Raw genomic sequence first — 144179 nt, 5'->3', positions numbered from 1 at the left:
CATAGCCATTCCGAGATATATTGCCATGCAACTTTCCACTGTTTCATTTATCATGACACGCTCCATCATTGTCATATTGCTTTGCATGTTCATGTAGTTGACATTGTATTTGTGGCAAAGCCACCGTTCATCATTCCTTCATACATGTCGCTCCTGATTCATTGCATATCCCGGTACACCGCCGGAGGCATTCACATAGAGTAATATCTTGTTCTAAGTATCGAGTTGTAATTCATGAGTTGTAAGTAAATAAAAATGTGATGATCATCATTATTAGAGCATTGTCCCAAGTGAAGAAAGGATGATGGAGACCATGATTCCCCCACAAGTCGGGATGAGACTCCAGACTAAAAAAAGAGGCCATAAAAAAGGCCCAAATTAAAAAAAATGAGAGAAAAAGAGAGAAGGGACAATGTTACTATCCTTTTACCACACTTGTTCTTCAAAGTAGCACCGTGATCTTCATGATAGAGAGTCTCTCATTTTGTCACTTTCATATACTAGTGGGAAATTTCATTATAGAACTTGGCTTGTATATTCCAATGATGGGCTTCCTCAAATGCCCGAGGTCTTCATGAGCAAGCAAGTTGGATGCACACCCACTTAGTTTCTTTTGTTTGAGATTTCATACACTTATAGCTCTAGTGCATCCGTTGCATGGCAATCCCTACTCCTTGCATTGACATCAATTGATGGGCATCTCCATAGCCCGTTGATTAGCCTCGTCGATGTAAGACTTTCCTTTTTTTGTCTTCCCACATAACCCCTATCATTATACCTTATTCCACAATAGTGCTATATCCATGGCTCGCGCTCATGTATTGCGTAAAAGTTGAAAAGGCTGAAGCGCGTTAAAAAGTATGAACCAATTGCTTGGCTAAAACCGGGGTAGTACATGATATGAATATTTTGTGTGGGGAAGATGGAGCATAGCCAGACTATATGATTTTGTACTGATAACTTGCTTTGGCTATGTTATTTTGATAAGACATAATTGCTTGGTTAGCATGCTTGAAGTATTATTGTTTTTATGTCAATATTAAACTTTTATCTTGAATCATATCTAATCTGAACATTCGTGCCACAATAATAACTACATTGAAATTATCCTAAAGTAGCATTCCACATCAAAAATTCTGTTTTAATCATTTTCCTACTCGAGGATGAGCAGGAATTAAGCTTGGGGATGCTTGATACGTCTCCAACGTATCTATAATTTTTTATTGTTCCATGCTATATTATATTCTGTTTTGGATGTTTAATGGGCTTCATTATACACTTTTATATTATTTTTGGGACTAACCTATTAACCGGAGGCCTAGCCCAAATTGATGTTTTTTGCCTATTTCAGTGTTTCATAGAAAAGGAATATCAAACGAAGTCCAAACGGAGTGAAACCTTCGGGAACGTGATTTTCGAAACAAACGTGATCCAGAGGACTTGGAGTCCACGTAAAGAAAGAAACAAGGAGAGCACGAGGCAGGGGGCACGCCTACCCCACCCCCCCAGGCGCGCCCTCCACCCTCGTGGGGCCCACGTTGCTCCACCGACGTACTTCTTCCTCCTATATATACCTACGTACCCCCAAACCATCAGAGGCATCCACGAAAACCTAATTGCACCACCGCAACCTTCTGTACCCATGAGATCCCATCTTGGGGCCTTTTTCGGCGTCCTGCCGGAGGGGGCATTGATCACGGAGGGCTTCTACATCAACACCGTAGCCTCTCCGATGATGTGTGAGTAGTTTACCACAGACCTTCGGGTCCATAGATACTAGCTAGATGGCTTCTTCTCTCTTTTTGGATCTCAATACCATGTGCTCCTCGATCTTCTTGGAGATCTATTCGATGTAATCTTCTTTTGCGGTGTGTTTGTTGAGATCGATGAATTGTGGGTTTATGATCAAGTTTATCTATGAACAATATTTGAATGTCCTCTGAATTCTTTTTTGTATGATTGGTTATCTTTGCAAGTCTCTTCGAATTATCAGTTTGGTTTGGCCTACTAGATTGATCTTTCTTGCAATGGGAGAAGTTCTTAGCTTTGGGTTCAATCTTGCGGTGTCCTTTCCCAGTGACAGCAGGGCCAGCAAGGCACGTATTGTATTGTTGCCATCGAGGATAAAAAGATGGGGTTTATATCATATTGCATGAGTTTATCCCTCTACATCATGTCATCTTACTTAAAGCATTACTCTGTTCTTATGAACTTAATACTCTAGATGCATGCTGGATGGCGGTCGATGTGTGGAGTAATAGTAGTAGATGCAGAATCGTTTCGGTCTATTTGTCGCGGACGTGATGCCTATATACATGATCATACCTGGATATTCTCATAACTATGCTCAATTCTATCAATTGCTCGACAGTAATTTGTTCACCCACCGTAATACTTATGCTCTTGAGAGAAGCCACTAGTGAAACCTATGGCCCCCGGGTCTATTTTCCATCATATTAATCTTCCAACACTTAGCTATTTCCATTGCCGTTTATTTTACTTTGCATCTTTATTTCTCTTTACTATAAAAATACCAAAAATATTACTTTATCATATCTATCAGATCTCACTCTCGTAAGTGACCGTGACGGGATTGACAACCCCTCTATCGTGTTGGTTGCGAGGTTCTTATTTGTTTGTGTAGGTGCGTGGGACTCGAGCGTGGTCGCCTACTGGATTGATACCTTGGTTCTCAAAAACTGAGGGAAATACTTACGCTACTTTACTGCATCACCCTTTCCTCTTGAAGGGAAAACCAACGCAGTGCTCAAGAGGTAGCATTGATCATATCTACTATATGATTCACGCTCGACCTTTCGGTCTCAGTGTTCCGAGGCCATATCTGCATATGCTAGGCTCGTCAAGTTTAACCTGAGTGTTCCGCGTGTGCAACTGTTTTGCACCCGTTGTATTTGAACGTAGAGCTTATCACACCCAATCATCACATGGTGTCTCAGCATGAAGAACTTTCGCAACGGTGCATACTCAGGGAGAACACTTATACCTTGAAATTTAGTGAGAGATCATCTTATAATGCTACCGCCAATCAAAGCAAGATAAGATGCATAAAAGAAAAACATCACATGCAATCAATATAAGTGATATGATATGGCCATCTCTTGCTTGTGATCTCCATCTCCGAAGTACCGTCATGATCACCATCGTCACCGGCGCGACACCTTGATCGCCAACTTATGCTTCTACGACTATCGCTACCGCTTAGTGATAAAGTAAAGCATTACAGGGTGATTGCATTGCATACAATAAAGCGACAACCATATGGCTCCTGCCAGTTGCCGATAATTTGGTTACAAAACATGATCATCTCATACAATAAAATATAGCATCATGTCTTGACCATATCACATCACAAAATGCCCTGCAAAAACAAGTTAGACGTCCTCTACTTTGTTGTTGCAAGTTTTACGTGGTTGCTACGGGCTGAGCAAGAACCGTTCTTACCTACGCATCAAAACCACAATGATAGTTCGTCAAGTTAGTGCTGTTTTAACCTTCGCAAGGACCGGGCGTAGCCACACTCGGTTCAACTAAAGTTGGAGAAACTGACACCCGCCAGCCACCTGTGTGCAAAGCACGTCGGTAGAACCAGTCTCGCGTAAGCGTACACGTAATGTCGGTCTGGGCCGCTTCATCCAACAATACCGCCGAACCAAAGTATGACATGCTGGTAACCAGTATGACTTGTATCGCCCACAACTCACTTGTGTTCTACTCGTGCATATAACATCTACGCATAAAACCAGGCTCGGATGCCACTTTTGGGGAACGCACTCATTTCAAAAAATTTCCTACGCACACACAGGATCATGGTGATGCATAGCAACGAGAGGGGAGAGTGTCGTCCACGTATCCTCGTAGACCGAAAGCGGAAGCGTTAGCACAACGTGGTTGATGTAGTCGTACGTCTTCACGATCCGACCGATCCAAGTACCAAATGCACGGCACCTCCGAGTTCAGCACACGTTCAGCTCGATGACGTCCCGCGAACTCCGATCCAGCAGAGCTTCACGGGAGAGTTATGTCAGCACGACGGAGTGGTGACGGTGATGATGATGCTACCGACGAAGGGCTTCGCCTAAGCACCGCTACGATATGACCGAGGTGGAATATGGTGGAGGGGGGCACCACACACGGCTGGAATAGATCAACAGATCAACTTGTGTGTCTAGAGGTGCCCCCCTACCCCCGTATATAAAGGATCTGGGGGAGGAGGCCGGCGGCCAGGAGGAGGGCGTGCCAGGGAGGAGTCCTACTCCCACCGGGCGTAGGACTCTCTCTTTTCCTAGTTGGAGTAGGAGGGGGAAAGGAAGGGAAGGAGAGAGGGGGAACGAAAGGGGGCGCCTCCCCCCCTCCTTGTCCAATTTGGACTAGAGGGGGAGGGGGCGCGCGGCCAGCCCTAGCCGCCCCTCCTCTTCTCCACTAAGGCCCATCTTGGCCCATTAAACTCCCCGGGGGGTTCCGGTAACCCCCTGGTACTCCGTTATATGTCTGAAACTCCCCGAAACCATTCCGGTGGCCGAACATAGTCGTCCAATATATCGATCTTTATCTCTCGACCATTTCAAGACTCCTCGTCATGTCCGTGATCATATCTGGGACTCCGAACTACCTTCGGTACATCAAAACACAAAACTCATAATACCGATCGTCATCTAACTTTAAGCGTGCGGACCCTACGGGTTCGAGAACTATTCAGACATGACCGAGACACGTCTCCGGTAAATAACCAAAAGCGGAACCTGGATGCTCATATTGGCTCCTACATATTCTACGAAGATCTTTATCGGTCAAACCGCATAACAACATACGTTGTTCCCTTTGTCATCGGTATGTTACTTGCCCGAGATTCGATCGTCGGTATCTCAATACCTAGTTCAATCTCGTTGCCGGCAAGTCTCTTTACTCATTCTGTAATACATCATCCCGCAACTAACTCATTAGTTACAATGGTTGCAAGGCTTATAGTGATGTGCATTACCGAGTGGGCCCAGAGATACCTCTCTGACAATCGGAGTGACAAATCCTAATCTCGAAATACGCCAACCCAACAAGTACCTTTGGAGACACCTGTAGAGCACCTTTATAATCACCTAGTTACGTTGTGACGTTTGGTAGCACACAAAGTGTTCCTCCGGTAAACGGGAGTTGCATAATCTCATAGTCATAGGAACATGTATAAGTCATGAAGAAAGCAATAGCAGAATACTAAACGATCATGTGCTAAGCTAACGGAATGGCTCAAGTCAATCACATCATTCTCCTAATGATGTGATCCTGTTAATCAAATGACAACTCATGTCCATGGCTAGGAAACTTAACCATCTTCGATTAACGAGCTAGTCAAGTAGAGGCATACTAGTGACATTATGTTTGTCTATGTATTCACACATGTATCATGTTTCCGGTTAATACAATTGTAGCATGAATAATAAACATTTATCATGATATAAGGAAATAAATAATAACTTTATTATTTCCTCTAGGGCATATTTCCTTCATCTCACGGGTACAGAAGGTTGCGGCGGTGGAATTAGGTTTTCGTGGTGCTCTCCGGTGGTTTGGGGGTACGTAGGTATATATAGGAGGGAGAAGTAGGTCAGTGGAGCCACGAGGGGCCCACGAGGGTGGAGGGCGCGCCCAGGGGGTAGGCGCGCCCCCTGCCTCGTGGCCTCCTCGCCGGTTGCTTGACGTCCACTCCAAGTCCTCTGGATCACGTTTGTTCCAAAAATCACGCTCCCGAAGGTTTCATTCCGTTTGGACTCCGTTTGATATTCTTTTTCAGCGAAACACTGAAATAGGCAAAAAAACAGCAATTTGGGCTGGGCCTCCTGTTAATAGGTTAGTCCCAAAAATAATATAAAAGTGTATAAATAAGCCCATTAAACATCCAAAACAGAATATATAATAGCATGGAACAATAAAAAATTATAGATACGTTGGAGACGTATCAATCATGCATGTAATATATAGTTTACTTTATTGGTGTGTGCAAATGGCATGTGTGTAGTAGCCACCTATGTAATTATGCATGTAATAGTTTACTTTGGTTTGTGCAAATGCCATGGTTGTAGTAGCCACCTATGTAAGTGGATGTTTAATTTGGTTATGCAACCATGTCCTTATAAGTGTGTATATAATGGTGTTGTTCTGCATGCAATCCCATCGCACAACACACACGTCTTATTAGCAGCAACCGTCTGTGTTATTATTGATCTTCGCACACATTTCTGATTACAGACCTGTTTGCCGCGTATCACACACATCTTGTTATATTGAACCGTTTCTGTTCTCTTGTCTCAACACAAACAGTTCATCAGTATGAACCGCATACCTTATATCACACACACCTTGAATCTAGCTGGCCGTTTCTTTTGTGTTGCCTAATCACAAAAGGTTCATCTGAGTGAACCGTGTGATGATGTATATCGCGCACACCTTCATCTGGCTGCCCGTTTCTTTTGTTCCTCCTCATTCCAAATAGTTAAGTGGACTAAACCGTATGCCCTGCATCGCACACGCAACTTAAATCTGAACCGTGTTTGATGCATCCTGCATCACAAACGTTTTGCACCTTTTTTGATGGCTTTTTTACACCACCATTAGCGATTATGGCATCGCACACAGTTTCGTCGAAGGGTCTTCGATCGTAGTGTCGTGTTAGCAGCATCCTGCAGTAGTGAATATTCGAGAAATTTATTGCTCCGCTAGGGTTTCATCGCCAGAAATTGTAGATCAGCAAGGTGACACCTGAAATCATGCCCGATAGCGGCATGAGAAATCCTTTGTGATGTCCTTGCGGCATGCCTAGGCCCTTCGCATATGAGAGAGGGGCATGCCCTGTCACCGGGTTGCCGAAAGTACCTCGGTGGTATGCCTGATGCAACCGTTGAAACCTCGGAAAATGGTACGATGCTGGAATTCCTCGAGAGCTCACATAGTGTCATCACATGGCCCCTGTAGGGTGTGGTAAAAGTTTGGGCGCGTTTCGAATAAGCCTCCCCTGAGGCCGCTTGTAAACGGCACTGTCTCCGAGCTAGTCTCTGGGTATCGAGAGGGAACTGTCCGGTTTGTGCAGGAAGTGCGGCTCAGGTTGCTCTGTTGGCCTCGGAACTTCTTGTGCTCTCCAAGTGTGACGCCCCCGATTTGACCGTACACTAATCATGCACGCAAATGTGTACGATCAAGATCAGAGACTCACGGGAAGATATCACAACACAACTCTACAACATAAATATGTTCCAACCATCATATCTGACCGAGATTCAGATCTGATTGGTGTCAGGATAACTCAGACTCAGGGTGCCTGAGAAGAAAGGTGCAACACAAATTGTCGAAACGACATCGAAGATTCTCGGGAGATGAACTATGGAAGCGAGTTCCGAACAAGGGTTCATCATTACATCAAGGAGAGGTGAGGAGGTGACTGATTGACTCAGCGACAATCCATTGAGATTTCCAAAAGATGGATTTCCACCACTATGTGAACAAGGAGATAACATTAGCTAGATCGAATGACTTAATGATGTATGCTCGAGGAAAACATACACAGTTAAACATTGGTTGAAATGTGCACCCGAAATATGGGCTAGGTAGCACAATCAATGTTCGAATGGTGATTCATTATGCCATAGACGTAGAATGAAACTATAGACCAATAACTTCAAAGCAATAGGGTTGCTAGAAGTTTAGAATTTACACATCACAGACCATTTGTCGGTATTCCTGTTAGAAACAACATGGGGACCAAGAAAGAATGGTGATGGGGAGAAGTATCACTGTACCAAGATGTCATACGAGGTGGTGAGATTCTTACGACATACTTGACATAAAAGATGGTAATACTCCAGGGTAGAACATATCATAAGCTAGATAGCAAGGAAATCAAGGTACAACACAAAACACGAACAAGTTTGTGTTGAATGGAAGGCAATAAAATGGTCGATGATAAAACAAATCATCGAGGGCAAGGATGGTATTTCTCATCCAGAATTCGATAGATATCTTGGAAGAGCTCAGAATGTTGATGATGTTCACGACACATTTGTAGCGAGAATTTATGAAGAGGTAATCGATCGGCGATGACATCAAGTCAAAGGAATGATGAAGCGAAAAGTTATTGGAACCAGGGGTACGACACAAACTCGAAATCAAGCTTGCTGTTCAAGGCGAAATGATATGACGAGGATAATCAACGTAAGCTTAGCTCATCGTCGAAAGTGCTGCTCCGAGAATAAAGACCAGGTAGCACAGTTAAAATCGGCACGATAATGATGTAGCCAATCAGGCTAGGAATGACGTGATCGGGTACAAACTCATAAGTAAAGAAGATTACTAAGAGTTGTTTAATCGCAGTGCGGACTCGATTCAGTTATCGGTGGTTTTGAGTGTTTAAAAACTCGAAGCCCGTGAAAATTTGGAATCAATGAGAATGTAGCACTTGATGGAGAACTCATAATAAGTTATGCAGTTCCGTGATAATCTCGAGATACCAGGGGGGGTAATACTCGACGACAAACCAAAGTAGAGGTTGGACAGGGGTATTGCTCTGCAGAAGACAAGTGCCTAACTTGTACGAGAAATGGTGTTTAAAGGAGAACATGGTCGAAACCACGATTGCAAAAGGCCAGATCCCAGATATAAGATGAAATTATACCAAGGGAATAATTAATTTAAGAAAAGCTTTAATGATAAGATCTACATCGTGTCCATGGGCATGAACGCAAAGTTAAAGGTCGACTCCCACTTCTTCAATGCATAACCTTTCATTCACTTCTCGCGTTTGATGAAGTTGCAGTGTTGAAAATTTTTATCTGGTAAAATACCAGAAGAGTATGACTCATGAAAACTTTCGAGTTCACACATATTAAGGAAGGCATAGGTTCAAGCCATCGGGGCTTCTTAGAACATATACCACGAACTTCGGAGTAAATAATACAAGCTCGAAAGTAGAGTATGATTCACAAAGCAGAGGATACAATTTACCAAAGGCATCATGTATCCGAGGAAAAGCTCACCAGCTTATTTAATATGGAGGACATTGTTGGATAAAATCCGACAAAAGGGTCTGGTGGTCCACAAGGGATCTGATGTGAGCATCAGTACTCAACCAGAGGAAGAAAGAATGCAAGGAGATCAGACTATAGAAACAACTGACTAACTCAAAAGCTCAAATGCAAAGGAATTATGAATTCCAAAACAAGGGATCAGAAGCAATGCTCTGATTAGGGATGGATAAGTTGAATAGCCTTAGGGGTACAATCGATGACGATTTGATTGGTCGAGATCCAGGTCATGTTAAAGATGTCTGAGCCGGAAGGATGAATTCTAGGATCTGATTGAGGATTGCGAGCATTCGCAACATATTGAATCAATGGACTCAAAAAGATAATGACAAAGGGTGCCAATAAGATTTTGAGGTTTATGGGATTAATCATAATGCTAGTAAGCAAGAATTTCAAGAGCAACAGGCTCCTGAAGATTTTCGGAAGATCGAATGATATTTTGAACACTTTTGTGAAATACTTGAATCAACTGGGGATGAGCGGATACTCGGTAAGTGCGAGGATTATCCGTAGGGGTATTCAGGTGACAAAGAACAGCAAGGTAGTAAGCTCGAGGGATTCTCGGAACAACAGAGAGAATTTCGGGGTATCTTGTAATAACAAGATCATCTTGGAAACATTGTATGAATGGCGAGTATACGTGGTTATCCATAGGAGTTTATCGATGAAAGGGAATTGTAAAAGCGATGAACACAAGTTCTCGGGTTATCAGCGGAGAGTATCTTCAGGGTCTTCACGTGCAACAGACGATCATCAGTAATAAGGGGCTCTCCGGGTGAAAGTGATAACGTGATCCTAATGTTAGATTTAGTAAAATCATTTAACCCGAATAGAGGAGAAATCAGAGTCCCAGAGTATAGTCAAGGAGTAAAAGATCCTAATACCACCCAATGGCGACGTGGGCCCGTAAGACACACAGCCATGTTAGTAAAAGTTTTTGAAATGTCTAGACTCGACTTCGGCCAAGGAGTGTGGAAGGGGGATTCCTACAGGCAGTTGGCTCTGATACCAACTTGTGACGCCCCCGATTTGACCGTACACTAATCATGCACGCAAATGTGTACGATCAAGATCAGGGACTCACGGGGAGATATCACAACACAACTCTACAACATAAATAAGTCATACAAGCATCATAATAGAAGCCAGGGGCCTCGAGGGCTCGAATACAAGTGCTCGATCACATACGAGTCAGCGGAAGCAACAACATCTGAGTACAGACATAAGTTAAACAAGTATGCCTTAAGGAGGCTAGCACAAAAGTAGCAACGATCAAAAAGGCAAGGCCTCCTGCCTGGGACCTCCTAACTACTCCTCGAAGCCGAACTCCACGTACAATCATCCTCGGGATCTCTAGCTCCTGGACTCCAGCATCTGGTTGCGACAATCAGGTATAGAAAGGGGAAAAGAGGGAGAAAAGCAATCGTGAGTACTCATCCAAAGTACTCGCAAGCAAGGAGCTACACTACATATGTATGGGTATATGTGTAAAGGGCCATATCGGTGGACTGAACTGCAGAATGCCAGAATAATAGGGGGATAGCTAATCCTGTCGAAGACTACGCTCCTGGCCACCTCCATCTTGCAGCATGTAGAAGAGAGTAGATGGTAAGTTCACCAAGTAGCATCGCATAGCATAATCCTACCCGGCGATCCCCTCCTCGTCGCCCTGTTAGAGAGCGATCACCGGGTTATATCTGGCACTTGGGAGGGTGTGTTTTATTAAGTGTCCGGTTCTCGTTGTCATAAGGTCGAGGTACAACTCCGGGTCGTCCTTTTACCGAGGGACACGGCTATTCGAATAGGTAAACTTCCCTGCAGGGGTGCACCACATAACCCAACACGCGCGATCCCATTTGGCCGGACACACTTTCCTGGGTCATGCCCGGCCTGGTAAGATCAACACGTCGCAGCCCCACCTAGGCTCAACAGAGAGGTCAGGACGCCGGTCTAAACCCTATGCGCGCAGGGGTCTGGGCCCATCGCCCTATGCACACCTGCACGTTGCGTACGCGGCCGGAAGCAGACCTAGCCCCCTTAATACAGGCGCGAGCTTACGGTCCAATGCGGCGCGCGCCACTCAGTCGCTGACGTCAAAAGAGCTTCGGCTGATACCACGACGCCGGGATACCCATAACTACTCCCGCGTAGATGGTTAGTGCGTATAGACCAAATGGCCAGACTCAGATCAAATACCACGATCTCGTTAAGCGTGTTAAGTATCTGCGAATGCCGACCAGGGCCAGGCCCACCTCTCTCCTAGGTGGTCTCAACCTGCCCTGTCGCTCCGCCATAAAGTAACAGTCGGGGCCGTCAGGAACCCAGGCCCACCTCTACCGGGATGGAGCCACCTGTCCTTTCAGCCCCCTTATCAGAACCACTTGCAGGTACTCAACGAGCCGACCCGACTTTAGTCACCACATGTATCATGTATATAAAGTATATAGTATATACCCGTGATCACCTCCCGAAGTGATCACGGCCCAGTAGTATAGCATGGCAGACGGACAAGAGTGTAGGACCACTGATAGAACACTAGCATCCTATACTAAGCAGTAGGATAGCAGGCAAGGGTAACAACTGTGGCAACAATGACAGGCTATGCATCAGGATAGGATTAACGGAAAGCAGTAACATGCTACACTACTCTAATGCAAGCAGTATAGAGAAGAATAGGCGATATCTGGTGATCAGGGGGGGCTTGCCTGGTTGCTCTGGCAAGAAGGGTTCCTCGTTGATGTAGTCGATCACAGGGGTACCGGCAGCGGTCTCAGGGTCTACCGGAAAGAAGTAACGGAGGGGGAACACAATAAATAACAGAGTAATCAAAGCATCACAAAGCGTAACATGGAAATACACGGTGCTAGAAGTGACCTAACGCAGTATCAGGTACTACTGAAGAAGGGGGCAAACATTCGGGATAGTATTCCCGGTGTTTCGCGTTTTCGGACGGGCGGACCGGAGGCAAAATGTTGCATGTTCGCTATGCTAGGGACGTGTGGTGAACGAACGGACTGCGTATCCGGATTCGTCTCGTCGTTCTGAGCAATTTTCATATATAAAGTTTTTGGATCCGAGCTACGTTTAATTTTATATGAATTTTCAAAAGTTTAAAATAAATTCTGAAATTATTTTAATTATTTAATTTCGAATTAAATTGAACAAATGATAATTGTACCCGGGAATTCCTACCCAGTGTGTAAGACAAGTGGGGCAGTGTACAAAGTTGACCCGGTCAACATTGACTAGTCAAAGTTAATAGTACGGGGTCCCACATGTTAGTTTCTTAATAATTTCTAAAGGATTTATCTAATCTAATTAGGTGGGACCCATTTGCCATATGCTAATAGGCTTAATTAGCATTGAATTAATACTACTAACCTAAACCTACTACTAGTAGTAAACAAGGGCTGGCCGTTCGTGCGAGAGACAGAGCCAGCGCTGTGCTCACACACGCACACAACCACGGCGGCCAGAGTCGGCCGGCGCTAGGAGGCAGGAGGCTGGGAGCAACGACCGGCGGCTAGCGCAAGGAGCGGCGGCCGACGGCGAGCGGCACGCGGACACCGGCGGCAGTGGCGCAGCAGGCGGGAGCAGCATCAGTAAGTAGCAGAGCAAGCAGCAGTAGTAAGCAGTCAAACGCAGCAGAGCTTCAGCGGCAGCAGCGGCAAGAGTTCGACGAAGGCGAGGCTGCGGCTCGAGTATGAGCACCGCGGGAGGTTCGAGCTGCGGTTTGGTCCTACGGCGAGCTGACGCTCGCGCGGATGCGCTGGAGGTGTCGGGAGAGCGCGTGGTGCTATGTAGCGACGATGGCGATGGGCGAGGCGGCGGCCGGAGCACGGTTCGGAAGCAATCGCCGTTTTGCGAGGCAAGAGGCCAAAGCAACGGCACGGGCGGCCTCACGGGGATGTCCCAAGCACGTGGATGTGCTCTTCTGGCCCTGGATACGAACGACTGCGACGGGGCGAGCTCCACGACGGAGAAAAGCTACGGAGATGGCGGCGCTACTACTAGCGGGCGAGTCCAAGGGGGATGGGTGAGGGGGAAAGCAGAGCGGCGGCTCACCGAGTGGCACACGGCAGCCGGCGGGGGCTTAGGAGTTGCCGGGGCGACGAATTCGATGGAGCTCGCCGGCGGTGGTCCGAGGAAGAGGAAGAAGCGGGCGGCGTCGAGGCGGCTCGTCAGCTTCAATCCAGGGGCGCAGGTGACGGAGGAGAGGGCGGCGATCCTCCTGGACCGGTCTAGGGCGGCGAGAAGGCCACGGTGGCCACGCCGGCGTCGAGGCAATGGCGACGATGGCTCCCTGTTGCGGTGGAAGGAGAGAGGGAGAGGTGGATCTGGGCGAGGGGAAGTGGATAGAGTTGCCAGGGGTGTCTAGGGCGAGGCCCTTATCCATCCATGGGCTCCTGTAGCGGCGCGGACGGCAAGCTGGCTTGGCGGGGACGAGCGAGCGCGGGCACGGTCGGAGGAGCAGTAGGAAGGAGGGAGACAGGGGGTATTGCGGGCTGGGCCGGTGTGCTGGTCGGCTGGGCCGTTTGGCCCAGTTGTCTAGGGGGGTGTCCTCTTTTCTATTTATTTTTTTCTTTTGACTTTTCTGTTTTCTTTTTAGTCTCCGCTCGGTATTTATTTGGCCAACAAAAGAATTTAGTTGCATATGAAACCTGTCGCACAAATACTTGGTAATATTTTGCTGTTGTTCCCCAAGTTTGAGATTATTTTGAACTGTTTAAAATTTGGTTTGAATGTAAATGGTCCACTTAAGTGTTGTTGGTCTAATTTAAAAATAGGTTAATGGCATTTTATTAACTCATTAATGTTGGTCCCTGCATGACAATTTAGTAGTGATTATTTGCAACCAAAATAACATTTTAGTTTTAATGTTTGAAGGCTTTTGATGTTTGCCTTTATTTTGAATTTGAATTTTGAATCGGTTTCGAATTAATGCGAGATTATCAACAGTAACCGAGGTGACGTGGCATCATTAGCGGAGGTTCACTGTAGCTTAATTATCCGGGCATCACAATTCTCCTCCACTACAAGAAATCTCGTCCCGAGATTTAAGAGGTAGAGTAAGGGGAAAAGTTCTGGTTACGGAATTCTAACGAATCTTCTCGGTCTTGGTTTCTCTTCTCGAAGAAGTTGATCCGTTACGTTGATGTCTTCATTTTTCCTGCTTAAGGTAATCATGATGAAGCTGGCATCCTTTCTTCGGGAACTCCATTGTACTTACGAAGGACAAGGGGTAACTTCGGAATAACAGACCTCTGAACGGTTGACTATCTGGTTGATAACATCGGGGAAGGTGGCGGAAAGTAACTCTCGAATGGAAATTTAAGACAATATCGAGAGCAAAGTAAGGAGGTATCATGGGGAATTTTCGAGCGGGCAGGCAATCGTTCGATGCCTGAAGGGTTCAGAGCAACGGAAATAAGTATTGTGTCTGGTACCAAAATTGATGATCTCACGAAAGGTGGCACGTGAATTACATACGAAGCCAATCGTGAGGAATAACCTTGGGAACAGGGGGTGTACAAGAGAGTCAGGTTTCGATCCTGTGGAACTGTGGGTTATGGGCCCACCCTGTGGATTAAAAGTAGGAGGAATGGTAACATCTTGCACGGTCATGGTAGCAAGGCATGTCAGAGGGTAGCCTGTCAGTTTTGTTGGCAACAACGTTGGTACCAAGGGCGTGGGACGAAGAGAACCATTTTCCTGCTCGTTGGAACGAGGCGGACCAATAGGCAAGGTTCTCGTCCATCGATGATTACCGGAATGTCATCAACAATAGTAACAGGGCCTTACTGACAGAGTGGTGCAACAAGGTGCTTCCCTAAGCAGGGAATTATCACTGCTCAGCTAAGTCAGATTACAAGAAACGTTAATCCAAACAATGGAAAGGAAAAATGTCATTATCAGATTAAACAGAACAATGGAAAGGAAAATGTGTTAAAACACATATTTCAGGGGTATAACCTTCCCAAAGGCAAGCAGAGCATGATATCCATGAGAGGATATAATGTAGAAAACCCTTTAGGAAAGGGGAGAGAAATTTCATGACATTACCCGTACAACGGTGTTTGGATAATTGAGCAAGAAACATTTAGCATTGGGCTTCAAATGTTCTTGTTGAAAATCGAAGTACCATAGACATGCTTCGAGATAGCATTGACATGGTCAACAGGTGAAGATCAGACTTTGGAAACAAAAAGGATCCATCAGGAACAACTTATAGAATAAGTCTTACAATTTCCTCATGGAAGAATGGATAATCTTGCTGAAAGGAAAGCTTATAACAATAGGTCCTCCGGCCAGGTGTATTTGGCATGTCATCACCTTACCGGGTCATAAATAGGCCAATGTTATAACTCTTGGAAATACGTTCCAACCATCATATCTGATCGAGATTCAGATCTGATTGGTGTCAGGATAACTCAGACTCAGGGTGCCTGAGAAGAAAGGTGCAACACAAATTGTCGAAACGACATCGAAGATTCTCGGGAGATGAACTATGGAAGCGAGTTCCGAACAAGGGTTCATCATTACATCAAGGAGAGGTGAGGAGGTGACTGATTGACTCAGCGACAATCCATTGAGATTTCCAAAAGATGGATTTCCACCACTATGTGAACAAGGAGATAACATTAGCTAGATCGAATGACTTAATGATGTATGCTCGAGGAAAACATACACAGTTAAACATTGGTTGAAATGTGCACCCGAAATATGGGCTAGGTAGCACAATCAATGTTCGAATGGTGATTCATTATGCCATAGACGTAGAATGAAACTATAGACCAATAACTTCAAAGCAATAGGGTTGCTAGAAGTTTAGAATTTACACATCACAGACCATTTGTCGGTATTCCTGTTAGAAACAACACGGGGACCAAGAAAGAATGGTGATGGGGAGAAGTATCACTGTACCAAGATGTCATACGAGGTGGTGAGATTCTTACGACATACTTGACATAAAAGATGGTAATACTCCAGGGTAGAACATATCATAAGCTAGATAGCAAGGAAATCAAGGTACAACACAAAACACGAACAAGTTTGTGTTGAATGGAAGGCAATAAAATGGTCGATGATAAAACAAATCATCGAGGGCAAGGATGGTATTTCTCATCCAGAATTCGATAGATATCTTGGAAGAGCTCAGAATGTTGATGATGTTCACGACACATTTGTAGCGAGAATTTATGAAGAGGTAATCGATCGGCGATGACATCAAGTCAAAGGAATGATGAAGCGAAAAGTTATTGGAACCAGGGGTACGACACAAACTCGAAATCAAGCTTGCTGTTCAAGGCGAAATGATATGACGAGGAAAATCGACGTAAGCTTAGCTCATCATCGAAAGTGGTGCTCCGGGAATAAAGACCAGGTAGCAGAGTTAAAATCGGCACGATAATGATGTAGCCAATCAGGCTAGGAATGACGTGATCGGGTACAAACTCATAAGTAAAGAAGATTACTAAGAGTTGTTTAATCGTAGTGCGGACTCGATTCAGTTATCGGTGGATTTGAGTGTTTAAAAACTCGAAGCCCGTGAAAATTTGGAATCAATGAGAATGTAGCACTTGATGGAGAACGCATAATAAGTTATGCAGTTCCGTGATAATCTCGAGTTACCAGGGGGGTAATACTCGACGACAAACCAAAGTAGAGGTTGGACTGGGGTATTGCTCTGCAGAAGACAAGTGCCTAACTTGTACGAGAAATGGTGTTTAAAGGAGAACATGGTCGGAACCACGATTGCAAAAGGCCAGATCCCAGATATAAGATGAAATTATACCAAGGGAATAATTAATTTAAGAAAAGCTTTAATGATAAGATCTACATCGTGTCCATGGGCATGAACGCAAAGTTCAAGGTCGACTCCCACTTCTTCAATGCATAACCTTTCATTCACTTCTCGCGTTTGATGAAGTTGCAGTGTTGAAAATTTTTATCTGGTAAAATACCAGAAGAGTATGACTCATGAAAACTTTCGAGTTCACACATATTAAGGAAGGCATAGGTTCAAGCCATCGGGGCTTCTTAGAACATATACCACGAACTTCGGAGTAAATAATACAAGCTCGAAAGTAGAGTATGGTTCACAAAGCAGAGGATACAATTTACCAAAGGTATCATGTATCCAAGGAAAAGCTCACCAGCTTATTTAATATGGAGGACATTGTCGGATAAAATCCGACAAAAGGGTCTGGTGGTCCACAAGGGATCTGATGTGAGCATCAGTACTCAACCAGAGGAAGAAAGAATGCAAGGAGATCAGACTATAGAAACAACTGACTAACTCAAAAGCTCAAATGCAAAGGAATTATGAATTCCAAGACAAGCGATCAGAAGCAATGCTCTGATTAGGGATGGATAAGTTGAGTAGCCTTAGGGGTACAATCGATGACGATTTGATTGGTCGAGATCCAGCTCATGTTAAAGATGTCTGAGCCGGAAGGATGAATTCTAGGATCTGATTGAGGATTGCGAGCATTCGCAACATATTGAATCAATGGACTCAAAAAGATAATGACAAAGGGTGCCAATAAGATTTCGAGGTTTATGGGATTAATCATAATGCTAGTAAGCAAGAATTTCAAGAGCAACAGGCTCCTGAAGATTTTCGGAAGATCGAATGATATTTTGAACACTTTTGTGAAATACTTGAATCAACTGGGGATGAGCGGATACTCGGTAAGTGCGAGGATTATCCGTAGGGGTATTCAGGTGACAAAGAACAGCAAGGTAGTAAGCTCAAGGGATTCTCGGAACAACAGAGAGAATTATGGGGTATCTTGTAATAACAAGATCATCTGGGAAACATTGTATGAATGGCGAGGATATGTGGTTATCCATAGGAGTTTATCGATGAAAGGGAATTGTAAAAGCGATGAACACAAGTTCTCGGGTTATCAGCGGAGAGTATCTTCAGGGTCTTCACGTGCAACAGACGATCATCAGTAATAAGGGGCTCTCCGGGTGAAAGTGATAACGAGATCCTAATGTTAGATTTAGTAAAATCATTTAAACCGAATAGAAGAGAGATCAAAGTCCCAGAGTATAGGCAAGGAGTAAAAGATCCTAATACCACCCAATGGCGATGTGGGCCCGTAATACACATAGCCATGTTAGTAAAAGTTTTTGAAATGTCTAGACTCGACTTCGGCCAAGGAGTGTGGAAGGGGGATTCCTACAGGCAGTTGGCTCGGATACCAACTTGTGATGCCCCCGATTTGACCGTACACTAATCATGCACGCAAATGTGTACGATCAAGATCAGGGACTCACGGGGAGATATCACAACACAACTCTACAACATAAATAAGTCATACAAGCATCATAATAGAAGCCAGGGGCCTCGAGGGCTCGAATACAAGTGCTCGATCACAGACGAGTCAGCGGAAGCAACAACATCTGAGTACAGACATAAGTTAAACAAGTATACCTTAAGGAGGCTAGCACAAAAGAAGCAACGATCAAAAAGGTAAGGCCTCCTGCCTGGGACCTCCTAACTACTCCTCGAAGCCGAACTCCACGTACAATTATCCTCGGGATCTCTAGCTCCTGGACTCCAGCATCTGGTTGCGACAATCATGTATAGAAAGGGGAAAAGAGGGAGAAAAGCAACCGTGAGTACTCTTCCAAAGTACTCGCAAGCAAGGAGCTACACTACATATGCATGGGTATATGTGTAAAGGGCCATATCGGTGGACTGAACTGCAGAATGCCAGAATAATAGGGGGATAGCTAATCCTGTCGAAGACTACGCTTCTGGCCACCTCCATCTTGCAGCATGTAGAATAGAGTAGATGGTAAGTTCACCAAGTAGAATCACATAGCATAATCCTACCCGGCGATCCCCTCCTCGTCGCCCTGTTAGAGAGCGATCACCGGGTTATATCTGGCACTTGGGAGGGTGTGTTTTATTAAGTGTCCGGTTCTAGTTGTCATAAGGTCGAGGTACAACTCCGGGTCGTCCTTTTACCGAGGGACACGGCTATTCGAATAGATAAACTTCCCTACAGGGGTGCACCACATAACCCAACACGCTCGATCCCATTTGGCCGGACACACTTTCCTGGGTCATGCCCGGCCTCGTAAGATCAACACGTCGCAGCCCCACCTAGGCTCAACAGAGAGGTCAGCACGCCGGTCTAAACCCTATGCGCGCAGGGGTCTGGGCCCATCGCCCTATGCACACCTGCACGTTGCGTACGCGGCCGGAAGCAGACCTAGCCCCCTTAATACAAGTGCGAGCTTACGGTCCAATGCGGCGCGCGCCACTCAGTCGCTGACGTCAAAAGAGCTTCGGCTGATACCACGACGCCGGGATACCCATAACTACTCCCGCGTAGATGGTTAGTGCGTATAGACCAAATGGCCAGACTCAGATCAAATACCAAGATCTCGTTAAGCGTGTTAAGTATCTACGAATGCCGACCAAGGCCAGGCCCACCTCTCTCCTAGGTGGTCTCAACCTGCCCTGTCGCTCCGCCATAAAGTAACAGTTGGGGCCGTCAGGAACCCAGGCCCACCTCTACCGGGATGGAGCCACCTGTCCTTTCAGCCCCCTCATCAGAACCACTTGCAGGTACTCAACGAGACGACCCGACTTTAGTCACCACATGTGTCATGTATATAAAGTATATAGTATATACCCGTGATCACCTCCCGAAGTGATCACGACCCAGTAGTATAGCATGGCAGACGGACAAGAGTGTAGGGCCACTGATGGAACACTAGCATCCTATACTAAGCAGTAGGATAGCAGGCAAGGGTAACAACTGTAGCAACAATGACAGGCTATGCATGAGGATAGGATTAACGGAAAGCAGTAACATGCTACACTACTCTAATGCAAGAAGTATAGAGAAGAATAGGCGATATCTGGTGATCAAGGGGGGGGCTTGCCTGGTTGCTCTGGCAAGAAGGGTTCGTCGTTGATGTAGTCGATCACAGGGGTACCAGCAGCGGTCTCAGGGTCTACCGGAAAGAAGTAACGGAGGGGGAACACAATAAATAACAGAGTAATCAAAGCATCACAAAGCGTAACATGGCAATACACGGTGCTAGAGGTGACCTAACGCAGTATCAGGTACTACTGAAGAAGGGGGCAAACATCCGGGAAAGTATTCCCAGTGTTTCGCGTTTTCGGACGGGCGGACCGGAGGCAAAATGTTGCATGTTCGCTATGCTAGGGACGTATGGTGAACGAACGGACTGCGTATCCGGATTCGCCTCGTCGTTCTGAGCAACTTTCATATATAAAGTTTTTGGATCCGAGCTACGTTTAATTTTATATGAATTTTCAAAAGTTTAAAATAAATTCTGAAATTATTTTAATTTTTTAATTTCGAATTAAATTGAACAAATGATAATTGTACCGGGGAATTCCTACCCAGTGTGTAAGACAAGTGGGGCAGTGTACAAAGTTGACCCGGTCCACATTGACTAGTCAAAGTTAATAGTACGGGGTCCCACATGTTAATGTCTTAATAATTTCTAAAGGATTTATCTAATCTAATTAGGTGGGACCCATTTGCCATATGCTAATAGGCTTAATTAGCATTAAATTAATACTACTAAACTAAACCTACTACTAGTAGTAAACAAGGGCTGGCCGTTCGTGCGAGAGACACAGCCAGCGCTGTGCTCACACACGCACACAACCACGGCGGCCAGAGTCGGCCGGCGCTAGGAGGCAGGAGGCTGGGAGCAACGACCGGCGGCTAGCGCAAGGAGCGGCGGCCGACGGCGAGCGGCACGCGGACACCGGCGGCAGTGGCGCAGCAGGCGGGAGCAGCATCAGTAAGTAGCAGAGCAAGCAGCAGTAGTAAGCAGTCAAACGCAGCAGAGCTTCAGCGGCAGCAGCGGCAAGAGTTCGACGAAGGCGAGGCTGCGGCTCGAGTACGAGCACCGCGGGAGGTTCGAGCTGCGGTTTGGTCCTACGGCGAGCTGACGCTCGCGCGGATGCGCTGGAGGTGTCGGGAGAGCGCGTGGTGCTATGTAGCGACGACGGCGATGGGCGAGGCGGCGGCCGGAGCACAGTTCGGAAGCAATCGCCGTTTTGCGAGGCAAGAGGCCAAAGCAACGGCACGGGCGGCCTCACGGGGATGTCCCAAGCACGTGGATGTGCTCTTCTGGCCCTGGATACGAACGACTGCGACGGGGCGAGCTCCACGACGGAGAAAAGCTACGGAGATGGCGGCGCTACTACTAGCGGGCGAGTCCAAGGGGGATGGGTGAGGGGGGAAACAGAGCGGTGGCTCACCGAGTGGCACACGGCGGCCGGCGGGGGCTTAGGAGCTGCCGGGGCGACGAATTCGATGGAGCTCGCCGGCGGTGGTCCGAGGAAGAGGAAGAAGCGGGCGGCGTCGAGGCGGCTCGTCAGCTTCAATCCAGGGGCGCAGGTGACGGAGGAGAGGGCGGCGATCCTCCTGGACCGGTCGAGGGCGGCGAGAAGGCCACGGTGGCCACGCCGGCGTCGAGGCAATGGCGACGATGGCTCCCTGTTGCGGTGGAAGGAGAGAGGGAGAGGTGGATCTGGGCGAGGGGAAGTGGATAGAGTTGCCAGGGGTGTCGAGGGCGAGGCCCTTATCCATCCATGGGCTCCTGTAGCGGCGCGGACGGCAAGCTGGCTTGGCGGGGACGAGCGAGCGCGGGCACGGTCGGAGGAGCAGTAGGAAGGAGGGAGACAGGGGGTATTGCGGGCTGGGCCGGTGTGCTGGTCGGCTGGGCCGTTTGGCCCAGTTGGCTAGGGGGGTGTCCTCTTTTCTATTTATTTTTTTCTTTTAACTTTTCTGTTTTCTTTTTAGTCTCCGCTCGGTATTTATTTGGCCAACAAAAGAATTTAGTTGCCTATGAAACCTGTCGCACAAATACTTGGTAATATTTTGCTGCTGTTCCCCAAGTTTGAGATTATTTTGAAATGTTTAAAATTTGGTTTGAATGTAAATGGTCCACTTAAGTGTTGTTGGTCTAATTTAAAAATAGGTTAATGGCATTTTATTAAATCATTAATGTTGGTCCCTGCATGACAATTTAGTAGTGATTATTTGCAACCAAAATAACATTTCAGTTTTTATGTTTGAAGGCTTTTGATGTTTGCCTTTATTTTGAATTTGAATTTTGAATCGGTTTCGAATTAATGCGAGATTATCAACAGTAACCGAGGTGACGTGGCATCATTAGCGGAGGTTCACTGTAGCTTAATTATCCGGGCGTCACACAAAGGATGCAATCGCATTACACGTGCCACACCCGCATTTTTCGGACACGCGTGCAATATTCGAGAAAGTTATTGCTCTGCTAGGGTTTCATCGCCGGAAATTACGGATCAGCAAGGCGGCACATGAAATCATGTCTGATAGTGGCATGGGAAATCCTTTGTGATGTACTTGCGGCATGCCTAGGCCCTGCACAAGCGACGGTAATCAATCATATTACCGAGAGTGGCGCTCGGCACTAGTGTCATTTCCGAGAGTCGCTCTCGGCAAAATTGGAAAACCTAGATCTAGTTATGAGTTATGACTTTTTCCGAGTGCGCCTCTCGGTAAAAGAAAACCCAGATCTAGGTTTGATTACTTTACCGAGTGCGCCTCTTGGTAAAAGAAAACATAGATCTAGGTTTGATTACTTTTTCGAGTGCCGCACCGACAGGCTCTTGGTAAAGGTAGCGTCGGGCACTTAAAACCTATTCCCCGGTTGTTTCTTTTCCCCGCGCCTCTCTCCCCTCCTCTGCTCCCCCCTCACTGACCCCCACCCACCGACCGGCGCCCCCGCGCACCCCCGACTCCCCCACCCCGCGACCCAACATGCCTGCACCCCGACCGCTCGGTGCCCTCCCACCCCGCCCTCCCCCCACACACACAACGAGCATCCTCCCTCCAGTGAGCTCCCCCTATCCATGTGTGGATGTATGTATAGATGGATGAATTTTTGGATGGATAAATAGATGGATAGGTGGATGCGTAGATAGATGGATGGATGCTATGTAGATAAAAAAATTCTTTATCGAAAGAAAATGTAGATAATTTTTGATAATGATGTATGCACAGATGCTATGTGTGGATTTATGTATGTATTTTTTGTTGTTTGCATCTATTAATTTTTGTTGTTTGCATGGATGCTATGTAGTGATTTTTTGTATTAGTTTTATCTAGTTGTGGGACTAGTAGTTTTTGTCGTAGTTTTTTGTAGTAGTTTTTATGTACTAGTTTTATCTTGAGCAAGTGATGATCATATTTGGCAGATGTGAGATATCTTCAGAGGAATGGTACTGATTGTGGTCGTAGGGGGTCGCCCTTCCTAAGTTCCTCCTCTGTGATCTTTTCAAAGCAGGAGTAACAAAGGAAGAGCGACTATCACCGACAGTCGATGCGAGATGTTCTTGGAGGAAGAAATTGACTTTTGACGATGGCGGTCAATCTGGGTGAGCTCATCATGTTATATCTTGATAACGCACTATGGGCTCACCCAGCTCGACAATCATCAAAAGTCAAAATATCCATGAGAGAGTGTCCACCATATATACAACCACCAGAGAGAGTGTCCACTATATATACGTGAGAGAGTGTCATGAGAGTTGTTCTTGGAGGAAGAAAATCGAATTTTGCCGATGGTGGTCAATCTGGGCGAGTTCTTCATGTTATATCTTGATAACGCACGATGGACTCGCCCAGCTTGACCATCACCGAAAGTAGAAATACTCGTGAGAGAGTTCCCACCATATATACCACAACCAGAGAGAGTGTCCACCATATATACGTGAGAGAGATGAGAGTTGTTCTTGGAGAAAGAAAATCAACTTTTGCCAATGGCGGTCGATCCGTGAGAGTTTGTCATGTGATATACATTTTTCTCAGACGATGGACTCGCCCAGCTTGACCATCACCGAAAGTCGAAATACCCGTGAGAGAGTGTCCACCATATATACCACCACAAGAAAGAGTGTCCACCATATATACGTGAGAGAGATGAGAGTTCTTCTTGGAGAAAGAAATCGACTTTTGCCTATGGCGGTCGATCTGTGCGAGTTTGTCCCGTGATATATATTTTTCATGCACGATGGACTCACCCAGCTTGACCATCACCAAAAGTCGAAATATCCGTGAGAGAGTGTCCATCATTATTAATTTGCTTAGAAGTAATCTTTGATGTTTGATTCTTATGCTATTTTTTTGTGTGATGAAAGGTGTTAGCACCAATCGATTTCGTGGCTATGACTTCCTCCGATGACGCAACTTCCATTAGGATCAACTCCACGGTCAAGGAGAAGCGCGGCGAGGACTGGTTGTTGGCGCTCATTGAGAATAACCTGCAATTGATGCTAATAAAGTATTTTGAGGATCTAGCCAAGAAGAATCCGCCAGCTGAGGAGAAGAAGGCCCCACCATGTAAGGAGTGTGACGACCCAGTGCCATTGAGTCCACTGACCTACATTCCCGACGATGATTGGTCCTCCACTGTGGGGGATGCCCCCACATGCTCTGACTCCACGATCACTGGTTTCACCGGCTACACCTCGGAGTAGTCCACCTATATAGTTTGGCGCTGATTTAGTGATATAGTCATGTTGCTGATATGGACTTGGATTGCCACTTGTGATGCTTTTGATTGTATTAGTGATGAATGCTTACGTGGATTATGTATGATGTGATATTTTAATCTTGCATTCCTTCTCTGACTCCTTTTCTCTTTCTTTGTACATGAAGTGGTATGCGGTGTACAGAGGTAGGTGTCCAAGAGTCTACGATTCATGGTCTGAATGCAATGAACAAGTGCTTCGCTACGAAGGCAGCTCCCATGACTCGTTCGATAGCAGAGAGAAAGCATAGTACCATTAAATTATAAGCTTAACTAGAAGAGAAAATCTGAATTAGTGGGTTCCGTGCATGTGCTAGCCAAAAACGGCTTATCGGGTTCAGTGGATGGAAGAACTTGATAATTCTCCTTCAGTTCACAAAAATTGTGGCATTGCTTTTATCATGTGGTCGCATGCAGACATGCATTGACGACTTTATCGTTTAGTAAGTAGGCACTTATACCAAAGAGCTACCTTGTGATTTTAAATGAAGCTTCTGTGAACTATTTATATAATGCTTATGTGAGTTTTTTGTTAGATTTTGAGACTTCAAATGCATGTTTGTGTATTGTATATCTATTTTTGCTGCAGTGATGCGAGGGAAAAGCATGAGAAACAAAACTAGGAACATATCTTTATCGAGTGCGGCTCTCGGCAAAGTGGCATGCACTGGGAGCAGATGGCAGTTGGCTGTGGCAGTTTTGCCAAGCGTGGCTCTCGGCAAAGAGCTGAGAGAACCAGCGGCCGTGAAGTCACTTTACTTTGCTGAGTGTCCATGTTCTGGCTCTCGGCAAATTCATGTTTGCATGAGAGGTGTACGTCGGGTTGTCTTTACCGAGTGCAACTCTCGGCAAACCCTTTGCCAAGGGTTTTATGTGCTTTGCCGAGTGTTTCTGGCCCTAGTTGTAGGGTGCGATTCCAATTGTGTGCACATGAATTTATGATGGCTTTACCCTCCTGATAATACTAAGTTGCTATTTCTCTAACATGCTTCAATTTTTTAGGACGCGCAACTGTGCTTGATCCCTCCATGGCGCCACCGCCGTCTCCTTGCCGGTCGTTGCTGACTGCTCTTCCTCGCTGCTGCTCACCCCGACACGATATGCCCTGCCCCGGTCTGATCCGATTCGCTCCATGCTACACGCGCTCCACCCTACTGCCCTCCTAATGGTCCCGTCCACCTGCCGCCGCTGGTCGCCGGCCCCGTCCGCCAGTCGCCGCTGCTGCCGCTGGCTTTCGCCCATCCCGCCCCGCCCTCTTATTGCGGTTGCCCCCTGGTGCTCGCGTGGTCGCGCGTGTGCGTGCAACTACGGCCAGATCGAGGCTCTGTTTGTTCGCCATGGGCTTCTCGCCGCAATCCATGTGGATCTTGGCGAAGTCGGGGTCGACCAACTTGGGCTCGTCGAACGCCGTTTTGATCCTTCTCCAGTACGTGTCGATGCTGACGGTCTTCCATGCTTCGGCGAGGCACTCGTCTTCCTTGGACGTCCACTTGACGCGAAGCTCGCCCGACCTGGCGTTGGGTGCCCGCTTCTTCTTTCTCCCTTTCGGCGCCAGCGCCGGCACCGCCTCCGCCTCCCCGTGTTCTTCCTCCTCCACCTCCTCCCCGGCGTCGTCGAGCTCGTCGTCCATGTCGACGGCGGTGTGCACCATTTCGTCTTGCACGTGGAAACCGGGGCAGGAAGCGGCGCTGATCGAGCCGCTCGTGATGATCTCGTCCATGTCGGCGTCGGTGTTGGTGAACTGTGGCGCCGAGCCGTGTGCGAAGGGTAGGGCGCCACGGCGCAGAGGCGGCGCAGTGCGAGGCTGAGTACACCGGCGACGAGTAGCTGTACTGGGCGTTGAGGCCGGCGTTGAACGCGGGGAGGGAGTGCATGGGTCGGGTTGAAGCCGGAGGGGGAGGCACGCGGCGGCGCGCCATGTGGGAAGGTGACGTTAGGGTTGAAGCCGCCATGCGCGTCACCGTCAGAGTAGCCAGGTGGGGGTGCATATCCCCATAGCAGTGGCGAGAAGTCGGCCGACGATGCGACGCTCTGCTTGCTCCCCCACTCGACTTGTGGGCACTAACTGGATGGAAGGTTCATCATCCCCGCGCGAGACACCTCTCCCTGCTTCGCAGCCGCAGCCGCGTCCATGGCGCTCTTGGCGATGACCCTGTTCCGCCAGTCGGTGGTGACCGCCCCCCAACGCTGAACTTCCGCCCTCCACTCGGCGTTCGACAAGCCCGGCGGCCTTGACATCGACGCCCTCGGCTTCCTCTGCTTCGGCTGGGCGGAATCGGTGGCTAGGGGAGGGGCAACATACTTCTTCGGCAGCATGGCGGCCGGATCGGGTGAGGAGAATGGCGGGAGCGGCGTGGGGGGGGGGGGAGGGGGAGGGCGGAAGCAATAGGGAATGGAGGCAAAGGGGGGAATGGCAGGAATACGCCTGTTTGTCGCCGACAGCACTGGCCCACGTGCCTTTTCGCTTTGATCGACGCCGGCAGGTGCCCTCCGGTGTGCTGGGTTCGGCTCGGATTCGCCTGCTGTTATTTTGTCCAAAACCGGTGATAAACAACGCCCTGGAAACGTGACTAGGCCGATTTCTAAAAAGAATTATACGTGCCCTTGTATGGATGTGGCATGCAATGCAAGATGTCTTCAAACGCTCATGTAAAGTGCTAGCTTGACTTAGCGCGGCTGTCTTGCCGTCGCCGTCGGCGCATCTTCAAGCTTGGACGGGTGATGCTGCCGCCGCCGCCGCAGCGTCCTCTCGCCGGTCTGGTGCACGTGCACCGCCGAACGAGGCTTCCATACTCGCCGCCGCCGTGGGCACGTCTCTCTTGGCTCTTTCCCTTCTTTTTGTGGTTTTGCTTGTGTGTGCTGCGCTTCTGCACAACCTTTTATAGGCAAGGATCGTACCAGAATGGATAGAAACGACCCGCTCGAGCGTAGCGGCAGAGTTGTTTGTCAGGTCATATTCTTTTGGAGATGATAAGCACGTTATCTCTGGGAAGCTTATCTGTTGTGCGTGACCTGCACACGGGAATGGCTGGCACGTAGGGCCCTGGCTAGATCAGCCTGCATGGGTAGTCATGCCAACTTGTCGCCACATGCACACATAGGAATTCTATCATACTAAGAGCACGCTAGAAAAGTGTTTGCAGGGCGCTGATCGTCAGTTTTTGTGCGATAAGGAACGCTTACTCCAGCGGCGCTGTTGAAAAGTTTAGCATGCGCGAGCTGCTCCAGCAACTGCTGCAAAAAAAGGCGCGCTCTCGCACAAACAACATATGCACTCAAACACAATCAAGAAGATCAAACGCAAATAAAATAAATCAACAATAAATAGTTCAATATTCTTATTACAACTCAAATAAATAGTTTATCTTGCAATAGAACAAATAGTTCAACACTACATAATCAAACATACAACTCATGATGCTCTTTGTCGGCCATTCCATGCCCACCACTCCTTGATGAGATCCTTCCGAAGATCATCATGCGTTTCGGCACGTCAAATGGCATGATAGGAGGCAACAAAACGGGCCACCCTGGCAGCCCTCCGCCGCACTCGCACGGGATGTCCCAAGAGCTTATAGTGAGAGTAGTCTAAATCTTGGCCACGCTCATTCTCGATGATAATGTTGTGCATGATCACACAAGCGTGCATGATGTACCAAAGCATCTTTTGATCCCAAAATCTAGCCGGTCCTCTCACAATGGCAAATTGGGCTTGCAAAATCCCAAAAGCTCTTTCCACATCTTTTCTAGCCGCCGCCTGAGCATTGTGGAAATCAAGATTTTTCTTACCTTTTGGTTTTTTCAACGGCTTCACAAATGTTTGCCACTTTGGGGAGATGCCATCCACAAGATAGTAGCCATAGTTTTATGTATGGCCATTTGCTACAAACTACACCGGTGGCAGTTCACCATTTGCAATCTTATTCATCAGTGGTGACAGATTAACAACGTTGACGTTATTCACCATTTGCAATCTTCCAACTCCAATGCATGCAATCTATTGAGCCAATCATACTTGGGAACCCGCGAGATTAGTTCATCTCCAAAAGCCTTGTGGTGCCTTCAGCATTGGGAGATCTCAAATACTCCGGGCCAAACACTTGCACAATTCCGACTACGATGCGCTTGACACACTTGATGGCTTGACTCTCACCCATGGCCAAGTGATCATCAACTCGATCAGCCGGAATACCGTATGCCAACATACGTAAAGCGGCTGTCACCTTCTGAAAGGTGCTATGCCCGAGCTCTCCGGCGGCATTCCTCCTTTGCTGCAAAAACCGATCATGGCTCGCTAGTTTCTCTGCAATGCGCCTGAACAACAACTCGGTGCTCATCCGAAACCAGCGACGAAAGTACAACTCGGGGTATATGGAATTTTCCACAAAATAGTGCCTCATCAATCTGTTGTGGGCATCGATCCTATCCCTCCAAATTTTCTGCCGACCCATAACCGAACCACCGTGCTTCGTTTTTTTGTTGATGTGCATAGCGAGGATCATTGCAAGATCCTCCTTCTCTTCAATATCAAAATCTTCTTCGGAAGAATCATATGACAAACTCATCTACAATGTTCAATTTAAACTAGGCTATAAAAACTATACACCAAATTCATGTAAAAATGTGAAGGTGAAGCAATACATACCTTGCAAGCGTTTTGACGAACACCTTGTGGGCGCCGAGCGGCAGTGGGTGGCCGGGCGCTGTTCATCAGAGGAATGGCACGCGCGAGAGGCGGTGGTGACTAGAGGGAGACGGAGGAAGCAGCGGCGGCGCGAGGATAGGCCGGGGAAGCGCCCAAATGGTCGCCGGAACAAACGGGGTGGTGTGGGCGGCGGCGCCAGCGCCTGGGTCGGGGTAGGTGGAAGTCGCGAGCAGCAGCTCGAGCGTGCGGCGCGCGATGGCGTTTCGGATCACACGCTAAACTCTTTATGCCGCGCGCGCGGTTATTGCGCCTGCGCTGGAGCTCCAGGAGCGGTTGCGCGCGCGCTAAAAACCTAAAATTTCCAGTGCGACGTTTATATAGCGCAGCTGTTGGAGATGCTCTAACACGTACGTGATTTGTGTCCATGCATAACTCTTTGCTTACATCCGAGCAAACTGCTATGTGACCATGTGCTAGTTAATCGGGTTGACTTAGATCAGGTATGAGTGGGCATAAATAATTAAATGCTCCATCGTCTTGATGACCCTCTTGGTGTAAATCAACATATTATTCTTGGTCATGTACAAGTTTGCACATACTCCATCCATTCCTTTTTACTCTGCATATAAGATTTGTATCGAGTCAAACTTTACAAATTTTGACTAAATTTGTATAAAAAAATCAACATCTACAATATCAAATGTACATAATATGAAACTGCATTCCATAATGAATCTAAAGATATTCCTTTCGGCGTTCTAAATGTTGATAATTTTTTCTATAAGTTTGGTCAAAATAGAGATACTTTGACTCCAGACAAAAGTTATATGCAGACTAAAATTAAAGGGAGGAACTACATATTAACACCATAACTTTTTATATTTCATAAAAAAACAAAATGGCGTCGAGAAATTGAGTACGACAAACTTCTTTGGGATGGAAAGTTTTACCACCTTGCCTTCCATGTCAACCTGAATTAGCCACTTACAGAATTTAACCAACACGAGAAACATGCCATCCCTAGGCATGACCACAACATCAGAACCATCATTTTGATCCTCACACTTTGCATTGATCTCCATTACCGGCAATTTAATCTGGAACTTGAAGATCCAAGCCTCGCTTTTCTAGTCCTGCAATACCAAAGATATCAATGGCTGTTGCTGCATCATTGAAATTGGTCATGCCGAGCATGCCATCCATCTCAACCAAATTGGCTCTGCCAGGAACAACTCGAGTGTGCATGTCTACTCTGTTGGATATCAGCTTCGCTCTGCCAGCCTACTCTACGTGCCTCGGCGGATGCTCTGCTCCCTATGTGAATATATAGCACCCATTTTGACTGGCAGCTACCAGATCCCGATGCTGATAAATTAGCCTGCACTCACCGGTAGGACCATGTGGGTATATGCCCATGAGCGTAAATTCAGAAATGCCCCATGGGGGGATATACTGCCGGGTCACCGGGTTGCAGACGCCCAAAATCTCATTGCAAAAAGACACGACGAGGAGGCCAGGAAGATCTCCTTCGAGAAGCCGCGACACAGATGCGACGGTCCACCCTCTCTTGCGGCCTCCGCCATAGTCGCCGGTCAGAAGCTCCAAAATTTTATATTTAACTTTTATATTTTTGCAATCAATTTTCTATTATAAACTATAGTATAAATAAGTACACTTTTATATTATTTAGTTGGCATAGTTAACGGTAAAACAATAACACTAAATACTAATTATTGTCCTTTATTATTAAATTAGAATATATATCACTAAAAGTGGTTTTTGCTAAATTTAAGTTTTCAATGAAAGTTCATTTTGAAATAAATTTGGGTAATAGTACAATTTTTATAATGTATACATATGTATTTATAGATTTTTGTGTATCCACGTATATTTTAATATCGCTAAATATCATCGTAGAAATCTCTGAAATATATCGTATAACAAATATCTTAATAGTGGTTTCTAGTGTCATATTAAGTAATTAAGTTCATAGAAAATGATAGTGTATAAACTGAATCATTGCCAAATGGATCTTCTAAGTTTGGTTTTATCCTATGTTGATAATATGCGCATGCTATTATAATTTTGCGAAAAGTAAATAGATCTTTTAAACAAAAAATAGTACAATAACCTTGGAAAATAAAGAAAACTATGTACATGCTATCTATTTGTTATTGAAGTAGTACAACTGATAGTAATCACCGATGAGCGTAGAAATTACGTCAATTTACTTGGCATCTATACAATTTTAATAATTGATATGTTTTCCGGGGTGCACTTAATTCTATTATTTAAAATCGTTGGAGCTTCCAAAACTCATGTTGCTTATGCACTACATATATACTAGACATTGTCACATGTTTTTTAAGAATGAGTGTATTTGCATAATAAAATAACAACTCATCTGGCTTAAGCACCATAAGACACATAACACAAAATATTCTCCAATCCAGCACAGGGTTTAAAAATAAAGGTATATTCCACGAGGAGAATTATTTTTATATCAATATATTTTCCATAACATGCGATGATCAAAGGTTCTGAATAGAAGGTTAATGCGTCCATGTCCAAAGCTACAAGATAAAAAAAAAAGAAGTTAAAACGAGATTAAAAAAATAAGTATGTAATTAATTGGTGTTGCTAATTTATTGTTTTGCCCTCCTTCAAAAAAGTACAAACCGTTGGTCACGTGACAAGTGCTCCATTGGTTGATACGGGTGTCCGATGAATAGGCTTGCAATCTCGATTGGTTGTGTGGACACAATAATCTAGATGCCAATCCTTGTCTCTCGAAGGAAGGACCTCACAACATCCAAATCTATCTGGAGGTAAGTATTGGTGTTAACGAGATGCAAGGCCTCTATGAGGAGATGCTTTTTCTTGGCCTTCATTTTCCTGTAGTTCATCGGCTCCGCCAGCGTCCGTCGTTGAGCATCTCTAGCTGACCCTATATAATGCCGACCTGCAAAATATGTTTACAGTTTGCGTAAAAATGGCTTTGCGGGCCGGGGTGGGTGGCGGCCAAGCAGACCCCGCAAAGCGTAACCGTAAAAAGGGATATTAGAATATCCTTTTTTACGGGTCCGCTATGCAGGGTCTGCCCGTCCGCCGCCCGTGCCAGCCTGTAAATCAGTAATTTGCATTTCAATTTCGAGCATGAGAACACATTTTTTGACTTTTTTATTTTCTTCAGGGCATTGGGTGGATACATAATAATTCACCAAATCTTTGCTAGAATAGTAAGACCAAAGAAAATAAGAACCATAATTAGGCATTTTAGAAGGTATCCAACATTCATAACTGCTCCCACTAGTTGGACCACCATCTTCTCCATGCCTTCATTGTTGATCTGCGGATTCTTGATCTTGCATTCTTCATTTTTCTTCTTTGATTCTAAAGAAGTAGACGTTGCTTCCCCTCTAATTTCTTCTCTAAATGCACGTGCAGCCGCATTATTAGCCTCAATTCTAACAACGAGTTCACGAACATCTATCAAGTTTCTTTCTATCAATAAATCGATGTATTCTTCTTCCCAATATCAAAATGAGTGTCCACCTTCCTACACACTTGACCATCCCAATAAGCTACCGAAATTGAACCGAATAGGTTGACAAAGCCGAATGTAAACAAGAACGTACCCCTCCGTTTTCGCATTTGAAGAATACCCATCCGGGGTGTTGCGGCGTCGTAGATGTTAGCCGCAGCACTGTCTGTGTGCAGTCCTCACACTGTATGAGCGGCATCGGCGAGCCGGCGAGCCACTGCGCGAGCGCCAAGCCCGGGCGATGTTCGGCCAAGTCCTTTCCGACAAACCGCCGACGGCGGCTAGAGGACGAACCAGTACCTGCATGCGGCCTTGGGGCTTTGTCGGGGTTGTGCGTGGTGCTCCTCGACCAATCCATGGCTTGGCACAGCCACCGGTGGCCGGAAACGCCAAATCCGGTGGCCGGCCGAGGCAGGAGGAAGTGGTGCAGGACAATCTCGGGCGTCTGGCAGCCCGCCGGCGTGATCCCGACGAATGGTATGGCCGGAATCGTAGGCGGCGGCCCGGCGGCGGTGGGTGGGGAAAAGCGCGGGCTGAAATGTACCACCCCCGCTAACCAGTCCTGCTATACAGGGCGCCGACGGGGCGAGGGGGAGAACCTGCGTTTTCGCGGGTTGGGGTGGGTATTTTGCCACGTCCTGCTAAAATATTTACGGGTCCAACGCGTTTGCGGGGTCTGATCGGACAGCTTTTTTCACGCAGACCCGTATTTTGGTGGTTATTTTACAGGTCAGGGCATTATACGGGATCTGCTAGTGATGCTCTTACGCCCGAACCATGCAACACCCCAGGAAGTCACCAGACTTGGAATTAAGGATGCGTGAGTTTGACCCATGCACGACAGGTAAACTTCTATCGGATTTCTAAATCAATGCACGACTGTTGACTCTATGTACTGTGCACTCTCGCACATAGAGATTCCAATGGACAATTATAAACATATCTGAAAATCGAAGATGCCACTATGTGACGCCCGGATATTTAAGCTACAGTAATCGCTGCTAACAATGCCACGTCACCACGATTACCGCTGTTAATCTCGCGATGATTCAACCCCGTTCGGATTCAAAATTCAAATTCAAGTTAAACAATTAAAGTTTTCAAATATTAAAACCAAAATGTTCTGGATGTGACAAATAATTCGTTAGTAATTATGGTGGAGAAACCAAATTTTTGTAAAGTGTTAAATGCCCTAAACTAGTTAAAACAGTGACTAAAACAATAGTATAATAGCTTTTTAAATTATAGCAATATTAAACTAATTTACTTTGAGTCCAAACTAAGTTTGGCAGTGGCTTATATTAATGATACTAATTTGGGTGCTAACTTGGTATTTTATAAAACTAAAAGTAAATGAACTATAATAGAAAACTGAGAAGAGAAAATAATAAATAAAAACAAAGACAAAAAAAAGGAAAAGGGAGAAGCACCCCTTTGGTCCAACTGGCCTAGGTGGCCAACCGGCCCACCTGGCCCAGCCGGCCTCTCCCACTGCCCCGCTTAACCCCTCCCATCTAACCGAACCCTAGCCCACTCCCCACTCGCCTCCACGTCTCTCTCTCGTCCCCCTTCCCCCGTTTTGGATCTGGATCGGGCGCCCCTCACCTCACCTCACCGCTCGACGGCGCCCCTCATCGCGCCGACCCCGTCGCCCCCGGATCCCGTCGCCCGGAACGCTGCGTCGCCGCCCTCCTCCTCGCCGGACGCCCTCGTCGCCTCCTCCCCTGCGTCGCCGTCGTCCCCGTCGACCACCCCGAGCCCCACTGCCCATCCCCTACGGCCGCCGTGAGCACCTCCCGCTCCTCCTCTCCCCTGTGTCCCTCACCCACGCACTGCTCGACGTCGCCCGCGGCCACGTTCGCCATCGCCGCGCCCGAAGCATTGCTCCCGCGCGCGCTTGTGCCACTTCGTCCGCACCCCTATCGCGCCCCTCCGGCGCCCCCGGTGGCCTCCATCGCGGCGCCACTGGACCCCCCCCCCTTTGCCCCGCCACTGCCTCGCATCTCCTCCCCGGCCGCCTTCCCCGCCGGACTACTCAACCCCTCCAGTGAGCTCCCTTCGGTCGCCGCCCCCCCATCGCGCTCGCTTCTCCCTCGCCACGCATCGCTCGCGGACGCGCGCGCGCACCACGCCACTCTGGCCACTCTGGCCCCCCTCCCGCACACGCCCCACTCCTGCACCCCGTGCGCCAGGGACGCCGCCACGCCCGCGGCCAACTCCGGCGCTCCGACCCCGTGCCCTGCTCCCCTCGCCTTAGTCCCGCACCTCCGTCGCCTCCCCTGGCCGACGTCGTGGGCGCCGGTGACTGCGCCGTTGGTCTCGCTGTAGGCCAGCGCCCGGGCTCCCTATCGGGCGCTCGTGGCCGTACCCCTGCGCCCGCACCGCCCTGTGCCCACTAAGGCCCCTAGGGCCAATGACACATGGGGCCCAGCCCATAGAACGTTAAAATAAAAAGAAAAGGAATTAAAAATATAATAATTAAAATATTAATTAATTAAGAATTAATTAACTTAATTAATCCAGATTAGATTAACCTAATCATTCAGTTAAAGCTAATTAACCCTGTTTAATTACTATGAGACTATGACAAGCGGGACCCACTGGTCAGTTTGACCAGTTACTAGTCAATGCTGACTGGGCTGTTGACTTTGACCGGCCCCATCAGTCAGCCTCTGCTGACTGGGCAGTTGACCAAGTCAACTGGGCCTACTGGTCAGCCACCCAAGCCCATCTGTGGGTACACTTCTGTGTACCCATAACAATTTAACATTTAGATTTTCAAATTAAAAATAATTTAGAAAATGATTTAAAACGTTAAAAATTAATGTAAAATATCGTAACTCGGATGAAAATACTGTGTACATGAAAGTTGCTCAGAACGACTAGACGAATCCGGATACGCAGCCCGTTTGTCCGCCGCACATCCCTAGCATAGCAAACACGCAACTTTCCCCCTCCGGTTCATCTGTCCGAAAATGCGAAACACCTGGATACTTTCCCGGATGTTTCCCCCCTTTGCCGGTATCACCTAGTACTGCGTTAGGGCACACCTAGCACCGCTGTTGCTTTGTCATGCATCGTCATGCATCTGTTTGCAATGTATTTACTGTTTCTCCCCTCTTCTTCTCCGGTAGACCCCGAGACCGACGCCGCTGCTGGTGCCCCGACCGACTACGTTGTTGACGACCCCTACTTGCCAGAGCAACCAGGCAAGCCCCCCCCCCTTGATCACCAGATATCGCCTATTCCTTCTCTCTACTGCTTGCATTAGAGTAGTGCAGCATGTTACTGCTTTCGATTAATCCTATTCTGCTGCATAGCCTGTCTTTGCCGCTACTGTTGTTACCTTTGCCTGCAATCCTAAATGCTTAGTATAGGATGCTAGTATTTCATCAGTGGCCCTACACTCTTGTCCGTCTGCCATGCTATACTACTGGGCCATGATCACTTCGGGAGGTGATCACGGGCATATGCTATATACTTTATACTGTTACATTACTTATAATACTGTTCGGAGATGAGGGCTGAAGGGGCAGGTGGCTCCATCCCGGTAGAGGTGGGCCTGGGTTCCCGACGGCCCCCGACTGTTACTTTGTGGCGGAGCGACAGGGCAGGTTGAGACCGCCTAGGAGAGAGGTGAGCCTGGCCCTGGTCGGCGTCCGCGGTTACTTCAAAATAACACGCTTAACGAGATCTTGGTATTTGATCTGAGTCTGGCCACGCTTGCCATCGCCGCGCCCGAAGCATTGCTCCCGCGCGCGCTTGTGCCACTTCGGTCGCACCCCTATCTCGCCCCTCCGGCGCCCCCGGCGGCCTCCATCGCGTCGCCACCGGACCCCCCCCTTTGCCCCGCCACTGCCTCGCATCTCCTCCCCGGCCGCCTTCCCCGCCGGACTACTCAACCCCTCCTGTGAGCTCCCTTCGGTCCCCCCCTCGCGCTCGCTTCTCCCTCGCCACGCATCGCTCGCGGGCGGGCGCGCGCACCGCGCTACTCTGGCCACTCTGGCCCCCCTCCCGCACACGCCCCGCTCCTGCACCCCCTACGTCGGCGACGCCGCCATGCCTGCGGCCAACTCCGGTGCTCCGACCCCGTGCCCTGCTCCCCTCGCCTTAGTCCCGCACCTCCGTCGCCTCCCCTGGCCGGCGTCGTGGGAGCCGGCGACCACATCGTTGGTCTCGCTGGAGGCCAGCGCCCGGGCTCCCTATCGGGCGCTCGTGGCCGTGCCCCTGCACCCGCACCGCCCTTTGCCCGCTAAGGCCCCTAGGGCCAATGACACGTGGGGCCCAGCCCACAGAATGTTAAAATAAAAAGAAAAGGAATTAAAAATATAATAATTAAAATATTAATTAATTAATTAATTAAGAATTAATTAACTTAATTAATCCAGATTAGATTAACCTAATCATTTAGTTAAAGCTAATTAACCCTGTTTAATTACTATGAGACTATGACAAGCGGGACCCACTGGTCAGTTTGTCCAGTCAACAGTCAATGCTGACTGGGCTGTTGACTTTGACCGGCCCCATCAGTCAGCCTCTGCTGACTGGGCAGTTGACCAAGTCAACTGGGCCTACTGGTCAGCCACCCAAGCCCATCTGTGGGTACACTTCTGTGTACCCATAGCAATTTAACATTTAGATTTTTGAATTAAAAATAATTTAGAAAATGATTTAAAACTTTAAAAATTAATGTAAAATAATCCGTAACTCGGATGAAAATACTTTGTACATGAAAGTTGCTTAGAACGACGAGACGAATCCGGATACGCAGCCCGTTTGTCCGCCACACATCCCTAGCATAGCAAACACGCAACTTTCCCCCTCCGGTTCATCTGTCCGAAAACGCGAAACACCTGGGTACTTTCCCGGATGTTTCCCCCCTTTGTCGGTATCACCTAGTACTGCGTTAGGGCACACCTAGCACCGTTGTTGCTTTGTCATGCATCTGTTTGCAATGTATTTACTGTTTCTCCCCCTCTTCTTCTCCGGTACACCCCGAGACCGACGCCTCTGCTGGTGCCCCGACCGACTACGTTGTTGACGACCCCTATTCTGCTGCATAGCCTGTCTTTGCCGCTACTGTTGTTACCTTTACCTGCAATCCTAAATGCTTAGTATAGGATGCTAGTATTCCATCAGTGGCCCTACACTCTTGTCCGTCTGCCATGCTATACTACTGGGCCATGATCACTTCGGGAGGTGATCACGGGCATATGCTATATACTTTATACTGTTAAGATACTTAGCTTGTTTACTTATGATACTGTTCGGAGATGGGGGCTGAAGGGGCAGGTGGCTCCATCCCGGTAGAGGTGGGCCTGGGTTCCCGACGGCCCCCGACTGTTACTTTGTGGCAGAGCGACAGGGTAGGTTGAGACCGCCTAGGAGATAGGTGGGCCTGGCCCTGGTCGGCGTCCGCGGTTACTTCAAAATAACACGCTTAACGAGATTTTGGTATTTGATCTGAGTCTGGCCACTGGCCTACACGCACTAACCAACTACGCGGGAACAGTTATGGGCACTCGGCGTCGTGGTATCAGCCGAAGCCTTCGTGACGTCAGCGACTGAGCGGCGCGTGCCGGATTGGACTGGAACGCCTGCTAGGCTAGGTCTGCTTCCGGCCGCCCACGCAACGTGCAGGTGTGCAATGGGCGATGGGCCCAGACCCCTGCGCCATAGGATTTAGACCGGCGTGCTGACCTCTCTGTTGTGCCTAGGTAGGGTTGCGACGTGTTGATCTTCCGAGGCCGGGCATGACCCAGGAAAATGTGTCCGGCCAAATGGGATCGAGCGTGTTGGGTTATGTGGTGCACCCCTGCAGGGAAGTTTATCTATTTGAATAGCCGTGATCTTCGGTAACAGGACGACTTGGAGTTGTACCTTGACCTTATGACAACTAGAACCGGATACTTAATACAACACACCCTTCCAAGTGCCAGATATAACCCGGTGACCGCTCTCTAACAGGGCAACGAGGAGAGGATCGCCGGGTAGGTTTATGCTATGTGATGCTACTTGGTGGACTTACCATCTACTGTCTTCTACATGCTGCAAGATGAAGGCTGCCGGAAGCGTAGTCTTCGACAGGATTAGCTATCCCCCTCTTATTCTGGCATTCTGCAGTTCAGTCCACCGATATGGCCCCTTTACACATATACCCATGCATATGTTGTGTAGATCTTTGCTTGCGAGTACTTTGGATGAGTACTCACGGTTGCTTTTCTCCCTCTTTTCCCCCTTTCCATTCTATCTGGTTGTCGCAACCAGATGCTGGAGCCCAGGAGCCAGACGCCACCGTCGACGACGACTCCTACTACACCGGAGGTGCCTACGACTACGTGCAGGCTGCTGACGACAGCCAGGAGTAGTTTAGGAGGATCCCAGGCAGGAGGCCTCCGCCTCTTTCGGTCTGTATCCTAGTTTGTGCTAGCCTTCTTAAGGCAGACTTGTTTAACTTATGTCTGTACTCAGATATTGTTGCTTCCGCTGACTCGTCTATGATCGAGCATTTGTATTCGAGCCCTCGAGGCCCCTGGCTTGTATTATGATGCTTGTATGACTTATTTATGTTTTAGAGTTGTGTTGTGATATCTTCCCGTGAGTCCCTGATCTTGATCGTACACATTTGCGTGCATGATTAGTATACGATTGAATCGGGGCGTAACACACTAAAAGTTAAGATTTTCACATGGTATCTTTGAAGAGGAGTTGTGCTAACTAAAGACAATATCACTTGACGCAACTGGAAAGGAAGCAAGAAGTGTAGTTTTTGTACTCATGACGAGAGAATTAAAGACCTCTTATTTCAATGCAATTTTGCTTGTTCTACATAGTCAGTCATCCAAATAGCGTCAAATTTTTATCCACCCACAAGTGTTGCCAATATATATGGCCCATAGCTTGATGGAATACCAAATACGTTTAGCACGGTAATACGGGTGGGAGCGTCTGCCTTACTATGGTCGCTTTGGCTATGTAGAAATGATTGTGTTTTTAGTGGCAAACAATATTATTCTATGCAGGTTATTTGCTGTTGTACGCACTGACTTCATACATGCTCTATTATGCACCGAACGGAGTACCAATCGCTGTTCAAGGCGGTGTGTATACGGTTGGAGCGGGTGACCAGGAGGTTTTTACCCAACATGGGTGGCAGCATAATCTCTGAGTCGGACCACCTTCTCTGTCGACATAGGCATAGTTTCGGTCTCATATGGCTTTACTATTGCCACTTTGTCATTGTTATACTCTTTGCCAGACTATTCATGTGATGGCTGTGTGCATGTTATCTATGCAGAGACTGGGTGTCACTCTTTATGCTTTGTATCTGCTCGGTGCTACATTTTGAGTTAATAAAGCGCCCTTTATCAAAAAATGTACATCTTCTGATGATGGAGGTCGTCCTGAGCCGCTGCAGGCCCCTTGTTTATACTTCCAAATAAGCTATTACAAAAACACTTTATGTGATTTTTTGTAAAATTTTAATCCCGATGTATACCAAAATGTATACAGAAAATATACAATGTGTAAGAAAAAGGTTGAAATGAAAAATTATAAGTTTTCAAAAATGTTAATCGTATTTTTGAAAAATGTTAAACATGTATACAAAAAAGATAGACATCCAAAAATATATGTTTAAACAATATTAATCATGTATTTGAAAATATTAAATATGTATATATAAAATTGTAGACATGTTCAAAAAATGTATGGGGTGTATAAAAAAGGCATGATTTGTACGAAGAAAAGTAGACATCAAAACATATATTTGAAAAATTGTTATATATACTAGATGATACCCCGCGCGTTGCGGCGAAACTGGTAGCATTATATTGAGATTGGTTGTGGAGCACAAATATGTGAATTAATAATATAATGTGATTATTATACAGTGTAAAACTTTTTTTATGGATGATTGTGTAGATATTTTTATTTATTTATGCATGGTTGCATGTGCATTAAGTATGCTAGTTGGATGGACCATGCTATTAAGAAAAAGGTAACAATAATTGATGAGGTGTGATGTGTGGTGTGGAGACATATGCGCATGTTGAGATAAATAGTTTATTGGGTATCAACTTCTTATGTATACTTGATGATACCTCGCGCATTGCTGCGGGAATCAGTTGCAATTTAGTTCAATGTGATTTGATTGTGTGGAATATAATTATTAGATTAATAACATGTGAAAATTTAAAATACAAATGGATTAATATATTTGATTATGTATACTTGTAAATAGTTATTGAATATAAGTAGATGATAGAAAAATATTTTCCCATGGTTGCTTGTGGTGGTGGGTCTTTTTCTATGCATGGTTGCATGTTGAGGTGGCCCTAATCCCATCCATAATTCCATAGTGATGTGGCATGTTTGCATGTTGAGATAAATAAGTTAATATGGATGACTCTCGTAGGTATATAGAATGTGTGTGTATGTGTTAAATGTATATCAAAATTGTACAATGTGTATGAAAACAACAGACATTGAAATATTAACATAATAACTATTTATATTTCATAAAAAATCCGCCAAAATGGCGTCGATCAGCTAAACAAGAGTTTGTTTGAGCTGAAATTGAGTATGACAGACTTTGCGATGGGAATTTTTTACCACCTTGAAGTCCATGTCAACGTGAATTAGCCACTCAGAGAATTTGACCAACACGAATAACTTGCCATCCCTAGGCACGACCACCACATCACAACCGTCATCGTGATTCTCACTCTTTGTACTGATCTCCATTACCGGCAATTTAATATGGCACTTGAAGGTCCAGGCCTCGCTTTCATAGTCGTGCAATGTTCACTATGCTTTCATAGTGAACAAGCATTTGTTGTTCAGAATGTGAGAGCACGTCTTTTCAGGAATACACAAGTCATAATGCTTGCTTTGGCTGCTGAATGTACAATGAGCAAGCATACAGAAATTTGAGTATTATCTTTGAAATGCATGGCAAAAGGGATTGAGATGCCAACCCAGGGAGTGTATCTTTGAAATGCATGACAAAAGGGATTAGAATTAGAATTAGAATCATGGTGCACTGTATCAGCCTCTTCTTCCCTCTCAGTTGCTTCTTCCATCAGGAAAAGAATGCTTGATCGGAGTTCAGCAGACTGCTTCTTTCATCAGAAAAAGGGATGCCTAATCCGAGTTTAGCAGGATATATACTTCTTCCATGACAAAAAGGGAAATTTGATCAAGCTCTAAAGTAATCTGATGGTCGAAGTTCAATCAATTTCAGAAAAAGGGATGCCTGATCCATGTTTAGCAGGCTACTTCTTCCATCCGAAAGAACTATGGAGACATACGTGAGATCGAGGAGCAGAGCAGCCGGTCGGGCGCCAGGATCTCCTTCCGATCAACTTTGGCGCCGTTTCTGTACTGCTGACGCCTTTTTCTGTGGCCTCTCGCGCCTTTTTCCCTCGCTTCCCTCGCTTTCTTCTGGCTAGCGTTGAACTGGGCCGATGGGCTGCTTATTTCCACTTCCATCTGAGCGAGAAAGCTGGAACAGGCTGTAGTTACTGCTAGTATCGTTGGATGCCTGATGGCCGGTGCAGCGGGAACGACGTCCCTCGGCAGTAGAACGTACTAAGGGAGTGTTCGGAGTCCCTCGCTCCAGACTCAGCTCGCGGAGCTGGCGGAGCTGCAGGGTTAAAATAGTGGAGCTGGAAATTAGGTGCCCTGCAGATTCTTTAATTCCACGGAGCCGGTGGAAAGCCGAACAGGCCCTAAGTCAGAGGATCTCGTTCCTTTTTTTGGTATATAATGCATCCTACAGTCCGGTTTTTGTAGTGGTCGATTACCCATCTCCCTGTCGTGCAAAAAAAAAAAAAGATTACCCGTCTCTGTGGACGGTGGACGCGGTGCACGACCTCGCAGAAGCAGGGACAAAAGGATCCAAGAGCCATGTACGTAAAACGTTCTATACGAATTTTTCCAATGATTTCTTGATGATATGGAGCGATCCTCTGCGAAGAGGATGCGGCTGGAGTTTGTTTCATCAAAAGAGTACTACCAAGTCAAGGTTTGTACTCGACTGCCTAACAATTTGAGAATTGTCCCTGGTTGTTGTTCTTCAGCCGATTTTGAATTGACTTTTGGGCCTGCAACTGTAAATACCTTATAGGTGTTTGACAAGCTAGCAGCGAAGTTATTCCATGATGTCTTGCAAATGCACTGTGCAAGAAGATGGGAAGCTTGCAATCGATAAGGTGTGCTTACTATGCTCCTTTCCTGTACATTTGGTTTTCAGAACTCAGGGTCATGGCTAACTTTTAGCACTACCATATATGGGTATGCTTGCTAAATAATGAACAGTATGAAATATCGGGATTGTTCATGGTTTAATTCTTTTACGCTCGACAGTTAAGATTTAAGAATCCTAAGACTGTTAAGATAAGTAATCTATGAGTTTGCATCATTGAAACGATGTGTGATGCTTGTTAGAGTTATATTTATATGGTGGCCTTTGGCCTTTTGCATTTTGGCATTTTGGCTTCCCACTTGTACTTGTATATATGATGGCTTTAGCCTATTGATAATACTAAGTTGCTATTTCTCTAACATGGCATTACAGCTTAGGTCATTTTTTTAGCATGCGTAACTTGTTGTTGATCCTTCCATCGCGCCGCCGTCGTCTCCTTGACGGTCGTCCCTGATTGCTCTTCCTCGCTGCTGCTCACCCCCAACACGATCTGCCCTACCCGGTCTGATCTGATCCGCTCCAGGCTGCACGTGTTCCACCCTGTCGCCCTCCTGCTAGTCCCGTCCACCTGTCGCCGCCAGCCATCGGCCCCGTCCGCCAGTCGCCGTCGCTGCTGCTGGCTTTCGCCCGTCCGGCCCCGCCCTCTTCGCACTGCGGCTGGCTTCCATAGTTGCCCCCGGGCCCTCGCATGATCGCGCGTGTGCGTGCAACTGTGGCCAGATCGAGGCTCTGTTCGTTCGCTCCTTTGGATCGATTTGGTTCTCGTTCGGCCTGTTGTTCCGGTCCGCCTCCATCTCGCTTCAATTCGTCCACCCGTCAGGCTGCACTGCGCTCGATCTAACTGATCCGGAGGTTCCTAGCTCCCGATCTGATCGATCTAGTTTTTTTAGGGGTAAAGCCAGTTTTATTACTCAAAGTTCACAGAAAGTGGGATACAAGTTGGATCATCGGGTTGGCCAAACCAGACGTGGCGTCCCAGACCTCTCGCAAGGGAGAACCTGGCTAAGCTATGTGCTTTATAAGTCACAGCACGACACTCGAAAGAAAATATACATTGAAATTGAGCAGCTTGGAGATTGATCACACTAATTATTGCACCATATTGCCCCCGGGAGCTGTTGGTAATATCCGAGACAGCTTGCTTGCAAGCAGAAGCGACCAGAAAAGTGTGAAGAAGAAGATCTGTAGCCAAAGCAATTGCCTCCTTGCATGCCATCGCTTCCAAAGAAGCAAGATTATCAATGCCTTCGACCACTAGGGCAGAGCTCCCCACGTAGTTACCGTTGCTGTCTCAACACACCGCTGCAGCAGAACCTCCTCTTCCTTGCCTCACTGCGGCATCTACATGTATCTTAGCATAGCCCACACGAGGAGCTTTATGTCGTCGCCACACTGCCTGCTGGCCATTAGAAGTGGCTGCATCCCACAATTTACATTAGGCTTGATTATGTTCAGTTCGTCGATGTATCTTTTGATGAAGCTTTGGACAGCGTAGGACTCTGAAAAATTCCCTCATGGATCGCCTTACGCCGTGCAGATCATATCGACCACAATGTAATTGACAGGAGGACAAGCTGGTCATGTGGAAGAGATTCCATCAGTGTAAAAAACTATTGCTTTGCATTAGGATCTTCAATCATCAACATTTTATGTGCAAGGTCTTCATCCATCAACGCCCATATGCACCTTGACATTGTGCATTCTAAAATAGCATGCTTCCACGAGTCCAGCATCCTGCATAAGGCACATGTGCTGGTGCCTGACATATGCTGATGAGCTCGCACGTCCTTTGTAGGTAGCGAGTGTTTAGAGAGCCTCCACATGAACATATGCACTCTGGCTGGTACCTTAGTTTTCCAAAGTTTCTTCCACATCCCCTCCTCCGCATTTGAGCTTGAAGCTCTAGCTGAACCATCCAGCCATGCCTCACGGCATTGCTTGGTCGCCACCAACATTTTATAAGCGGATTTTAATGAGAAAGAGCCATGGTTCTCGAAGTTCCAGCACCAAAAATCATCTATATTGCGTGTGCATAACGGAATGCCCAGGATGATCTTCGCGTTCATCGGCATAAAGACTTCGTTCACTCTTTGTCTGTTCTAGGTAGCCGAGGTGGGATCTATCAATTTCGAGACGAGCTGGGGTGGGTTCGTGGACACACACCCATATGGCCGGAGCATCTCATCCCTGGGGAGCCAATTGTTTGTCCATATGATGGTGGTTGTGCTGTTTCGAACGCACCTGATCAAACCTTGCTTGAGAACATCACGGCCCTCAATTATGGATCTCCAAATTTGGCTCGGATGCCCTCCTAGTAAAGCTTGCATAAAATCAGTGGTTGGATAGTATATGCTTTTTAGTATACGGGCACTCAAGGAATTAGGGTCTTGAAGTAAACGCTGGCTTGCTTAGCCAACATGGCCAAGTTGAAGTGGTCAAAGTTTTTGAATCCAAGACCACCCATGCCCTTGGTTGTGTCATTGTCTCCCAATATACCCAATGAGGTTTGCGTTTGCCATCCTTAGAGCCCCACCAGAACTTTCTGATTAAAATGTTCAGGTGCTCACATAAACCTCTTGGTAGTTTAAAGCATGACATAAAATAAACAGAAACAGACTGAGCAACTGCTTTGACTAGAACTTCCTTGCCTGAAGTGGACATGGTGTTTTCATTCTACCCTTGCACCTTACTCCAGAGTCAGATCGAAAGCATGACATGATCATTACTGGCAACAACTCTGAGTACATTGCCTTTGTCAAGGCACGTCTTAGTGAGCAGTTTCGTATGCCTGATCTTGGTCCTCTTCCCTACTTTCTCGGGATTGAGGTTTCCTCTGATGGCTTCTTTATTTCTCACGAAAAGTATATCCAAGATCTTCTCTCTCGTACGGCTCTTAGTGATGAGCGCACTGTTGAGACTCCTATGGAGCTCAATGTTCACCTTCGTGCTTCTGATGGGGAGCCCTTGTCTTATCCGACGCATTATCGTCATCTTGTTGGGAGTCTTGTCTATCTCACTATCACTCGTCTGGATATCTCCTATCATGTCCATATTCCGAGTCAGTTTGTTCTGCTCCCACTTCGGTTCACTACAGTCACCTTCTTTATGTTCAACGATATCTTCCTGGCATGATCTCTCACCGTCTCTTCTTTCCCCGTTCCAGCTCGCTACAGCTCCAGCCTATTATAAGATGATCTACCTCGAGATCGTATGATTGTGTTCGAAACCCTAAGGCTGGTAATCGTGCCTCTAAAGACTAAACCCCGCGGCCTATATACACACCGGGGGTACCTAGGTTACACATATGGTCGGTTGTCAACATGCTAGCTATTGGTATCCTTGAAGTACATGCCAAGTCTTCGGAGGTTTCTATCTTGATCACGCCGGGGGTTCATGGCTTACGGAGTCCTTCCTTGTAGTGATCAGTGGGCCGTGAGTTCGGCCCGTGGCCTGTGGGTCATATAGGTTAGCACCCCCTAGTCCAGGACACTGTCAATTGTAGCAGCAAAGAAAGAAGTGGTTGTTTTGTGGGGGTGAGGTTTAAGGCAGAGCTTTTAGAAGATTGTTGTTCTCGTATACTATTCTGGTAAGGTCTGTGTTCCCATCATTATGCAGATGACATTGCATGCACAATTATTGCACGATGCCTCACATCCAGTCGTCAAATCATAGAATGAAGTGCACCTCATCCATCTGATTGTGAATCGTGCATGAATCGTCCGTGTAGTGTCGGCTGTGAAGTAGTTTCGTGTTAGGTTTGATATGTGCTTTAATCAGTCTTCAACACAAGTAGCATCGGTCTTCATAGTTCTTTCTTCAGTCTATTTATTTTATTTTTCTACATTTTTCCATAGGGAACAACGAGATGTTTCTGCTTCAGTCTTATTTTTTAGTTATCTACATTTTTCCTTAGGGGGTAATCTGCCACTAGCAATGTTCTTTAGCTAAACATGAATTAGAAATGAAAATTTCCAGTGAGTCAAGTCTTTTTTTTGCAGTTTCTGTTTTGTAGTCTTAAGTTTCAGTATGGTGAATTTTCTCGGTATGGGAAAGTATACAGCTGGTGATGTGGGTTAAGATCGGGGGGTGTACCTTAGTTGAGGCCAGGGCATGCAGTACGCTGCGGTTCCAAGTAGCTCCGATCTACTCCCTCCGTTTCTAAATATAAGTATTTTTAATGATTTTAATATGAACTACGTACGGATGAATATAGACGTATCTTAGAGTGTAGATTCATTCATTTTGCTCTGTATGTAGTCTATATTAGAATCTCTAAAATACTTATATTTAGGAACCGAAGAATTAGATCCCGAGCACCATCACACAGCATCCATGTCTTTTCCCCGTAAGAGCAACTCTAGCAGACCCCGCATCCTCCCGACCCGCAAAACGTTTTTGCAGTTCGTGGAAAAACGTCTTTGCGGGTCGGCGCGGACGGCCGCAGTTGCAGACCCCGCATAATGGACCCGTAAAAAAAGATATTCTCAGAATATGCTTTTTTACGGGTTGGGGTTGCGGCGTCTGATCTGGCGCATCTCCTCCCGGCCCGCAAAACTTAAATTTGCAACTCAATTTGATCTAGCATATTGCATTGCTTTGTTTTATAGCAACATTGGATACAAAAAGCATCACCAAATCTTTGCTAGAATAGCAAGACCAAAGAAAACAAGAACTATAAGAATGCATTTTAGAAGATTTTCAATTTCCATAACTGCTCCCACTAGTTGGACTAATACCTTCTCCATGCATTCGTTGTTGATCTGTGGATTTTTGATTTTGCATTCTTCTTTCTTCATCTTTGGTTCGGAAGAAGTAGATGTTGCTTCCCCTCTAGTTGCACATGCAGCCGCATCATTGCCTTCGATTGTACCAAGGAGTGCACTAACATCTATTAAATTTCTTTCTATCAAAAAATCAATGTATTGCCCTTCCCAAAACCAAAATGAGCATCCTTCGTCCTACACAAAAGAATGAGCAAGCTCGAAGTGAGCCACCGCAATTTAGCTAAAGAATGAACTGTGAAACGAGCTACCGCAAGTGCACGTACCCCGTCGTTTTCGCATTTGAAGAAAACCCATCCAGGGTGCTTCGGCGTGCTCGAAGTGAGCCGCAGCACTTTCCGCGTGCAGTCGTCGCACTCTATGAGCGGCATCGGCAAGCCACAAAGACGCTGCGCGAGCGCCGAGCCCGGTGGACGGCCGGACGAGTCCATGCCCGCAAACCTTCGGCGACGGCAGGCGGACGAACTCGCACCTGCATGCAGCGATGCGCCCTTGCCTGGGCTGCGGGAGAGGCTCCCCGACCACTCCATAGCTTGGGGCAGCGGCGGCCGGAAAAAGCCAAATCCGGCGGCCCGCGATGAAGTGCCACAGATCTGCAAATCCGGCGGCCCGCCGACGCAGGGGGGAGGGGGGAGGCCTCGTGCGCGTGGCGGCCTTCCGACGTGCTCCTGCCGGCTGCGGTCGCCGGAATCTTGGGTGGCGGCCGGCGGCGGCGCGAGAGGGGAGAGGAGAGGTGGTTGGTGGGAGAAAGCGCGGGATAAAATGTCCCCCCACCAACCGCTTCCGTTTATATGCACGACACCGCAGCCGCGAGGGGGAAACCCGCGTTTTCCCGGGTTGGGCTCGGGATTTTGCCGCGCCCCCTAAAATTTTTTGCGGGCCAGGGCGGGATGCGGGGTCTAATCGGGCGGGTTTTTCCGCCCCGGCCCGCATTTTGGCGGTTATTTTACGGGTCGAGGTGGGATGCGGGGTCTGCTAGAGTTGCTCTAAGGCAGTAGCCAAACTACGACGAGCCAAATTCGAACTTGCTAATATACCACTAGTGAAACCAACATGCCAATATACCACTCCTCAGTTTTTCAGCCCAATATAGCACTGCCCGTTATATGTCAAAAATGGGTTTCCGTCAGTCAATTTGTTAACGTGTTGTAATTTTTTTCACTATCCTCTGTAAGAGCATCTTTAACAGACCCCGTATATCGCGGACCTTTAAAGTGAGTATAAAGACCGCATAAAACGTATTTTGAGGGCTTGCGCGGGCTGCGGCGGAACGGACACCACAAGGCCGGCCTATTTTCACATCAGCACTATAAAGCTTAAAAATTACCTAATGTTCAAAAATTCTAAAATTGTTCCTGTTTTCAAAAATATATTTAGAAAAACCGGTTTTTTCATCCTTTTTTCTTAATTTCTTTTCTTTTTCGTTTTTCTTTTCTGTTTATTTTATTTATTTATTTTTCTTTCTTCCTATTTTCGTTCTCTTTCTTCCTTGTAACCTCATTGCAAATTTTTCGTAAAATCGTGAACAATTTTTGAAAATCAAGACTATATTTTTAAACTCGTGAACATATTTCAAATGATGAATATTTTTCAAATTTACGAACCTTTTACTTCTTAACATTTTTTAAAATAATGAACATTTATACTATTTGCAAAAAATAATATAAAATTTGAACATTTTTTAAAACATTTTATTGAATCTGCGAACATTTCTAGAATAGACGAACATTTTTTTGAAAATTGGTGGAACAATTTTTAAAATTCACGAACATTTTTTTTGATTTAACATACATTTTTTGAAATGTTTGGTATTTTTTTGAATCAGCAAACATTTAGGAATCAATAAACTATTTTGTAATTCATGAAAAGTTTTTGAATTTTTAGTATATTTTAAAATTCATGAACATTTTTTAAATTGGCGAACATTTTGTTCAATTTCATTTACATTTTTCAATACCGAACTATTTTTAATACTCATGGACATTTTTTATGTCCCGAACATTTGTTTCTCGCAATTGCGAACAATTTTTGAATAATCCACAAACATTTTATGATTTATTGACAATTTTCTTTCAAAATTATCATTTTTTTTAATTCAGAGAACTTTTTTGAAATCCCAAATGCCAAATTATTTAAACTAAAACACGAAAATACAAATAAAAAACAAAATTTAAGAAACAGGCTGCCTGGACATGGACTAGCCCAAACGGGCGCGCATCATCTTCTCCCAGTGCGCAGAATTATAGGAGGTGCCTAGTGCCAGTGGCGATTCCATGTTTAAGCAGTTGGGTCAGCTGACCCCACACCTTTTTTGATTGCAAGCTTAGTTTTATTCATATTTGTGCAAAAAATAGGATATTCTAGATAGATAGTGCACTTGAACTCATAGCTTTGTGTTGCTGACGCGACCGCTGTCTAGTGCGTGGGCCATCCCAGGCACAGTATAGGTGTGTGTGAAATGTATTTTGTCACTTATGGGTGGCATCGTTCGGTAATATTTTGTAACTTTGAGGGCAATTTCCACGACGTACGGGCAGAAGCACTAATACCTTTATTATTAGGCACTACTAAATTGCACGTGCTTGGCACGTCATTTAAGTATATACTCCCTCCGTTCCTTTATGTAAGGTCTATTATTTTTTGCACGGTGATCAAGGCACATAATTATAGATATGTTAGGACGAAATTACCCTTGGCAAATTTGTTGTTTAGTGGCAAGTAAATCAATTAGTCCAGAAAAATAAGAGATACATGCAATCAACATAGAAATACTTTTTTTTGCTACAAGGAGAGATACTGACAATCAGGTTAGAGATACTTTCCTTTTTTTGAAGGCTAATAAGGAAATTATCAGGAATTATTAGAAATGCACCTTACATTTTGGAATTTTATCAAAAAACAAATACACCTTACAAAAAGGAACGGAGGGAGTATAAAAAGCGTGGGAAAATACATTTAAATATGTATTTCCTTTCCTAGAATAGTATTGGACAAGATCCAACTTGGTTCTTACCTCTCTAGAATCCAGATTGTTCTAGTCCCTTTTTATTAGAGGACCAGATAAGCATGTGGATAGATGTTTCTAGAACACATGAGATGGTAGAGTTGGGGGTTAAATTAGAAAGCCACGTGGTAGAATCGTATGAGTTGAAAACTTTATCCAACGGATGATAATGCTCGGATTTGCAATCTCTTGACTGTTGGATGGGCATACCCAAGGACTAATATTTGAAACTATTGGCACACTATATAGTGGTATAGATAGATCTAATTCAATGTTTCACCCATTTGGTCAGTGGAGAAAAAAAAGCAGCCTAAAGTCCAACAAGAATGCCATTAACCTCTCTCACAAAAAAGCATGGGTGCACATGGAAAACAGAACTCGTCTTGATTTCAACAATGGGCACAGGTTGTGAGGCGACAACATCACCTCAATTGGGCACATAATGTGAAGCAGAGGGGATTGTTGGCCAGAGTCTTGCCCAGCCTCACTTCTATGGTGGTGGACTCCAAGGCAACACCTAAACCTAACAGACCGGTGCAGAGGAATGGAATGGAAACAGAGTACGCAGCACACCGAAATTTTGTTCCAGGCGGCACTTCTTGTGCCTGCCCTTCTTTTCTCTTTTTCAGTTTTTGACTCTCTGAATGGGAGAGAGCCTGATAAAGGTTACAAGGAGAAGGCTCCACTCGACCAGATATATATATATACTGCTGCTGACCGAGCTCCACTCCCTCACCTTGCTGTGCACTGCTCACATTCATGGGCTACACTATGTACCATGCTGCTACTCACACAAGTCAAGTATAGGTTCTGGCTGACCACTGAACAGGTGTGACCAGGCCAATTACCACAAGTTACTGACAGTAGACGACAAGATTAAAGACACAGCTAGCAGCGATTATCTAATATCACGTAATTTTAAGCTCTCTTAGTCCTAGGTCCTCTTGGTTGTCAGCTCTTATAGTGCTTAGTTGACCCCCAAAAAATGAAAGCACTAGATTTTTTGCCTTTCACCGAAAGGAAGAAGAAGAATAAACATAATGTTTAGACATTAATGTTTTAAGTAGACTGGTGGTTCAAAACTGAATGGCCACATCATTCTTTCAACCAACCACCAGTATATATACTACTAGACGGATCTTGTTTCGATATAAATATTTTACCAAAATAATTGGCAGAAAAAGTCACGCCCCGCCCACCCAAATGTAGAAGGGAAGATTAGCATGAATCTTGATACCCCAAAGAAAGCCAACTGTTAGTGCTTTCATGCATCTGTCAAACAAGATACAGAAAGTTTCCCAAACCTGAAAAATAGCAAAGAAGCTCAGCTTAATGAGCGAAACATAGGATTAATGGAAATATTATAATGCAGAGATTACTGCCGGTAGGTATAAATATCCTTAATAATAGCAATACAATCATAGCTGAACAACTCTAAAAAATTATGGCTGCAAAATGTTCACCGGAATTCTGAATGTGTGGTGCTCTGAAAAACAGTAGAAGCTTCAGAGGCCCCATTATTACTTGTCGTTTCTAAACAAGTTTTTCTAAGCAAAACACCATTGTGTAATGTGTACAAGTGAAGTTGTAAAAGAGCCAGCCAGCTGAGATGCAACTAAGATTAACATATTGCTATCACCTTTATTTAATTAAAGCTTATACTCAAACCATTGCATACGTGCATAGAATATGAACTGCTGCTACCTATAAAACTGTATATTAGCTTCTCTACTTAAATGGGCACGTACATTGAAGTGAGTGAACTAAAGCACCAGATGTTTGTAAAGTAGAAACTGAAGTTGTAGCTACAAGCACAGAAGATAACAATATGGATATTTTCAACTTGGAGACTGAGAATTAATGCTGGCAATTAGATGATATACAGTGTTGTTTTAAGTGCCGGCATCGCTTGATACTAACAGAAGTAACAACTCTCAAGGTATATAAAAGAGAAGTGAAAACATAGTGAAAGTGGGTGGCTGCGCCGCCAATACCTTTATTGCAGAGAGGATCTAAACATCAAGCCTGATCAATTCCTGGAGGCGCCGTCGGGCGAAGCCCAGCCGGCGTAGGCGGCGACAGGGCCTCTTCTCCCTCTCTGCGTGGATCTCCCGGCTGGTGCGGACCGTCTGGCCACCGGAGGCGCCGAGCTATGGCGGGGCTCGGCGGCGCGGATCCAGGTGCGCTCGATTGCGGTGGCTGCGGGTGCGGGTGCGGCGGAAGCGTCTTGGAGGTGGCGCGGCGGCTGCGGGTGCTCTGCTTCGATGGAGTTGAGGTGGCCAGATTTGGTGTGGGGGCTGGTGGTGGCGGTGTGTGCGCGCGGCGACCTGGTCAGGGACGGGCGGTACGGGAAGGCTTCCCCAAGGCTCCTTGGCTGCTGCTGCTGGTGGGCAGGCGGCGGTTCGTGGTCCGGCGGTGGTCCGAGGCAGCGGCCATGGTGGGGAGGCACAGAGGTGTTTGGTGGGGGGTTGGTCAGGAGAGATGGGGGGCTAGTGGTGTCCCTTCGTCTTCATCGCCGGCAGGGGTGCCAGTTGTGGATTCGTTCCGCTCCTCCCCTCCCCCTCTCCCCGGCCTAGTGTTGCGTGGTCTTCGGTCTGCCGTTCTTCGGATCTGGGCGGTCGCTGGCGGCTCCGTCAGTGGTTGGGGTCGGTAAGGCCAAAGCCGGTGCCTTGGTTGGTCGTGGAGTTGTCGGATGGTAGGGCGGCAGCCCTTGTGGTGGGAGGCGCGAAGTTCGTGGGCGGAGCATGCGTCTCAGGTGCAGGCGGGCAATCATTGTTACGCGGGTGGCGTGGTTGCAGGTGGTTGACGAAGCTAGGATGTGGCGGCGGGGTGTGAGCACCGGGGTACACCTCCTGCCCAGTTTTACATGCCGGCGGTGGCGGCGGCCGTTGCTATCGTAGCCCTTCCTGAAGGCACCGTCGTGGTGCTCTCACTCCTCGTCTTGCTTCGGGTGAAAACCTGATCTTCGGGATCGAGCGGTGGAGGCTATCCTTGGTCGTTCCCTTCTTGGAGGCACTGTTTTGGAGTCTTGGCTTCGTTGTTGTCCGTCTCACTTCTCTGTCGTGGACGCCCATGATGGAGGTCTCTGCAGGCTCCAAGCGGTCTTCCTCCTCGTCATCTTTAGTTTGCTTGGTAGTCGGTGGGGTGGTGTGTCGGTGCCCGGGACCGTTGTATCTTGCCTTGGGTGTGTGGTGTGTGTTTGTATCGGCTTCAGTTGTAATTGGTGATGTTTGCTTTATAATATAAAGCGGGGAACCCTTTTTCGTCAAAAACCAGGTGCAACTTGCAACTCAAAAGTGAGGACAATTTGCCACATCTCATTGCTAGGTGGACCATAACAAAAAATAATGAAACACATGTCGATCGCCAACTATTGATTATTGAGAAGGGCACCAGATAATCTCTCACAGAAAAGAAGACCAAGATAATAAAAGGGAAAGTCAATTCTTGAGTTGAAGAAATAGAGACATCAGGGAGGTATATTGCTCACTAGTACTGTAGGTAGTAAGAAGACCCCCAGAGGCTTAGGTAAAACCCAAAATTGGTTCTGTAGTTCAATAAAGGAGAGACATGGGGCAGATTAGGACATCAAAATTACTTGGTAATTTTGGCATTGACACATGCAATATTCCCTTCTTCCGAAAGGGGTACCGATAGAAGCATATATTTCATGCAACAATGTAACAATCAGAGATAGAGCTTATTGCTTACAATTTTTATGCATCAACAAAGAAAAATAGTAGGCTCATAGTGGATCCAATTCATATGTAAGCTCATGACGATATAATAAATATCTAGAACATTAAGAACTACCAGCTCCCTCAACATCATTCTCAGATGAAAGGCCAATCGTAAGAACTACCAGCTCACTCAACATCACTCTCGGATGAAAGGCCAACCGTTCACAACATAACCATGTAGTGATGGAAAGAAGGCATGCGGAACAAGACTTTGTTTGAGCTGCAATTGAGTAGGACGGACACCTTTGTGATGGAAAGTGGCGACCAACTTGCCATCCATGTCAACCTGAAGTAGCCACTCGGTACATTTGATCAGCACGAACAATTTACCATCCGCATGCACGGCAACCACATCCCACAATTCATCGTCCTCATGATTTTTACACAACGCCTTGATCTCCGTTACCGGCAATTTAATCTGGCACTTTAAGATCCAGTCCTCACTTTCATACTCCTGCAGCACCCATATATCAATGATTGTCTTTGCATCATTAGAGCTGGACATGCCAAGCTTACCATCCATCTCAAATAGGGCATCACACCCGCCAGAAAAAACCGGAGCAAGCATCATCCGGATCGACTCGGCTATGGTGTCGAACACCATTATCATGTTGCTATCGCTCCCATGTCGTACTAGGCAATGCAAGCAACCACACAATAACACAGATGTGTTGCTGAATTGAAGTTGATTGGTATCCGCAGAGTCAATGTACCTCCACAGCTTGCCAGATCCCAGTGATAAGACGTAGCAACCAACTTGATTCCTAGCTTTCCAATTGGTGCGGTCATGAAAACGAAAAGAAGTTTGCTTTGTGGATTCCGAAGAATGCATGAGCAGTCTGTACTCACCTGTAGGCGGGTGAGGGTAAATTCCCAATAGGCTAAAGCCAGAGAGCCTACCGAGGCATGCAAACTGACGAGTTACCGGGTTGCAGATGGTGAAGTAGGCGTAGCAGAAGGAGAGGATGAGGAGGCCGTCAGAGGAGGCCACCGGCCGGAAGTGTGCGTAGTCAAGTCGCGCGACCGAGTGAAGCTGGTCGGCTGCGAGCGCTGCCCGGTGGTTGAAGGGGATGATGTCTGTGGACTTGACATCGTTGCCTTCGCAGCAGTAGCCGTAGAGGATGGGGAGGGACGTTTGGCGGCCATGATGGAAGAGGAGGAAGTCGCGGGCGGAGGTGACGCTGCGCCAGATGCAGCAGACGGCGCGGCAGCGGAGGAGGGATTTGGGGTCGAGGCGGACGAGGATCTCGCATATGACGATATCATCTGGGAGGCCGTGGAGGAGAGGCGTGGCTCCTAGTCTTGCGGCCTCCCTCATGGTCGTCCCCGGCTGGCAGCTGCTTCCGTGCAGGCGGAGGTGCGCTTGTGGCGGCGGCGTTTTCTTTAGAGATATATAATCTCGCTCAGATACGCTTCGCTTGCGTATACAACTCTGGGATAGAGTACAAGACGGACTGGGCTTTTTTTATTTGCCGGCTGGGCTTAGCGTTAGGCCGTTAGCGCACAAGGAAATCGCTGTTAACGTGATAGTAGGAAACTCTTTTTCCTAGCCCCTGAAGAAAAATCCCTGAATAAAAAAAAAGAAAACCTGAAAATAAAAGTCTCCCATATGTCAGCTTGCATTTGCATCATCATGTCGGAAGCACATGTGTGGCTGCGTTGCCCGTCACCTATAAAGTAGACGAGCGTACGTACGTTCGCGGTTATTATTAGAGAAAACACACTTTTCCTAGATACTGTAAAGGAAGCAAGAACTGCAACCTTGTATCCAAGAGCACAGTGCATGCAATTCATGACGACAAATCGCAGTTCCTAGCACACTTCATTTATGAGCGTTCACAACCATATATAGTACTCCAAGAACCATTTGACATGTCGTCGTGAACTTCAGCATGGATCAATCATCGCTCTAGAAGCATTCATTTCTGAGAACACTTTCTAAAAATATTTGTCGTATTTCAAGTTTGTTATTTTTACAGGAAACTAGGTCACATACACTGACACAATGTGAAGGTTTTCCTTTTTTATTTTTTTATTTCTTATGCCGGTTTCGAGATGCGGTTAAAGTTGACGGCATGACCGTTTGTACGTATGTGTGGAATTTTGCAACTCTTGGCGGTTCTCTATTGAAATAGCTCCTTTTGTTCCTGAAAATTATTTTTATAAAAAATAAAGATCAAACTATGAAGTAGATGTAGTTCAAATTTAACCCAGTTTCTACTGAATCGACGAACTTTTGTCTTTTTGATGAGAGGTGAAGCGAAAGCATTTGCATGCAACCATTTGGTCAATTGCACATAAAATATGGTCTAATATTTTTTTTAAATGTAGTGGTGACATTTTGCAACAAATATTTGCTACGTTCTTCACAAAAAAAATGACACTCAGAAAATGAAAAATTATTTTTTTCTGCAAAGAAAATGAAACCCCCAAAATCAACATTCTTTGCCATCCCAGGATACACACATGTGCACAATATTGGGTCATTTTAACCACTGTTCAAGATATCTTCCAATATTTCGATAAATTGGCTGATTTATCGCTTACCATTGTCTGACCGATAAGATAAATCGAACGATAAATCAGTCGATATGGTGATTAATTGGCACATATGCTGATAAACTGGTCGATTTACCCCTTATCATGGGTCAACCGATAAGTTCCCGATAAGCAATATCCCCAACATTGATTTTAACAAACCATGCCATTAATGTAGCCATAACATTTGTCATTTGCCCTGAAAGCCATGAATCTTCATTCATGGTAGCTTATTTCTGTGAACACTTTTTAGAAATATTTGTCGTATTCAAAGTTTGTTATTTTCCCAGGAAGCTAGGTCACATATATTAAAACAATGCGAAGGTTTTACATTTTTTTTATTTTTTATTTTATTTCTTATGCCGGTTTCAAGATGTAGTCAAAGTTGACTGCATGACCGTCTGTACCTAGTTGTGGAATCTTGCAAAATCTTGGTGGTTCTATGTTGAAATAGCTACTTTTGTACCTAAAAATTATTTTTATAAAAAATAAAGAGCAAACTACGAAGCAGCTATAGTTCGAATTTGACCCAATTCCTACTGAATCGGTGAAATTTTATCTTTTTATGCTAGGTGAATAGAAAGAATTTGCATGCAACCATTTGGTCAATTGTACATAAAATGTGGTATAGTATTTTTCAAAAATGGATTGGTCCCATTTTGTAACAAATATTTGGTAAGCTCTTCACAAAAAAGCCATTTTTGACACTCCAAAAATGAAAAATGTTTTTTTGTGCAAAGATGATGAAAACTCTAAAATCAACATTCTTTGCCATCCGAAGATACACAAATGTGCACAATATTGAGTCATTTTAACAAACTATGCCATTAATGTCGCCATAACATTGGTCATTTGCCCTGAAAGCCATGAAGCATTATTCATGGCAGCTCATTTCTGAGAACAATTTTTAAAAAATATTTGCCATATTTCAAGTTTGTTATTTCTCCTGGAAACTAGTTCACATATATTGACACAATGCAAATGATTTTTCATTTTTTGTGATTTTTTTTTAATTTCTTATGCCGGTTTTGAAATGCGGTCAAAGTTGACGGCATGACCATTTGTACCTATGTGTGGAATATTGCAAAAAAAGTCTTGGTGGTTCTCTGTTGAAATAGCTACTTTCGTATCTAAAAATTATTTTTAGAAAAAATATAGAGCAACCTAGATAGCAGTTGTAGGTCAAATTTGACCAAGTTCCTACTAAGTCGGTGAAATTTTGTCTTATTGATGAGAGGTGAAGCGAAAGTATTTGCATGCAACCATTCACTACTAGAAAAATGCTTATAGACAGTATCATAGTAGTAGCGCTTTTTATAATAAAGCGCTGCTACTACTTATCAGTAGCGTTTTTCATAAAAGGCACTACTGTTATGCACTTACCAGTAGCGTTGTTTTTGTAAAAAACGCTACTACAATTGCCAGGCCGTTGCCGGCAGGCCAGGCATAGTAGTAGCGCTTTTATGTATGAAGCGCTACTGCTACCGGGCGTAGCAGTAGCCCTTTCTACATATAAGCGCTACTACTACGGGCTCTTTATCCAGCCCAACGGCCCGCGCTCGACCTCTCTCTCTCACTCCCCCGCCCTCACACACTCACTCGCCTCTCTCCGCCGTCGTCGCCGCCGCCCTCCCCCGCGCACCGCCCTCCCCCGCGCCGGAGCTCTCCCGCCGGCCGCCCTCGCCCGCGCTGGCTCTGCTCCCCTGCCGGCCACCCTCCCCCGCGCCGGCCTCCTCCCCCGCCGGCCACCCTCGCCCGCGCCGGCTCTGCTCCCCCACCGGCCTCCTCCCCGCGCCGGCCTCCTCCCCCGTCGGCCTCCTCCACCACCGTGAGGTACTCCTCCTCCATCCATTTAGTTCATTAGGTTAGGTAACTTAGGTGAATTTAGTTAATTAACTTAGATGTTTTTTAGTTAGGGAAGTAGGTTAGGTAACTAATTAAGTAGATGCTAATTTAGGGCAGTGGTGTTTAGTTTATAGAAAAATTCAATATAATTTTTTTACTGTTTTTTAGTAAGTGTTTAATAGAATTAGTTAGAAAATTAATAGAACTAGTTAAACTGGCTTATTTTTAGTAAGTACTAGTTTATTTTATTTATAGTAAGTGCTTAGTTGAACTAGTTGAATTAATAAAACTAGTTTATTTTTAGTAAGAAAATTTAGGTATATGAGATTTGATGATCTAATTAAAATTTTACTATAGAACTAGTTTATTTTTAGTAAGAAAATTAATAGAACTAGTTTATTTTTTAGTTAAACCAATTATTCCCGCATCGACGTCGACGATGCCTATCCCGCATCCTCGTCGTCGACTCGGCAGAGGAGGCCTGGGCTTGGTGAGGAGCATGTCCGGGACTGGGCTCCGCCGGGCTGATACTGGGAGGTGCTACCTTCCGGGGGCGTAGCTTGGTGAGGAGCCAGCCCGTCGTTGACCCGAACCTTTTTTGGTGGCGGTTGGGTGGGCCAGTGGCAGTGCGGAAGGAACATTGTGCGAAAGGCAAGAATTGGAGACAGGATAATCTGCATTCTCCATAATGGAGAGTCAGGGCCTATCTTGTTTTATGCTATTTTACCTAAGAGAAGGTAGTGGGTCCTAGTTAATAATACTCATGATCATGTGCTAAGAACAACTAAGTAGGATTGGTTAGATGACTATGATGATGATGTGGTATCGAGTAGAAGTTGTATGATCGATGATGATGAGTATGACTTGTTATTATGATACCAATGATGAGTTATTTATTATTATGATCGATGATGCATGATGCTAAGTTGTTATATGAGCATGATGAGTTATTATATATATCAGTAGGTGAAATGAATATGGATTAGATTCAAGTGGAGCCAACATGTAGTGCACATCGAAAGTACTATTAATCCAAACAAGTTCAAGTTTGGATTAGAGTAGTACTTTCGACATGCACCACATGTTGCCTCCACTTGAATCTATGCCACGTTTATTTCACCCACTGTTATATATAATAGGTAATCATGGTCATAAAATCATATGATGAAAGTACTGTATATAAAACCACACAACGAAAATAAGCTGTATTTTTAAAAATACAGGAAAAGTTAGTAGCAACGCTTTTTAGAACAGGCGCTACTGCTACTTAGGTATAGCAGCAGCGCTTTTTAGAACAAGCGCTACTGCTAACTAGGTATAGCAGTAGCGCTCCCATTCCAGCGCTACTGCTACTAGTTAGCTGTAGCGCCTTAGTGGTAGCGCTGGTACCAGCGCTACTACTAGCTATAAAACAAGCGCTACTACTAGGGAAAACCCTACTAGTGATTTGGTCAATTTTACACAAAATGTGGTCTAATATTTTTGAAAAATGGAGTGGTGCCGTTTTGCAACAAATATTTGGTACGTTCTTCACAAAAATAAAACCATTTTTGACACTCAGAAAATGAAAAATGTTTTTTTTCAAAGAAAATGAAAAACCCCAAAATCAACATTCTTTGCCATCCCAAGATACACACATGTGCAGAATATTGGGTCATTTTAACAAACTATGTCATTAATGTAGCCATAACATTGATCATTTTGCCCTGAAAGCAATGAAACTTCATACATGGCAGCTCATTTATGAGAATACTTTCTAAAAAAATTGTCGTATTTCAAGTTTCTTGTTTTTCCTAGAAACTAGGTCACATATGATGGCACAATGCAAAGGTTTATTTTGGAATTTTTGTGCTAGTTTCAAAATGCGGTCAAAGTTGACGACATGACCGTTTGTATCTAGGTGTGGAATGTTGCAAAACTCTTGGTGGTTCCCTGTTGAGATAGCTACTTTTGTACCTAAAAATTATTTTTATAAAAGAGCAAACTACGAGGTAGCGGTAGTTCAAATTTGACCCAGTTCTTACTAAATTAGCGAAATTTTGTGTTTTTGATGAGAGGTGAATCGAAAGCATTTGCATGCAACCATTTGGTCAATTATACATAAAATGTGGTATAATATTTTTGAAAAATGGAGTGGCCCCATTTTACAACAAATATTTGGTAGTTTCTTCACAAAAAAAACCATTTTTCACACTCCGAAAATGAAAAATGATATTTTTGTGCAAAGAAAATGGGAACCCGGAATTCTTCCTATCCTCCACATTTCATAGGAAAATAAACATTAGCCTAGACTCAATGGAAATATCCTATGATGTGGACCAGAGGACATCTCTTTTCTTATTACTATTTGTAGGATTTGATACACTTCAACACATCCTTATTCCTCCAAGTGCCCAACTTTGCACGATCGGCTCTAGGCCTCAGGGGCCCATAGGTACTCTTTGGTCGACTTGGTCTGTCAGGCCCATACGGTATGTGCCTCTGATAGTTTAGCACTACTCGCAATTTAATGTCGTTTATATTGTGGGGAATGTAACCAATGCCCATAATAGCAGAGGTGCACTGAGGGAGTGGGTGGCATGTGTTGACGCTCGGTCGACCGATGTGTGATATTCTAGCAATATGAATGGGGAGGAGCACTCGTAGTCCTGCATTGAAGGTGTAGGCCTCATGTTCAAACTCCGTCATTAGACGTAATACCTTTGTGACATATTGTTGTGATCGTTGATCCTTGTATGATTGTCTTCCCCTCGGATTTCTAACATGTATTACACTATTGGATAGCACCATCCAAATAACCCCATCGGATGTTTGAGGGTTATTTTGCCACCATGGCAGGATATGCTGCCAAGGATGTGATACTTTCTTCCTTTCTTGGGGCTTTAGGGATAAAGAGAGTAGGAACACTTTTATTTCAATGATACTCAGATCCAACGTGATATGGTAGCCCATACCGGCAACTAATACATGTCAACACTCCACGTGTGATGCCACACACCAAAACCACTTCAGGGGGTTGATCAGGGTCTAAACCTTGAGGGCTCAGAACACATAACCTAAGGGGGGCAAGTAGACTTTTTATATCTCGTTGGCATCAACACTCCACGTGTGTAATTTTCAACATATCACCCCCCCCCTAGTCTTTAGAGTATCAAGAATTATCTGATTTATCCATTTTTGTCTTTTCCTCACCTTTGTGTTTTATTCCATAGGCTTTTTGTGTTTTATTCCATAGGCTATCATGTGCCCCATGACACTAAACCACGTAAGGGATTAAATTTGTTAGATGGGGTAAACTATGGAATAAGGGGACGGTAAAAACTGAAAACAATAATCAAGTAGACACTCAATAAAAAGCAAACTAAGGAGTAAAAGGTTGCTCTTGCTTATAATAACTTCTAGTAGTGCTCTTCTCTACAGTTTCATAGTAGAGAATCATCTTACACGACTTGGACTTGTAGATCCCTATTTGGATCAAAATGATCAAGCATGTCAATGGAATGTTAAGACACAACAGTAAGAAGGGGCAGAAAGCCTGATCACTCTTCTCCCAAAGCAGGGTCACACTAGAATCCATTAGCATTAATCGAACGAAAATATCCCAACTAGCATAATTTTGCATTTTGTGACTTGCGAAGAAATAAATACAAAAAACACCAAGTATCCTCCATGGATTCAACTTCAACAAACAAGAATCCTCGTGAGGAATTACCAATTAGAAAGCCTGACAACCAATTATAGTTACTAATTGTAAATTTCGCATCAAATGAAACACAATAGGGTATTAAACCATCTTGAACAAAATGGAAGATTGAGAACAGTACAACATGTTTAACCATAAAAATACTCCCACTAGGGAAAATGGTATTAGCCTTCTTTAGGGAAACAAAAAGGGTATGCTAACTAATTATCAATCAACAACTCATTTAGCTCACTGCGTATTTGAAACTATGATGTAGAACATGTTAGTTGCATATGACCTTTAACAAATGTAGTTGAATCTTGTTAATTGCACATGATTTTACAAACCTTGTTAAATGAGCACGTTGGTATTCGAAAAACTGGTTATAGCACTATTAAGGATGAGATCAAATAGGAATTTTTCATCAAGTAGTGAATGAGAGTCCAGTTACCTGTGAAAGAGGGGCGGTCCAACCTTTTAAGAGGGGCCAATCAAGCGCTGGCCTAAGGTCCTTTGTATCGGCAGCCCAACATCCACCTTCACCTATTGGTTTCTCAGGACAAATTATCTGTAGACAAGGACCAAGTAGAAAAAGTACAATACAACTCATATTAAATGCACCACCAAACGAAGCAACAAATGCAAGTATTGTAAATTATACACTCGTGCAATGAAAAGGGAAATAAGTTTGTTATCAATACAAATAAAATCCAACAAGAAAATATTACAGTACGAACAAAACAACAAACCATGTGTGCATAGAGACATTCAAATCCTTTTATCGAATAGAAAGAATTGCCTTCTTTTTGATGCCATACCCGTCATACTTCGGCTAAGACCGCTCTCAATTTTTCATCTATAGCACAAGCAAAATTTGGTACCAACAACACTAGTGGCAGATATATTTACAGTTGTGGTTCTTCTCCTAGTGTTACGAATATGAATTTTCTTTTAAGAAATTCTTGTGACTTAGCACTAAGGATCATTACTTGTTTGATAACTTACAACTTGTAGTCCTTTCTCTGTTTCACATTATCGCCATGCACCAGTACGACACAACAAAATTTAGTATAATCTTTGTGCAAATATAGCAAGCACGACTTGAAATCAACATGTGTGCAACATGTTCACTAAATAATTATGTGCAGATATAGCAAGCATAAAACTTGGGTCCAAGTCAAAACAAGAAATAACTTGTTCCGGTCAAAAAAAGCATAATAAATTGTCTTTGCTCAAAAAAAGCATAATAACTTTAGAAATCATTATATGCAAATAAAACAAGAATATGCATTCATACTCCAACCCTAATGTGATTTTCTGAAAATGGAAAATGTGCTAACCTTTTGACAAAACAATTAAGATGAGTTCAAATAAAAATGTCTAGGTATTTGATTTCATGAAAGGGGCAAGCTGGTGCCATTTGCATTCACCAATATAAATTCTTACCTTAACTTTGTCTTCACCCAGCAACTCGATAATTTTGCCAGTCCAGAAACAATCTTTGTACCACCAGTCAATCAAGTCACCTACTTTCCAAGGACTGCTTACAACTGCTACAACATCCATCTGTGGCCAATGCTCAGGAATATCATTCTCCCAACACCATTGAGGAAAAGGAGGTCGTAACATGATCTCCCTATTTTGACCTGCTTTCTGATTACGACATTTTGGGGGAACTTTGTAGAGTCTATTCCATCTCCTTTCTGTTAGTATATAAAAGGAATAATTTACACATATGGAAAACTAGTGTTGACAGTCTCGGATAAATTATGTGCCGTTGCAGGTTTGTTGGCACAACTTTCACGGAATTGGGTCTCTTAGTCCAAGCCCATTGGTAATCACTCGGATGCCAGATATCCGGCTGAATTACTTTGTGAATTTCTAGCCCTAGTGGACGTAGCCCCTCAGGATCCGATTAATTGTTGGTAGTTGATCGGAGTCGGAAGAGTAGAAGTAGGATTTATTTTTTGAAACTCATGGACTTAGCTCTCTCAGCTCCAAGCCCATGGCCATCAGCCAAATTCCGACTAAACTAGAGTACAAATTCTTTGAACTTCATGGACTTGGCACTCTGAGCTCCAAGCCCATGGCTATCTGTTAGATGTCCGTCGTCCGACCGAATTTAGTTTGTGCTTTTCTTCTAGTTGAGGGCACAATTAGTGCACACACTGGGTGTAGCCCTTGAGGCTACGATTAACTGCTGGCAGTTGGTCAAAGTCTCTAGAGTAGTACAGAATATTAGTACTTTATGGACTTAGCTATCTATGCACCAAGACCATAGCAATCAGCCAATTCGGATGAACCGACTGAATTAGAATTAATTGCTTTTTGAACTTCATAGACTTGGCTCTCTAAGCTTCAAGCCCATGACAACCAGACGGATTCCAAAAAAATCAACTAAAATAAAGTTGAATTCTTTCCTTAGGACTTTTCTTCCAGTGGGGGCACGAGCAGTGCACCCACTGGGTGTAGCCCCCGAGACTCCGAGTGATTACATGTAATCAGTTAGTGTTGGAGTCTCGAATGAACTACTCTCCGGGTTTAATTTTCATCTTCTGTTTGAACAGAAAACCTATGAGCTTGTACAATGACTTGCAGAAAAGGGATCAATTGCATCTTAACTGGAGACTACAATGGTGGTAAGTTCCATAAATCAAACTATCTTTAGTTAACCTTATTTCTCATCCCTGTCCTAACTGATTCTGACAGATACACCTGCTGAAAATAGACTATTGACCAACCAACTAGAGAATTGAGTATGTGCAAAAACCATCTGAAAGAGACTGGAGGCAAAAGATGTCAAGCTGGCCAAGGCTCTGAAGGAGAGGGATGCCGAGCTAGCGAACAAGAAGGAGACTCGACTGAAAATCAAGAAGGTTGAACATCAGCTGAATGAGTTTGAAGAAATTGCTAAACTGAACAAGTTGTACCGAGAGGAAGTTGAAAACCTTAAGAAAAAGAACGACAAGCTTAACCCTGAAAATCGGCAACTTTAGATGAACTTCCTTAGCCTGAAAGATCTTCAACACAAGGAGAAGGCCCATCATGAACAAGACATAGAAAGAATCACCCATGTTATGGAAGACAATGAGAGGTACTTAGTGGATCACCTAAACCAATCCACTTAGAAGCTTGCTGGTAAGTATTAATGTTTCAGTCGGATCACCCAAGAATTGCATGATATGCACTCTGGAAATCCACCATCTCGAAGATGGATCAGCCTGCTCTGCGGTCTTCTTGTATTCTTCTAGCTCGAATGCCACCATTTGAGCATCAACGATATCCAAGCCCCTCTGCAGGCAATTCTCTACTCCCTTGACATTGCCAAAGATAGTAATCACGCCTTTTGGGCCAAGAATCTTAAGTTTCAGATACACATAACACGGTCAAGCCCTAAACTTGGTGTAGGCTGATCGCCCAATAACTGCATGCTATGCACTCTAGAAATCCACCACCTCGAAAATGAGGTTCTCTTTCTAAAAAAATCTTGTCACGAAGCACTACCTCCAAGGTATAGCCCCAAAGACTCAGGGCTTCTTTCATGGGATCACTTCATGGAACTGCATGTGGATCACACTCAACTTGGATAAGGGAATGCCCATGTGCTTCAGCGTGCTGGCGTAGATTAAGTTTATCCCATTGTCGCCATCCATCAGTCCATACCGCAGTCGGTAACCATTCACAAGTGGATCTACGATTAGCTCTTAGAACATGCACTAGCTGATCCAACTAATCAAAAGTAATGGATATTTCCGACCAATCCAAGTATTTAGGAGTTGAGATTACGACGACATTCACATCCACGACTACAAAGCTTATGCACACGTTTTGACTCAGGATCTGCAAAGATCAAGAGTACGCTTTGCTCTCTCAAATACCAGTTGTCTTGGTCATCCTCCTCTTCGTCTTTGCTCTTGCCTTCAGAAGGCGTTGACGGCCAACTTGCCTGACATCGTCGTCTTTAGAGCCATGCACTGCCGAGTGGTGTGGTTCAGGTATACAAGATTTCCATCATCGTCCTTGGTGATGTGGATGATACACGGTTTGTCCAGAATATCACCTTCTGTGGCTTCCTTTTTACGAGGTATCCACTCTTTCTTCTGGTTTCCTTTTCCTTTGTTTTGATTGGCAATTGCCACCAACTCGGTGCCGCTGACACCATCTTCCCATCTGACTTGCGCTTGGTGTTACTATTATTATTGTTGTTCATGCTTGGCCCTGACTGATTGTTATTCTTCTGATGAGACGGCTCTGCATGTCCCTTGCCTCTAAGGATTCGCTCCTCTTCCCCACCATTTGCATGGCCGTTTGCTATTTCCATCAGTCGGCCCAAGGTGCCAACTTCCAAGTGGCCAAGTTTCAGGCACAGGTTGCAATATATGATGCCTTGCTAAATTATGAATTGTAGCCCATCTCTGGATATACTCCCGAGTGGTTTCATTGGGCTTCTGGACGCACAACTACAGCTCCGTCATTCCATCAGGACGCTTGTAAGGGCCTTCATATTTTTTGACAAAAAACCCTCTGAGAATCTCCCCAACTGAAAATACCATTGGGCGGCAAGTGCTTGAGCCAAGCTCGAGCTGACCCCTCCAGCACCAGTGGAAGGTGATTCATAGCAACACCATCATCACTGCAACCAATCCGAATGAGATAATAATCAAGCCAAGTTTCAGGTTTGGAATTTTCGTTGTATTTATCACCATCAGATGCCATTCAGACTAAAACAAAAGGGACCTGAAATATTAGAAGCACTCAGAATATCCCCTTCATAGTAACCACGCTCCGCCTGTCCCCGATTCTGGGCCAAATGATCCTGAGCATCACAACGGTCAATCATCCCTGCTTAGGACGGGTCAATCATCCTATGGCATGGAGAATCCCCATGACGCCAAGGAGACACATCTCATTGACGTGGTGAGTAGCCATAACATGGGGGTTAAACATCCTGGTGGGGAGGTGAATAATCATTGCGACTAGGTGAACATCTTCAGGCACAAGATGGATCTTCGCGGCGTGGTGGAGTCAGATCCCCATGATGCGACACATCACTAGATCGAGGAGGAGATACGCCCTGACAAGGTGGCAAAGCATTGGATCTGCGGCCCACATGAGGATTGTGGCTCAATGTTGTGGTATCAGCTCGAGCCGACTTGGAAAGCAACAATTATGCGATTGCGTGTCCGCCTGGTTTTGTCACATTTTGTCACAAAGCCACTATGGGTGAAGCAATAACATGACGAATATCATCCACCGTTGAACCTAACGGCTAAATTAAATCTGCTATCTGAGTGGTTGCCCCTTGCATTGCGGTGTGCTGGGCGGGGTAGGCTCCCGCATCAGCAATTGGGAACAGGCACCTTCAAGACAGACTGGTGCCAGGAGTGTTCCGAGGACGCGCCATCAAGTTCTGCACCACTCGGGCCAAGCGCTCTCGCTCAGCCAATGTGGCTAATCGAGCAGCCTCCATCCGGAGGCCTACAGGTGTGGATTGAACTCCTAATGCCTTCAACACTTGTGATGTACACTTTATAGCAAAAGTGTGGAGCTACTCCCTTGTGTTGCTTCAGTAAGCTACAAGAAATGTAGGTTGTAGGAAGGGAGCTAAGCTACAAAGTTTTTGTAAAGTTCACCGTCAGCTCAAGATAGCCTTGACTCCAATAATCAGCATTTTTCTTCTCTTCAAAAAATTAGGCGGAAGAATTAAAACAATTATCCAAATAGACAAACACTCGAACAAACCTAGAGTAGGAAATAACAAATTTCAACAGAAGAAACTAATTTTATTGGCTTCTTGATTTATCGGCATAAAACAATTACTTACTTTCATCTGGATAGTCTATATACTCCACTTGACACTCCAGGTGACCGTCCCTGATACGCATGTCGGTGAGCTGGAAATAAAATTGAGATTGTTTAGCAACATCCCATCTCATAATGCAAAAAAAAAAATAGGCCTTTGTCCAAACTCAAAAGTAAAAATATCCAAGTTGGAGCATATGAGATGGATTACCACAAAATGAGATAAGCAGAATGGCTTGCATGAATGCAATGGAATTAATACCGATTTTGAAACCAAGAGAAACTGAGTAAATACAGATGCAGTTAGGAGAGAGGATAGATGAGGGGCCTTGTAATCTCAAAATTTAAGATTTGGGGAGGGCCTAATAAACCTGAACCAAGGGAGTACTTTTTTGATGAGGCAAAACTCAAAGATATAGCTACAAAATTAAGTTATTAATCTTTGAAATTTGTTATGGTGACCATGAAAAGTAAATAATATTTCCTTTAATCCATAATAGAGCTTATAGACTTTTTGGTAAGTCAAACCTTGTAGAGTTTGATCAGGTTTATTGAGAAAAATATTAACATTACTAATAACAAATAAATACAATATAAAAGTAGGGCTCGTGATGTATCTGTTGATATATGCCTCATATTAGAAAATTTCTCCACAAACTTGGTCATAGTTTACCAAACTTAAATTTCCAAAAATCTATATGCACAACATTATGGAACAAAGGGAGTATCACTTATGAAAGTATCATGTATGAAAATACGTGCGCATAGTAATTCAAAACGTACTAACAAAGGGGAGATGTATTTACAAACATGAACAAGCAAGAGTTAAAGAAATTGCACATTGTACCTTGCCACGGAACCATGCGCCCCTATAACCACGATCAAAGGATCTTGTCTCTATAGCATCTCCAACTTTAACTGGAAGTATTAGGTCCATTCGGAGCCACGCAACTACACCAATAAAATGTTGTGTCAACTCAGAAGATTAAGAATCCCAAACTCAACTAAGTTAAATAAAATGCATACCTCAATATCAACACTAAGCTACAAAAATAAATAATTATATCATCAGCAATACTCAGGCATGCTCATTCATGATCACAACAACTTCAACAAGCTCACTCCCACGAAGGTGCTTCAGAGGATTATCGCCCAGGAGATAACAATGCATGCATGGAAAAGCTTATGGCCTCAACATCTCACACTAAGAACATGGCATCGAAGACCATTAAGAAAACATGATAAACATAAGTGGATTCCCAAGATATCAATGGCAGTCACCATTTTAGTGACAGATTCTCAGTATGTCAAAGAATGATGAAAGAGATAAGAAGTTTGGTCAAGACACCACAAGAACTTGGGCAGCTCAAAGAAGAGTCTAACCAATAGGCCTGCTTCGAGTGTGCGAAAGCAGTCACTCCATTGTGGAATGTTTAGAACAAAGATGAGGGCAAGAGTCAGAACAAGATAAATCACCATGGCAAGACAATTCCACATGAAGTACATCTAACAGCTAGTATTTTAGGGATGCCGGGGTGGGAAATATCTTGCACATCCAATTTCTAAACTCCCTCATTTTCTTCATCTCGTCTGCTCTTCCAATGAGATATTTAGATAGCAATCAAGCCAAGGATTACCTTGAGGCTAAAGATCAAGACATGTTTCCATTGTCTCCTAGAGAGTTAGTAAACGCATGGTTCTTGCCACGCAAGAACCTGTCATCGGTCACAAATCAATCCTTTTTGTTTTTCTATCTTCCCAAGTAGTACCAAATTATCCAACCAAGAAAAAATCGTAATAATCTATGGTTTAGAAATCTTGTAAGATATGCAACACCTATGCAAGCAAGTAAAAAGTTATTTGTTATTTTGGTCAAGTTAGAACTGAAACAAGATCTCAAGCTCACAATGCCTTTGCCTTTCCTCGACTGTAATCCCACTAATATATATTTAATTTCAATTAGACGTGTGTAATTATTACCCCTTCATCCCATATTAAAGGGTGTTATTCGTTGTTTTTCTTCCTACACAAAAACAAGAAAAACAGGGTGTCCTATCTCCACCGATCCACTTCTCCTCGACATGCCCCACTATCATGTGTGCTTGAGTCGTCCTCGCCTTGGCACCACCCTTTGAATAGTTGGCACCACTCTTTGAATAGCACCTCATTGACTTTGCCATTAACCTTTCCCTGTTAATTGTTACATGGTGTTGATTGTTCATGGCCATGCATGCGAGCGATTCCCGCTGATTGCTGCACAAAGCGCATGCTAATTGATGGTGACCATGAAACATGCTATAGCCCACTGTTAATTTTGGTACAACATGTGTGGCCTGAGGCGTGTGGGAGTGAGCACAAGGACTAATTAGTGGTGTCATTGGTCTTAGAAAAAAACCGATACGCCCTCTAATATGGAATATATGAAGAAGGTGTTGTATTTGGCATTCAAGCATTGGGTTTCCTTTTGGATCTTGCTTGATGAAAAGAGGAAATTTCATCGTGATGGGGATAGATCATTGCAATTGTTGGTCTTCAACGAGGAATGCCTAGTAAGCGCGAGTCATCAGCTCGCGTTGACTACATCCCTACCCTTTGTACACACCGCACGTCGCTCCTAGCGATTGAGTGGTCCGGTGAAGTGTTTGAATCGCAATGACGGGGGTGGTTCGCTGCCCCCAACGTCGCGAGAAGCCCATTAAACCTTAGCATTTAGAGGAAGGAGAAGTCGTAACAAGGTTTCCATAGGTATTGTTGTGACCCTGACCAAAACAGACCGCACACGCGTCATCCAATCCGCCGGCGACGGTGCTCGGCCAAGTCCTCGACCACCTCCCCTCCCCGGAGTGGAGGCTCGAGGTAAAAGAACCCTCGGCGCCGAAAGTGTCAAGGAACATTGTGCCCCCTAGAGGTGTCATTGGTCTTAGAAAAAAAGATATGCCCTCTAATATGGAACATATGGAGAAGGTGTTGTATTTGGCATTCAAGCATTGAGTTTCATTTTGGATATTGCTTGATGAAAAGAGGAATACCAAAGATTAGGTATAACAACAAATGTACACATAAAGAACAATTTGAGAGCACTATACTAACTCATTTGAGCACTAGCAACCAAGTAAACCTCAACACGTGATAGATGCAACACATGAGCTCATATTCTGAGATAAATGCATATTTGTCCGTCAACTAATTAATTACGATCTAGCCACCAAAGGTGACTCAGAGAATTCCATCGGCTTTCAACCGAAAAAGTTGTGGCTTCGTCCTAAGCTCAAACACAACTTTCTAGGCCTCGCCTCTCCTCAAGGAACAACAGTGTGGTAGCGATTCCGCCTGTTGTGAATGAAGGAGGGGGCATGAACATGCAATTATTTTCACATCCATGTGAGCAAGCATCGCGAACTGAATCCATTCTGAGCTTTGGTTAGATGGTGCAGTGGCTTTGTCGTAGCAAGAGATGGAAGCTCTCGCTTCGTCACTTTTCTCGTCCATCCTCGGCGAACCCATGGAACACGCCAATTGCATTGATCTACTGAGCTGCATCTAGCGATAAACCTGTCCAAGTTCAAGCTACCTCTCTCTACGGAAGTGTGAGCCATGATCCATGCTTTTCCTGAGGACATGACTCTAGGCTTTGGACGAGTGTTTGCCCGTGTTCTTCCAATCCCCTTGAGTAACAGTCAAAGTTGATTTATTGGTGGCTATTGTAAAATTGTACCATCTCAGTGGAAGCTTGTTACACCTTCTCATTCAGGCTTTCTGGACACTGCTTCCAAAGAAAGATTTGGAGATAAATGAAAGGGATTTCCATCCTATTTATCCAAGTTCACTCCTCGAAGCTCATTGTTAAGATGATGGAGAATCGGCTTGTGTCTCGTCTGCCTGAGGTTGACGCAGCAAACAAGGGAGCAATTGCGAAGGGTCATAGCATTCCGAAACTTTTTCCTGGTTCAGCAAATGGTCAAGATGATGCATAGAAAGGAAGTTGATGCCGTTCTCATTAAGCTTGACAACTCGCGCACTTCGATTCGGTCTGGTCTGAGGCGGAGGGAGCAATTTGCATTGTTTTCGTGCACCATTAGCTCGGGTCCTCATCAATGGTAGCCCGAGGGACCTCATTTGGCATGCTTGTGTCCTACAATAGGGGGACCAATCTTTGATGCTTTTCATGCTAGTCATCAACATGCTCAATGCCGTGGTGGTTAGGTGTGACCATGCATGTTGACCATGCCTACCTTCGACACTTTCTAGAGGTGTTCGTGGGGGCTTCGGGCTTGTGCGTGAATATGGTTGAGTGTGATAGTGCGGATCAAGTTCGACATTGGGAAATTCCGACTGAACTTGCGCCATTCCCCAGTAGGCCTGGTGTACTGCTTACCAGGTACCCTAGGCTTCGGTACTGCATGCCTGCGCTAGTGTGAAACCTTGGGATGCGCCCAAATATAAGCTTTTTAGCTTGGTCCGCACTGCTAGATAGATGTTGGACCTCTGATAGGTTAGCGTGTTGCAGCCTCCCGCCCTTCCACATCCAGATGTGTGCCCTTTGTGCACAAGGTCACTGAAAACTATCAACCACCTCCTAGTCGGTTGTGTATCCTCTCGCGAGGTGTGCGTCGGTATCATGTGATGAATTGATGTTGCCTCCTACAAGGCATGACATGTTACAGTCCTCATGGAGCCTCGCCAGATAGTGGCTCCCCACTGTGGTTAGGGGTGGTTTCAACTTGGTGGCCACAACACCATGCAATCCATTTGACTGGAAAGAACTAGTTACTGGCTCCCCATTAGGACTAGCGGTGGTTTCAACTGGATGGCCACTGCACCATGCGATATATTTGACCGAAAAGAGATCAGTGTGATTTCAAGAAGAAATTCATGTCAGCAGCAAATGTAACTAACCAAATCAAAGATCAATGCCGACAACGGAAGTTGGTAGACAATGGTAGTCCAATGAGAATGATTACTTAGCCTTAGTTGCGGTTGTGGCGTGGCTATATCTGAGACCTTTGAATATCTCCTTGTAATTGTAACCCCTCTATATCTTAATATATAGACACAAACCAAGGGTTCTCGAAAAAAAGGTTGGCAGAGGCAGAATAAAAATTGCAACTCAAGCGTTGGGTGGCCTGTGAGGATAATAGAAGGAATTTTTAGCATCATAATCCTACTACTACGATTGAATACTGCAAGCACGGGCAAACAATTGATCCCACGTTCGTAAACATGTCTATCATGTAAAATAGGCAGATTATTTTGACTGTGATTCTTCTTTTAAACTTGTCTCCATTCCCTTATTTATTAGGGAGAATTCCTTATTTGGCCCTTCCTTAAAATTTGCTTCCCTTTTTGGCCCAAAAAACTTGTTTCTTCCCTTTTTGACACTTAAACTTGATTTTGTTCCTTACGTGACACTTCCATCCATTTTTCCATCCAGCGGTGTTAACTGGCACGTACAAAGACAGTTTTGCTCCTGGTGGTAGTATGTCAGCAAAAAAAAGGAGAAGGGGCGTGAACATGAATGGATGTAAGTGTTGCAAGAAAGCCCACTTTCAAATATTCATATCCACCCCCGCCCACCAGTCGTGTTGCAGCTCCATCCGGGAGAGCCTGGCATGCATGGCGTGTATCCGCGAGAGCCACGCTAGCGCCCAGCAGCAGCCGGCAGCGCAAACACACACACGCACGAGTACTCCTACACAACAAGCATGCACACATACCCAGCAAGCACACGCGCATCCAAACGGCAGCAAGCACACACAGGCATCACGGACGGACGCAGCACGGCACCAGCAAGGCAGCAACTACTGGGCTTCCCGTGTCCCCGACGTGTCACCGTGTCGGCGCCGTCCCGGTGGCCATATCGCCATTTTTTTCTTTACCTTTAAATCAAAAAACATGATACTACACAGATATTGCATCGGACGTGTCCGACGTATTATATATGCGACGTGCTAATCACACAAGTACGTGCAAAGCTAGCACAAGAAGCAAGGAAGCTAGCAACTCGATAGATTTTGCATGTTGGAACAGTCCACGCTAGTCTAGCCGGCACCTCACGTGCGTACGCGATCGGAGTAGCTCTTACTCGATTGGATCAATTCAATCTCGGCAGGTAGTGACTCATTCACCCGCAAAAAAAAAAGGTAGTGACTGTAGTTTAGATGATTATTTAGATTTGATTTGATGGAGACATTTTTTGGAACGACTCGCTGGAGATACAAGTTATCAGAAGCTTGTGCTCTTGGCTTCTTGCAAATTGTAGCTAGTCAATCTGTAACAAAATGGCATGAGCGTGTGCCACAATCGAGGCGCGAACACAGCTAAGGGATCACTTGTTGACATGCCGCGGTCTAATTTATCACCAGTAACATTAATCTGTACAAATTTATACGCTACAGTAGAGACTGAATGGGTCGTCATTATTCTGCTCCTAATGTAGTAATTATGGTTAGTCCCGTGCAACATTTTTTTGTATTTAGACATATGGTACTATTTTTTGTTTGTTTATTCAACCATGACAAAATATATATCATGTTACCTCTGTGTTTGCATGTAAATAATCTGGTCACATACTACACAAGGGGTAAAATGGTCTTTTTAGGTCAGACTTAACACCGCTACTAGCCAAAACTAACGGAAATGTCACATAAGGAACAAAATAAAGTTTAAGTGTCAAAAAGGGAAGAAACAAGTTTTTTGGGCCAAAAAGGGAAACAAATTTTAAAGAAGGGCCAAATAAGGAATTCTCTCTATTTATTACCCGTAGATTGTATGATATGTTCATCCAATTAAGTTACATCTTTACCTAATAGTCCTAAGGCTTAATTAGCAAAAGAGACCAAAGTAAATTGGGGTTAGGGAATTTGATATGGAAAAATATTGTCAGCTTGCCTAGGTTCAGTGGAGATGGCAACTTAATGAAAGATGGGCTTTGATAGGCGAACTGCGAAATGGGATTCGACCATATGGCTATCAAGTTTGTTTATCTTTACTGTGATTTTGTGTTATCCTATAGTCAGATGTGTTTTAGCGAAATGTGCACTGAAACCACCATAATCAAGAAAGTCCAAGCCTCTCCCTTGTGTCCACCCCTTTATGTATGATACCAACAAAGTCTATTGGAACTTCTTTTTACCAGGCTTTTTCCCTTATACACATACGCTAAATGACATGTGATATTTGCAACAAAATAGCAATAAGGAGAGAAACACCAGTTTCCTAAGTGCGCCACACTCCTCTACTTGTGTTCTGTGCATAAGTGAAGATGTATCGACATTTAGGAATGTAGTGGTTAGTAATTCATAAACGAAGACAAATCTGGTTTCTTTTCTTTGCCCTCGACTTAACCACTGGAATGTGCATAGAGCGGCGCAATAGCGCATAAATATCATCATGAAACAATATCACCAATACTGACCACCGGAAGCTTTGGTGTGGCAATGACTGCCGGATTTACCTGAGTCTGAATTTCTTGCTGTTCCCGACCCGTCCCAAGCCCACGTATCTTGAAAAACCTGAGATTCAGCACAAAAACAAAACGGATTGAGTCGAGAACTACTGTCAACACGGAACCTACCTGTTGAAACAAAGACCTTTTGGGAACTGGCCAGTGCATGCGCCATGGATGGGGATTTCTTTTGCCGGTCAGCAAAAGAAACTGCTCTGCAAACGATCGATAGTGCACGGACGAAATCTTAACGATGCCTATCTTGAACGGTGCTGATTTGCGAAATGATTTTTACAATCTAATGGATGATCTGATCTATCGTCCAGATTTCGTCTGAAAAACTATCGTCCCTAGAGCAGTGCTCGTCAACAAAAAGACAATTCCCGCAGAAAAGGCGGCGCGTGGTGCGGGGAGATGGGGGAGAGGGGCGGAGGAGGGGAAGGGTGAGGCGGCGCACCTGAACTTCGCGGGAGAATCGGCCGGCGGAAGACACCACGCGCCTTGCGGCCGGGGCGAGAAAAGGCTTCTCCTGAAGGAAGGAGGGGGAGGCGGCGCACCTGGACTCCTCGAGGGAATCGGTGGGCGGGGGCGATAAAGGGTTTCTGGAGCCAAATTTGGAAAATCTGGCTGTTCCGCGCTAATGGGCCCCTCGGCTAATCAAATGGGCTTTTTACAGACATTTTACGAGTATCTTTCTAACTAATCTCCTCCCCTAAAAAAACAAATCTCCTCCACCACGTACACATTTTGGGCCCGCCCAACTAGTCTTTTCGGTTTTGGGATGGTTCGACCGGGTTTTTTATTTCGTCCTTTTGGGTTTTTCATTTTAGTTATTTCTTTTATTTTCCTATTTCCGTTATTTCTTTTCTTTTTTAATTTCCGTTACTTATTTTAATTCTCAATTTATCATCTTATTCTTATTTACCAATTTTACTTTTCATTTTGCGAGCATGTTTTAAAATGCTTATACTTTTTTATCAAATAAAGAACATTTTTCTGAAATCGTGAACATTTTTAATAAAATTTTAAACATTTTTCAAGTTCGCAAACATTGATTTTGATCGTGCACATTTTCCGAATTGACAAACAAGTTTCTTTGGAATGTCAACATTTTCTTTAAACTGGTAAACATTGTATGAATTGACAAACATTTTAAAAAAATTGAAACAGTTTTTAAAATTCATCAACATTTTTTGAATCGATGAACTTTTTATGTAATCCACAAAAGAAATTGAGTTTTTTTATCATTTTTTAAAAAATCATGAACATTTTTTTCAAACTTATGAACATTTTTTGAATATGCAAACATTATTTGCAAAACCATGAACATTTTTGTGAATCCACAATCATTTTTTATCTACAAAATTTTTATGATTTTTTTTGAACATTTGAAAAAGTTTCACATTGGTTTTGAAATTTAGAATATTTTTTGAAATCCTGAATTCTTTTACAGAATAAATAAATAACAGAAAAGACAAAAAAGTGTAATGGAAAAACAGGGTGCAGCCTGCACCGCGCATGGGCCAGCCCAAAAGGGGCGTGGGAGAAGGATGAAGCGTGTTGGCCATCGAGCCAGCGCATAGGGCGCCAAATGGGAGCCCTCGAAAATTTCAGCGAGGTGGCCCTCTCGCCTTAGTTTTATCCCATCAAAAAGTGCCGCCACTACGATGAACGTTGTCCGTGCGTGTAGCATTGCTCTAATCAGGTTTACAAGTGCATAAAAGTTTAGAGATTCCCCCCCAAATTCAAAGGACTCTAGCAGATTTTTATTTATTGCTTAGAGCATTTCTACCCCCTTTTCCGTATTTTAACTCTACCCCACAAACTACCTCTATAGCCTTAGTTTGTCAAATTTTGAGGAGTTGAAAATTTAGCACGGGTCTTTGTGATGTGAGTTTGATCGATGGTCGTTCGTGACGAAGTCAGAGTCGGTTAATCTAGGAGAAGTGAGGATGGTGACGCCAATCTACAACTTTGACGAGGTTCTCTTAGCAGTGGCGTGAGTTGCATTTGAGTTTGCCTCATCAGCAAGGTTATAAATGTTTTCCCCCATAATTTCGTTAATTAACGTGCAACTCTTTTCATCTTAATTAGCCCCAGATTTAGAAGATTAATTGGACTTTTGTTGCTTTGATCATGTCTGTCCTTTTCTTTTTTCGAAAAAGATTCAGATTGTTATAAAAGTTAACTAAAATACAAAGCATCTCAAACATAATAAAAAATTATCGAGGTCTCTGACCACCGAACGACCCCTGCCGGAGTCGGCTTGACCTTGTCGATGATAGCTGGTAAGTTTTCGTGCATGTGTCGCTAAGTGATGAAACTGAATCCGGCACATCTCGGGCAAGGGTTCCCAAACTAATAGTCTAGAGACAATGGTAGCGAGGACACAAGTTTTTACCCAGGTTCAGACTCTTCGAAGGAGATAAAACCCTAAGTCTTGCTTGTGTTTTATTGCTTTTGGATGGAGTACACTGGTGTTGTTGTCCGTCTCCTATGATCTCTACCCTTCTGTTTATATAGATATTGGGGGGTCTAGGGTTACATCCTAGCGTCTATGTACAAGCGGAACGAGTTGTAGACGATTTCTAGCATCTTGGAGTATACAACAAGTCTTCGGAAACCTTCCTTTCATACACCATGGGCTGCTCGATGTGGCCCACTCCCGAACCAACATGGGGATCCTCAACCCGCCCCATCTGGTTAAGAGACAGTTTGGTCAGAGGCCCCCTAGCCGGGAGACCATCAGTAGCCCCTAAACCGGTTTTCAAGTCTAGACGCACCTCGGATCTTCCGAGCAGATCTTCGTCTTCGGTCGTCGGTCTTGAAGACTGATTCAACGAATTTGTCCTCCAAAGTCAAGTCTTGGTCACTGGATCATATCCGAGGTCCCCAAGACCACCTCAGTTTCCATTAAGCATCTCATCATTTTTGTGAAGCATCGCATATCGAAGATTCTCTAACACAGTCGTTCCTTAGTCGCGAAGTATTCTCACGCTCGGCTCATGATGATGGTCATCCCATCCATGGGCCCACGTGGCCATAAGGCGTGGGTGTCTTGACTATCAACATGGTGTGAAGACATAGAGCATAACTGGTTTAGTGCCAAAAATTGGCATTGCCAATGTTTGACATTGTACCAAATTGGCTACTAATTGATTGGTTATCTTGTCTCGCGTATCTCACATAAGTTGCCAATATTTGCCAAGTATTGGTATTGCCAATATTTGGCAATGCCAACATTTGGCTAGCCAAATATTGATAGCAAACCAATCATGCTCATAGGCCAAGGCCCCGCCGTCGTCATGTCCCGTCAAAAAAGAGATCGGGCGCCTCGATACATACAATAATTATCAATCGCCCCGTCTATTCCCATGTGCGATTGACACATGACGCATGGGAAATGGGAGATATGTTTCCACACGGCATGATAACCTTGTTGTCTTTTCGTGCTTCGCCCCACCTATAAAAGGCCAGAGGCGATGAGGAGGAGAGTTTTACGCTCCCATTACTCTCAATCTTCATCTTCCTGCTCGAGCTCTTATGCCCAAACTTTTCTCACACGCCCGAGCCAAAGTCACTGCCTTTTCCTCCCCCTCGCCTGACTATTCCCGGAGAGGGGAAACAGAGTAGATGGAGAAGTCCTCGAACGCCGATGGGGAGCCTCTGGTTGCTTCCAGACAAGGGGGAAGTGGAGATCTTCCACGGTGATGCGGCATCAGCTAGGCAGGCTATCTTCAACTGGATACCTATCAACACTGGAGCTTGTCTCTCCGCCCGTTATGCTCTTGTCGCCAAGGACGTCGCCTTATGTTCCACGAGGGTGCCCAAACCCCGTGACGGCGAGTGGGTATGTTTTGTTTCTCACCTCCTTGCGGTCTCAGTTTTCCAATCCATCCCTTTCTCTGGCGCTTGCTTCACTTCTACGACATGCAATTCCACCACCTTGCCCCTAACACGATTCTACACATAACCTGCTTCGTTACCTTCTATGAAGCATTCTTGTGCTTCCGGGCAAGCTTTGAGTTGTGGTGCAAATTCTTCACCGTGAAGCTCCAAAGCAATGGCCCAATGGCATGTGAGTGCGGTGACGGCGAGATCAACAAGATCCAGGGCATCGTCTACCTACAGAGGTCGTTCATCAGGACTATCAAGAACTGGCAGGAGGAGTGGTTTTACATCTCGGATATGCTACTGGAGAATCCTCCTCGGGACGGGATAGTCACTCCCTTCAATCTGACGCCTTCCTCCAAGCTTAATTCCTGGAAGCCGAGGAACAACACCTCGAATGATTTCAGGGAGGTGGAGAAGGTGGCCCGCTGGGTCGAGGAGGAGCTGACTCTGGATCAGATGATGCACGTGGCTCTCAGCCATGGCATCCAGCCCCTTCAGGCCTGAGCACATCCAATGTGGATGTTCAGTGGGGTGGAGGACCCCGCTCGGGCTATCCGAAGTCATTTCTACGGGGGTAAGTCAATGCAGGAGATGCTCTCGCTGCTCTTCTGAGGCAAGGCCTCCAACTTCCCGGCGGTAAGTCTATGCAGGACATGTTTCTTTCTTTTTTTGCGAGAATATAGTGACATGTTTCATGAAGCGGGGAATAGGAGCTCCCTTGCAGAGCCACCAAGGATTTTTTGAATCCAATTTATAAAACCTATCAAATATTGTACCTTTATGTGTTTGAAAACTATCCAGATAAGACCCATTTAAAAATATTATATTTTTATCTCAAATTGCTTTTGTGCAATGACATGACCATTTATATCATGTGTAAAAAGAGAAAATAATACAACCAAAACACACTGCCTGCACCCCTGCAATCCACTGTTTCAGCTTCTCCAACGCCCCAGATACACTGCCAAGAATCTAGTCATCATAAGAGAGAAACGGAAATGTACATGATGGCCCGAATGCTGAGATCGACTTCATTACTTGCAGGTGTGACGCCACCCTAGAAGTAATGGAAGTCGCAACTGTTGTTCTGAGAGAGAAGCACCGCTACGAACCCGTTCTTCGCCCTTGCCATCATCTGAAAAAGGTTTTTGGCAAGCAACTATGATCAATAAGTAGAAATTTTGGATGCAATGGCGTGCATCAACTGAGGCTGCATATGACAGACCTCCTTCCGTACGAAAGAAGTTTGAACTTGGTACTCCCTCTGACTCGAATTAATTGACGCACTATGAGGTTGCATCAATTAATCCGGATGGGAGGGAGTATTTAATTTCCCTGTGAAATTTTTGGAACAATGGCAGTCTGCAAAAATATGAATGTATGATCTTGTGTGTATGAGCTACTAAAGGCCTCAGGATGTAACACGAATACAGATCCATGAGGACTGAACTCAAGTGTCTTGAGAACTTCTCCAATCTGACGTGTGAAGGAGGCATGTGCAATGACCAATCAGTGAATTGAGGATTTATTACTGTAGTATTTGCACATGTGATGTACACATTGATGATTTAATATGGTACGTGGAACTGTGGAAGCGCAGGTAAGATGTAGTGTCATTGTTGATCAAATCATGAGCTAGTCTGTTTATTTTTCTCATAAATGACGATTAATGATGAGGTACCCAATACAGTTCTCATTTTTTGATATTTTAACCCAAATTTCTATAAATTCGGGCAAACTTTCAATTCAAATACTTGTTAAACTGAAGTGACATTTCTGGTCATTTGGCGAATTGAAAACCAAGAATAAACTAGACTTAGAACAGTCAGTGGTGCCCAAAATATTTCCGTAACCTCTGTAGGAGCCAGGGCCAAATATGATCATCCTTCACTTGATCATTGGTTCGGAGACCCTAAAAATGCGAACATTATAAAAGACAGACAAATTTTACCTCTGACAGGATAATTTAGTAAATTGATTGATTTTGCAGAAATCCATTTAGGCTCCCAGGTGCATGTGCTCCTGCATGCGAAAATTATTTTTGAAATGTCAAAAATCCCAACAAGAATTCTATGTGTTCATAGTCACATTCAAATACTATCTACAAATTTTTAGGCAAAAAGGTTAAGCATTTTGGCCTCTGCAAAAAAAAAAATGAACACGAAATGTTACCCTCAATTGTCATCCCAAATTTGTTGTTTCACCGACGAAACACCGCTGCTCTGTTCCGCATAAAAAATGTCAAGCATGCTTGCAACACTAACACGAACATCCACAAAAAAAGTTAGAATTTTTTTAAATCATTTACTATTTGTTTTCTGGTTACTGGTCACGTCGGAGCATGTGCTCCCCCGCATCCATGACCTACACATACGTATTCACACGATTGGTAAGCTAACTTCAAATAGCTTTCTGAGCAAGACGACTAGTTACCAGAATAAACATAACTTTCAGTTACGCTTCGGCATTGGTGATTTTTCTGAAATTTCCAGGGTGCCAGCGCTATGCTTGATGGAGCATAGTCAACAGACTTGGGAGCTGCTGTAGATAAGTACTCTGATGATGACACTGACAAGTAAGGAGGAAAGCAGTAATTTTTTTAAGAGATGAGAGCACTGACTTTAGGAGGTGAGGAAGCATTGCTAGTCACTAGAAGCAAGGAGGTAATACTCAGCTCACATTTTATCGAAAAAGGCTTTCGTCCCACTTTATAAATAAAGCAAACCGTCCATGCCAATCTAAAATGAACTGGCCCTATCTATCTACTATACCCTTATAAAAAGAAGAGAGGGCGGAGAACCAAATCATCTCAACCATCCATCAGCAAAATCCAATGGCCCTTAATTCTTCGGTGTTTAACACTGCAAACCACGCATTAAGCACTGCAATCCATCGATCGCTAATCTGCCCCGCAGTAAAAAAAAAACCGGTTGGCCCGCACGACCGCAGCCTCCTCCCGCGTCGTTCGCCTCCCGCACGACCTCCTCCTCCTCCCGCGCCGTTCGCCTACCGCAGCCGCGCCCTTCGCCGCGCCCTTCGCCGTTAGCCGCATGAGCCACTCCGCCGCGCCCTTCGCCGCCGGAGCCCCGGTAGCCGCGCCCTTCGCCGCCGCCTCGCCGCGGGAGCCGCCACGGGTAGCCCGCCGCCGGGGCCGCGGGGGAGCCGCCGCGCCCTTCGCTGCTGGTCGCCGCCGCCGGAGCCGCAGCTTGGCCTCCGCCACGCCGCCACGCCGCTCAACTCATGCAAGTAAGTTTCTTTTACACTTCCAACCAAAGGGCAGGGGATTTTGTTCAGGGTATTTCCTATTGCTGAATTATATAGGGGATTTTGTTCATGCCTTAAGGTTATATAATCCTACGTTAGGGTTCTGCGCAGGGGATTTTGTTCATGCATGACTCACTGTACAATAGGAATTGTTGAGAATTCATAAACAATAAAAGTTTTCTGCTTGGGTCACAATTACTCAAATATCAGCCTTTTTAATGTTTAGTTATTTAATTGATCAAAAACCTACATGTAGTACTTTCTGGAGCAGCCTCCCCTTATACAATTATGACCTTCTATTGGTAGACAATGTTCCAGAGCTGCCGGTATGAGCTTCATGTATTCTGCTGATTCATAAGAGGTTCACCTGGTGCATGATGAGGACCTTGGAATGCTAGCACGGGAATTTCTACGCCATGGAGTATATAATCTGAAATATAATATAACGAGAAGGAAATGCATCTTGTTAAGTTTCCTCCACATTGGAGTTTGAGTTAAAAAAACCACATTGTAGTTTGAATTAAAAAAAACCCACATGTTTCGTTGTTTCAAGAGTTTGAATCATGGGCTGTGAGCAAGCAATATATTTTGAAATGAAAGGTAGATCTATTTTGACTCAATCTCATCCCGCCTCTAACTCGTTCGCTTCGCAGGCAACTCCTCAGCCGTCACCGTTTCTCCCACGGAAGACTAGGCCAAGGACCTCGATCCGTGGCGAGCATCGAGGTGCTGTCATCGTTGTTCGGTGCGGAAGGGGTGTGGTCTGCAGTTCTGTACAGGACCATCCACCACTCTGTTGATGTTGCCCTCTCCTCGCATGGCCGCCGACCAAGGTGAGGTCCATCTCCTGAACATTCCTCCATCAGGTCTGCGCAGCTACTCGAGGATGCATCCCCGCAGTTGCCGTCGGCGTCAAGCTTGGAGGGAGCCATCCCTCTTGGCCCTCATCTGCCTCACCCTCGCGGTCCTCTGGTCCTGCTCACTGGCCCCACGTCTTCCCTTGAGACGAGATGAACCGCGCCTGCCTAGGGTTTTTGCCACCATTGGAGAGAGGCGGGGAACAGGACCAGAGCGAGATGGTAGTGTGCTGGCCTTTCGGTCTGTTTCTCAATTTGATCTCGACTCGAGCAGTGTTTGTTAACTGCGTGGGTGTGGCTGACGCTCTGCTGATGATTTGGCAGGCCGATAGGCTACTTGGGAAACTCCTCGTCATGGGCGGCAGGGTCATGGTACAGCCGTACAGGCCTATGCCAAGCCATCGTCAGTGAGTGCTTCCTCCGCCCCTATGTAAACTTTTGTTGGCTGTTTCCCCTGAAAATGTGATTCCATGGTAGTAAAGTATTTGTTTGTCGCTTGTTGCTACGAAGGATAACTATAGTGGGAGAATTTTGCAACTCTTCCTAGATCTGAATATCTAGCTTACAATTGTCGTATGCAAAAGATGCTTCTTTTACTCCTTTTGAAAACTGTGGTGGTGAAATGATGGTAATAGGATCTATTTTAGGCTTGATGGGCATAGTCAGAAAGTTTGTTATCTTCCACTTTACTTGTGTGAAAATGAGTCAGAAAGTTTGTTATTTTGAAAACTGTTAAACTGAAAATGAGTGAAGCCAGAAAGTTTGTTATCTTCCACTTTACTTGTGTTTGTTCTTGCCATGTATGATTATCATTTTGTATTGAAGGATGTACACTGATGATTCATTTAGCAGCCTTAATAATCATTTGATTAAATGATTCAAAACTCAATTCATCTTTGCTCCGTTAGGCCCACGAAGCCATGAGTTGATGTGCTCAACGAAATCCTTTCCCATGAGCTAGCAGCTTATTTTTTCTCTTCATCTTCAAAATACAGTACATGGTTGTCCAAAAGTGTTGCTTCTTGCAGGTATGAAGAAGTAACTCTACCAGAGAACATCATGGATATGGAGATGGAGCACCCATGCTTTTCATAGATACAAATACTGATACTGTCAGGTTCCGGGGAAGGTAATCATTGTCAGTGTGCAATCTGGAAGTTCAAACTGTGATTAAATACATAGTAAGGGCTGCTACGTCATAGTTACTATGACTGACCACATGTATTGTCTTTCCTGTCTCCTAGCTTCTGTCTGAACTGCTTGCACTCATCTTGACAAGGATTTGGATGGACGGTATGTCAATGTCAACCTAGATGATGATAACTTCTTCTGCACCGAGCATCGTCATCAAGGTATTTTTGTTCCTGCACACAGAAATTAAAATGTGTAGTGATGGATGAAAATGGGACCTAAATTAAAATGTTATTAGCTTGAAAGATACTTCTATGCACAAATAGTTTCTACCGGCGACCTCCATAAGTGAAGCACAAACCTTGGTTAATACGATAATAAACTATTGGCTGACGGAAACCAATAGCTGGGATTTGTTGGAACCAGAAACTTCAACTTGTAATGTACTTTCACCATCAACTACTAAGCCATTGATTGTTTAGTATTTATGCCTGAGCATTAGGTTTGTGTAGATTATATCGTTAGGTATAATTTTGGCTTACAAACATGCTTTGAACTGAGATGTGTGCATCTGCCTGCAGCTCCAAGATCCATATAGCAGACATGTTAGAAGAAATAAGATCGACCTTCTGCAGAAAAGAAAATGAATTGTGCTAAGTTGCAATGATGTTGATGGGAGAAATTATTCATGACAAGTATCTCAAATATCCCAAATGTTAGTGTAATTACAAGTTTTTCTTAGACTGTTGTGTTACATGTCTTTAATGTGATATGTTGAGATATCGCAATTGTGGGTTGCCATATTTTCACGTGGAAGTTTATCTGGCGAAGCTCTGTGCTTCATGTATGCGAGCTTTCCACCAGTATTAGTTGTATGTATATTCAAGTGTTGCACCAAGTATTATGCTCTATTGCATTTACCCAACTGACAAGAACTTTATGTTGGGTATTGTCAATGCAATGCTCTGTCCTGATCAATCAACTTGAATCAATACCTGGTGCAAACAAAATTATTTCTGTGTATTTTAATTCTCTCGTATGTTTGTAATATTAGTGGAGACGTGCATTTGCACGTGCAAGCTTACTAGTATCAGTAGTAGCAGCAATGATGTATGAAGTGGATAAGCATGGGAGAGTGCAATTTTTTGAACTGAAACTGTAAGGAGAAGTGTAAATTTCTGACTGGTTCAGCTCTGATGAAAGGGGTGGTAGATGACGGAGGTAGCAGTGAGATTTTGGAGTAGAGAAAAACAAAGAAGATGGCAAGGATTCATGAAGAAAAGTTAAACTATGGTGCACATATATTAGTTAAGGGGAAATGCTCCAGGTTCTTCTAAGAATCAAGGTACAACTTGCACCTCAACAAATACCACAGTTTGCCACATTTTATCATCGGCTGGAACAAAACGCAAAATTTTGCATGCAAGTCCTGGTGAGCCTCGGCTGTTCGCGGTCCAGTTTCGCCTAGCTCAATCCAAGGGCAAGCACCCGCGCGAGAGAGAGAAGTTCTAGATGTGCACACACGCCTTGATGCAGAAGAAACATCGTGGCAGACGCAAAACAGAGTATGCATGCATAATCATCTTTGGAGCTCACCTTATGATAACTGGATTACCTTCAGGCAGTGGAGAAATCTGTTCACAACCTCTGGTCTGGCATCACCTCACATTACCCTGTATAAATAAGAGGAAGATCGATCACGTGAGGTGCACATGAAGTGAGCCTACATGTGAAGCAAATAGGTGAGCTTTCAACTTGCTTCTACAACGGCATTGCCCACATAACTCAGTTATTGGCTGCCCTCTGCTTGAGACAAGGCAATTTTGTTTTCAGTTATTGGCAATCGAAATGGTCTAGTTGAAAATGTGGAACCTGTGCCTGGCTTACAGATGAAAATGAACATGGCTCATGGATGGCAACTATGCAGCACCTCAAGAGAAGCACAACGTGGAACCTGTGCCTGGCAAAGACCATGAACAAGTTGCAGAGGCTGGGGCAATCCCCTTTTCGAAAAGAATTTTTCTTTTTTTTTTTTACCATGAACAAGTTTTACTTGAGATAAAATGGTTTGCACCTAAAGTGAAATGATGAAGAAAATTCTAAACAAGGCGACAAAAGGACATGGAAACACCAATTCGATATATGCCACTTCCAACTTCGCGTATGTGGAAAATACAACTATGAAGAAAATTTAAGAAAAAATGCCACTGCCAACACTTGGAAACTGTGAATTAACCCTTCTTTGCGGTGGCATTTTTTGCATACACGAAGTTCACAGTGGCATATAGAAGTTAACCCTTTAATTTGAGGAGCAGTGCTCAGGCTTTTCTAAGAGTCAGTGCAGCTTGCAAGTTAAAGTGGAGAACAATCTGGACACATTTGACCATCACAAAAACAAAACAAAGAGGCAGGAAACACATATGCATTGCTAAATATTGATTATTAAGGGGGCAACAAGATAATCTCTCAGAAAACGAAGACCTAGATAAAATGGGAAACAGAGACACAAGGCAGGCAGATTGCTAACTGGTAGTGAGTACTAAGAAGACTCCTAGAAGGCTGCATAAAAAAACCAAATTCAATTCTCCAGTTGAAGGTGACATGGGGCAGAAAAAGTTGGCACATATTTCAAACACACCAAAATGTTTTGGTAATTTTGGTACCGACACTCACAATAATTCATTAATTCTGAAAAGAGTACCGACACAAGCATAGATTTCATACAACTATGTAACAGCCAGAGATTCTCAACTAGAATTTTATATGCATCAACAACGAAGCTAGTAGACTCACAGCGGATCCGATTCATACATAATATAGCTCATGAGGATACAAACATGTAGGACATTATGAAGCATCAGCTCAACCAACAGCCTTCAGATAAAAGGAAAATCGTTCACAACATAACCCTCTAGTGTTGGAAAGAAGGCATGCGGAACAAGAGTTTGTTTGAGCTGAAGCCTAGTAGGACCGACGCCTTTGCGATGTAAACTGGCAACCAACTTGCCATTCATGTCGACCTGCAGTAGCCACCCAGCAAATCTGAGCAGCACAAACAACTCGCCATCCCTAGGTACGACTAGCACATTCCAAAAATCTTCATGACTCCCACACTGTGCCCTGATCTCCATAACCGGCATTTCAATCTGGCACTTGAAGGTCCAGACCTCTCTTTCATAGTCCTGCTGCAACACCCAGATATCAATGACTGTCCCTTCCATGTTAAAGATGGACATGCCGAGCATGCCATCCATCTCAAACAGCTCATGGCAGCCAGGAACAACGGCACCGCACAATAACCGGAACGACTCAGTTGTGGTGTCGAACACGATTATCTTGTTGCTTTCGCTCTCATGCTGCCATAGGTACCAATATAGGCTACCACGGAAAAGCAAAGATGTGGCGTTGAAGTTCAGTTCCCCGACGCCCACCCACCCGATGTTCCTCGGCGGCTGGCTGGACCCCAGTGCAAAGACGTAGCAGTCAACTTGACTGGTCAGAGTTGACTTCCGGCGAGTAAGGGTACATTGCCAAGAACGGTTTGTCAGAAAGCAGCGGAAGGGGAGCATACTGACGAGTCACCGGGTTGCAGATAGCGAATTGCGCGCTGCCTCCGGAGACGACGAGGAGGCCGTCACAGGAGGCCTCCAGAAAGAGGTGGGAGGCTTGAGCAAGTCGCGCGGCGGACTGGATCTGCTCGGCGGCGGGGAGCCCTGCCCGGTGATCGAAGGGGATGATGTCCAGGCACTCGGCCTCGTCCTCGTCGTCGCTGAGCTTGTAGCAGTAGAGGATGGGGAGGGTTGGCTGGCGGGCGTGGTGGGCGAGGAGGAAGCCCCGTGTGTAGGTGGCGCTGCGCCAGCCGCGGCAGACGGCGCGGCAGCGGAGGAGGGATTTGGGGGGCAGGCGGACGAGGATCTCCCAGATGAAGATCTCATCCGGGAGGCCGCGGTGGGGAGGCGTCGCTCCTGCTCTTGCGGCCTCCGCCATGGCCGCCGGCCAAGATCTCGTCCTGGTTCTCGAGCAGCGTGGAGTGGCGGCGGCTGGTGGGAGGAGTGAAGTGGTAGTGGGCATAGCGAGCACGGGTCGTGGTTCTTGTCTTGACCGAACTCTTTGTTAGTCCAGCCAGAAATCAATCCATTTCAGCCCAGAGCTACACGCATTCCGGTAATGGGCCGCCATGTAAACGTTCCCGGACCTTCCTCCTGGTTGGTTTTGGGAAGGTTCCAGAATGTTGCACGCCCTATTATTTATATCTTTTCTGTGTTTCCAATTTTTTATTTTAGTTTTTTATATATTTCTATTTTTCCCCTTTGCTCAAATTCGCTAAAAATAAATCATTTAAAAATCAAACCCATGAACATTCTCAAATTCGTATTTTTTAATTCATAACATTTTTTCAAATTCGTAAATATTTTTACAAATTTGTGAATACTTTTTATAGAAATTGAGTATTTTTAAAATCCACGAACATTTTTTAAGTTCATTATTTTTCAAAACATCCTGAATATTTTAAAAAAATTACGAACATTATTCGAAATTCTTGATTTTTTTTTAAACTTCCTGAAAAACATTATTTCACCAATTTAACAAAATTTAAAAATCCATTAACCGATTTGCTTCTCGAGCCAGAAGAGCAGCAGTAGCAAAAGCGAGCGAAAAACGAGCTAAGAGCGCCCAGCCAGCAAGTAACCGAGCAACCAGCCGGCAAGGGGACGAGCACTAATGCGCCGCAGCTCGCGAGTCTGCATGAGCGTCATAGCGTCATGTTTCAGCATAAAGCGGGGAATAGAAGCTCCCTTGCAGAGCTACCAGAGAGGATTTTTGGAATGCACTTTATAAAACCGTGCACGTGGATATTGGTTATAATATGAGCATTTAAATCATGTGTAAAAAGAGAAAATAATATGACCAAAACACCCCCACGTGCACCCTGAAATATATTGTTTCAGCTTCTCCAGCACCCCAGAACACTGTCAACAATCTAGTCATCTCAACAGCGAGATGGAAATGTACAGGATGAAAAACACGATGGCCCGGATGTTGCGAATACGGAGATCGACTTCCATTATGTCCAGGTCTGGCGAAAGTAATGGAGGTGGCAACGGTTTGTTCTAAGTTCCCGCAAAAAAAGAAAAAAAATATTTGTTCTAAGAGAGAACATACCCGTTCTGCGCTTCTTGCCATCATCTGAAAAAGGTTTTTGTAAGCAATTACGGTTAACGGGTTGAAATTGTCGATGGAGATGCTCATAGAGATAGGGTGTGCGTGCGTGCGTGCATTTATAGGGATGAGTATATGTGCGTGTATATGAGCATTTGCTATTGCACTGTGTTAAAAAGGGTAGAAACTGTGGATGGAATGACGTGCATCAAGCAAGGCTGCGTGCGGCAGATCTCCTTCGGTAAAAAAAACAGAAGTTTGTAATTTCCATGTGAAAATTTTGAAGGATGCCTGCAAAGCTACGAACGCGTGGTATTTGTTTATAAGTTGTAACACAAGTACAGATCCATGAGGACTGCACAAAGTAAGTGACGTGAGGACTTCTTCTCCAATCTGAGGTGTGAACGAGGCATGAGCAATGACCAATCAGTGAATTGAGAATTTATTTGTTTGTTTCATTTTATTTTTGCAATTTCGCCTTTTTGCATGTGATGCACGTGGAAGTGCAGGTAAGATGCAGTGTCATTATAGTTCAAACCATGAGCTGGTCTGATTATTTTTCATGTAAGTATCGATTAATGATGAGGTACCAACATGATTCTCATTTTTGCTGTTTTTCAATCCAAATTTCTATAAATTAAGTCAAAATTTTGAATTTCAAATACTTGTTGGATTTCAGTCAAACTGAAATGAAATTTCCAGCCATTTGGCAAATTGGAAACCAAAAATAAACTTAACTTCAAAAATTCAGTGGTGCCCAAAAAATTTCCGAAACCCCTGTAGAAGCTAGGGTCAAATATGATCGTCCTTCACTTGATCATTGGCTCTGAAATGGCTAGAATAGCCTGTACCAGCCAACATTATATAATCCTAAAAATGTTAACATTATATAAGACAATCAAATTTTACTTGAAACAGAATAATTTAGTAAGTTGATTGATTTTGCATCCATGACCTCCCAAGCCGTGCAGGTGGAGGGGGCAAATGCATCTAACCGTGAAACCTAAGTAATTTTGGAAGGAAATTTCTTTCCTTGAGTTAGTATATACGTGATGCTCTCCTGTAGGTGGTCTCGAAAGAATACACTGAAATCTGTCTTAGTTGGCAGAGTTTCATCAACAAAACAAAATTTCTCCGCCCTAGTCTCTGGCCCCTAACCGGTTTCAACACCCCCCCCCCCCCCCCCCCCCCCACACACACACACACACACACACGCACACACACACACCCCGCGATCGTCAAGATAAGTTCAACAAAAGTTAAAAAAAACACGTTCATCGATGATGATGTAAGGTTAGAGTACGTCCATTCTCAAACCGATCGCCAATAACAGAACTCTTGACTATTGACAGTAAATTTAATTGCAGATAGCAGTAACAGAAACTAGACTGTTCCTAGTGTCTTAACCTGATCATGCAGAGAAAGATGGTCTTTCTTGGACATGACACGGCCCTGCGCACATCAGATTACAATCATAGGCGCACGAGCATACAGACACTGACCAAACGACACCACCGAGCTAAGTACGATGAAATGATGCAACAGCTGCTGGCTACAATACTGGTCATGACCAGTTGCTTTTTTGAATCACTATCTACAGATGGTCAGGTATCACTCCCTGTCTTGAACAGGACAACCGAGTCAGGATCAGTCCGTCTGCGCTACCGCTATATATCTTCAAAGGCACTGCACGACAAAAGAAATTTGGTGCAATAATTAAAAAAAAGATTCATTTGAGATTAGCGACATCAGATGGTATAGAGAAGCTAACTTCTAGCAACGGGAAATCCTGAGCAAGACGATTAATTACCAGAATAAACGTAACTTCAGTTACGCTTCGGCCATGGGTTATTTTCCTGAAATTTCCAATGTGCCAGCTTTATGCTTGATGGAGCATAGTCAACAGACTGCAGGAGATCTTGGGCCCGTCTGATTTTGTTTACTAGTTCCTGCAGTTTCATCGTGGCCTCGCTAACGGTGCCAGTAGGCCTAACTGATACATGCTCACTTGAGGTGTTGATTTTGTTTACTAGTTCCTGCAGTTTCATCGTGGCCTCGCTCATGGTGCCAGTAGGCTTAACTGATGCATGCACACTTGAGGTCTTGAGTTTCTTAAAACTGGGGGGACTTGATTGCTCATTGGTAATGAACTGAGGAGACTGACCTGAATTGGCCACAGGAGACGTCGGACTGTCTGCTTGGCTGTTCATGCAACACTCACCAGTTTCATTGGGTGCGAGTTGCACTTTTGAACAGATGGCCTCCAGAGACACGCCAGGCTCTTCATTCATGCATTTTCGTGGTTCCCCTTCACTGTCTGTTTGACTTTCCATGCAGTACCTGCCATTTGTATTGGCTGGATGTTTTACATCTGAATCCACCAACTCCTTTGGTGTATCAGATGCTCCATTCAGGCATTTTCCTATTTCTTGCTCCGATGAATCAAATGATCCATTCAAGCATTTTTGTAGTACCTTGTTACCATCACAAGATTGCTCAATGTCCTCCTCATCAGAGCTGCTACTTAATGTATCTGTATACCAATAGCAAACAAATATTACAGTGCAAGAAAGGTAATTGCTCCAGTACAAGGTAACTGATGAAGGTTTTGGATAATGTAATCAAGATTTCACTTTGGACAGGGGATTTGTAGCACTGGCAAGTGGCAAAAGGGTGCATTACAGTGGTGGTTCTGAGGTATTTTTGCTTAAGATTATAGGAAGCTTGTGTGATCATTGTGATGTTTTTTAAGGCATGTACTGCATTGGTTATTTCCTGGAAAAGGATTACTCGATGCCTCAATGAGTTAAGGGTTTTTATTAACTAGATGATACCCCGCGAATTGCCGCAGAATTGGATATATAGTTTCTAAAAATTGTGTAGAATACTAATTAAGGAGAACGTCGTTTTGGTGACTGAGCTCACTGGAGCTCGAAAATTTTGAAAATTTCAAATTTCAAACTTTCCGGTTTCAAAAAAAATCTGAAAAAAATTGTGCAAGTAAAACAAGGATGTTATGTGTATGTGTATAAATTTTTAGAATGAAATACCTTGAAATGCGATCTGTACAAAAAAGACAAATTCATGGCCTGGGAGGATGAATTAAAAAGCTCCAGTTTTTTTTTTTGCACAGCCCTCATTTTAACGTATTTTGCCCTGAAAATTTACACACATGTGTGTTATGCCTTCTTGCATATCTGTATTTTTTTAAGAATTTTTTTAAACGTAAAAATATGAATTTTGATTAAATTTGAATTCTGAATTTGGAGGCCTCCATGGAGGCCGAGCTCCAAAAGTAATTTCCGCTAATTAAATCATTACAATTTTAACTATGTGAAAAACTTCTGCATAAGCAGAAAATAATCTTAATATGAAAATTGTGCATGTCACAATTAAATGTAATATGATTTAAAACCCACTTGAATGCACTAATGCATGTTGCATGGCAGAGGATTCTCATGCATATATCAGACGGATGCTAGTGGATCAAGCTATAGGATAAGGCTTCAGTATACGTCAGATTGCATTGCTCATGGAGGGGTCGCCGATAGATATGACAGACTGAGGAGCTGCTGCAGATAAGAACTCTGATGATGACACTGACAAGGAGGAAGACACTCATCGTTTTAAGAGATGGAAGCACTGAGTTTAGGAGACGAGGACGTATTGGTAGTCACTGGAAGCAAGGAGGTAATACTCAGCTCACATTTCCTGACTCCTGTTGATGGAGACAAGGAAGCCAGAGTTATCAACTCCGGAGGATATGTAGATAATGCTTCGTTCAGGAAGATCCTATTCACAAGGACAAGAGACAGCTAAGCTCTGCCCCTGGTTAAAATGTGATAGACTAATAGCTCCTTAAAGGTAAACACGCCATTACAACTGAAGAAGAGCTATATCAAAACCATTTAATTTACAGGAAATGAGTGAATAGTAATACCTTGGTTCCCTGCAATCAAACGAGCAGTATGCCAGCATTTGCCGTTTTCCTGGTACAATAAAATGAATTGTTAATTCCACTATATGGGAATGAATATCTAACTAATTGAATAAATAAGTACATATTAGTTACATAATTAATTGATACTAAATTTTGCTAAAATGAAAAGCATATTTCTTTGTTTATATTATTTCCATCTTAGAGAATTTACTAACTGGTAAGCCATATATAAAGACAAATAATCTAACTGGTAAGCCGTATCAGGACTGACAATCAGATTGTAAAGTGTGGATAGATAGAAAAGTAACAACAACAACAACAACAACACCAAACCCTTTCAGTCCCAAACAAGTTGGGGTAGGTTAGAGTTGAAACCCACAAGATCTCGAAATCAAGTCATGGTTTTGGCACGTAAATTGCTAACTTCCACGCACCCATGTCCATGGCTAGTTCTTTGATCGGGCCGGGCTCAGGCTTGACTATTGAGTGTCGGGCTTTTAAAAGTCCAGCCCAAAAACCGGCCCGGCCCAACAAAGGTCCAGGTTTAGTTCATAATTTTGGTTGCGTTGGCTAGTGCATGAAGCTTAATATGGTATCAAGGTCCAAGGTCTCCTGACTTTCGCAATTTATCCAAAAATTGTTGTTCCCCCTTTGTGTCCACGTATAGGCCACTTGAGCCATACCTCTGAGTCTATCCACGTGTTGACTTTCCACGGTACACATGGTAGCTTCATGCACTAGCCAACGCAACCAAAAGTCTAAACTGATGGAATGGGCTAGGCAATCCACATTACACTTCAACACCTAGTAGTACTAAAATTGCACCTCATGTACTCAGTTTTAGTTCTATATTACGCCTAAAACCTTTTGATTCCAAGTTTGTCTCCCAAGGCTCTAACTTTCTATTAACCCCTGCCCCACTATCGTCGACTAGCACCACATCATCCGCAAATAGCATACACCATGGGATATCCCCTGTGACCTCATCAATCACCAAAGCAAAAAGGGCTCAAAGGCACCTTGGTGCAGTTCTATTTTAATTGTAAAGTATCAGTGTCGCCATCACCTGCTCGAACACTTGTCACAACATTATCGTACATGTCCTTGATGAGGGTAATGTACTTTTTTGGGACTTTTTGTTTCTCCAAGACCCACCAAATGACACTCCGCAGTATCTTATCGCATGCTTTCTCCAAGTCAATGAACACCATATGCAGGTCCTTTTGCTCCCTATATCTCTCCATAAGTTGTCATACCAGGAAAATGGCTGCCATGGTCGCTCAATGAGACTCTCGCATAGATTCATTGTACGGTTCATCAGCTTAATTCCACAGTAATTAGTACAACTTTGAACACTCCCCTTGTTCTTGAAGATTGATACTAATATACTCTACCTCCATTCTTCTGGCATCCTGTTTGCCCAAAAATGAGGTCTAAAACCTTCGTTAGCCATACTATCGCTATGTCTCCAAGGCCTCTCCACATCTCAATGGGGATACAATCAGGGGCCATTGCCTTGCCTCCTTTCATCCTTTAAAAAGCCTTTCTGACCTCAGACTCCTGGATTTGTCACACAAAACTCATGTTGGTATTATCAAAGGAGTCGTCTAGCTAAATGGTAGAGCTATCATTCTCTTCATCAACCAGCTTGTCAAAGTACTCTCGCCATTTGTGCTTGATCACCACCTTCACCAGAAGTTGATCTTCTCTGTCATGCATTTGACTTGGTTGACATCCCTCGCCTTCCTCTCTCGGATCTTGGCCATCTTACAAATGTCCCTTTCGCCTTCCTTCGTGTTTAAACGCTGGTAGAGGTCATCATACGGCCGACCCCTTGCGTCACTCACAGCTCGCTTTGCAGCCTTCTTTGCCACCTTGTACTTCTCTTTGTTATCTGCACTCCTATCCACGTGTAGGCGTCTGAAACGATCTTTTCCTTAATAGCCTTCTGGACATTATCGTTCCACCACCAGGTATCTTTAGCTTCGCTTCTACTTCCCCTAGTCACCCCCAAACTCCTCTGAAGCCACCATCCGAACGCTAGTTGCCATCTTCATCCACATACTGTTTGCATCACCTCCTTCCTCCCAAGGGCCCTCCTTAATAACCGTCCCCTTGAAAGCTTGAGTTGCCTCCCCCCTAAGCTTCTACCACTTTGTTCTAGCAACTTTGGTGCACTTATGCCGCTTAGACACAAATCCAAAAACTGAAGTCGGCCACTACAAGCTTATGTTGAGGGACAACACTCTCTCTAGGTATCACCTTATACAATCTAGGCAAAGCATGACTTTCTTCTCTTTTCAAGAGGACGAAATCAATCTAGTTAGTGTTGACCGCCACTAAAAGTCACTAGATGGGATTCTCTCTTTTTAAAGAGGGTGTTAGCTACAATCATATCGTAGGCTAAAGCGAAGCTTAAGACATCCTCTCAGTGATTCTTACTGCCATAGCCAAAGCCCTCACTCACCCCTTCAAAACATGTGTTAGATGTACCCGTGTGGCTATTGAGATCTTCTCCTATGAAGAGCTTCTCGCCAATATAACTATGTCCTCCAAGCCTTCCCAGAAATCCCATCTAGTGACTGGAGAACAAAGGTCATTACAATACTAGTTCTCTATACCATGCTATCAATTTTAGCAGAGTGCAGCGTGTGTATCTCCTTGCTATTTGGAAACTGGTAGTGCCCCAAAAAATCCACATCCTCCTTTGGTTGCTCTCTCATAATAAACTTATGACTAGAGACAATCTTAGAAAGAGACACATAATTAAACCCCTAGACCGTCTTTTCTGTGTAGAAGATGAAAATATTCACCATCTCTTCTTTGACTGCACAGTGGCCAAAGCTATATGGCCAGCAATTAGTGAACACTTGGGGTTCCTTGAGAGAGAGACTATGAATCTGTTGCTAGGTTTTGGATTTCTAATAATAATTCTGATCTTAATATTGTTTGTGCCGCTACCATGTGGTGTATTTAGAAGTTTAGGAGATTTTCAGTAACACCATGTGGTCTTCTATCAAGCAGGTTGGGTGGAATTTCTTAAAAACTGTCAGGCTTTGGATGTTCATCCTGGCAAAGGATCAAACAAAGGTAAGTTTGGAGGCCTTATGCAACTCCCTTTCAACCAACTTAAGGAAACCTCAGTTGATTCTGAGCGACTTTTTGTGCCTAGGCTGGTAGAACCTCCTCAGGTGCTGCCAGATCCTATGAACAAGTTGAAGATAACAGGCCTCAAGCAACCTGTCTTTGGCTCTCCCACACGTGAAGAATGGCCTCTGCTAAAGAATGATGCAGCAAGCCCTACATCACCTCTGGAGATCACCTGGTCACCGACGGCTTCAACGAAACATCACAAGATGTCCGGCATTTGTGAAGCTCCCTCTTTAGACTTGTTCTTCCTTTTAGATGTAGTTTTTGAGTTGTTGGAATACTTTGGTTGTAGCCCGGATCTCGTTTGTGTGGTTTCATTTATATGGAGCCAGCGAGAGCCTCCTTGTTTTTCTAAAAAATATGTTCGCCAAGGTGGAGTTTGTTGGATGTGTGTCACGTATTTTATACGAGTTGTATTGCTTGGAGTCATACACTCTTGTGCATAGGGTGCAGAGCCACGTTGAAGTCCATAACAAAGATTAATCCACTGTCAGTCTTAGGACTGAGTCAGAGTCATGGAGTATAGTATAGTGGGTAGGAGCCCTAGGAATCTCGTCGAAGACAACAAAGACATGGTTACTCAAGTGCATGCCCCTGAGATGTATAATAGCCCTACGTCCTGCTATGCGTTTTGTGAGAATGGTGATCTGAATGACTTGAATGGTGATCTGAATGTCTTTGGCAGAGGTCTTCGAGTCTTTTTATAGGCACCTTTTCTTCGGCATGATGTCTTGATTCTTCGCTTATCTATGTTGAAGTGTATACGTGGATTGCCTAGCCCTTTTCATAAGTTCAGACTTTTGGTTGCGTAGGCCAATGCATGAAGCTTAACATATTAGTTCAGACTTTTGGTTGTGTTGGCTAGTGCATGAAGCTTAACATGGTATCAGTGCCCAAAGTCTTGAGTTCAAGTCCTAGCTTTCGCTTATCTAAAATTGTTGCTGCCCCATCTGTGTCCACTTATAGGCCACTTGAGCCACACCTCCGAGTTTATTCACATGTTGACTTCCCATGTCACACGTGAGAGGGGGTGTTGAACTGTATGTGGATTGCCTAGCCTTTTTCATTAACTTAGATAGAATTTTGGTTGCGTTGGCTAGTGCATAAAGCCTAACATGGTATCAGAGACCAAGGTCTTGAGTTCAAGTGTTGGCTTTCTCAATCTATCTAAAATTGGTTGCTGACCCCCTCTGTGTCCACATATAGGCCTCTTGGGTCATGCATCTGAGTCTATTCACGTGTTGACTTTCCGCGTCACACGTGAGAGGGGGTGTTGTAGTGCATATGTAGATTGTCTAGCCCTTTCCATCAGTTGAGACTAAACCTAGGCATGTGCAACCCGGCCCAAGCCTGGCACAAAAATAACAGGTTCGGCTGGGCCGGGCTCGGGCTTTTAATTTAGGCCCAAAATTAGCATGGGCAAACCCGACCTGCACAGATCTGGAGACCTGGCAAATACCCGCCGCCCTATAAAACGTTTGTTTCCCATGCCTTATCGTTTCGTTCCCCAACGAACCACCTTATCGCCTTCCTCCTTACCCTAGATTGCCCCTTCACACATCCAGAGTTGCTCCCTTTTCTCTGCGGAGGCTGCCCTGCCATTCGAGCACGCGCGCTGCCGGCACCCATCGAGGGCTTGGTACGCGTGATGGCGGCGCCGCTCAGTATGCGCATAACTCTTCCCTGGCCTTCTTCTCCATCCTACCACCACACAGATTAAATCACACAAAATAGATCTGATACTACTATCTTTGTTTATTTGACACCTGCAAGTCTTCACCGTGTTCCTTCCCTCTGGCCTATGCTTGATTTGCTGCTGCTGCATGGATCTAGCCATGGATTCTATTCTGGAGTCAAAACATACGTGGAGGAGAAATCAATACGAAATAGTATTTTTGTCTCATGTGGTGATGCACCCACGAATGAGTGATTCTTTTGGCTTCTTTCATTTCTCTCTTCTTTCTAAACCATCCAATGGATTTGTAGGCTTGTCAAGCCATGAGCATGTATCATGTACTATTCTCCGACAAGTATTTTTGGACGGAGGGAGTATTTTGTGTAGTTCGTGTGTATGTATGGATCTGAATATTTGTCCTCCATACTGCTACTGTTGTGTATTTTTTCTGACAAAATGCTACTGTTGATGCTATATCCAATTCATTAGATCTCGTCTCTGATGTATATATGTGCTCGTCCAGATTTTTTTATAGCTTGTCCAGTGAATGCGCTAAAATCTACACGTATCTCGTTCTGCAAATTGTTTGATAACTGTCACTGTAAGGCTTCCGGGCCGGACTCCGAGCTTATGCGTCCGGCTGGGCTCAGGCTTGCAAAACACAAAAAATTGTTTGATCGGGCCGACCTCAGGCATGACTATTGAATGTCGAGCTTTTTAAAGCCCAGCCCAAAACCCGACCCAACCAAAGAAATGCCCAGGTTTAGTTCAGACTTTTGGTTGCGTTGGCTAGTGCATTAAGCTTAACATGGTATCAGAGCCCAAGGTCTCAAGTTCAAGTCCTGGCATTCGCAATTTACCTAAAAATTGTTGATGCCCCCTCTGTAGGGCTGGAAAAAACGCTCGAAGCTCACGAGCTAAACGAGTAGCTCGTGACTCGGCTCGAATCGACTCGAACTCGATGAATAACGAGTTGAGCCGAGCTTTAGTTTAAGATCGTTTATAGATTGAGTTAAACGAGCCGATCTCACAAGTACTCGTGTAGCTCGTTAGGCTCCGTACAAAAGATCAACCAAGCACACCATCCGTCCCTGGCACACAACACAAGGCCCAGCCGCTCAGGAGACTCACACGTCGCACGCGGCGATTTCTCTCCTTCCATTCCAATTCCTAGCAAAGTTATAGACGGCCGATTCCCCTCCTGTCTTTCCTGTTTCTTTCTCATGTGAATCGTGACGGAGGCAGCGCCACGTCAGCGCCATTGATGGTACCGACAATTGTAAGTTAAGCCGACATGCTTACAATTATTTGTGAAGATTGTGCATGTTTAATATGTACATTTTACATTCCCAAGTAATCATATTTATCATATTCGTAAGGTTTTATGTCCATATCCTTAACGAACTTAACAAGCTAAACGAGCCAGCTCTCGAGTTATACGAGTCGAGCCAATCTTGGATTTCGGCTTGTTAACGAGTCGAGTCGAGCTAGCTCGTTAACGAAACGACCTTTAGCGAGCCGAGCCGAGCTGGCTCAACTCGGCTCGATTTCCAGACCTACCCCTCTGTGTCCACGTATACGCCTCTTGAGCCATACCTCTGGGTCTATGTATGTGTTGACTTCCCGCCGCACATGTGAGAGGGGTGTTGAATTGTATATGTGGATTGTTTAGCCCTTTCCATCAATTCGGACTTTCGGTTGCATTGGCAAGTGCATGAAGCTTAACAATCTAATCCTCTACAAAATTAGGAACATATCTTCTAGTTACAATAGAATCCTAGAGTTTGCGTGTCCATCCCTATTCCTCCCGGTACCTACCTTTGTACGACTGTCTCTAGGCCTCGAGGACCCTAGGCACTCTTTGGTAGACTTGGCCTATCCACGCCCATAGGGTATGTACCTTCGATAGTTCAACACTACTCCCCGACAACCTCATATATTGTGGGGAATGTAACCAATGCCAAACATAATAGCACAGGCACGCCGAGGGAGTGGGTGGCATGTGTCGGCGCCCGGTCGACCAGTGTGCAGTATTGTAGCAATATGAATGAGAGGAGCACTCGTAGTCCTGAAGATGTAGGCCTCATGTTCAAACTCCGTCATCAAACGTCGTACCTTTGTGACATATTGTTGTGATTGTTGTCCTTGTATGATCGTCTCCCCCTCATATGTCTAACATGCATTGCACTATTGCATATCACCATCAAATAACCCCATCGGATGTTTGTGGGTTATTTTGCAACCGTGGAGGGATATGCCACCAAGGATGCGACGCTTTCTTCCTTCCTTTGGGCGTTAGGGGCAAAGAGTAGTGAACATTTTTACTTCAATGATACCCGGACCAAGTAGAATTTTTATATTAGAGTAATTTTTAACGTTTTACCCCCTAGTCTTTAGAGTATCAACAATGACCTGATTTATCTATTTTTCTGTCTTTTCCCCACATTTGTGTTTTATTCCATATCATGTCGTATGCCACATGACACTAACCCACTTACAACAATAACAACAAAGCCTTTAGTCCACATGGCACTAGCCCACTTAAAAGATTAAATTTGTTGGATGCGGTAAACTATGGAATAAGGGCGTGGTAAAAAAAGGAAAAACAATAATCAAGTAGACACTCAGAAAGAGCCACCAACTGTAGAGTAAAAGGTTAATTTTACTCTTGCTAATAAAAAATTCTAGCAGTGCTCACAACATGGATTTGGAGATCCTAGCTATTAGGATCAAAATGATCAAGCATGTCAATGGAATGTTAAGAGACATCCATGAGAAGGGATTGAAAGCCTGATCACTCTTTTCCCAAAGCAGGGTCACACTGGAATCCATTATCATTAACCAAACAGCAATATCCAAACCACCGTACTTTTGCGTTTTTTGACTTGCGTAAATTGAAATAAATACCCCAAACACCAAGTATCCCACACATTCAACTTCAATAAACAAGAATACCTGTTAGGAATTCCTGGTTTGGAAGCCTGACAACCAATTATAGTTACTAAATGTAAATTTCTACTAAATAATAAACAAGAAGGAATTAAATCATCCTTGACAAAATAGAAGACTGAGAAAACAACATGTTTAAACATAAAAATAGTCCCACCAGGGAAAATGGTATCACTCTTCGTTAGGGAAACAAAATGGGTATGTTAACTAATTATCAATCAACGGCTCATTCAGCTCACTATGGTATTTGAAACTATGATGTAGATTTATGTTAGTTGCATATGAACTTTAACATATGATGTAGAACCTTGTTGATTGCACATGATCTTGACCACCCTTGAAAAATGTGTTTGTTGGCATTCGAAAACGGTTTATAGCACTATTGAGAAGGATGAGATCAAATAGGAATTTTTCATCAAGCAGTGAATTGACGGTTCAATTACCTGTGAAAGAGGGGCGCTCCAACCTTTTTCAAGGGACCAATCAAGCGCTGGCCTCAGGTCCTTAGGATGGGCAACCCAACATCCACCTTCACCTAATGGTATTTCAGGACAAATTATCTGTAGACCAAGTAGAAAAAGTACAATACAACTCATATTAAATGTAACCACCAAATGTAGCAATAAATGCAGGTCTTGTAAAATATACACTAGTGCAACAAAAAACAAAATAAGTTTGTTATCCTTACAAATAAAAGCCAAAGAGAAAACATTACATTACACACACAACAACAAAACTATGTGCGCAGAGAGATGTTCAAATCCTTTTGCTAGAATAGAAAGCATTGCCTTCTCTCGGATGCCATACCACTCATACTTTGGCTGAGACCAGTCTAAATTTTTCATCTATAGCACCCGCAAAATTTGGTACCAACAACACCAGTGGTAGATATATTTACAGTTATGGTTCTTCTCCTAGTGTTATGAATGTGATTTCTTATAAAGAAATGTCTGTGTCTTAGCATTAAGGATCATTACATGTTTGATAAGTTAAAACTTGTATTGTAGTCCCTTCTCCGTTTCACATTATCGTCATCACAAGTACACACATTAATATTTAGTATAATTTGCAAATATAGCAAGCACAACATGAAATCAGCATGCATGCAACATGTTCAATAAATAATTATGTGCAAATATGGAAAGCATAAAAACTTGAGTCAAAAAAGCAAAATAACTTGTGTCTAATCAAAAAAGGATAATAAGTTGCGTCCGGTCAAAAAGCATAATAAATTGAGAAATCATTGTATGCAAATAAACAAGAATACTCATTCATACTCCTACCCTCATGTGATCTTCTCAACATGAAAATTTTGATAACTTTTTGAACAAAGCAATTAATGAGTTCAAATAAAAGTGGATAGCTATTTGATTTCAGGGAAGGGCCAAGCAAGTGTCATTTGTGTTCACCATAATAAATTATTACCTTAACTTTGTCATCACCCAGCAACTCGATAATTTTCCCAGTCCAGAAACAATCAGTGTACCACCAATCAATCAAGTCACCTACTTTCCAAGGACTGCTTACAACTGCTACAACATCCATTTGCGGCCCATGCTCACGAATATCATTCTCCCAACACCACTGAGGAAAAGGAGGTCGTAGCATGATCTCCCTATTCTGAGTTGCTTTCTGATTACGGCATTTTGGGGGAATTTTGTAGAGTCTATTCCATTTCCTTCCTGTCAATACATAAAAGAAATAATTTAGAAAACTAGAGTTGACAGTCTCACAAAAATTATGTGCTATTCCAGGTCTGTTAGCACAATTGTACAGTACTTTACTCTTCTAACCGAAAGTCCAACACTCAAAATCAAAAAAAAAAATCTTATACATTTTCAACTCAACTTCACACTAGCAGTGTACAACATTTATCAGAATTAAAACACGGCAAAAAATCTTGCTAAGTTGACTTGGTCAATGGAGGGCAGATTCGCCTATTTCCACCTCTAGAGCGGTATCTAGTTCGGCACTTGTGCTGCACTCTTTGTAGCAACGAGGTGGAGTTGCTCCTCCACAACCTTGTGCTGCTTCAGGTGGTACTAGAGCCTTGTTGATCCATAATAGTTCGTGGTTTTCTCTTTGAGAGTGAATTACAGCAAGCAATGAAGCAATTGAAGAAGAGAATAGATGTTGCAGAACAACAAAAAGCATCGCGTGAAGATCTTAACCAAAGATTCGATCAGCTGATTGAGATGATAAGAAAATGTGTTCCCCTGCTACCAATGAAAAAGATTTATCAAAAGAGGAAGAACACGACGAAGAAAGGGATGTAATCTTGGTGCAACACTACCACAAGAACGTACAGTTCAGCATACTTCAAGAAGGCCAACTTATGTTGAAGCTTTTGAAGGTGAAGAATATGATGATGTCCTTGAAGAATCTGATCTCTGTGCATATCGAAGAGTACCCAATTTCCAGGTATACATATAAGATGAACGTTGAGATCCCAACTTTTAATGGAAGGTTGATATTGAAGGGTGCCTTGATTGGTTATATGATGAAATGGAGACTTTCTTTGAGGTCATGAAAATTCTGAAAGATCAGAGTTCCTTTGGTCGCGTACAAGCTGAAAGGAGGAGCCGATGCATGGTGGCATCGCCTTCAAGAAGAATGCAGGCTTATAGGAGAACTTGGCAAATGAAGAGTCTTTTCAAAGGGGGATTTTTGCCTGCTGATATGTTAAGATCCTATTTATCCAATTTCAGAACTATGCTCAAGGAAATAAGATTGTTTCATATTACACGGAGGAGTTTCCAATGCTACAAGTAGGGTGCAACCTTGTCGAGACTCAAGATCAACAAGTCGCAAGGTACATCAATGATCTCAACGATGCTATTCAAGATCGATCGATAATGCAGCAAATCTGGTCCGTTGATCAAGCACAAGCTATAGCCATAAAGGCCGAGAGGTTTGTGAGGACAAAAAAGACAACTAAGACCCCATATCCTCATACCGAAGGCTCACCGAAGAGTTACACTAATAGACTGGAAGAAAAGACCGCTTCGCCAAAGGCAAAACGATCGACGCATCCCGAAGCAAACTAGAGGGCACTTAAAGGCCCAAAATGCTATGAATGTGGTGAACACGTATCCAGCGGTTGCCCACTGAGAAAATTTGTTAACACAACTATCCATGATGGTGAAGACGATGAGGAAGAATACGAATATGAAGATGTAGAGGGACAAGAGGTTTGTCAAGAAGGTGGAGAGGTGGTATGTGTGATTCAGCGTCTCCTATGCTCCACACCACAACCTTACGACACACAACGAAAGAAAATATTTGAGAGCAAATGCATGGTGATGACAAGGTATGCAAATTAGCGATTGATAGTTGCAGCTGCGAGAATCTTATCTCCCATAATTTGATAAACCATTTAAAGCTTGAAACTCATGACCATCCAAATCCCTTCACTATTGGGTGGATCAAGAAAGGAGTGAATACGAGGATCACCATACAATGCCACCTGCTACTTTCTTTGTACAACAATTATTACTTAGAGCAACTCCAGCCGCACCCCCCCCCCTCCAAGGCACTTTTTTAGCGCCAGCGCCCGAAAATCGGCCCAGCCACGCCCCCAGGATCTTGTTTATCACCGGTTTGGGCCAAAAAAACAGCCGGCGCACCCGAGCCCCGGGGGGTCGCCTGAGGGCGCCGGCCGAAGCGAAAAGGCGCGTGGGTCCGCTCTGTCGGCGAGAAAAGGCCCTTTTCTCGCCGACCCCCCTACTTTTCCCCCTCCGTTTCCCTCCATTCCCCCTTTCTCCCGCCATTCTCCTCCATCTCCCCTCTCCATCCGGCCGCCATGCCGCCGAAGAAGTACATGGCCCCTCGCGCCGCTACTAATGCCAACGCCACCCAGCCGAAGTAGAGGAAGCTGACGGCGCCGCCGTCCAAGCCCCCGAGCATGTCTAACGCCGATTGGAAGGCGGAAGTTCAGCGCCGGGAGGCTGTCACCGCCGACCGACAGAACAGGGCCAACGCCAAGAAGGCCCGGGACAGGGCGACGCTGGCGGCGGCGGCGGCCGTGGTGGAGCAGGCAAATCGCGCGGCGGAACAAGCAGAGGCGTCTCGCGCGGGGATGATGAATCCGCCCGTCGGCCACGGCCCGTACGCTCCATGGAGCCAGTAGAGCGTCGGGTCACCGGTTGGCTTCTCGCCGTCGACGCACCCATGGGGGTGCATGCCCTCGCCTGGCTACACCGACGGCAACGCGCACGGCGGGTTCAACCCCAACATCACCTTTCCACACGGCCACCCGGCCCAGCGCACGCCCTCACCCGCGTTCGCCGGCGTCGAGTACCCCCCCGTAGACGTACTCACCGCCGGCCTACGCATCCTCCCCGACGCCAGCTCTGCGCCGTGGCGTGCTGCTCTTCTCACAAGACTCCTCGTCGCATCTCGGCGACCCTGACGCGACGAAGGCCGACATGGGCGACATCATCACGGCTGGCTCGGCTGCCGCCTCCCCCGGAATCACTGCCCAAGAAGATACAATGGACCTGAACGGCGACATGGACGGCGAGCTCGACTACGGCGAGGAGCCAGAGGAGGAGGAGGAGCTGGCGCCTGCTCCAGCGAGTAAAGGGAAAAAGAAGAAGCGGGTGGCCAGGACCGGCAAACCGCGCGTCAAGTGGGCGTCCAAAGAAGGCGAGTGCCTCGCCAAAGCGTGGAAGATCGTCTGCCTCGACCCGATCACCGGCACGAACCAGAACGTCGACACGTATTGGGAGTGCATCAAGTCAGAGTTCGATGAGCGCAAGCTGGTCGACCCCTACTTCGCCGGCGTCCACATGCAGCGCGGCTCGAAGGCCATGGGGAATCATTGGGCGCTCATCCAAATAGCATGCAACAAATGGCATGGGATCGTCGAGGAGATCGCGGCTCGCCCGGAGAGCGGCGCCAACATCGAGGGTCAGGTATGACGCAGGCCTATCGCTCATTCTTTCGCCTTGTGCGCCGCCGACACTTGTTCCTCGACGCAGATGGTGCGGATGTTCACCATGTTTCGCCAGGACAGCGGCACCGACCAAGATTTCAAGTACCTCCACGTGTTCTTCCAGATCGAGAAGTGTGAGAAGTGGGCGGAAGTCCGACGCACCCTCGGCAAGGCCAAGGAGACGTACAAGCCGGATGCGCCGACGCCGGGCGCGGCCGATGGGCACCCGGACGGCAACAAGCGAGCCAAGTCGGCTAAGGACGCCACGCCGGGTACCGCGCGTCTGCAAGAGTCCATCGAGCATTGCATCACCGACGCCAAGACCCGCGCCGCCCAAAGGGAAGAGAAAACCGAGGCGCGATGGTCGGCGTTCATGACGAACAGCGCCGTCAAGCTCGACCTGCTCCGAACCAACGTCGCCACGAAGAAGAGGAACATCGACCTGGCTTTCCTGATGGGGGAGGGGGGGGGGGGCGGACATGTCGGCGATGGACGAGCAGGTCAAGGTATGGTACCTGGCGGAGCGTAACCTCATCCTGAACCAGATGCCGTTGACGGCGGCGCCAACTCCCACACCGACCCCAACGCCGCCGCCAAGCCCGAGCGACGCCTCCACGACGCCCAGCACAGAAGTCGCGCCAACACCGACCAGCCCGCGGACACCGACTCCCGCCAGTCCGACGCCGGAGGCCGACGCCGCCATTTGATGCATGCCTACGCATCCTTTCTTTTGAACGCCGAACTTTTTATTGATCGCCGAACTGTAGCAAGGTGATCGTCGATCGCCGAGACTTTGTGGCGCTGATAGCCGGACTTGTGGCATTTTTTGGTAGCGGGAATGGACAACTTTGAATTTACGACGCCTTGGGGTCGGCACCTGGGGGCGTGGCTGGAACCTAGATCGCCCCCAGGGCCTAAAAAGCACCGGGCGAGGGTCCGAAATAGCGTCGGCCTCTGCGCTGGGGGGGCGAACGAGTGGAGTTGCTCTTAAATGTGTTGTGTGGTGTGATTGATATGAAGGTCAACCATGTTCTTCTTGGGAGACCTTAGCAATTTGATCTGGATGCTACACATAAAGGGAAGAAAAAATTCTTATTCTTTTATTTGGACCAAGAGAAATATCATTATTCTACCAAACCAGATTGATGATAATACCTCTAAGGAGGAGGGAAGAAGTATGTTAACTATCTCCCACACCTCTAATGAGTTTATGGAAGACTTGAAGGAGGCAAATTTGTTTGCTACAATTATTGTAAAAGGAGAAGAGCACTTGACAATTGCATCTCTGACAAAGGTACGTAGCTTATTAGTTGAATTTCATAACATACTTGCCACAAGGCCTACCACCGATGAGAGAAATTCAACATAGAATTGACTTAATTCCAGGAGCAAGTCTTCCTAATCTTCCACACTACCGAATTAGCCCAAAAGAGCATATGATATATTGAAGGAGAAAGTGGAGGAATTGTTGCAGAAGGGGCACATTCAAGGAAGTATTAGGCCATGTGTTGTACCAGCCCTGCTCACGCCAAAGAGAGATGGATCTTGGCGCATGTGTGGACAGTTGAGCCATCAACAAAATCACCGTAAGGTAAAGATTCCCTATTCCCCGTTTGGATGATATGTTGGAGCAGCTTAGTGAGCAAGAGCGTTCACAGAGCTAGATCTAAGATGTGGTTATTATCAAATTCGTATCAGAGCTGAGGATGAATGGAAAACAATCGTAAAGATAAAGGAAGGGTTGTTTGAATGACTAGTCATGCCATTTGGACTCTCAAATGAATCAAGTCCTTCGACTCTTCTAGTCCAATTTGTTGTGGTTTATTTTGATGACATCTTGATCTATAGCAAACGAGAATGAAGCCTTTGATCACATTTGAAAGGTGCTAGGAGTAATAAAGGAAAATGAGCTCTACGTCAACTTGAAGAAATGTGTTTTCCTGCAAACACAACTTTTTTTCCTAGGATCTGTCATAACATGCGACGTTATTCGTGTTGATGATTCTAAGGTTGAAGCAATCCGAGAATGGCCAACTCTGAAGACCGTTTCGGAGGTAAGAATTTTTGATGGCATTGCAACTTTCTATGGACGATTTGTGAAGAATTTCAACAACTATCATGGCACCAATTACTGAGTATCTAAAGAAAGGAAACTTGCAATGGACAGATGCGGCTGAAGCTAGTTTCAATGAGATCAAGCAAAAACTCTCACAAGCTCATGTCTTGGTGCTACCTATTTAAACAAGAATTTTGAGTTGGAGTGTGAAGTTAATTGAAGGCAGAAATGGAGTACTTGTCAGCAAGAATCGTATGCAGTTTTCCGAGCTTTAAAAACTTGGTAAGTCTATTTGCTGCCTAAAGAGTTCATCGTTTACACTGAAATCAATCCAGCATTTTAGAAATCAAAAGCATGTTGATCGTATGCTAGCACTCGGGGCAGACCTAGAGCACAAACTAACAAATTTCAAAGAAGAAGCTAATATTATTGGATTCTTGACTTCTCAGCATAAAACAATTCCTTACTTTCATCTGGATAGTCTATATACTCCACCTGACACTCCATGTGACCGCTCCTGATACACATATCGGTGATCTGAAAGTAAAATTGAGATGATTTAGCAACATCCAATCTCACAATACAAAATAAAATAGGCCTTTGTCCAAACAAAGAAGTAAAAATATGCGAGGTGGAACGTACGAGATGGATTATCACAAAATGAGATAAGCATACTATTAGTTAAGGTACATTTCTTTCAAATGCACATTTTTTACATTTTTTTACAGGAAGACTGTATAGTAGCCCCCGAGCACCATGGTTCTAACTCTTGGCTAGAGAGACACACACCCCAACTAAACCACAACACTAAGAGATGGCTCACGTCAACGACATATGAAATAACAAATCTAAGCGTAGCTGCTAGATGTCTACGTCAAAACCATCATGGATTGTGCCTTAGTCCTCTAGGGTGGACATTATGCCAACAAAAAGTAGTGACACCTTACAAATTCTGCTCTATAGGGTGTTATTCTCCTGTTTGGTAGTCCATTGTCAATCATCAAGGTACCAACCAAACTCATGAGACATGTACTTATTGAGATCTAGTCTGATGTTGATACGGCTGCCACCATGGACTACACTTTGTCAAGCACTAAAACTACCAAGTGTCGCAAGTGTTGGTATACATATGGCCAAGATATAGCATGAAAAGATGAATCCTCACCTTTAGGCGTGTCATCTATCGAGTAAATAGCATAAAACCACCACAATTTGGGTTAGGGTTTTGGAAAACCACCACATTTCAACTTTGTTCCCAATACTGCCAATAGTGTGCTAATTTTTCATAAAAAACACTGATGGCGCAGTTTGTTAGTTTTGACTGCGCATATGAAAAGCCGGGCCCACATGTAAGCACGGACATGGCACAAAATGTCAACTCCATATGTATTGACCGTTAAGTTGGGTGTGGCCGTGTGGGGCCCACCCATCAGCATCAACCCTCCTCTCTCAAACTATTTGCTCTCTACAACATTTCCTCGAACAGCTTGCATGCATGTCGATGCAATTGCGACCGGATCATAAGTTGCTCCTCCCTGCCGCCAATGTGGCAATGCCATGCCGCTCATCCCCGTCGCATGTGCCATCGAGGTGGACCACACCACGCCGATCATCCTGTCACCTGCGCAGTCCTGCCATCGAAAATGTCCCCACTGAGCTCACGAAAGCTGAGGGCGTCGCCGTCGAGCAATTCGCCAGCGAGGCGTTTGGGGAGGCGGGGCTCCCATCCCTCAAAGCCTCCCTCTTCCTCCTGTAATTGTTATCGCAGCCTCTGGTCTTTGACCTCCCCCTCGCAAGCCCCTAGCGACGGCGACGTGTTGCTGACTGGGCACACCGGCCTCGGTCTCTGAAGATGGAATGTGTCGCAGCCGCACGTCACGATCTTGTCGGGTAGAGCCGCAGCATCACGCGCATACAAATCAAACTGCCCAGAAGACACATGCACGTAGAGTTGACGTTGATGGATCCTTCAGGCTAGGTAGCTTCACACGTGCAGTAAACTACTAGCCACCGGATGCCTGGTCGATCTAGAGTAAGACAACTCGACGAACACTCATGAACATCGGGGTCGCCGCAGCAGCTAGGACAGCATGCTAACTGCAAGCGTGTGCACGCAACTCCAGGCGCGATGGTGTGACAAGGTGGCTGCGGCAGGCAGGAGGAGATCACCAGTATTACAACCAGAGCCCAGATGAGCCAAAGGAGGTCCTAGAGGTACCAAGTGACGGACAAGATGAAGACCATGCCATCGATTTACATCGATTCAGAATTAATTTGGAAGGAGGCTCTACAACGGGAGGTGAAGATAATGGACATGGTGGTTTGGCTCAGGGTGGACATTGGTTGCGACCACGAGAAAAAGTGGACTTCGTTGTTCAGCCAAGGCGCAGCGCTCATGGCTGGCAGCGACAATGTCGAGTGTTTCCTGGACGGTGCTCCACGCCAGCTCACCATGGGGGAAGTGTGCCATGACCAACACACACAACGGCCATAGCTGGCAGCATCAACACATGCAAGTATTTGAGAGAATGCCTCTAACATCCATGTGACGTCCATCGCCTACAATCATTATCTCATGCAACGTCTGCCTGACGAGTGGGCCCAACCCATCATAAACGGGGTAATTAACCAATTGTGTCATCAGTGTTTTTTGCGAAAAAATAGCACAATATCAATGGTGTTGGGAACGAAGTTAAAATGTGGCGATTTTCCAGAACCCTAACACTGATTGTGGTTGTTTTATGCTATTTACTCCTGTCTATTCCTATTAATGATGGTATGCTACTTGGCACTCCTACCATTGTCAGGTTGGATGAGCTATGATACATAAGCAAGAGAGAAAATAATCATTCTAAGAGAAGCTAAAGGCAAAATTGGCGTTTAAATTTGAGATATTACACGCATAGCAGGAGATCTCTACAAATGGAGGGTGTCAAACAAAAGATTTTGGAGTTGCAGCTTTAAACTTGAACTTGGCATGGAACAAATACTTAATATATAGTGCAAATTAACAAACACGGCAAAGTATGAGAATGTCAAAGTTGAATCAATACTCTTGATCATACTCCTCCTATTCGAGTTTACAAGGCCCTTCTTGAAAGAACACTAGTTCCAAGGCAAAGCAAAAAGAGAGAGAATTAGTGTCATTTGATGCCAAAAACGCTCATAACAAGGGAAAAATAGCTTGCATGAATGAAGGGGAATTAATGTTGATTTGGAAACTGAGTAAATACCACCGCAGTTAGGAGGGGAATAGATGAAGGGCCTTGTAATCTCAAAATTTAAGATTTGGAAAGGGGCCTAATAAACCCGAACAGAGGGAGAAATTTTCCAATGAGGTAAAAGACAGAGATATAGCTACATAATTAAGTTACTAAATTATGAAATGTGTCATAGTGACCACAAAAAGTAAATAATACTTCCTCTGTTCCATAGTATAGAGCATATAGCTTACTATTTTTATCAGTCAAACCTTGTATAGTTCGATCAGGTTTACTAAGAAAAATATTAACATTACTAAAACCAAATAAATACAATATCAAAGTAGGTCTCATGATGTATCTGATGATATATATTTGGTGTCATAAATTTAGACATTTTTCTCTATATATAAACTTGTCAAAGTTTACCAAACTTAAATCTTCAAAAATTTGTATGCAATACATTATGGAACAGAGGGAATATAATTTAGGAAAGTATCATGTATGAAAATGCATATGCAGGAAAGTATCATGTATGAAAATGCATATGCATAGTAATTTGACAAAACGTACTAAAGAGAGATGTATTTACATACATGAACAAGCAAGGGTTAAAGAAATTGCAAGTTGTACCTTGCAACGGAACCATGCACCCCTGTAACCTACATTATAGGATCTTATCTCTACGGCATCTCCAACTTTAAACGGAAGTATTAGGTCCATTCTGAGCCACCCAACTACAATAAAAAGTTGTGTTAACTACGAAGATTAAGAATCACACACTCAACTAAGTTAAATAAAATGCATACATTAATATCAACACTAAACTACATAAATAAATAATTGTACGGATTAATCGGTGAATCGGCCTATTAACTGAATTTGTCGGGAACACGTTTATCGGTAGGTTAACTAGGGCCATATCTATATATCTTAGGCTACATAGCAACATGCAATGCACTAAATGCCTAAATATGCTATTGTACACATGAATGTAACAAGGAAAACTGCGGCTGCTAGTGCACGCCATTAATAGGGGACGGGGGTGGCGCCAGCGACTGGTCAAGTGCTCGGGGAGGGGGCGGCGAGCTCCAAGGATCGACTGGATCCAGGAGGAGTTGGGGGAGGGGGTGGCTGCTTGGGGAGGAGGGCGATGACCTGGAACGGGAAGAAGGGATGCGAGCTCAGGGAGTGGGCGGCGAGCTCATCTGCCCTGCTCTATGCTGGTCGATTGGATCGATCCTAGAGGAGTGAGGGATGGGGCGGTGAGCACGAGCAGGAGGAACAGCTGGGTGCCTGGATCCTGGAGGAGTGGAGGCGCCTCTGGCGGACGGCGGCGGCTGCTGCTCCTCGCCTCCTGCAATGACTAGGGGAGGAGAGGGTAAGAAGGGAGGGAACGGGCTTGACCTAAAACGCCCAGTTTCGGGGTAAAGGAGGGAACGGGTGAAAATTTTGGAGCCCGAATTTCTCTCTCCCTCTATTCAGTTAATCGGCCCACATGGATAAATCGGCCTGACAGACGATTAATCAGCTAGACCAACTAATGCGATGGATATGGGTTATCGCATCCGTGACCTGTGGATTCAAAATTAACCGGCCGATTAACTGAAATATCGGCTGATATTTAGAACAATGCCTAATAGTCACTTAAGGCTTAATTAGCGAGAGAGACCAAAGTAAATTGGGGTTAGGGAATTTGATTTGGAAAATATTGTTAGCTTGCCTGGGTTTAGTGGAGATGGCAACTTAGTGAAAGATGAGCTTTGATAGGGGAATTGCAAAATGGGATTGGGTCACAGGCTATCAACGAAATGTACTTTGAAACCACCATAATCAACAAAATGGGTATGGGTCATTCTTTACCACGATTTTATGCCATCCTATAAACAGATGTGTTTCAGTGAAATGTACTTTGAAACCACCATAATCAAGAGATGCCAGGCCTCTCCCTGTCATCGCCCCTTTATGTACGATAACAAGAACATCTATTGGAACTTCTTTTAACAGGATTTCCCTTAAAGTACACATACGCTGAATGATATGTGATATATGCAACAATAGCAACACGGGGAGAAACACCACTTCCGGAAGTGCCCTACCCTCCTCTACTTGCGTTCTAGTAGTGCATAAGTAAAGATGTGTCGACATTTAGGAATGTATGTGGTTAATCCAGTTTCTTTTCTTTGCCCTCGACTTAACCACTGGAATGTGCATAGAACAGAGCATAAATCTCATCATGAAACAATATCACCAATAATGACCAAAGGAAAACTTTGGTGTGGCAAGGCAATGACTGCTGGATTTACCTGAATCCGAATTTCTTGGTGTTCCCGACCCGTCCCAAGCCCACGTATCTTGAAAAACCTGAGATTCTGCACAAAAACAAAACGATTTGAGTCGAGAACTACTCTCAACACGGAACCTGTTGAAACAAATTAGGTTTTGGAACAAGCTAGATCGATGCGCCGTCGATGGGGATTTCTTTTGCCGGTCAACAAAAAGACATTGGGGATTTTTTTGCAGAGGAGGCGGCGCGGGGTCGCAGGGGAGAGGAGGGGGAGAGGGGCGGAGGAGGGGAAGGGGAGGCGGCGCACCTGAACTCCGCGGGAGAATCGACCCCGGCGGAAGACACCACGCGCCGCGCGGCCGGGGAGAGGAAGGCCTCCCGGAGGAGGGGGAGGCGGCGCACCTGGATTCGGCGAGGGCGGTCGGCGGAAGCGCCGTGCGGCGAGAGGGACGGGGGCGAGAGAGGGTTTCGGGGGCCGAATTTGGAAAATCTGGTGGTTCCTTTGCAGCGGTGTCGACCTCTCGGCTAATCAGGTTTACAAGTGCACAAAAGTTCAGAGATTTACCTGTGGGCTTTTCCTGTTGGGCCTTTGTAGCAACACTTGACGACCCCTACAAAACTACATTGCTCGACTAAAATAATGGCTTTGTCTAAAAAAAACTAAAACAATGGCTCTTACTCAAAAAAAAAACCAAAAAAAATGGCTGCCCTAAAAAAATGGTAGCACGAGCTGACAAAGGAATGGCAAATACTCGGAGATGACTATGAAAACACCTCTCTGGATCCTCGAATTGAAAGAGAGATTGAGAGTGATTAAGAATCCTAATTCTCGCTATTTGGAATGGATCCAATTCTAGGCCATCTAGGTAGTAAACATGAAAGAAAAATGCAGAAAACCTACTTAAAAACTAAGAAAAAATATTTAACAATAAAAATGCCACCAAATTCTAAAAATACATATGTATAAAAATAGCTAACATAATATATATATATAGGCGTCGTATCCTGTGAATCCACTCATGTTTGTGAATCCCTGTATCCTCTGCTTGTCAGCCGTTTGATCGAAATCTTGTGTTTTCCTTTTGCAGAATAACGCCCGCCTCCACCCCAAGTTCCCCTCTGATTTTTTCGAAAAGGTCCCCAGCCGGTTACTCCCCAATCATTTCTCTCCCAATCCCTAATCGCGTTGCAACCTACACCCGACCGGCGGCCATGGCGGCCACAACCTCTTGGTCCCTCCAATCCCAGTCGCAGCCACGACGGAAAGTGTATCTATATATACTGGTAGTTGCTACGACGAGGCCTACAGCATGCCGTGTGGGCGTCCGTCGCAACGGCAGCCTGCTGTGGCAGGCTCGGACGGAGATCCATGACGATGGTCGTCGCATCGGCAGCCTGCGGCAGCAGCCTCGAAGGGAGATCCATGTCGATGGCTGTCGCATTGGCAGCCTGCGATGGAGGTCCGCGTAGGCAGCCGCCGCATCCCGCCGTTGAAGGCCGGTGATGGGAGACAACAGGCAACCAACACAGGACTAAGTCTGCAATCGCCACATCCCGACGGCGACGGCGACCACACCCCGGTCATTGAATAGATGACCAGTACTACGACCATGTAGCTGGTTCTTTTTAGATAAACTCCTCTTGCCGATTGCAGTAGAAGTTGATGTTGTTTGGATGTGCCAATCGAGCTTCAGAACTTGAGTTGTTGCTGAATGCAAAATTCAGGAAAGTGAATGTCATTTCTCTGGATTTGTTTTACAGAAAGAGAGAGCACGTGGGAAGAGCATGTGGTGCCTGCACTAAAATTAAATAATAGATAACACAACCTCGTCATGCATAACCCTCCAAATTGAAAATCAACATGGCCAAGGAAAGTTTGTTAAACTCGCAAATAGAGTTATGCATTCATTCTCAGCGTAGCAAATTTTTCTTCACTCAATTGAACCTGTGAGCTATTGCCCAATTTCATAGCTGTACATGCATCCACATTACTAAGTCAACCAAATGTACTGTAGACTGCAAGTATACATCTACAGCACACACAATTCTTTTCTATGTGTTACCTCAAGCTCCATGTCTCGTACTGAAGCATAGTTCATGTTCTGTACCGTGTATTCATAGGGCTTTGGACAGACATATCAGGGCAAATGAGATGGGTTTCCTGACAGCTAGATGCGGAGGCAAATGAGATGGGTGTAGGTTGCAACGTGACTAAGATCAGGAGAGAAACGAATGGGGAGTAACTGGCTGGGGACCTTTTTGAAAAAACCAGAGCGGAACTTGGGCTGGAGGCGGGCGTCATGTATTAGCTGATAAAATTGCAATGTTATACTTGTTAAACTACCACACAAAAAGTACCTACAAAACGAAAAATGTCGTGATAGAGTACAACTTGCAAATTTTCATGGTCTATGTTAAAAAAAAGTGAACACAAGCACCTATCAAAATTGCAATGATTTTCTATTTGCCATGATTTATGAAAAACAAAATTACTGCCGATCTACCTCCGAGGTGACATAAACCACCTCGGTCTTGGGAATGTTGAAGGAGATGGCCAACTTGCACAAAAGAAGGATTTCTCGTACAGCCAACCGCTTGGTGGGACAATTTCCCGTGCTGCATCTCCAAGAGTTGTCTTGTTTGGCTCTGAAAAGCCAGATCATGTGTGAAAGAAGATTAATGATTGTAGTGATAGACCCATATCCAGAGCGGGAAAAGAGGTTTCTTAAGGTAGTGGCACAAGCGATTCCCAATATTTTTTTTCACGAGCTGCATCCAACTTCCTATCTCAACATGTGAGCAAATGAAATCTAGCATCGCCAATCATTGGGGGGGGGGGGCATGGAGGAAGGTTGGAAGAAAATGCACTGGCGTTCTTTGGAGTGGTTATCTACGCCAAAGTTCTTGGGTGGGATGGGCTTCGTGATATGGTACCGTTCAATCAAGCTATGCTAGCACGACAGTGTTGGCGCCTCATCACTGAACCTGATTCCTTATGGACGAGGGTGCTCAAGGGGTGGTATTTCCGTGATGGTGGTTTCTGGAATGCTACAAAACCAAACATCCTCTTCTTTCACATGGAGAAGTTTGCTATTCGGTTGTGAACTCATCCAGAAAGGAGCTTGTGGGGTAGGGGGGCTGTTAATGGTGCCAAGATTATAATATTAGAGGACAACTGGATCCAGGGCTTCTTGCCTAGTACATTTAGTCCCTTGCTGCCCAACCTAGAAAATACAATATTCAATTCTTGCTTAATGGTTCTTTGTTATCTTGGAATAAAGAGGTTGTCATTAGTTTCTTTGTTGATATTATTGTCAATCAGATCCTACTGGCACCTGCCAGTATTATGGGAGGGGAGGATTTCCTCTCATGGTCTCATGACAAGAACAACATCTTATAAGTAAAGTCTGGCTACAATTTGGCCAGGCGTGAGTCTTTCTTTTCTTCAAACAGTAACAAAAGGGCATGGCTTGTCCTCTACTCTTCAATGACGAGAGAAGCAATGAAAGACCATTTGGGCTACAAACCGTCCCAATAAAATGGAGATTGTCCTTTGGAGTGTAACGGAGAATTGTTTGTCGCTGGAACATCAAATGTTTAAAAGCCATATATCTAATGACAGTGGTTATTGCATTCGCAATCGTACAAAGCATATTTAACATCAAAAGTGCCTTTCTGCTCCCGAGCTCAAATGAGCTCGGTGAACAGTAAAATCAAAACAAAATAAAATAAACAAATTTTTGTTGGGAGAAACATTGAAAAAAGTTCTAAGTGCTTGCAAAAATTCGTCATGGAATCACATTCCTGTAAGGCGTGGCAAAAAAAAAACAAATTTTTGCAAGCACATAAAACTTTTGTAAATGTTTCTCCTAAAAAACAAATCCTGGGATGCCCGATCTTGAAGTGGCTGAAGCTTTAGTTATTCGGCGTGCTAGGGAAATGTGTCAAACTGAAGGTCAGCTATCCATAGATGTGACGTCTGACTGCCTCTCATTGCCAATGATCGGGAAAGATTATTGTTTGATGATGTACATTCTCATTTATGGATAAGCAGACTATCATTGCTGCAATCTTTCCCGATGATGATGATGGTTGTATGGGTATTGGTTTCGTTGTATGGGTATATGTTTGCATGCAATGAACGATTTCCTGGGATGCCCGGTCTTGAAGTGGCTGAAGCTTTAGCTATTCGGCGTGCTAGGGAAGTGTGTCAAACCGTCAATGTGACGCCTGACCGCCTCTCACGTCCAGAATCAAATCTAATACTCAGTGTCACTCAAGATTAGGGCCCGTGATTTCTGATGTCAAGTATCTCGCATCTGGCGTTGCACGTTGTTCTTTCCTTCGTGTCAAGCATGGTTTGAATATGTTAGGCACATAAGTTAGCTCGTAGCTGCGAACATGTTGTAAATTATTTTTACCATGGTGTGATTCCGGAATGTATTCAAGATTAACTTTGTACCGATGTTCATTTAATCAATAAAGTGCAAACTGTATCTCAAAAAACAATGCTCACATGCAATGCAACCAAACAAGCTAAAACACGCTTAAATGCATCCCGAAAGCCTTGCCCCAAACACGTTCCAAACGACCAAATCGTCGTTCCAATTTCCCATCTCATGCCAAACCGTGCCACCTTTATAAATAACCTCCAAGCTTTCTCCAGATTGCCAGCCGCACCCTCGGCACATTTCTGTCCCACGCCCCTCACATTATCCCAATTACCACTTTGGTCCTTCCCGCAGCAGCGTAATGAGCCAAGGTTCTCCCGCCGCGACGGGGTCCGGTTCAGGGACAGCAGAGCCGGCCCATGGGCAGCCCGGGGACTCCTCCTCCGACGCCGCCGCCGCCTCCCCGAGCGCCGTGGCGGCCGATGCCTCCTCCACCTTGTCACCACCTCTCCCCCCTGCAGCGCCCCTCGAGCGGCCCCAGGAAGAGCGGGACCGCGAGCAGGCCGGAGGCTCCGCTGCGGCGGCGGGGGTCGACCGGGAGGGGGAGGGGCTCGACCCCGCAGCTCCTTCTTCGGCGCCTTCTTCCCCGAGCTCCACGGGGAGCAGCTCCGAGAACGGCGACGCCGCGGCCTCCGGAGCCGGGCCGTTCGACTGCAGGCTGGCGTTCCAGCAGATGCTACAGGAGCAGACGGCCATCAAGGAGGCGGGTGGGCCATTGGCCGAGGGGGCGGGCAAGAAGAAGAAGCCGGAGGAGGCGCAGGTGATGGCGCGTATCTCGCTTTTGCGGCATTCTGTTGTTTCTTGGGGTTCTTGGAAGTCTCTGAAGTGCGTTCTTGAGCGTTTCTTGGTTTCTGTTGAGCAGGTGAAATCGTCGCACGCCATAGGGGAGCTCTGGAACAATCTTAGAAAGGTATTATAGCCTGAATCTTGTACCTCCATTTCTGTTCGGGATGTGGAATTGTGATCTCTAAGTTTGTTGAAATCTTGGGGATGATCCAGAGTAATAGGAGCAGCATCTTGGGCAAATGTTGGGGACAGCACGAAGTTCTGTAATAGAAGCAGAATCTTGAGCAGCTTGTTGTGCTAATTGATTATTCTATTTAGTGTGATAGCATATATGATTGCAACTGTAAAATGTGGGGAAATATGAGGGTCATGTCTTGGCAGTGGCTGCTGCTGCTGTGATATTTTTGGCAAGAAATCTTGCAGCCGCATCAAATGTATCAGTTTTCAGTGTATAGGAGGAACCTTGGGTATTTTAGTTTGCCAGCAGTACACATTCATTGTTGATCCTGGGTCTTCTCTCAGTCTGGCATCATATTTTAAACAAATGTCTATCTTGTTGTCTGTAAAATGCGGGGAAATCGTGAGGTCGTGGCCTGATTACTGCAGCCTTTTAGTAACAGAGCCTGAAGTCAAGTGTATGAGCTTCCTCTCTCAAAAGCTTTTGTTATCAGAAAATTTAATCTAGACACTAGTTCAAGACTGCATAACTGGACATAATTTCTGTAAATCATTTGCTGTTTACATGCAAAATCACTGACTACTTACTCCAGGATTTGGTCGAGAAGTTTCACCATTTGGTCGACTGGGACCAACTGGCTCAGAAGCCTCAGAATATTATTCCATGTAAATAGTTGCCAAGAACCAAGAAGTTTTGGATACGCACATTTTGTGGTCTTGCTATTACAATCTTGTTTGTTAATCCCATTGGCTTTTTATTCACTTATTTCTTGTTTTGAAACGCTTGATCTTCATGTTGATTATGTGCAATTGTATGGCTGTCAGGATGTCTGGACTTTAACTTTGTTTTCTTGTCGAACAGTTTTTTCATGGAGAATCACCAGGTTATGTGCACTATTCACAACATGTGAATCACCAGGTTTGACTCCATTTGGCCTTCTGTAATTTTTCAAAATGGAAGTGCATGACATATCAGGATCAAAGTTGATCACATGATACTGTGGTTCGTGGTTCCTGTACAATCCAACTGTCCAGTAGGATTATGTTCTCTTTTATAGATACTACATTGTTGTTAACTCTTGGTTGTGGTAGTCTGATAAAACCTGAATCGTATCTGTACTGTTGTTGGGTTTATCAGACGTTAATACATATTTTCCTCTTTTCTTACTGAACACAACGAATCAATACGAATGATGGGATTATGCATGCTGGTGGTTTCAAACATTTCCAGAGAACATGAAACCCAAAAATTGGAACAAAAACAAAATTTCCCCGTCACATTTTAAAATACGTTTTCCCATGTTCTAATCAGTGTAATTTGAATTCCTGTATTTACACTGTTTGTTGCAGACACATCCCATCACTGAAGTCAGAAAGTATTATTTGGTTTCTGATTTGGCTACGGGACAAGGAGTGGACCATCTTGATGCCTATTCAAAATTTAGACCAGTGACTGGAGATGGGGAGTGTTTCTACAGGAGCTTCATATTTTCCTACCTGGTAATCAACTAATTGTTCTCCTCTCTTTTCCTTAGTATAGGATGTAGGTTTACTTATTTATCTCTGTTTATGCAAATGTACAACAGGAGCAAGTTCTTGATGGGCAAGACACACATGAGGAACACCGTCTCCTCGATGCTCTTAAAAGAGTGTCTGTGCAACACGCAGATCTTAGATGGACCTCTGAATTTCCCAGGAGCTACAGAGTAAGTTCCTGCTTCTCCATATTTGTTTTTTCTTAGATATAAACATGCCTGTGAGGGATAATTCTCTTCAGGTTACAGTACACTTCAAGTTGGATCTGGCATCTCACTATCTTTGTTTGTCATTTGCAGGGGATGCACAATTTCTTACAGTAGTGGCATGCCATTGCAGTTTTACACTGTTGGCACAAACTCAAATTTGAAGTTTATTGTGATGTTAACAACCCGATCGTAAATACGACCTTAACATAAAATTACTTGCAATAACAACAGCAACATAACGGGGAAATAACATAATTTTATGCTCGTTTGAGTACTGCAACAATATACTGGTTATTATTATGTAGCCATCTCACTGTTTTTTTTCCTATGCTATATATGCTTAATGACTGACACTTCTCAGGCGAGTTGTCTTAGCTGTGTTCTTTCTTATCTTGCTATGGATCAATATTCTGTATGTATTATCGTAACCTATGTGTAATGATTATCCACTAAATTATTTGAGTCGCTGATTCTTTCAGGCATTTAAGAAGCTGATTAAGAAAGTAAAGAGATGGAAGAGGCATGGCAGGTGGAAGTGGAACAGCATAGCATCAACTAGCAGGTTTTTGATTTGCTTGTTTTCTGCAATTCTATCAAAGTATTGTAGCCGAATGCATTCCACCTCATTGACATAATTTATTCCCTTTTTAGCTACCGCAAAGAGAAACTTCTCGAGTTCTTCAGAAGTTACGATACGACGGAAGACAGTGAGAAAAAAACCCTTGAACTTATATTTCCTTCTGTTCATCATAATTCATGTTTCTGATACATTTTATTGGTTAGTTCTTACTTTCCTCAGATTAGTGGTAGCTATCTGGATATGCTCGCACGCGAAGCAGTATGAGCCGCGTATACCAGGGCTCGATAGACGTTACAGTCTGAAAGATGTCAGTATCAGCATCTCTCCTCCCTTGCTAAATTTCCACTGCATCCATTCTTCGACATTTTACCTGACCTGTTGCTCTACAAACAGTGGTGCTTTCAGCACGTCACTCCATCTCGTCAGTACGCGGACCATGTTATGATGACGGCCTTGGCTGAAGCGCTTGAGGTACCCCTTAGAGTGGAGCAACTCAATGGAGGACCTGCTCAGGACATCTACACTGTTCCTGGACCTGGAGTTCCCCGTGTGAGTGTGACCCTTCTGTACACGGGCAATCACTACGACGTCCTCTACCCACACGCTCCTCCTACCGAGAGTTCAAGTCAGCAGACTTCCTGAAGAAATCATCCTGCTGATTAGAGTTGGAAGTCAACAGATTCTGCTGGATGTTGCTGAGTTTAGGTGATAGAGTTAGACAAACTGGGTAGCCATAGCATACACTTCGTTGTGCATTCTTCTTCTGTTGGCACAAACTGGCTGCTCCCTTGTCTGAAGATTGACAAGGAAGAACTCGTGCTGTGCTTTGTCTGAATTGTTGGCTGGTGTACTGTGAATCTTCTGTAATCAGATCACATTCCAACTTGTTAATTCCGTCCATCTTTAGCAGTTCTAATCATATCCATTCTTGATATCATGATATGGATTGGTCTGTTGGTATGTTGTGGAAGACGCAGGTTTGGTGGACATGTCTTGCCCGTTTTGTACACAGCAATGCGGACGATCTTCCTTGCCTATCCCAATGAAGCAGATACACATATACTTGTGCAGCATTATTTCTTTTGTTGGGACATACTGCTGGTTATGAAAGCAATCTTTTAATTCGTTCATGTGATTAGTTTATGTTTATATGCGCTGAACGTCTGTTTGTGATTCTTTCTATCTCTCTGCTGGTTTACCCTTGTGTCTATACTAGCTCGGTAGAAGTACAATGAAACAAGTGCACCCAAGAGCACAAAATGCAAAAAGAAGAGTCGCCTAAATTTGGTATGCCGTAAACAAGTGATCAGTTTAATATAAAACATATGCAGTAACAAGTGATCAGTTTAATATAAGATGTTTTTTGACACTGCCATGGACTCTATAAACGTCTTGTAAAAAGCTACAGCGGGAGTAATTCAAATGATGAGAAGGAACTTCCAACTTGCTTGTACAACTGCATCACCACATAATAATTGATGGTCTTGTCCTCTGCTTGAGACCAGATGAGTAGAAAACTTCCCTTCACCAACAGTAGCGGAGATGATCTTGCTACGCCAGCACAGAAAAATGTGGCTGGCAGTTACAATGTCTCAACAGGAACACAACGCAGGACCTGACAAGCCGTTCTTCGGCTTATCAGTACAGGTTTTAGTTCTTGATATTATGTTAAAATTGAATACTGGAGGAAGCATAAATTCCTCCAGCTCAATCTTATGTTCAGATTGAACACATGTTGATTGGTAAATATTATACCAAGAAGACCACAAGCTAAAAGAGCAAAATAATTATTCAGTTCAAGATAATAGGAACATCACGCAGAGTAGTTAGCACACATTTCAAACACACATCAAAGTGACTTGATAATATTAGAATCAACATGCATAACCATCACTTCGGTCAAGGAAGGGTGTCGAGATTGCAAAAAACAGGAAACAGTGTGAGCTTCTTGATCATAAATTTATATGCATCTACAAAGATGCTAGTAGGCTTATGGTGGATCTGATTCATACATATTGCAGCAGAAGAGGTACAAACGTCTAGGACATAAAGAAGCACCAGTTCACTCAACAGTCTTCAGTGTTCAGACGAACCATATATTATTCTAGTGTCAGAAAGAAAGTATGTGGAACAAGAGTTTGTTTGAGCTGCAATTTAGTAAGATTGAGTGAATGGCGATGGAAAGTGGCGACGAACTTGCCATCCATGTCAATCTGAAGTAGCCATTCGGCATACTGGACTAGCACAAGCAACTCACCATCCACATGCATGACTACGGCATACCAACAATCGTCATATTGTCCACACAATGCCTTGATCTCAATGACCGGCACTTCAATCTTGCACTTGAAGGTCCAGACCTCGCTTTCATAGTCCTGCAACACCCAGATATCGATGGTATCCGCGGCCTCATCACAACTTAGCATGCCAAGCACGCCATCCATGTCAAACAAGTCAGCATAGGCAGGAACATTTCTAAAAACCGGAACAACTGGAGCATGCATCTGCCGGAACGACTCAGCTGTTGTGTCGAATACCACTATCATGTTGCTTTCAGTCTCATTTTGGTCTATGTGCCAATGCAGGTTGCCACGAAACATAACAGCTGTCGTAGCCTCACGGTGTAAAAGCAGTTGCTCAACATCCGGCGGGCACCCGATGTTCCTCAATGGCTGGACGGAGCCCAATGCAAAGATGTAGCAGGCATCATCGTAAAAACAGATTTCCTCCTCATGACGATAAGCGGTTTCCTTATTTTTACCATACACTAGTATCCGGTACTCGCCGGTAGGGTGGTGCCGATACATCCCCAAGACCGAGCAACGGACCTTGGAGTCACAAAGCGCAGGTATGGGAGCGTATTGACGAGTGGCCGGGTTGTAGATGGAGGAGCAGGCATCCTTCCTGTTCATGTTGTGTGAAATGAGGAGGAGGCCGTCGCAGCAGGCCACAAGGCCACAGTCCCTCTCGTCAAGCTGGGCGACGTGTTGCAGCTGGGCGCCGGCGGCCCGGGCCCGATGGTCGTAGGTGATGAGGTCTCGGTCGTGGAGGCGGCCGCCGTAATCGTGGCCGGAGGTGATGAGGAGGGCGGGCTGGCGGGCGTGGTGGGCGAGGAGGAAGCCGCGGGTGGAGGTGGTGCGGCGCCATGCGCGGCTGACGGCGCGGCAGCGGAGGAGGGCTTTGGGGGGCAGGCGGACAAGGATCTCACAGATTACGATGTCGTCGAGGAGGCCAGGGAGGAGAGGCGTCGCTCCTGCGCTCGTGGCATCCGCCATGGTCGCCGGCTGGGAGGCTGCTGATCGATCGCCAGATCCACGTCCCGGGACCGGGAGTAAGTGGTGGTCGTGAGGAAATGGATGCTCCTAGTAACCAGGAACGGACTCGCTCTATCTTTATCCAGGTTCGTTGCAAGGACTACACAGAAATAGAGACTCGGTTTTTTTTTCTTAAAATCAAACAAAATGCTTGAGACTTTGAAATATACTATGTTTTTATCCACATATGATCATCACAGACTAACAAAATATTTAACTTTAGAAAATGAGCTGACATGAATATCCTGTTGGTCAGCAGTGAATCTATAATGAATATCCTTTTTTAGGAACGCCACACCATGGCTAACTTTATTGATCAGCAAACATAATTACATCGTTTGTAATATTATTACAAATCAAAAAGCACAAGACCAAGCGGCCAGCTTAGTAAGCTGCCAACAAACAATTCCAAATCAAAAAGCACAAGATTGACGCAATCGAACTCGTTGTCATTCGTTCTTTTTTCTCTTTGAACCCTTTGTCACTGGCGGTCACCTGTGACATGCTGTTTTGCCTCTTGGCTCAATGAAATGTTCAGACGTAGAAATTGAGCCATCGAAATACATTAAAAAAACATCAAGCGCCGAACCTTGTTAATTAGCTGCAATAGTATTTTTGGACCTGAACCCAGAACTCGCATCACTTGTTGGCCGACAGCCTGACGACGCGCGGTGGCTTCGTCACCAGCCACTGCTTCATCACCTCCATGAACTTGGACGGAATGATGAGCATGGTGAGATTCTCCATGTCCTTGATCTGAACGTAGAAACACATTGCCTCTCGTGCTCCCTCTTCATGGCCGGTCCTTGGTGCACGTCCCCGTGACCATGGCTGGCTCATGGCAGCGACCCTGCAAGTAGTCAGGTGGAAAATGCAAATCTCAGTACCAATCTAGCACGAACATCAATCCAATGTCACTTGCAAGCACAAATCTACAACAACAACACCTAGTTTGCATCAAGGCAGTGCACTAATGGAAGAAGTCCAATTTAAACCTTAATCTCGTAGGGGTTAGTTATATCGGACCCGCAACTCTTAATCCCTAAAATTAGGACCCTGAACTAATAATTCCCAGTCTAAATTAAACCTTACAAGGAAACCCAAACAGGAATTGCATACGTGGCAAGGGGAGATCGGGATCGTGGGGGAGAAAAAAAGGGATCGGGGGGAGAGAGGGCAGTGCGCGTGTGTGCAAAGTGCATGGGCCGGCCCAGTGCGGCCCTCCAATCGACCTCGTCTCCATCGCTAGTGTCCCCTGGCGTTCGACTCTGCTTCTGGCGATTGCAATGGCGACGGCCGGGTGATCGCCGCGGCACTGGCGATCGTGACGAGGCGAGGAAGGAAGAAGGCGAAGGTAATGTCCCCGAACTCCTCCTCCTCCGTTAGCAGTAATTTACCCGTTGATTTCGCAGCATTAGGGTTAGGGTTCATAGGGGCAGAATTGGGGATGTTCTTGCCGCTGGAAAGCTAGGTCTTTTGGTCAGATTTTGCAGTTGATTTGTGTTGGAAATAGCATTGATAAATTATATTCATCTGTATTTTTTTTCATTTAAATCATGGACCCGGTAGACATATTGAACGTTCGATTTCACTTTGGTGGCGAGTTCATCCGCATTGGTCCGAAGTTGGATTATGTGGGAGGAGATGAAGGTTTTTCAGAGATTGAGAGAGACAAACTATCACTACAGGAGGTGAAAGGCTTTGTGAAAGATCATGTAGAGTTGAAGGAATCCATGAAGTATTATTTTCATATTCCTGGCAAAGAACTTCTCAATGGGTTGTTGTTTCTTAACAATGACAGTGTTTGTGTGAAGATGTCAGATTATATTTGTGTGGGTGGAGTTGCAGATGTGTATGTGGAGTACCATGGGGAGGAGGACAGCCATGACACTAGGAGTGGCAGTGATTTTGAGGACGATGAACTCGTGCATTTATCTGATTTAGAACCAGATCAGGTCATTAGTGCAGAACCGGCTGAAGATGAGCATGATGTGCTAGTGCTTGATGAAACTGGTGTGATCACACAAGTTTTGTCCAGCCCAGTGAAGCAACAAAAAATTATTAGAAGGAGAAATGATGCTGCTACTGACAGAGAAGACACCCATTCGGATTCAGATTCAGATTCCGACACTGAATACATGCCACATAGCGAGGACAGTGGAGAAGATTCCGAGGTTGTGCAACTAAGAAGACATGCCAGAAAGTTTAAGAAAAGAATGAGAGAGTCAAAAAGCTGGATTGGCATGGATTCAACAGGTCCTATTCCAATTGATCTTGTTGCAAACATGGAGGTACAGCTCGAGGGGGAGGAAGATGACTGGAATTATGACTCATCCGACGAGAACTACAACTATGATGAAGATTCAGATGGGCAGATAGTGAAGAGGAAGAGCAAGTACCCAAGATACAACAATGACACTGAAATACCACATTTCAGTTTGTCGATGGTGTTCAGAAGCAAGAACCAACTTTGCAAAGCTTTGAGAAGATATGGAATAGTCACAAAAAGGAGTATTGAGCTTTTAAAATCAGAGTCAGATAGAGTGAGGGCCAAGTGTGGATGGCCTGGTTGTCCTTGGCTATTATATGCAGCAAAAGATTCAAGAACTTCAAGAATGCAAGTGGTTACCTTCAATGATGAACATCATTGTGCTTAGAATAGGCAAAACAAACTTGTGACTGCTAAAGTGATTGCACAAAGATATGAACACTTCATACTAGCTAACCCAATGTGGAAGATTGACAGCATGAAAGCAACAGTTCTCCAAGATATGTTTGCCGATGTGTCAACTTCTAAGTGTAAGCATGCAAAAAAGCTTGTCATGGACAGATTGATGTGTGGTATGAAGAACGAATACACTCGAGTGTTTGATTACCAGTTGGAACTATTGAGGAGCAATCCTGGAAGCACTATTGCAGTATGTTTGGACCCAACAAACATGGATCAAAACATATTTCAGAGTTTTTATGTTTGCTTTAATGCAATGAAACTTGGTTTCAAAGCTGGTTGCAGGAAAGTAATAGGGCTCGATGGCTGTTTCTTCAAAGGAGCAGTGAAGGGGGAGCTTTTGTGTGCAATAGCAAGAGATGCCAACAACCAGATGTATCCAGTGGCTTGGGCTGTAGTTGAGAAGGAAACAAAAGAAAGTTGGAAGTGGTTTGTTGGGCTGCTTATCAAAGATCTGGATATCAACAACAATGGAGCCGGCTGGGTTGTTATTTCAGATCAGCAAAAGGGATTAATAAATGCAATGCAAGACTATCTTCCAAATGCAGAACACAGGATGTGTGCTAGGCACATATATGCGAACTGGAGAAAGAAACATAGATCTCATGAGTGGCAGAAATTTTTTTGGGCCATTGCAAAAGCTTCTAACAAGCAAGATTTCAACTATCGCAAAGCAAAACTTGCTCAAGAGACACCTGATGGAGTGAAGGACATTATGAGGACAGAGCCTATGCATTGGGCAAGGGCATTTTTTCAGCTAGGCTCAAATTGTGAGTCTGTCGACAATAATCTCTGTGAGTCATTCAATCACTCAATAGTAGATGCAAGGTTTTATCCAATAATTTCCATGCAAGAGAGAATCAGGAAGAAGATACTTGTTAGAGTGCAAGAACAAAGGGCAAAGAGTGAGAAGTGGAATGGGACAATATGTCCTAGCATTTTCAAGAAGTTGAAGGCAAGTATTGCAAGGACACAGTTTGTTGAAGTGCTTTGGAATGGCCCAGGTGGATTTGAAGTGAAGCACATCAATGGCAGAGGAAGACAATACACTGTAAATCTTGATAAATGGACATGCTCATGTGGATACTTCCAGTTGGCGGGTCTTCCTTGCTGCCATGCAATTAGTGCCATCTACAAGTGTGGAAAAAAAGTAGATGATTTCATCCACCCTTGCTATTCAGTTGATGTGCAGAAAAAATATATATGACCACTGTTTGCAGCCTGTTGAGGGTGAGGAGATGTGGCCAGTTTCTCCAAATCCTAGGCCACAAGCACCTGGATATGTGAAAATGCCAGGCAGGCCTTCTAACAATGACAGGAAGAGGGAAGAAACAGAGAAGCCGAAGGGTAAGAAAATGAGCAAACATGGAACTGTGATCAAGTGTTCATTGTGTGGTATCATTGGACACAACAAGGCTAGCTGCAAAAAGAATCCAGAGAGAGGAAAGAAAAATAATGCACACCTAGTTAAGAGCAAGAAAGCAGAGGTATGTTTCCTGCATTTTAGATGAATATTAGAGAATTTAATTGCTTTAGACGAACACTACAGAATTTAGATGAATCATATAGAAATTCAAATGAATATTTGTGTTCATTTTGTATTTTACTTATTAGAGAATTTGATTGCTTGTATATGAATACTACAGAGTTTAGATGAATATTATAGAATTTCAAATAAAATATTTGAGTTCATTTTGTATTTTATTACTTATTTCTACAGCAGGCACAAGGTAGTACTACTCAAACTGCTGCCCCAGCTGCACCAACTTCTCAACCTGCTGCCCCAGCTACACCAAGAACTCATACTGCTGCCCAAGCTGCACCAAGAAGTTCTCAAGCTGCTGCCCCTACTGCAGCAAGAACTGCTCAAGCTGCAGCCCCATCAAACAAGTTCAAACCTCCAAGAAAAAGATCTGCACCCTTTCAACCTGGAGCATCTTCAGTGCCTGGTGGAACATCTTCATCTTCATTGCTTGGAACAAATGCTTCTAGAACTGGAGCAAAAAGGGGCAGAGGAAGATCTGCATCTTCAGTGCCAAGTTATGCATATTTCACTTGCAGTGGCAACTACTAGTGCCAAAGTCATGTGTCATGTGTCCTCAATATTTTTGATTATTTTGCAAGCACTGCCAAGTTTGGTTTAATGTCGCAAACATGTAATGTTTATGCACTGCCAGACGTTGCAGAATATTGCCATCTTTGGTGTAATCTCCCAGATTTATGAACTATGAATATCCAAGATTTCTGCGGTTTATATGTACCAAATGCCCCAGATTTATTCTGCAGTTTATATGTACCAAATGCCCCAGGTTTATTTCTGCAGTTTATATATACGAAATGTCCCAGGTTTTGTTTCTGCAGTTTATATGTACCAAATGTCCTAGATTTATTCCTTGCAATCTGTCCAACGTGTATGCTAAATATTTCTCCCAGTACTATAGTTTATTTCTGCAGTTTATATGTACCAAATGTTCCTCCCAGATTTATGCCAAGTATTCGTCTCAGGTTTATACCAACTACTGTATGATTTTCTTCAGTTTATAACCCCACTGCTTTGTTGGGCCACCACTAACAAGAATCCTGGTCAAGCATTGCCACATCAGCGTTTTAGGCAGCAAACGGCTGTAAGGTTTGATTTAGACCGGGAATTGTTACTTCAGGGTCCTAATTTCCGGGATTGGGAGTTGGAGGTTCGATTTATCTAACCCCTACAAGATTAAGGTTTAAATTGGACTTCTTCCTGCACTAATCTACCAATCTAACAACAATGAGGCAGTGCACTAATCTACAGTAACACTCAAGAAGCAAATCGATTGGATTTGAATCGATTCGATTGGAATCTGATCAGATCGAATCGAATCCAATTCAATCCAAGCCATGCCTAGTACAGCAAACCCTAATCTACATCTACGAGCAAAGGGGGAAATGCAACTTACCGAAGCGGGTGCAGTTGGTGCGTATGCCGGCCAAGAAGAAAACCCCGACGGGAAGGAGGGGTCGTCAGAAGAGGACGAGCCGGCAATGCCGAGGGCATCGGCGATGCGCCGGTGCTCTTGGTCACGCGGGAGGTCGAGGAAGAAGGCGTAGTCATCCATGGCCCTACCGTGCTGCCTGGAGAAAACCCTCGAACGGGGGTAAAAGAAACCCCTCTGCCCACTAGGGTTCCGAGCAGTGGCGCTCCTGACGTCCCATCCGACCGCGCCACCGGACCCAGGACCACCAGGTCCGGATACGGCGGCAGAGCTGGAGCGGTCGACACCTCATTGGCCCGACAAGAGGGGCTGGTGCAGAAGGGCGAGGGTGTGCGGATGGCTACCATCAGGTCAATGCCTGAGTTCGCGAGGCCGGCCACCCACTGGTCTTGGATGCTATTGCTGCCCGCGATGATGGGGGTCAGGGGCGGCGCGGCTGCGAGTGAGCCATCGGAGGAGAGCAAGGGGCGGTGAGGAGAGTGAGAGGGAGCTAGCGGTGTGAATGGAAGAGTGGGCGGTGACACGAGAGCGGGAGGGTTGTTATGATACGCCCCGTCCATCTCCTGCGCTCCCAGGGGCGTGCAGTGAAGAGGCACATGTGGCTACAGAGAGCATGGCTCGCAAAAAACTATTGATTCACCTGTTCCTCCCGGGCCTGGCCCGCGGTGCTTTAAGTTCTATGCGGCCCGAGAAGCAGATGCAGCTCAGGCAATCAAACATGCCATTTTCTTCCCGCACGCGCTTGGTTGGACCTAATGTGGGCTGCCAAACGCGCCCTTGAGTATTCTTCTTCTTCTTCTTCTTATGGTACAAACCGCCATGGCCAAAAATTTACGGAAACACTAACGCCCACACGTGTGGGCGTTACCCAACTCGCCCACACGCCTGGATTGTCGTTCACTGTGTTTTGCACGAATCTTGACACGAAAAGGTGGATTTGGTGTGCCACGTAGGACGGGGCTGGTGTGTGGGCGTTGAAGAGTTTGCCCACACACCCGCACCACGCTGTTTGCCAGCTGCGCTGTGTGGGCGAACTGCTTTTCGCCCACACAGCCACCACCTAGGTCATGCGCGTGTGGGCGAACTGCTTTTCGCCCACACGACACTCCTACCTTGTGGATGGCAACTGCAGTTACGCGAACGTGGCAACTCGGTACACACACATGACAATTGTAATTCTTTGCTACACGGCAACTGCAGCTACGCGAACGTGGCAACTCGGTACATACAAATGGCAACTGTGATTCTTTGCTACTCGGCAACTGCAGTTACGCGAACGTGGCAACTCGGTACACACACATGACAACTGTGATTCTTTGCTACACGGCAACTGCAGTTGCGCGTATATGGCAACCAGATAAACACACATGACAACTGTGATTAACAATACATGGCAACTATGGTTGGACCACACGTGGCAACTAGGTAAACACACATGGCAACTACTGTTTTGACCATATGTGGCAAGTAGTTAATCACACACGGCAACTATAGTTTGATTACACGCGGCAACTACCATAAATTAGACATGGCAACTATAGTTAACCAAAACAGATAGAGTTGCCATGCTTTTACAACTACACTTGCCATCCCGGATAACTACATCTGCCAACCAGGATGGCAACTAAATCGTCATCCCATGGGGTACCTAACGTAGCTGCGCCAGGACGTGTGGGCATTTTTGCTTCGTGCCACACGCACGGGGTGGAGATGAGTAGTACTTGTTGGGCGTGTGGCACGAAGTAGCCGCGCCCACACGTGTGGGCAATTCTAATGTCCGCCCACACACAGCCCGTGTGGGCTGCCTCCTGCTCACACCACACACGGTGTGTGGGCGCATGTCGAATATACCACACGTGTGGCAGTTATCGTCGTCCAAAATTTATGGAACACCCTTCAAAACCTTTTTGGAGACAGTGGATATGACGACTCTGCTACAATTGCTCTTAAAGAATCCAATTGAATGTGAGCTTCCTACTTTTATCTTTCCCTTGTAAATCCCCCAGATTACGTCTACACTATTTTTTTTCTCTGATATGGTGATATGCACATGTAGAAAATCACCTCAATGTAAGTACGAAGTGTCGGCCTATATAAGCAACTAGGTTCACTATGTTCACAAGCATTGGGTGCCATGTCGTGGTGCAAAATGCAAAAGGTGCGCTCATAGACCTACACCAAAGTCCCAGCAAAAAAAAATAGACCTACACCAAAGAGATCTATATATACCTCAAAATGTTGAAGACTTACTCTGAGCCGTCTTTGTGTTTTGTGTTTTGCCAGTGCCTCCTATTCCTATGAGAGAAGTGCATATTTCAACCCCAACTCTTGCCCTAGTCTCCAATACCGTCTACATTACAATCCCGAACTCTTAAAACCGACCAGGATTCAACACTCCCCTACCCGTTGACCGGTTTTGACCCGTTGACCTTCCAGTCAGCAAGCTACATTAGCTGATTAGCAACAAATAAAATTTTCAGAAAATAAAAAATATGTCAAAAAATCGAAAACAAATATAAAATATAAAATATAAAATAGCTTCTCTCTGAAAGTCTTCTTTTGATATTTTTAGGTTAAATGGCTTCATATAGCAGAAGATGATCATCGGTGGACCTCTATGGGCCCCGCAAGTGCAGCCGGTGCCCCCTAAGCTTGTCGGCCCACGGAGGGTCTTCTCTGGTATCTTTTTCTTCCAGTATTTTTTTTATATATTTCAAAATAAATCTCCGTAAAATTTCACGTCAATTGGACCTCCGGAGAATAGCTATCTCTGCCGTAGCTTTTTTAGGCTCGGAAATCCAGCTGCCAGCAATCTCCCTCTTGTGGTGTATCTTGCATTTTAAGAGAGAAAAGACATTAATATTGTATCAAAAAGTGGAATATAACTTCAAAACAATAAAAATAATAGTAGAAAAACATGATGCAGAATAGATGTATCAGGGTGCTTCATGCGGTAGCGCAATGCGCCAAGGTTCTTCTCGCCGAGATGGGGTCTGGTTCAGTGACAACAAACCCGATCCATGGGCAGCATGGGGACTCCCCCAACGCAGAAAGAGGAGGAATATGGATCGCCGCTATCGACCACCACTGACTGAAGAATATAGTGCCGCTTACTGCTCGTCGGGGAAGATGATTCCCGTGACGGAGAGCTCGAGGGTGGTGGTGGTGGTGAGGGTTCGAGCGATGAGCTGAAGGGGGCTAAATAGGGCAAGGCAATAGGCGAGAGGTGACCCAATTCCCCCCGTCATTTTTTCGAGGACGTGTGAGCTCACGCCATCTCCCCGCTCGCACGATCCTGGTCTGCGTCCCCCTCCCTACATGCCAAGAGCCTAACTAAGTGGAAATTACCGAATCGACCGTTCCCCACAAGCCTAGCTGAAAGGTGCTTTAAGAACCATGTTATGCAGGACCAACGGTGCTCACAGATAATTAAACAGACCAACACAGGCTAAAAATACATCCACAAAGCCTAACAGGATGTCGAACCAACGTGTGGTTGAACGGTTAGGAGGACAGTGGTATCCCCAGCCTGCTTAGGTTCAAGTCCTAGACCTGACATTGGTGCTCGCATTTTCCTAGATTTTTTCCAGCCCTTCTGGCGATGTGTGTTTAGTGGGAGGAGACATTCCCATTGACTACGAAGGCATCTATGATGGCTTCTTCAATCTCAAGATGATATGTCGTCCCAGTCTCTCAGAGGTGCTCATAGAGGTAGGGTGTGCGTGCGTACATTTATAGGGGTGAGTGTATGTGCGTATGTATGAGCGTTTGCATCTGTACTGTGTTAAAAAAAGCCCAAGGGCATCTCCAACACGGACCATCAAACCGCCGACATACGTCCGGATGCGTGGTCCGAAGTGTTTTGCCATCCAACGCGGTCTTGTGTTTGTCCTCGGGCCAGTTCAGACGTCATTTTCCCTCAAACCGGGTGGGGCTTTGCAGGAGTCCGGGCCACCGCCACACACGCCTTTAACAACCCTGGCCCACCAAAAACACTCTCCCTCGCCCGCGCACTTTCTCGCCCGTAGCAGTCAGCGGCGCTCCAAAGCGTTAGCGTTGCATTATGCCGGCCCAAAGCGGACACAACCTCTCTTTGGAGCCAGCATTGAAGCGGTCCGCTGGCCGAGAGCGTCGACTGCTTCAAGTGGCTTCTCTCCGCATTGCAACGATATTTGTCCTCCCCTCCTTCCTCCATTAAACTTGGCGCGTCAGCTAAGAAACCTACTCCGGAGCCCCGAGCGGCACACGTCCAGCCGACATTAAACACCCCGCGGGCTTCGCGCATAGCATCCATCCACTATTTAACATGGCCAAGGTCCGGGCAAAATCTGCACCACACCTATGCTCTCCATCTCCTCTATGCACCAAACCCGCCATGACCTTAAGCTCCAAAGCCATGTGGGATGGCATCAACCGATGAGCAGAAGAAGGAGCTCTCCGGCATTGTTGCTGGATGGTTGGACCGCCGGGCTAGCCGAATACAGGCTGGCTTGCCAGCCAGCTCTTCGGATGGCAGCTACACTAACGAACCAACGAAGGACGAGCCGACGCCACCCCCATCGTCGTCCAGGCCGACATCACCATGGGCGAGGTGTAGGAGGACGACACAGGCATCATGGCGGACGAGCACCGACGCGCAGAGGAGCAAGTCGACGACACAGTCTTCGTGGCAGACATGGAGATGCACGAGCAGGAGGCTATGCTCCTATCCTACTGCTCCGCCCGTAAAATCCGTCACGAGTGATGGCGGCACCGCATCCTGCAGGCGGAGAAAGAGGACGCCTATGCGGAGATCAACGAGGCGGCGACAAAAGTTTATGATGGCATGAACGATGCCGCTAGCTCCTCGTTGGCTGCGCCCTGCCGTCACGATGATGAAGCTGGCACATCCGGGGCACCGCTATCAGCGAGGATTAGTAGAACATGGGAGGACGCCGCCGCTCATGTCCCAAGAAGGACACCGTCGCTGCTGCGCCGGGCCTCACAACTGGTGACTTGCCCAGTTCGCAAAGGCGTAGGCCACCACCACCGTGTTCCACCATTTAAAAACCAACCGCTGATTCGGGCTTTTTACGGAGGCGGATGTTATTCTTCCCCACCCACCGAAGCATTACCTTCGGGGCTTAGGGCAGTCCGGTGAGCTTGCTGCTAAACATAGGAAAGATATAGGGTGGGCAACGGGCGCGAGCCGATCGATCATAGACTAGTTAGAATAGGCTAGCCTAGTCCGCTATATTTTAGTTAAAATATGTTCGAAATGTAAATGTCTTCGTTCTGTTTAGATGAAAATCATCTGGTTTGCATGTAATTCATCTGGTTTATTAAAATCTGGTATAAAATATATGTAGTTATGGTTAAATGGCTGTCTCACATTTGAGTATCCATGAAGAAGGAGAAGTCAACATCGAGGATGCAGGTAACCAAACACCTCGCAAATGACCGTGCCAAATTCCCCGTCTCCGGACAAACTCATCGTACCGTGGCACCTTTATAAATAACCACCAACTTTTCTCCTGATTGCCAGCCGCATCCTCGGCACATTTCTGCCCCACGCCCCTCACATTATCCCAATTACCACGAGGGTCCTTCCCGCAGCAGCGTAATGAGCCAAGGTTCTCCCGCCGCGACGGGGTTCGGTTCAGGGACAAAAGAACCGGCACATGGGCAGCACGGGCACTCCTCCTCCGACGCCGCCGCAGCCTCCGCCTCCTCCTCGCTGTCGACTTTCCCCCTGCAGCGCCCCTCCAGCGGCCCCAAGAAGAGCGGGACGACGAGTAGGCCGGAGGCTCGAGCTCCGCTGCGGCAGGGGTCGACCGGAAGGGCAAGAATCTCCCATCCGCACCCGCAGTTCCTTCTTTGGAGTCTTCATCCGTGATAACCCACAAGTATAGGGGATCAATTGTAGCCTCTTTCGATAAGTAAGAGTGTCGAACCCAACGAGGAGCTAAAGGTAGAACAAATATTCCCTCAAGTTCTATCGACCACCGATACAACTCTACGCACGCTTGACGTTCGCTTTACCTAGAACAAGTATGAAACTAGAAGTACTTTGTAGGTGTTGTTGGATAGGTTTGCAAGATAATAAGGAGCATGTAAGTAAAAACTAGGGGCTGTTTAGAGAAAGACACAATAAAGTAAATATAGCGAATGTGGAAAAGTGGTGGTAGGAGTTGTGAAATTGTCCTAAGCAATTGACTACTTTACTAGACCGATAGCAAGTTTTATGTGGGAGAGGCCACTGCTAGCATGTCATCCCTGACATGGAATTCTATGCACTTATGATTGGAACTATTAGCATTAAGATATATTGGCCCCCCTTCAATCCCGTATGCATCAATTTCTATGCTAGGTTGAAGCTTCTCACTCTTGCCCTCCAACACATAGTCCTATCAACATACAACTAACCCTATGGTGTGATTCACGCGCGCGCTCATATGATGGGCACTAAAGGACAGTAACATAAACACAAGCAAATTAAATCAATCATAGAAATTCATCAACCACCGATAGGACAACGAAAATCTACTCAGAGATCATAGGATAGCAACACATCATTGGATAATAATATGAAGCATAAAGCACCATGTTCAAGTAGAGGGTACAGCGGGTTGCGGGAGAGTGGACCGCTGTAGATAGAGGGGGGGGGGAGGTGATGGAGATGTTGGTGAAGATGGCGTAGGTGTTGGTGAAGATCGCGCTGATGATGATGGCCCCGGCGGCGTTTCGGCGCCACCGGAAGCGAGGGGGAGAGAGAGCCCCCCTCCTTCTTCTTCTTCCTTGACCTTCTCCCTAGATGGGAGAAGGGTTCCCCTCTTGGCCTCCATGGCATGGGAGGGGCGAGAGCCCCTCCGAGATTGGATCTGTCTCTCTGTCTCTCTTTGTTTCTGTGCTCTCAGATCTGGCCTTTCACCGTTTGTTTTATAACCGGAGATCCGTAACTCCGATTGGGCTGAATTTTGAACACGATCTCTATCCGGAAATTAGCTTTCTTGCGGCAAACGAAGGGATCCGACCGCCTTACGGGGTGGCCACGAGGGTCCAGGGCGCGCCTGACCCCCTGGGGCGCGCCCCCTGCCTCGTGGCCCCCTCGGGCATCGTATCGCGTTGATTCTTCTTCCCAAAAATCACAAATATTCCAAAAAAAAAATCTCCGTCGGTTTTTATCCCGTTTGGACTCCGTTTGATATGGGTTTTCTGCGAAACAAAAACATGCAACAGACAGGAACTGACACTGGGCACTGGATCAATATGTGAGTCCCAAAAATAGTATAAAAAGTTGCCAAAAGTATATGAAAGTTGTAGAATATTGGCATGGAACAATCAAAAATTATAGATACGACGGAGACATATCAGCATCCCCAAGCTTAATTCCTGCTCGTCCTCGAGTAGGTAAATGATAAAAAAGATAATTTTTGATGTGGAATGCTACCTAGCATAATCTTGATCATGTAATCTAGTCATGGCATGAATATTAAGACATAAGTGATTCAAAGCAATAGTCCATCATTTGATATTAAGACAATAATACTTCAAGCATACTAATAAAGCAATCACGTCTTTTCAAAATAACATGGCCAAAGAAAGTTATCCCTACAAAATCATATGATCTGGCTATGCTCCATCTTCACCACACAAAATATTCACATCATGCACATCCCCGATGACAAGCCGAGCAATTGGTTCATACTTTTTAACGCGCTTCAGCTTTTTCAACCCTCACGCAATACATGAGCGCAAGCCATGGATATAGCACTATAGGTGGAATAGAATATGATGATGGGGGTTATGTGGAGAAGACAAAAAAGGAGAAAGTCTCACATCGACGCGGCTAATCAACAGGCTATGGAGATGCCCATCAATTGATGCCAATGTGAGGAGTAGGGATTGCCATGCAACGGATGCACTAGAGCTATAAGTGTATGAAAGCTCAAACCGGAAACTAAGTGGGTGTGCATCCAACTTGCTTGCTCATGAAGACCTCGGGCATTTGAGGAAGCCCATCATCGGAATATACAAGCCAAGTTCTATAATGAAAATTCCCACTAGTATATAAAAGTGATAACTCAAGAGACTCTCTATATGAAGAACATGGTGCTACTTTGAAGCACAAGTGTGGTAAAATGATAGTAACATTGCCCCCTTTTTTCTTTCCTTTTATTTCTTCTTTTTTTGCGGGCTTCTTTGGCCCCCCTTTTTTTATTTAGGCTTCTTTGGCCTCTTTCTTTTTCTTGGGGCAATGCTCTAATAATGATGATCATCACACTTTTATTTACTTACAACTCAATATTACAACTCGATACTAGAACAAAGATATGACTCTATATGAATGCCGCCAGCGGTGTACTGGGATGTGCAATGATCTAGCGTAGCAATGACATCAAAAAACGGACAAGCCATGAAAACATCATGCTAGCTATCTTACGATCATGCAAAGCAATATGACAATAAATGCTCAAGTCATGTATATGATGATGATGGAAGTTGCATGGCAATATATCTCGGAATGGCTATGGAAATGCCATGATAGGTAGGTATGGTGGCTGTTTTGAGGAAGATATAAGGAGGCTTATGTGTGATAGAGCGTATCGTATCACGGGGTTTGGATGCACCGGCGAAGTTTGCACCAACTCTCGAGGTGAGAAAGGGCAATGCACGGTACCGAAGAGGCTAGCGATGATGGAAGGGTGAGAGTGCGTATAATCCATGGACTCAACATTAGTCATAAAGAACTCATATACTTATTGCAAAAGTTTATTAGCCCTCGAAGCAAAGTACTACTACGCATGCCCCTGGGGGATAGATTGGTAGGAAAAGACCATCGCTCGTCCCCGACCACCACTCATAAGGAAGACAATCAATAAATACCTCATGCTCCAACTTCGTTACATAACGGTTCACCATACGTGCATGCTACGGGAATCACAAACTTCAACACAAGTATTTCTACAATCCACAACTACCCACTAGCATGACTCTAATATCACCATCTTTATATCGCAAAACTATTGCAAGGAATCAAACATATCATATTCAGTGATCTACAAGTTTTATGTAGGATTTTATGACTAACCATGTGAATGATCAATTCCTGTCATCTCTCTAAATAGATATAAGTGAAGCAAGAGAGTTTAATTCTTTCTACAAAAGATATGCCCACGCTCTAACAAATATAAGTGAAGCAAAAGAGCATTCTACAAATGGCGGTTTTCTATGTGAGGAGAAACAGGCAATCCAAACTTCAAATGATATAAGTGAAGCACATGAAGCATTCTATAAAGCCATACTCAAAAGATTTAAGTGAAGTGCAAAGAGCATTCTATAAATCAACCAAGGACTATCTCATACCAGCATGTTGCATAAAAGAAAAATGAAAACTAAATGCAAAAGATGCTCCAAGATTTGCACATATTGCATGAACGAAACGAATCTGAAAACATACCGATACTTGTTGAAGAAAAAGGGGATGCCTTCCGGGGCATCCCCAAGATTAGACGCTTGAGTCTCCTTGAATATTTACTTGGGGTGCCTTGGGCATCGCCAAGCTTGAGCTCTTGCCTCTCCTCCTTTTCCTCATATCGAGACCTTCTCGATCATCGAACACTTCATCCACACAAAACTTCAACAGAAAACTCGGTAAGATCCGTTAGTATAATAAAGCAAATCACTACTCTAAGTACTGTTGCAAACCAATTCATATTTTGTTTTTGCATTGTGTCTACTGTAATATAGCTTTCCATGGCTTAATCCACTGATAGAAATTGATAATTTCGTCAAAACAAGCAAACTATGCATCAAAAACAGAATCTGTCTAAAACAGAACAGTCTGTAACAATCTGAACATTAACCATACTTCTGGTACTTAAAAAATTCTGCCAAAATTAGGAAAAACAAACAATTTGTAAATTAAAAAAGTGCAAAAAGTTTCAGAACCGCTTGATGTTCCAGTAAAAAATGAAAAATCGCGCACTACAGCCAAAGTTTCTGTCCTGCACCGTACAAACCAACAAGCATTGTAAACATCCTAAAGGCAAACCTTGGCACGTTATTTTTATAATACAATGAAATTGTACAAGGGGATAATTATTTTTTTTGAAAAGTTTCCATAATCAAGATTCACAAAGTTTCCGTGAGCATGAACAAAGTTCAAGGAGCTCCCCCACTTCAACCATGCTTGTCTCTCTCACTTTCACTTTCCTTTTTGAAAAAGTTTTGGGGTTCCCCTCTTTATTTTTTTTGTTTTTAAACTATATGAAAGCACTCAACAGAAATAATGACTCTCTAAAACTTCCAGGTTGTCTCCCTGGCAGCGCTTTCTTTAAAGCCATTAAGCTAGGCATATAGTGATCAAGTAATGGATCCACCCGGATCCCAAGGTATATCAAAGCCAATTTTAATCAAAAATGATTTGGCATTTAGTAGTGAGCACAAAGCAACATATATCATGTAATGACGAAGTCTAACTCTCTTTAATGCATCGGCATGTCATAAAAGAATAATTCATGCACACATAGTAAAGGCCAATGCATAGTATAAATAGTTTCTTGCAATTTTATCATGTGGGAAACATAGAGAGGTGGAGATATAGTTCCTCTCTCATAATAATTGCAAGTAGGAGCAGCAAGCACATGCATATTATATTCATCAAAATCATCATGTGCAACGGTAAAAGGCAACCCATCAATATAATCCTTAATAAGTTCAAACTTCTCCGATATAGTGTAGTTTGGAGAATTCAAAAAGATAATAGGACTATCATGCGTGGGTGCAATAGCAACAATTTCATGTTTAACATAAGGAACTATAGCAAGTTCATCTCCATAAGCATAATTCATATTGGCATCTTGGCCACAAGCATAGCAAGCATCATCAAAAAGGGATATTTCAAAAGAATCAACGGGATCATAACAATCATCATAGCAATCATCCTTCGGTAAGCACGAAGGGAAATTAAACAATGTATGAGTTGAAGAGTTACTCTCATTAGAAGGTGGGCACGGGTAGCTAATCCGTTCTTCCTCCTTTTGTTCTTCGCTCTCCTCATCATCTTTTTCATCCAATGAGCTCACAGTTTCATCAATTTCTTCTTCCATAGACTCCTGCAAAATATTAGTCTCTTCTTGGACAGCAGAGGAGTCCTCAATATATGGTTTAACATAGGCATTAGAAGCATAATTATCATAACAATATTTAAGTATGGCAAAGTTTTCAGATTTGTAAAGAGTAGCATCATACTTTTCAATCAAAGAAGCAATTTCATAAGCACCCTTAAAAGCAACAAATTCTTCAATTTGTTGAACATCATAGTAATTATAAACACCCTTAACATAAGAAGATACGATTCCATTATCACTAAACAAACATTGGTAGGGAAGGTGTTTCTTAGGGTCTTCAGAGCAACAAGTAAAATCATATATTTCGCATAAATTCCAAGCATAGCATTGCAAACGATGAATTTGATCCAGTAAAAGTTCCCCCCTTTCAGATATGCGGTGTCGCACGTAACAAGCATGCTCATCTAAATATTTGCCCTCAACTAAGCTAGTTGGGGTTTCAGCACGAGCACATAGGGATCGAAGATGATCCAAGTAAAAAGCTTCAGGAGTGTGATAGATTTTGAGTGGTTCTTCAACCATTGGTGTAGTAGGTACAACTAATTTTTTTGGTATTTTGCGTTTCCTACCCATAACTAAAGATAGAAAACAAGAGCACAAAATAAAAACTACTTAGTGATAAAGCAAACAAGCACACACGAGAATATTCACCCCACGCTATAACTCCCCGGCAACGGCGCCAGAAAAAGGTCTTGATAACCCACAAGTATAGGGGATCAATTGTAGCCTCTTTCGATAAGTAAGAGTGTCGAACCCAACGAGGAGCTAAAGGTAGAACAAATATTCCCTGAAGTTCTATCGACCACCGATACAACTCTACGCACGCTTGACGTTCGCTTTACCTAGAACAAGTATGAAACTAGAAGTACTTTGTAGGTGTTGTTGGATAGGTTTGCAAGATAATAAGGAGCACGCAAATAAAAACTAGGGGCTGTTTAGATAAAGACACAATAAAGTAAATATAGCGAGTGTGGAAAAGTGGTGGTAGGAGTTGCGAAATTGTCCCTAAGCAATTGACTACTTTACTAGACCGATAGCAAGTTTTATGTGGGAGAGGCCACTGCTAGCATGTCATCCCTGACTTGGAATTCTATGCACTTATGATTGGAACTATTAGCAAGCGTCCGCAACTACCAACGTTCATTAAGGTAAAACCCAACCATAGCATTAAGATATATTGGTCCCCCTTCAATCCCGTATGCATCAATTTCTATGCTAGGTTGAAGCTTCTGTCACTCTTGCCCTCCAATACATAGTCCTATCAACATACAACTAACCCTATGGTGTGATCCACGCGCGCGCTCATATGATGGGCACCAAAGGACAGCAACATAACCACAAGCAAATTAAATCAATCATAACAATTCATCAACCACCGATAGGACAACGAAAATCTACTCAGACATCATAGGATGGCAACACATCATTGGATAATAATATGAAGCATAAAGCACCATGTTCAAGTAGAGGGTACAGCGGGTTGCGGGAGAGTGGACCGCTGTAGATAGAGGGGGTAAGGTGATGGAGATGTTGGTGAAGATGGCGTAGGTGTTGGTGAAGATTGCGGTGATGATGATGGCCCCGGCGGCGTTCCGACGCCACCGGAAGCGAGGGGGAGAGAGAGCCCCCCTCCTTCTTCTTCTTCCTTGACCTTCTCCCTAGATGGGAGAAGGGTTTCCCCTCTGGTCCTTGGCCTCCATGGCATGGGAGGGGCGAGAGCCCCTCCGAGATTGGATCTGTCTCTCTGTCTCTCTCTGTTTCTGCGCTCTCAGATCTGGCCTTTCACCGTTTCTTTTATAACCGGAGATCCGTAACTCCGATTGGGCTGAATTTTGGACACGATCTCTATTCGGAAATTAGCTTTCTTGCGGTGAAAGAAGGGCTCCAACCGCCTTACGGGGTGGCCACGAGGGTCC

At 44.9% G+C, this 144179-nt stretch overlaps 7 protein-coding genes and 1 long non-coding RNA gene across 11 annotated transcripts; 4 read left to right on the top strand and 4 right to left on the bottom strand.

Moving 5' to 3' along the window:
- Positions 1 to 51828: 51828 nt before the first annotated feature.
- On the bottom strand, positions 51829 to 76324 carry LOC120977003 (uncharacterized). The gene is made up of 5 exons (XM_073495650.1): positions 75910 to 76324; positions 69304 to 69407; positions 64047 to 64397; positions 63106 to 63303; positions 51829 to 52153 (listed from the first exon to the last, which is right to left on the bottom strand). Exons 1-5 carry the CDS (start codon positions 76073 to 76075, stop codon positions 52034 to 52036), a joined length of 939 nt encoding a protein of 312 aa, XP_073351751.1. The 5' UTR covers positions 76076 to 76324; the 3' UTR covers positions 51829 to 52033.
- A 7394-nt stretch (positions 76325 to 83718) lies between these two features.
- LOC109770655 (uncharacterized) lies at positions 83719 to 86628 on the top strand. The gene is made up of 3 exons (XR_005773803.3): positions 83719 to 84137; positions 84240 to 84322; positions 84944 to 86628. It is a non-coding gene; the product is annotated as an uncharacterized lncRNA (long non-coding RNA).
- A 1044-nt stretch (positions 86629 to 87672) lies between these two features.
- Positions 87673 to 89128, bottom strand: LOC109770654 (uncharacterized). Its single transcript, XM_073511174.1, has one exon. It carries the CDS (start codon positions 88613 to 88615, stop codon positions 87923 to 87925), a length of 693 nt encoding a protein of 230 aa, XP_073367275.1. The 5' UTR covers positions 88616 to 89128; the 3' UTR covers positions 87673 to 87922.
- A 2405-nt stretch (positions 89129 to 91533) lies between these two features.
- On the bottom strand, positions 91534 to 114940 carry LOC109770651 (uncharacterized). Of its 3 annotated transcripts, none has more exons than XM_040404746.3 (10): positions 114707 to 114940; positions 114419 to 114484; positions 112746 to 112849; positions 109380 to 109449; positions 103346 to 103602; positions 102364 to 102480; positions 94147 to 94195; positions 92371 to 92739; positions 92017 to 92286; positions 91534 to 91892 (listed from the first exon to the last, which is right to left on the bottom strand). In XM_040404746.3, exons 3-9 carry the CDS (start codon positions 112833 to 112835, stop codon positions 92033 to 92035), a joined length of 1206 nt encoding a protein of 401 aa, XP_040260680.1. In that variant the 5' UTR covers positions 112836 to 112849; positions 114419 to 114484; positions 114707 to 114940; the 3' UTR covers positions 91534 to 91892; positions 92017 to 92032. The 3 variants fall into 3 exon arrangements, with proteins under 3 accessions (XP_040260680.1, XP_020184964.1, XP_020184963.1); XM_020329375.4 differs by adding an exon at positions 111966 to 112017 and having other exon boundaries at positions 92017 to 92739; positions 114707 to 114914; XM_020329374.4 differs by having other exon boundaries at positions 92017 to 92739.
- Positions 114941 to 119136: 4196 nt separating this feature from the next.
- On the top strand, positions 119137 to 122039 carry LOC109770660 (uncharacterized). The gene is made up of 6 exons (XM_045233853.2): positions 119137 to 119610; positions 119713 to 119760; positions 120676 to 120732; positions 121164 to 121313; positions 121400 to 121519; positions 121649 to 122039. Exons 1-6 carry the CDS (start codon positions 119152 to 119154, stop codon positions 121670 to 121672), a joined length of 858 nt encoding a protein of 285 aa, XP_045089788.1. The 5' UTR covers positions 119137 to 119151; the 3' UTR covers positions 121673 to 122039.
- LOC141020711 (uncharacterized) lies at positions 122032 to 123054 on the top strand (the record flags this gene model as incomplete). The annotated part of the gene is made up of 4 exons (XM_073495649.1): positions 122032 to 122120; positions 122210 to 122265; positions 122342 to 122445; positions 122532 to 123054. Coding segments are annotated over 4 exons (498 nt in total), but the record flags the coding sequence as incomplete, so codon positions are not given.
- A 1183-nt stretch (positions 123055 to 124237) lies between these two features.
- Positions 124238 to 125413, bottom strand: LOC109770659 (putative F-box protein At1g32420). Its single transcript, XM_020329382.1, has one exon. The coding sequence runs from the start codon at positions 125411 to 125413 to the stop codon at positions 124238 to 124240; it is 1176 nt and encodes a 391-aa protein (XP_020184971.1).
- Positions 125414 to 126826: 1413 nt separating this feature from the next.
- On the top strand, positions 126827 to 130481 carry LOC109770657 (uncharacterized). 2 transcript variants are annotated; one of them, XM_073495992.1, is made up of 2 exons: positions 126827 to 129667; positions 129901 to 130481. In XM_073495992.1, the coding sequence occupies exon 1, from the start codon at positions 128182 to 128184 to the stop codon at positions 129385 to 129387; it is 1206 nt and encodes a 401-aa protein (XP_073352093.1). In that variant the 5' UTR covers positions 126827 to 128181; the 3' UTR covers positions 129388 to 129667; positions 129901 to 130481. Both variants share the same exon structure in this region, with proteins under 2 accessions (XP_073352093.1, XP_040260678.2).
- Positions 130482 to 144179: the final 13698 nt, after the last annotated feature.

This window comes from Aegilops tauschii, chromosome 3 (assembly GCF_002575655.3).
Source record: "Aegilops tauschii subsp. strangulata cultivar AL8/78 chromosome 3, Aet v6.0, whole genome shotgun sequence".
Taxonomy (NCBI): domain Eukaryota; kingdom Viridiplantae; phylum Streptophyta; class Magnoliopsida; order Poales; family Poaceae; genus Aegilops; species Aegilops tauschii.
Note: the sequence above shows the minus strand (reverse complement) of the source record. Positions and strands in the feature narration are given on the sequence as shown.

Bases quoted from the DNA above. Each gene is read 5' to 3' on its own strand.
- LOC120977003 (XM_073495650.1), bottom strand. From the start codon at position 76,075: ATGGCGCATGCACTGGCCAGTTCCCAAAAGGTCTTTGTTTCAACAGGT. The intron at 69,408-75,909 runs GTAAATCCGGCA...TTATTGGTGTAG, and splicing joins AGCAAGAAATTCAGACTCAG to TTGCGTGGCTCCGAATGGAC. The intron at 63,304-64,046 runs TCAAATACCTAG...GTATAATTTACA, and splicing joins AGCTTGCCCCTTTCATGAAA to ATACTTGCATTTGTTGCTTC.
- LOC109770654 (XM_073511174.1), bottom strand. From the start codon at position 88,615: ATGCTCCCCTTCCGCTGCTTTCTGACAAACCGTTCTTGGCAATGTACC.
- LOC109770651 (XM_020329374.4), bottom strand. From the start codon at position 112,835: ATGGACCTAATACTTCCGTTTAAAGTTGGAGATGCCGTAGAGATAAGA. The intron at 109,450-112,745 runs GTACAACTTGCA...TTTTACTTTCAG, and splicing joins GTGCATGGTTCCGTTGCAAG to ATCACCGATATGTGTATCAG. The intron at 103,603-109,379 runs GTAAGGAATTGT...ATGTATTGACAG, and splicing joins TATAGACTATCCAGATGAAA to GAAGGAAATGGAATAGACTC.
- LOC109770660 (XM_045233853.2), top strand. From the start codon at position 119,152: ATGAGCCAAGGTTCTCCCGCCGCGACGGGGTCCGGTTCAGGGACAGCA. The intron at 120,733-121,163 runs GTTTGACTCCAT...TGTTTGTTGCAG, and splicing joins CACAACATGTGAATCACCAG to ACACATCCCATCACTGAAGT. The intron at 121,520-121,648 runs GTAAGTTCCTGC...TGTCATTTGCAG, and splicing joins AATTTCCCAGGAGCTACAGA to GGGATGCACAATTTCTTACA.
- LOC109770659 (XM_020329382.1), bottom strand. From the start codon at position 125,413: ATGGCGGATGCCACGAGCGCAGGAGCGACGCCTCTCCTCCCTGGCCTC.
- LOC109770657 (XM_073495992.1), top strand. From the start codon at position 128,182: ATGTGGAAGATTGACAGCATGAAAGCAACAGTTCTCCAAGATATGTTT.